At 40.8% G+C, this 144,179-nt stretch overlaps 4 protein-coding genes and 1 long non-coding RNA gene across 5 annotated transcripts in view; 2 read left to right on the plus strand and 3 right to left on the minus strand.

The window, feature by feature from the left end:
- Nucleotides 1–1,090: 1,090 nt before the first annotated feature.
- xpr1a (xenotropic and polytropic retrovirus receptor 1a) lies at nucleotides 1,091–71,554 on the minus strand. The gene is made up of 15 exons (XM_078258983.1): nucleotides 71,001–71,554; nucleotides 65,041–65,092; nucleotides 26,210–26,311; nucleotides 20,262–20,482; nucleotides 19,856–20,005; nucleotides 19,674–19,757; nucleotides 18,543–18,624; nucleotides 18,127–18,314; nucleotides 17,552–17,731; nucleotides 14,957–15,125; nucleotides 13,912–14,112; nucleotides 6,707–6,873; nucleotides 6,485–6,624; nucleotides 5,719–5,940; nucleotides 1,091–5,162 (listed from the first exon to the last, which is right to left on the minus strand). The coding sequence occupies exons 1-15, from the start codon at nucleotides 71,067–71,069 to the stop codon at nucleotides 5,105–5,107; spliced, it is 2,085 nt and encodes a 694-aa protein (XP_078115109.1). The 5' UTR covers nucleotides 71,070–71,554; the 3' UTR covers nucleotides 1,091–5,104.
- On the plus strand, nucleotides 6,083–8,559 carry LOC144523433 (uncharacterized). Its single transcript, XR_013502511.1, has 2 exons — nucleotides 6,083–6,234; nucleotides 8,088–8,559. It is a non-coding gene; the product is annotated as an uncharacterized LOC144523433 (long non-coding RNA).
- A 1,393-nt stretch (nucleotides 71,555–72,947) lies between the features above and the next one.
- Nucleotides 72,948–112,039, plus strand: acbd6 (acyl-CoA binding domain containing 6). Its single transcript, XM_078258984.1, has 8 exons — nucleotides 72,948–73,450; nucleotides 73,686–73,750; nucleotides 83,106–83,202; nucleotides 86,530–86,606; nucleotides 90,750–90,855; nucleotides 93,345–93,434; nucleotides 108,791–108,821; nucleotides 111,114–112,039. The coding sequence occupies exons 1-8, from the start codon at nucleotides 73,169–73,171 to the stop codon at nucleotides 111,266–111,268; spliced, it is 903 nt and encodes a 300-aa protein (XP_078115110.1). The 5' UTR covers nucleotides 72,948–73,168; the 3' UTR covers nucleotides 111,269–112,039.
- An 8,313-nt stretch (nucleotides 112,040–120,352) lies between these two features.
- Nucleotides 120,353–131,752, minus strand: lhx4 (LIM homeobox 4). Its single transcript, XM_078258155.1, has 6 exons — nucleotides 131,674–131,752; nucleotides 127,635–127,806; nucleotides 125,690–125,892; nucleotides 122,949–123,103; nucleotides 121,608–121,779; nucleotides 120,353–120,741 (listed from the first exon to the last, which is right to left on the minus strand). Exons 1-6 carry the CDS (start codon nucleotides 131,750–131,752, stop codon nucleotides 120,353–120,355), a joined length of 1,170 nt encoding a protein of 389 aa, XP_078114281.1.
- Nucleotides 131,753–140,134: 8,382 nt separating this feature from the next.
- The window catches only part of qsox1 (quiescin Q6 sulfhydryl oxidase 1), a 32,422-nt gene continuing 28,377 nt past the window's right edge, over nucleotides 140,135–144,179 (minus strand). Inside the window, exons 12-13 of the mRNA XM_078258985.1 lie at nucleotides 142,462–142,623; nucleotides 140,135–141,783 (exon numbers count right to left, since the gene is read on the minus strand). Coding sequence (XP_078115111.1) covers nucleotides 140,999–141,783; nucleotides 142,462–142,623 — 947 coding nt within the window. The 3' untranslated portion in view covers nucleotides 140,135–140,998. The remainder of the gene's footprint in view (nucleotides 141,784–142,461; nucleotides 142,624–144,179) is intronic.

The raw sequence follows: 144,179 nt of genomic DNA on the forward strand, positions 1-144,179 counted from the left end.
GAGGGAAATCTGAGATATGATTTAAAAGCTCCAGAACAGCCACAAATCCACCTTGCAGTGAGATTGTTTTTAACTGAGCATTCTTCCAAGGTTGAAAATGGTCATTCGATCAATCAGACACACTTGTGTTTTTTTTTCTCTTTAGAGGGTTTGTTTGATGATTTGTTGCAAAGTTAAGCTGTTTGATTTAGTTGGTGCTTCATTTCTGCCAAGAAGCGAGAATTTCAAGATGATTCATTCATCCTTACATAACGTTACAAACGTAACGGCGTCAGCTCGGTCACTGGGAACGAAGGGGGGGGGGGAGCATCAAATCCCTAATTGCTACCGGTGCTTTTGGACGAGTTCCTCAAGCTTTTTCTGGACAGAGTTGTCAACCTTATCAAAACCTGAATCTTGTCAGGACCTGCAACAACCCTTTTCACCACCAGGCCGAATGCAGAAAAAAAAGTCATAGTATGTCATAAAAAAGTAAACTAAAATGGCAACTAGTGGTGATGCAGAGTGGAGGGTCGCAGGAATAACGTTCTGTCGTCAATGCTAGAGCTGTTAGCCAAAGTTAGCGACTTCTCTGGACAACTCTGCAGTTTAATGTGAAAATGAGATTTAAAAAAAGAAAAAGAAATTTGTTTTATGTGTGCACTTTTCCTGTCCGACCCTCCATCATATGCTGGCTCCCTAAATTGGCACTCACTCATCCAAAATTGAAGAAACCGTTACTTAAAGGTTAAGGGGGTGAGTAAGTGACTAACTAATCTACTTAGAAGTAGATCAGTCATTCATTTTTTTTAAGAACAAAAATGAAGCAATCGGAAGTGGAAACGCAAACATCCCGACAACCACAGCAAACAGTTGTGAGCTGGAGAAATAGGCTGTGTGCATTCGTGTTAATGTGCATATATTTTTATTCACAGAACTGCATCAAAGCCTCACTAAAGGGGGACATACTCGCTCCGCAAAGCTTCTTTTCCACCACGAAGGTCCGAGACGGCAAGACCTAAAACCATCTGTGAGAAACTAAAAGATCAGAAGAGACTGGAGCAGCTGAAACGCCAACAGTAGAGAAAAAAAGTGAGTCGAGAGGCAGTGCGAGTTTTAAAAATAATCGTGGTTTATAAAACCCAGATATGACAGGATCACCAAAGTGTATACAGAAATACAAATACCATCAGGAAAACCATCATAGAACGGTGCTATACACTCGACATGTACAAACTACTCTGTAAAAGGGACTCGGGGGAGGATGGGACAGACATTTTTCTTTCTTTATGTCTCTTAAAATCACATTTAGCCACAATGTATTTATTCTATTATCTTTTTTTGTATCTTATCAAAGTAGAACATCCATCTACCAAACTACAGGACTATCACATTCAGCTAGATTAGAGAAAAGGTAGAACATCACGAGAGAGAGAGAGAGGGAGGGGTGGACACGTATCAAGCACTTTAACAGCATGGGGGTTTCAGCAAGCAGTGGAAACACAATCACCCGTGATAAAAATGGGATGTCAGGGCTGAGGATCATCTCAAACACTAAATGTACAAAATAACCCTGTTTTTGTTTTCTGTCATTGGGTTACACATACTGAACATCTGTGAACAGACACTGGCCACTAAAACTCACAGAGAAGCGTCTGAAAAATGCTTCAGATAAAGATCCTGGATCTGTTCATGAGATAATTCAAGAGAAGCTCAGGCAGATCTGGGATCAGTTTAACAGTATCTTGTCATGGTGTGGGTCATCTCTGTTCCTGTGCCCTACAGTATGTCAAAGTGCTGTCAGCAGGGTGGTTTACAACAACGGATGTAACGTCCACAATATTTGCATGCACATTCACAAATGTACAAACAGTTTTACAGCTTCAGGAGACAGTCATGTGCCCCTCACACCTCCTCCTGAGTCCTGGACGCAAAGCCTTGAAAAAAGAAGGAATCACCAACAAGGTACAACCAATCACATTCTCCAGTTCTATGGATTCTTTTCTATTCATATACAAATACATTGTCAACAGATTTACACATGAAAAGAGTGCAGGATCGTGACCAGTCAAAAACAAACAAAATAAATGGCTCCTCATCACCTAAAAAATACTGCTTGTCTTGGAGCAAAAATGGCAACGTATGAAATCAATCATTGTCACAGTAGCTACAATGATTGCTAATATACACATCATGTCAAATAAATTAAGACCTATGTACAATGTGAAACTAAAGCAGCATGCAGGCAAGACAACAGAGCCTTTTTACAAAACTATCTGCTGTAGAGTTGTGCTCTCCGACACAAAAGAGAGAGGCAATGTGGGTTGTGTGTATGTGTGTGCCGTGTGTTATGCCTGTATACAGTTATGGTGTGTGTGTCCAGTGTATTTAAATGGATCGGGAAGCTACCCATCTTCTACATTTCAACATGTTTTTGAACTTTCTAGCTTTCTAGTTCACATTAAGCTCATTGCACACAGATGCTTTTCAGCCTTTTCGCCGCTATGGGAAAACCAGAAGTAGAAGAAACAGGACTTTCTGTCACACATTTGTCGCGACTGGCGGAGGGTGACAGTGTAGCCACAGGGAGTAACAGTGGTCAAACCGGAAGAGAAACCCACAAACCAGAATTAAAATGAACATCCTTTCTTTAAAAGCCAGGGGGCCCTTTAACAGCAGCAGCAACACGCCTTTAAAATAATAACAGTTCTGTAAGTGTGAGCTGCTGGTTTGAAAATAAGCAGAGGGGGCAAATAGTGGATGTCAGCTGTACAGCATTTCTCCTGGTTGTTACTAACTTTTACTTATCCAAGATTAGTAGACAACATTTGATCTAACAAATCACAACCCTTGAAATCGTTTTTTTTTTTCTTTTTTTTTTATAAAAGTGCTAAAATAATCGAGGCAACATTAGAGACAAACAAACAAACATTTATCTGGTGACAGGATCGCTGAATGTGCTGAAACCTGACTGTTTCAGGAGCTGTGAAACATGTCAGAGATTATTAACGCTTAAAGAGCCTTGAAAGAGCTTTTGCAGTTTTGCCAGATTTGACTGCCACCGAGTAATAACGTAATGGGAGCTTTAAAGTCGCCCAATCGTCATAAAATGAACCCGATTGTTTTGTTTCAGATGGATGAAGATGGATGAGGTTTTCCGTCCATGTGCATTCTGTTTTATAAGTATAATTGGGTGAACCCAAATCAAAAGAGGCTGAATCATTTGGTCATAGCGCAAGTTTTTGTTATAGGAAGAAACCCATATGGTACAAAAAGTAGCTCAAATTATCAACAAAGCATTTTATGTGCACAATTAAATAAAAAGTAGTTCAACTGGGTACACTACCGCCCGATCTGTCAACACTGAGCTTTTGTCAGGGTGTCTGGTGACCGTGAAGTGTGTTTTGGCGGTGGTTCTACAAACGTTTTCTGTCATTCCCCACTTTGAAAGGTGAAAAAAATTCAGTTGATATTGGAAAAACTAGTAACAAAATGGTCCAATCTGAATTTCACTGCAATAACATTATGTTGACCACAAAGGCTCTCCTGCTGCATTGATAGTAAACATTGGAGCAAGATGAGCCTTTTCCTATTTGATTTTCTTTCTGGTCAAACATGGATCGATCTTGTACTTTACATGTCGTTTTGCTGTCTGAATAAATCTTGCTAGCCTAGCCTTGTTAGCATTGGCGCTGTCTTGTTTGGTTATTGTAACCATTCATTAATCAGATTCATTCCATTTTTTTAAAAAGCGTACATTTGCCCCCCTGGTCCCACTCCCAGTTTGAGAACCACTGGCATATGCACTTTTGAAGGGTAACATTTGGAGCTGTTGGCACATATTACTGGGATTTTCAACAAGACGGAACCTACCTGTTAAAACAAAATGTGTACTTTTGTAAAAGAACAATCTTTAAACAAGCTTTGTGCAGGTTGGATGGACACATTCTTAAAAAGAAAGCTTTGGTAGTTAATGCAAAAAAATAGCAATGCACATACTGTAGCTAATAGGGCACTTTAAGATGACATGAGACACGATGATTCACAAGTCGGTTTGCACTAATTTGAGGTCTGGGATAAATCGAGGTCTAACTATGAGCTTATTTAAAACGTGGCACAAGTCCAACCAAGAAAAAACATACCAAACTTTATAAAATACATTAACAATCATCGTGTGGATGCTCAAACTAGTCTTACTAGTATAAACAACACATGTAGAAGTACTTAACAACTACAACAGAGTAATAATGCACATCAAAATATATTAAATATATTACAAAGCAACTTCACAGACTAGAAATGTATGAATCAAAACATTGCTTTTTGTGTTTTTTTTTTTCGTGTTTTGTGTATTAAATGCACTTTTCCTGCAAGTGCCTCCAGGTTGTTATTGTACACGGACGTTATTACAACTCAACCAAAAAATAAAAGTAGAAAAAGAATCAACAAGTTGAAACCAGTTGATTTGTTTTTGATATGCTGTGATTTGTGTTGAGTCCTTCCTCAGGTTTCTATTGATTGAGTCTTTTGATTGGCTTGTCTTCTCCCTGTTGATCCTAGAGTAGTTACAAAAAGGTGAGTAAACAGTCCTCTATGCAGCTTCTCCAAAATAAATCCAGAAAAAAAGTCAAGAAAAATCTAAAGAAACAAATGAAACAACACATACGAAAAAAAAAGTCTTTTAAAAAAAGAAGCCGATAATCCCGGGGCAGTGTGGTCTGTGTTTCCACTTATGTGCAGAAGATTTCCCTTGACGTCTGTCTATCTGTGTGTGTGTGTGTGTTTGTGTGTTTGTGGCATTATCTCTCTTCTCAACTGTAGCAATATTACACTGTTTGTGCTTTAGCAGGTTTTTCTTTATGTGTGTTTGCATTATAGTGTGTACTATGTGTGTTTCTCTATACTTATAAAGACCAAATATACTCACAAGGATGTAAAGATGAGGTAAATTGTCCAAAGTGAGAACAGTCTGAGGTCCTCACTGCTTTAAAGGTTTAGACTGAGGGTGGGGGGTCACTACTCTTATCACTACACTGGAGAAGGGTGGAGGTTGGGTGTTAGTGAAGGAGGTCCTTATAAGTATAGTATGGCTGTGTTTGTGTGTGTAGGTGCTGACGTTGTGGACTCAGCTGAAAGCCTCATCATCCGTGTCTTCAATTAGCACCTTTGTGTCCTTTTTCGACCTAGAAGAGGATGAAAGAATGCTCTTATTATTATCTGGCATTTCATTTCAACAGATATGTTAATGTTGTTTTAGGTTTTACTTTGAATTCATTGAGAGTTCCATCTTGATCCAGGTCATACAACCGCTGTCTTCCGTGGTGTGATTTCATTTGGGTGTCTATGATACCTTTTACCTTGTCCCTGGAGCCCCACGGCTATCATTATCATTTATACATTTTGGTTGTTGTTTGTTCATACAATTCAATTGTCTAGTTCTTTTAGTTGCCGTTCTCTATATTTCTTAAAGACTAGTTCTTTTAGCTGTTTCCTATATTTCTTAAAGTCAGACATTGTATTTCTGTCTCCAGTTATTGTAGTGTATTATTTATCAAGGACATGGTGACAACAAAGATGAAAAAAGTAAAATATCTTCAAGGTATCGATATATGACTGTTTAATATCAGTAGATTTTACAGTAATTTGCACTCTTTGACCTCCTCTGTGTTTATAAATCAAACTGAAATACAAATGTATGAGTGCATGAGCCTGATGTCAAGTGTCCATGTTGTTTCTTACTGTGAGGATAGTAGGGGGCGTCGGAGCGACAGGCTGTAAGACCTCTTCCAGGTCTTCTTGCCTGAGCGGTTCCGGACGCCGTCGTCCTGGTCCATCATCTGCTCCAGCAGCGTCTGGTCGTCAGCGTTGAGCGGCGCCACGGAGATATCCCTCACAGCACGAAACTCACCACAGTTATTCAGGTGCTCGTTCTCCAGACGGAAGAAGTTCCACACAAAACGCCTGCAGAGAGAGAGAGAGGGTGAGTAGGGTGAACCTGACGCAAGAGGTGTGAAACTGTATGTAGGAGCCACATACTGTATGTTGTTTATGGTGTCATTTGTATTATTTATTGATTCTTGTGTTGTGCGCTTGTGTTGTGGGCATTTTCATCGCGGTTTGAGCGGAAGTGATAACATATTTGTTTGCTTCACCTGTTCACCTGGGTTTTTTTGGGCTTTGACAGAGAGGGGGTGAGCCTGGGAGCGAACACTTTCTGTTGACGGCCGCACTAACGCACTTATTTCGACGCACAAGGTAACTTTACATTTGGTAACTGCAGTGCTAATTGTATTTTACGTGTGGAGGAATAAATCATTGCAATAAAATCTCGAGCGCGTCACAGTGTGTAGTCCCTCGCGGCAGCACTTTGTTGGACTGCTTACATCCGCAACACTGTATAAGAAATCAATGTGGGGGCTCATGGGGATGAGTGGCTTGAAAGAGAACCATGTGTGACTTTAGGTGTGTGTATAACAAAAATTGTTGTCATGTAATTGATACACACCTGAAGACCTCAAGGGGAGCCAGCACGGTGGCTACGATGTCGCCCACAGAGTGGATCTTGGTCATTGTGGTCAGAGAGATCTGGATCGTCCAGGCAAAACGCAGGATCACATCTTCTATAATAGCACAGTAGTAGTAGGCCTGGACGCAGACGAGACAGGATTAGGGTGACAGTGTGCGTGTGCATGTGTGCCATGTACATGAGATTCATATCAGACTCTACCTTGTGTGGGTAAACAATTTCTTCTCGGAGAAAGGTGTTTTCTCCAGCTCCGCGGTCAAACAGGCCCCAGTCCATGCGCAGATCCCAGATCAGTGTGTACAGGGAGCTGATAGTGGAGAACACGATCAGAAGGTAGAAGAACATGTCGGCGTCCGTGTGTCCTTGCTCTGGAATAAACACACAAACACAACTGATTGCAGATAACACAATTTAAAGATCATGACATGAAAGGAACTGTATTTGTTTTTTTTAAACGAAGGTTTACAGACTCTACCACCTCACTCAAGCAAGTGCTTTTGAAACAATACTTTGACCACTAGAGGGAGCCACCCTGCCATGAATACACTTGCAATGATTAATAGCCTGTGGACAACTATTACATTCAGAGTAAAACGTCCACTTTCATCATAACATTTTCTACCAAATGGAACATGACCAAACATCAAATTACACACTTTTAGCTTTTTCACTTGCTGAATAATAAAACAGTTTTTTTGGACATTATAACAAACGCTGCTACTGCTCTATCTTTATGGAGGAGAGGTTATTACTTAAGTTACATACAGAAACTGAAATCATGTGTCCAGTATAGCAGCCGTGCGGTTTCTTTCATGTTGATTTGACCTCATTAATTCTCAATGTTGAACAAGAAGACATTTACAGTATATTATAGTATAATATGTAAGTGTGTGTGCTTATCTCGGTGTGTGTATCCTAAATAATCAACAAAAGAGAAACGGATGTAATATGCAGAGGCATTTACATGTACATCTTACATATTGTTTAATTCATTCAATATTTGTTTTCATATTGTTTACCCAGTGTGAAATGTACTGTATAATGCACTAGAAATTTGTTTTGCTCTTAGTGTCCCAGCAATGAGAAAGCATGTAGAGAAGAATAAATATCAGTTTCATCCTTCTGTCCCACACAGCGTGTCCTACTTCTAATATCCAAAGACTCAGCACTTTATTGGCTGAGTAAATGTTTATACTTCTTAAAAGGGCAAGTACCTATATGCACTAACTTTTTCACTGCAGCTGCATGAACATATATATATATATATATATATATATATATATACTATATATATATTATATAAACTAAATATATATATATATATATAATATATATATATTTCAATTAAACATAACTATGAGATTAATTACAAGTCTGCTGGTTTCCAGATAAAGTTAGATTAGACTGTTCAATCTAGCGTCACATTTGCTGCACGTCATCATAGACAGGTTTAATCTTTTGTTGACAAAATGCATGTTGGCTGTAATGTTAATAATTATTTGTCCACCTGCTCATTTGTTTGATGTACTGTATAATGTCAGAGTGATTATCCGTGCTCAGCAGTCTGTGTGTGTGTTTGCAGGAACACTGTAGATGTGAGTTGCTTGTTCGTCAATGGGCACCCAGTGGCCTAACACAGGGACTCACACAGACAGAGACCGCGGCCACCAGACAGAGACCAGGCTCGCTCCCATTTGTCATAGTCACTGCTTCTTCCTGCTACCAGCCAAAGAGACGCCGGGGAGCAGAGCGGGGAAATTTCTAACGGAGAGTTACTGCTGAGCTGCTCCGTTAACTGCTGCATCCATTGTGCTGTTTGCTTCTTCAGCTGAGCGATGGGATGGATGGAAGTAGTCCCTACGGCCACACTGAGCTTTCCCAGCCGTAGATTAAACTTAGTCCTGGACAATGGACTCTTTTCACTGGAGAATATCCACTGATGTGATTCCTTCAGCTTGTAATGTGTGGAAGTATTTAACCCTTCAGTTTCTGTTAAGGCTGATGTGTCTTCCACCAGGCTGGTTCACCACTGGACCATTAAAAGGTTAAGCATGGTGAGATGGACATTGATTGGATGCTCAGTGGGCTCAAGGGCTAACGGCAGTCACTTGCTACTGTCACACACACGCACGCACGCACACGCACGCACACGCACACATACACATACACATACACATGCATGTACGCAACACACGGTTGCTATTGGCGTCTACAGGCCCTCATGAGGATAAACACTTCAGCAGGCTCATTTTATGCAACAGGCTGTGTCCACTGACAGAAACAAGTTCACACCAGGAACAATCACTCCCGGCTATTAAGTGTGATTTCTCATCAGTTGCAATGGCAACCCAATCCATCAACAAGGTAATTGAGAATCCTGCACCTGGAGACCACTCAGCAACAACCCATCCAACCAAATTTATGAATTCCAGTTCTCGCCAATCAGAGAGCTTCATCTGGGAAATGTCTGGAGATATTGGGCCTTGTGCAGGAACCACTCATACCAACAGATTTGTTCTTATGTAGTACTCACGAGGGATTTAAGAGAATTTGTGGCATTCACCAATTTCCTCTTAGGTACGAACAAAATTCAGTGGTCAGACCCGCGTACCAGGTTCTCTCCACAGGACAAAACACACTTGCTTGACTAAAGAACCATAGTGTCTTAATCTGAATGAATTTGGAGTTTAAATATGGTACAGAAATGAACTAAAATAGATGTATTTAGATGTATTTATTAGTAGGATAACCCCTTGAGATGAATCATCTCATTTTCAAGGGGGTCCTTAAAACAATTAAACAGTAAATACAAAACACAAAATACATTCACAAATACATACATCACTCCCAAGCCTAACTGCTCCAACAACAACTGATCCCCCCCTCCCCCATATACATACAATTAAAAACACAGTAAATTTGCATACATCCCAAATATGATGCTATTTTAGTAGATGCACAAACAGGAGCCAACTCATAAAATAAATAAATCAACAAAAATCGTAATATGTCAAGTTAGCAACAAGAGCAGGTTATTTGTAAATAATTAAAGACAGATGCCTTAAACAAAACAAATGAAGTAATTGATCTAAGTGAAGTGGGCGAGGTATCCCAATCAGATGGTGCTTTAAATTTAAAGGCACGTCGTCCAATTTCTTTGGAGATTCTGGGAACAAAGAAAAAGGGGTACACAGTATGTCTCAGACTATATGTTGATCTATAAGGGATTAAGTGTTGTTTCAAATAAGTAGGATAATTAAAGAAAATTGATTAAAAAAATAAAATGCAGCCAGTGAGAATGCCTTCTAAATTTGGGTGTTAACCAATGAAGCGACTCATACATCAGGCAATGATGGGTTCTATAAGGACACCTCAGAACAAATGGACTGAGACTGTTACAGGCTACATTGAGAGGGATAAGATTTGTTTCGGCGGTATTCTGATAAATAACATCTGCATAATCTAATATTGGTAATAGAAGCTGTGAGATGATCCTTTTCCTAACCTGTAGTGTAAAACGGTTGATAGAACGATATAGTGTTCTCAGACTGCAGTTTATTTTCTTAACAACTGAATTAATATTAGGTTTAAAAGAAAGCTGAGAATCAAGCAAGAGACCAAGATATTTATTTTCCTCCACTTTCTCAAGTGTTGTTCCATCCAAAAAGCGAATTGAACAATTATTAACTGGGTAACGAGAATTAAATTTAGTGCTGAACAACATGGTATATGATTTCTTCTTATTAAGTAAAAGTTTGTTATGTGAAAACAATTTTTGAACGGCATCTAAGTCAGCCAATGTAGTGAATGCTCAATATGTAAGATATCTGGCTTGGAGGAATAGATCACTGTATCATCTGCATATAAATGAATATGACAAGTAGAGCAGGATTGCGGAACATCATTAATAAAAATAGAGAATAACAAAGGTCCAAGAGATGAGCCTTGAGGTACACCTTTTTCAATAGTTATAAATTTAGACTGACAACCATTATAAGAAACGCACTGGCGTCTATTGTGAAGGTATGAGTTAAACCATAGTAAAGAATGTCTAGAGAAGCCAATAGCAAAAAGTTTGTCAAGAAGAAGATAGTGATCAATCATGTCGAAAGCCTTTGTCAGATCAATGAAAATTGCACCAGTAGGCATGTTATTATCTAAAGAAGAAAATATATCATTGGTGAGATTCATAAGAGCAGGGGTTGTAGAAAAATTAAGTCTGAATCCAGATTGGTGTGGAGATAAGATATAAAAGTCATTGACATATTGAGATATTTGATTAAAAATGAACTTTTCAAACACCTTTGCTATGCTATTAATAATGGAAATGGGTCTGTAATTATTGAGGTCATTGTAATTTATGCAAAGGGGTAACTTTTGCACATTTCCAGATTGATGGAATTGTGCATGTAGATAAGGAAAGGTTAAACAAGTCAGATATAGGATAAGAGAGAGATATGAGAGGCAATTTTAATCTCCAAACCATCTGGGCCAGCACCACTACCTGAATTCAATCCACAAATAACCTGCTCGACATCAGCCGGATGAATTCTGCTAAACGAGAAGGAACTATGACATATAAAATAAAAATATATATATTATATTATTATATAAATATAGAATATTTTATTTGCCCATTATTCACATGCACAGTTAACTCCACTGTGTCTGACTCCTGGTGTAAATATATTAACTGTAGCAGGAGTCTGTTTGGCCTGAGCAGGGGTGAATTAGAGTTCAAGATGACAGAGAGAAATTTGACTAATTTTACTCTTTTATCTTCATTGGTTAACGTTTGTGTTTGACTGAGGGTGTGTGTGTGTGCTGCAATTCCTCTCTTGATAATGAACGAGGGGTCAGAACATGAAATTAAGTTATAAAAGCTGTCAGCTCTTGGCTCATCTCTATTCCAGCAGAGTCCAGCAGACGTGTTCAGCCCCGGGCTGGTAATTACACTCTCTCCTCTCCTCTCCTCTGCTCTCCTCTCCTCTCCTCTCCTCTCCTCTCCTCTCAGTTTTTGATGTGGATGTCACAGACGGAGGGATATCTTAAAAACAACCTGTGCATTGACAGGTCAAACAGCCATCTGCATTTCTTCTCATTTATAATCTCTCATTTTGTGCATTATGTGATTTCCCCCACCAAACAACAGTTCTCTGTCTATCAGATGGTTGTGCTATTCTTGCCCAGCATGCATCATCCTTCTTTTGCCTGTCCATGAGATAAATCTTGCTGGTTTAAATTAGAATTAGGCCTGTAACTCCCCTGCATCTAAAACAGCAATAAGTCTCAAGCCAATGTACATAAAGCTGAGCCTGTACTGATCCTGAGTACAGTAACTGCTTTATAGTCAGGCCTCACACAGTATCTTACTGGGTTTGCGAATTCTGCCTAAACCAGAAAATCCTCCAGGAAATCCTCCATCATTTTAACCATATGGTTACAGGTCTCTGAGCATCTGCTGAGATTACCATTTCATGACAGTGTCCAATCACTTCTTCACAGCACTGAACTGAACGCTTCTCTGAGGGGAGAAAACTGCTTCGTTCGCTCCACCACATCAGAAATGATTCAACCCTTGAATCCCACATTGACACAACACAGCCAAAAAAAAGTTTATTTCTAAAAACTACATCACAGTTTGCCACATGTACACCAGAGAGCAGACTGTACCTCATCATTTTACAAATTTACAAATGTAAGAACTAGACACTGAAGACCACTCAGTCCTCTAAAGAGAAGCCTGTGATTTATTTGTTGCATGTAAAGCAAGTATTTTGCTTTCCCGGAGCTAAAATGTCTGCAGTTCCAGGAATGAGTGAGGTGGTAAGGCAGTGAGGTCACACAGAAACCATCAGGGCTGTGATCAGGTTAGCAAAGAAGGTGACACATCCACAGACAGACACTGGGAGCACTGCCAGATAGTGACTGACACTCCAGCCCCCTTTTACAGCTGGACCCAGCAGTGAGAACATGACACCACACTGCTGTCTGTTCTGGCAGATGCTGGTTAATGCAGGAAGACTGGGCATCATCTGTTCTGCCTACACTATAAGACTATAGTAGAGGCTTTTTTCATACCTGTTCTCTGTACATATATTGCTTCAGAGGCTCTTAACTCATCATTTCCATATTTAGAAGATATTCGGACATTGGTGCCCACATTTGTTCATCAAAGGCTTTAAAATTGACCATAACAATAATTTCTGCAGCGGATACATCAAATATCTCCACAACAGGCAATTTGCTCAACTGTCAATTCACTTTCCGTGCGTGTATGCCTTCCCACCCTGCTCCTTTGCTTAACCAGTGATTGGTCTCAGCCTCCATTATGGTGCAGGATGAAAGACATCTTCATACAGAATAACACATGAAGAGAGGCCATTAGTCTACAGGCTTCAGACCAGAGGAGGAAGGAGGATATGGTTTAATGGACGCCTCTCCTACCGAGCTGTAGAAGAAAAAAAGTGGTCTGTCTGTCTGTCTCTGTCTCGTCCTGGTTCATTCAATATCAGATCACTGGCGGTCAGCTTAGGAAGCAAGCGTATTGATTTGAATTTATATCGGAAAAGAATAAAGTCAAGCTGGGAAATAACATTTAGCGGTTTGAAAGGTTGAAGATGACGTTTCATAGCTGGCATTTTACTGGCAAATAAATATATAAACTGGCATGTGAGAAGAGAAAAACTGCTTTCAAACGAGCCGCTTGGACAAATATCTGTGATGGAGAACTGAAATACAAAGCATGCATGCTGAAGGGACGCTTTTATTGCCTGGGTGCTGTCTTTGAACATGGATTCCTTTGTGATATGGCTTCTGAATCAGAATAATTGCAGGCTAATTGTGAAGCTGTCGGAGGGAGAGTGACTTGACTTTTAATAATAACCACTCTCTCTTTTTGCCTTCCAATCTTGTTTCTAGTAGATCTCAAACACACTCTTTCTTTCTCTCTATTTTTCTTCTCATTTTCTCTGCTCTGTCTCTTCTTTCTCTCTGGCTTCATGCCCACATATTGAATGCCATATTGTGAGAGCAGAACCTTGTTTATCCGTGGCTGTGTTTGAAAAACCTCTCCCATTTCCATTATAAAGCTCTCGGCACTGACAAGGAAACCAAGGCCAGCTTCTAGCATTTGCACTTAAGGTCACCTGTGCTTTCTCAGCACACACAACTCAATTCCAAGGCTCAAAAAGCCTGTGTGTTGTTGACATGCTCCTATAACAGCGACACAAATACTGTTGCTGTTCTGGGCTCCTCTGTGATTCTGAGCTGGATTTTACAGCACTGTAATTGACATAAGATGCATTTACATATTATCTGTTTACTCAGCTCAGATCAAACCTCCTACCTGGGGTACATGACACATAAAATAGATATTTGAGTGTAGATATATTTGTGTGTCCTACCTCTGTGTGTGGCATAGAGCGCAGCGAAGGTGACGACAAAGAAGGTGGTTGAATATTTCCCAGCATTCACCAGGTGAGGGAAGGCCCTCTTGGTGTCACGGTAACGTCTCAGGCATTGTATGAAGCGGAACCAGGCGGGCAGACACTGGATGATGGCACGCAGTCCGTATGAGTAGCTGTGGCATACATGGCCATCAGAGTCTGGAATAGAATAAAACAGTGCATCATTATGTTATAATTTTTTCTCTAAAATAATGTCCTCCCCACATTGCCCTTCCCACAGAGAAGCTCATCAATATGACCTCTGTGTGGCCAAACATTTCCGATCCATTAGCCACATGTTAACTGGCTATGCGGAGCCCAAGTGTCAATGTTGGTGGAGTGGACGGACAGCAATTAAAACCATTTCACATCACAGTCCCTGACGGCATAACGCAACTGTCTGGCACACTGTCAACTTAGTCAGAAACATTTACAACCAGGAGGTTTGTGTCTTTATGTCCATATTGCGATGCGATGCAGCAGGTGAAAAATAAACATTGATATTAAAAATAAATTAGTGCTTTGGCGGCCGGGGTTAGCTCAGTTGGTAGAGCAGGCGCTCATATGTATAGAGGTTTACTCCTCGACACAGCGGTCGCGGGTTCGACTCCGACCTGTGGCCCTTTGCTGCATGTCATTGCCCCTCTCTCTCCTCGTTCATGTCTTCATCTGTCCTGTGGAAATAAAGGCCTAAAAATTTCCAAAGAAATTATCCAAACATTCTCTTTAATGTTTCATGAAATGCATTTATTATTATGGTTGTCCATTTATGGCTACTTATATTTATATAAAAATGAGAAATGCATAGCCAAAAAAAAGTGTGCCCAGGAATCCCAGGTACTTTGCTTTTAGCTCTTTAACAACAATGCTGTATTTTATTTATGTAGCTGAGCATTCACCTTCCCCTCCCTGGCTCCTGCTATGTTTCATCTGTTCACAGACAACATTGCAGAGGACATAGAGTTTAAAATGAAGTCATACTGAACATGGATTCATTTCTCACCATTCAACTCGGGCAGCAGGCCCTTGCTGTTGCTCCACTGCAGATCAAAGATGTAGTAGCAGATGAGATACTCTAGGTCCATCAGAACAAACACCAGAGAGTTGAGCTGATCAGCCAGCCAGAAGTCTGCAAACTCCACCCGGTGAAACGGTGCTGTGAAGACACGAAACTGAAAACAGACAAGACGGGAAAGATAAAAAGACAAAATTTAAAGAAAATCTTATAATAATATGTATATCTCAATGAGTTATAAAAGCATCTAAGCAAAACATATGCATCTGACCTCACTGCTACAGTGAATTCCGATTGTATGTGCTTTTAACACTGGCATTAATTAGTGTGCAATTGTCGCAGTTCCTCAGTTAAGAAATGCAAAGCGGGAACAACCTTTATTAATGATCTGTAACCCATGTAAGGATCGAGCCTCCGGACTACCTCATCAGCACACAACAGGACAACCTAATGAGTCACACTTTGTGTCAGTGTGCATGTATCTGTTTACTTGTGTCACTACTCACAGGTGTATAACACACACACACATGAAGTGGTGGGATTTGGCTTATATGTCATGCTATTTGGGATATGACTTTTGGCAGGAGCTTGGTTATTGACTGTGCTTTGTAAAATGATCCAACGCTGCTCGACTCTTTCTATTTACCCCCCCAGGCCACATCTGACATTCAGGAGCAACTGTATACCTCTCACCATGTACAGTACACTTTCAGGCAAACCCACATACACACACTCTCCCTACACTGAAAATGTCAAAGAATATTGATCTTTCTCTTTTACACATATCAACTCATTTCAAATTTCTCTTAACCTGTCAATCAAAGCCTGTATTGATCGAGTGGCCATCTCACCTATATCCACTCTATCTGCGTGGATGTGTCAAGGCTAAGCCTTCTGCAGTGATGCGGTTAGGTTTTCATTTCTTGAACAAACACTAGTAATCCAGGTACCAGATCTGCAGTTTGTCCTATAATGAAATCTTTTTCCTTTGTCCTGGCTGGTGTTTATTGTCAGATGAAAGTAGCACACCTGTCATGGAAACATTTTATAGCATGCTAGAAAAAAACGGCTTGTTTGTTCCAACGAAACTACAATTTCTCCTGAAACATCCTTAATCACTTATTGTGTATTCCATGAGGCAACATGTACATGACAACCATGAAAAACAGCTCATATCAGCTCTAATTTGATGTAGGTTGTTATGATTACTGAGGACCAATCAACACTGAGGCTGATTATGGAGCCACATCAGGAGGGCTGAGGGAGTGTTGCTGAGGACTGTGGGGAGTTGTGAAAAAAAGGACAAGAAATATGAGGATTGGGAGGGGGGGTGTCTGATGCTTCTAGGGGGAGAGGCAGGGAGGAGGAAGAGGAGGAGGGACAGAGGCGCTCAGGGCATCAGCATACTGATAGATCTGTGCCTGTAATGATTGCACAGTCACAACCCTCCACCTCCCCTGGGATGGGGCTGCATTCTATTATCCCTCAACCCCCTGCCCTCTGTCTTGCTATACCCCCCTCAACACACACACACACACACACACACCGCCCTCAATCCTGCAGCCCTGTAGCTGGGCTTAGACAAAGAACAGTCACATATGAGGGTTTTGTAAACACGAGGTTTGAGATAGATATCTGAATTGTACATGCATTCATTGTGTGGGATAGAGATACACACACACACACACACACACACACACACACACACACACACACACACACACACACACACACACACACACACACACACACACACACACACACGCGCAGGACATATTTAAATTGTGTCAGCAGCACAATACGTAGCAAGATAGCTCCCAAATAGTAATAAGAGACTAATTTCTTCCACAAACACGTAATTCTTTTCTGGGCCTCAGTGACCAAGTTTCAGTGAGTGGTCATCCCATATTTTGTAAGGACAATGCAGTCAAAACAAATCTCCAGTCCCTTTAACTTAAGATAACAATGTTTTGCTTATGACTCTTCACTTGTATGGCGGTATTGTTTTGGAACACTGTATACATTTGATTACTTACATAGTTTTATATAATCATTGGTGAAGTTTTCTGTCAGTATTTTGAGGGTTTAAAGTTTGGAAATATGATTTTGGGTTTGGTTAGGTTAGAGTAAAACAGCTTGTTAAGGTCGGGTAAACTTTTGGTTTTGTTGTTTTGTCTTAAAGTACACATGTTTTGCAATTTTGTGCACATGCATAAAAATAACCACCATTCTAATTAATACAAATAACTACACACTTCACATTAAACCTGGCTCTTGCACTCTGTGCTTCAATTTAAGTTTCTTCTAGGTTAATACTTTATTCAACCTGAGCCCACATACTGAGCAGGTGTCTCACATCATCTCATCTTGTTTGCATTTGGTTCATTTGGTTATGGCAGTCCTCTAAAGGATTTTTCAACATTTGTCTTTATGTATCCACGGACCTTGGCTTATTTATACAGCTTGGATTACATTCTTCTTGTAAAACACCACCAAAGTTCAAATGTCATTGTTGTAATTCTTTCAAAATAAAGTGGCGGAGGTATAAAATATGTGCTCCAATAGATAAATGAGTGGACTGACCAGCAGCTTGAGAAGCCAGAAACGTGATTTGTAATAGCAGGTCTTGAAGGGGTTGAGGAGGAAGAGCACCATGAAGCCATAAAGGATGAGCGGGTTGATCTGCATGGGGAGGTAGATGTACTCTGAGTAGAGACAGGAGAGGATGCTAAGACACCACAACACACCCAGGAAACCAGCAATCTGCAGCATACAGGGAAAAAAAAACAGAAGAGATTGGCATTAAAAGAAAGCATTTTTGACACATAATCACAAATAACAAGACAATCTGAATAATTCTGCACACATTATGTTTTGTTTTGTTATTACAGAGTATAAATGAAACCCTGTGGACATTAGGTATGTACAGTTTTATGCCGACTGAAATAAATAGTAATGTGTTCCTTGAATGTGGATTACCCTGACGACTCAACAACCCCATTCAATAATTTTTCATATCTTTAAAATGCATCATCACTTATATCAATCTGAAAACAAAGTGTGTGTCTTCATTACAGAGAAAAAGTTTATTTTCTGAAGACTCATGGCTCTCACTCAGTAACAGAAATAATTGCTTCCATTTGTTTCCTCATTCTGACCTCAAACAGGTGTTGGTGTGAGAGGTTGTTTCGGGGGTTGATCTCGAAGATGAGGACATGGTTGACTCCAGCCTGTCTCCATCCGTAAGTGTTGATGCCCAACAGGAAGAGGAACTGGATCAACAGGAAACCTCCCCGATAGATCCGCACAAGTGGCCACACATTCTCGAAGCGGAAGAACACAGCACCTGATAAAACCACAGTGGATTTTCTGCTTTTAAAGATAAAATATGAAACCCTTGACTGTGTGTGACACATCTGAGGGAAAACAACAATAAAATCCTGCCAATCAGGCTCCGTATGAATTTTAAACAATCTACTAAAACTGCCAGTTATCTTACAGTGACATATTACAAATTGTGCAGGACTCAACAGGATATGAAAAATGTATGAATCTGGATGTTTATGTGACTTACCAGTAAGGACGAAGGCGATGGCGAGAATGATAAAGAAGCCGCAGTAGAGACCCACACGGAAGGTCGTCCAGGCCAAAGCAGGCTGAAGCAGGCAGAGAGGAATACAGAAAAACATTATTAATAATGTTCATAATATTAATGAATAAGACACCTAACCACTGTTCTATATATATATATTAACAGTTTTACATATACTGCATATGCATATAGATTGCAATCATTGTCTATGTAACTATGGCTTTTGAATTGAATTTGTCAGCATATAAGCCACTCCTTTTATCTGCTTGAATATATTTATTACAGTATACACATGCCTGCAGGGTAAATGGAGAGATCAATAGTCACATAGCACAATTCAAGTCAGACATGACAGTAATTAATGCATTAATAACAGTAGATATAACATAGGAGGTTAAAGTGCCACTAGCCTCGATTATTTCTGAAATATATCCTGTTCAACAATGGGAAGGCACTTATAAAATCAATACTAAAGGCTCTCATGGTTTCTCTCTCTCTGTCTCTTCCCATCTTCCTCCCTTTCTCCATTTCTCTCATAGCAAACGTCTCACCTTTTGTTTTTAACCTTTATTATTCCCAGGGTTCAAAATGAACTTTTTCGTCCACCAGCCAAATGACTAGTGAATGTTCAAATTTCACCAGCCACTCAATAGATTACTATTGTTTTTTTGGATGGTGAGTGAAGCAAATTTACAAGCCACTTGAATATTTAACCAGTAATTTGGCTAATAGATTAATAATTTTACTAATTTTGAACCATGATTATTCACCTGCTGGGATATTCTCAGGCATGGACAGCACATTTGTATTCAGGTCATTTAATACTGTAGAGGGGTAGATGCCTTGTGAGATAAAAAAAAATATGATATCTGCACACATTTATACACAAAGTTATTTTATTTCAGTTTGCAGCCGCCCTGCCTACTCTGACAATAGATCAAATGACACAAACTGCAGAGGGAAAATGGCTGATATTATTGAACGGTCACTCTCTGTAAATGCAGGTTGCAAGAAGGCATTACTTTGCTTGAGAGGTTTTAAGTCCAAAGGTTTGAGAGGCACAAAGAGGCCTCATATCACTTGCTTTCCAGTGTAACTAGCTGTACTTCTGACCTGAGCTGCCCCCAGTGGAGGAACTCTCAACCTCTTCATGGCCCTCTGACGATCTCCTCCCTCCAGCTCTGTGGTGACGATGGTCTATACACACACACAAACAAACAAACAACAATGATTTACAACAATGATCTTTGTATTATAGCTTGTATGTGTGTGTTTGTGTGTATGGAAGCAGGCACCTCAGTCTCTGAGATGAGCTGCGTGATCTTCTTGCAGGTGTAGAAAGGTGCCACCTCAACATGAATCACACGCCAGTCGGCTCCGCGAGAAGTATCCAGGATCTTGTCATGTTTCTTCAGGATTTTACGGAAACCAGTGAAGTTCAGGTTCTGTGGACGGCAACAAGGAAACAAATGTTACATACCATAGATTGGAAGATTTATTTATTCCGAACTGCTGCTGAAAACATAAAGCGTCAAAACACACATTTGTTGATATGAAAAAGTTTTTGTGTGATTATTACTCTAAATATTGCTTCCTTCCTTATTTTGAAACATTGCATTCTTTTCTTTGAAGACATTTTCAGCCTTGACTCAACCTTGAATGCAGGTGTGTCTGAGAATGTGTGAGTGTGTGTAATGACACCTGATAGTTCTGGAGCAGGATGAGGCTGAGGTAGAACTCGCTGAAGGCTAGCTTCAGGTCCTTGATGTTGTGGTGTTTGCAGCGCTCCTCCTGCGACAGGTGGAACATCGTCTTGCGTCTCCGCAGGCCGGGCGGAGCGTTGCTCTCGCGCTGAGCGTCCAGTGAAGACTGCAGCTCATTCTGCAGTGTGGCAGAACGTCTCTGTGCTTCAGCAAGCTTTTCTAGGGTGGAAAGATCAAGAAAATAATTAAAAAGAGAGTTTTTAGGTTTTCATACAGCTTATTATTGTGGTGCTTACATTGCACCACATTCACACATATTTTTAATGAACGTATCCACACTTCTTACTCAGTAGTTACAGTATATTCTATGTAGTCTGACCTGATGACTTAATTTTGAGTCCTGTTCTACTATGCATTGTTAGTTTTGAATGAGGGTTAGGAATTAATATTATTAAACAGCATTAATACGCAGAGTAAATTCTGTTAATAGTTCTTCACTCTGTAAGATGTGTTTTGGTAATCTAACAAATATGCCTGAAAAGAAAAAAGACCCTTCAGTTTTGTTTTTTCCTGACAAACGTCTGGTAAGAGACGTCAACTAGCTGCTTCTTTTGTCAAAATAACAAGCAATTACAGAAAAGGTAACAAGACAAAAAAAATGTTATACACCCTGTCCGCTCTGCTCTCCTGCGGTCTGTTCCAGGAAGCATAAGCATGTAGACTATTAGGCTGAGCTGACATGTAAATGCTGCAGAGGAAGGAACCATTATCTGGGTCAGAGATAGGTTAATATACCCAGAGAGAGAGAGAGAGAGAGAGAGAGAGAGAGAGAGAGAGAGGGCACAGGGCAGTAACCTGCATTTCATTAACTAGCTTGCATTTCGTCTACCTGCTTTTCCGACACACATTAGCCCTCATTCTACTACTGCATAACAGTTTCAGTCACTAAACAATAAAACCCACATGTTTTCTTGCCCCATAAGTTCTCCTTCACCCGTTCTCCTCTTCCTTCTATTTTTATGAATAACCTGCTAAAAACAGAAGTAGAAGCAGTTTTCATTTAGTACAAGGAATAACTACCATTGAGTTGCTATTTCCATTAGGCCATCAATCTATGAATTTCATAATTCATAATCACATAGACTAAGGTAAGTGGTTTCTTCTAATAAAATCAAACTTGTCATTTTCATACAGGCAATACATTTTGCCAGTTTTTTTTTTTGACCAATAAGAGTAGGCTGAGTGTTAAGTCAGTTTGCAGGCTGGCTAGCCGATTTTATGCACATCCTCCTTGATGTCTTTTTAAGTTATATTCATACTACAGTAGTTAACTAGCTTTAGTATAAAGCTTCCTGTAATATGCTGCCAAACGTGGAGAATACTTTGTTTTAAACCCCTGGAGGATTTTTAGGCAATTCTTCTTCACATTCCCTTGCAAATTACATATTGTATCTTTTTAAATGTTGTCATACTTGTAAATAAAGAAACAAAAAGAAAACAAGTGTGTTTACTTCTTGCTTTTTGAAACTTGCAAGTCATGTCTTCTCATGCAGTGACTTGCTAGTTCATCCAGCTGGTGTGGAAACCATTAAATGAACAGACCTGAAGTCACAATAAGAACACTGATATCACCTTGCAGTGCTGTTTGTGACAGCAGTCTGATAACAAACCAAATCTGATTTGGTTTGAAGCATACTGGCAGCCTGACAGTCTGGGGAGCCGGAGCTCCAATAGCTCTTCCTTTGTTCTAAACTGGGAAAAACAGAAGTGATGATGTGGAGGGTTCACTGGTGACTTTCACGCTTTGTTGATCCAACACACACACACACACACACACACACACACACACACACACACACACACACACACACACACACACACACACACACACACACACACACACACACCAGATATCACACTACCTTCCTCACAGGAATGCTTCTTTGACATCTCAATTCACAGTAATTCTTCTCCTCGACTTATTCTCCTCGTCTGTCACAGCAATGCTTGGATGAATACATGACAACAACAACAGCAGGAGGCGTGAGAAAGTCCCTGACTGCCTGCCACAAGTAGCTTTAGATTAAATTTGAGGATTGCAGTGGCACGTCACAACAGAGGACATGGCTGGACAGTTCATGTGTGTGGGGCTAATGAACCTAGAGGTGTTGGTGGTTCAGATTTCAACTGGTATGAGTTTAGTGGAGAAGTTTAAAGAGCCTGTTGTTCTTTCTCAGTGGGTAGAGCAGGCGCACATATACTGAGAGGCTTATGCCTCGACGCAGAGGTCCAGGGTTCAAGTCCGACCTGTGATGATTTCCTGCATGTCTTCCCCCCTCTTTCTCGCCTAGCTGTCCTATCAATTAAAGGCGGAAAAGCTAAAAAAAAATAATCTGAATTAAAATATTCTATTAAAACAGCAGTCTGCAAAAATGTTGTTTTGGTGTGTTCCCATCAAGATGAAAGTGTTGTCTAACAGGCTAGATTTAAGTGCAATGCAGTAGAATGGCTTTGAGAGGTTAAGGACCCCTTTCAGAGAGAGATACAAAAGGAAAGAGCGATGGGGAGGCAAATGTCTTATGTAAAGTCAGCACACGATTTATCTCCATCTATCCACCGCAGTCTCTCTATCTTACAACCTATCCAGCTTTTTCAAACTACTATACACTGCACCCACACAGACACACACACACACACACACACACACACACACACACACACACACACACAGTAAGTGGCTCCTCATGTGTGTGGCGGATAAACAAGATGCCTTAGAGCAGGAAGGCGACGCTGATGTTTTCATACACAACATTTAACCAACCTCACAGCTCAGGTCTGCTGAAGAGACGGTGACTCACTCAAATACAACATCAACAGACTTACACATGTCACATTTAGCACTGAGAACATCAGAAATGACAACTACGTGTTTGCTTTGTTCTATTCCTTATTCTGTTTTCATTCATAGAGACCTACACTAACATATACAAAAACCCTATTAGTGAACCCCCATCTACCCATATATAATGTAGTTGTAAGCAGATATAAATGTGCATTTAATGTATTTGGCAACAACTATGATTACACCCTGTGGGCACCCATTAGAGGCTGCAGTATAAAGAGGCAAAGTCCCTCCCCTTCCGGTGGACCACCATGGGACCTTAATTCGGAAAAAATATGTACAGTAGTTAACGGGGAAAGAGAAATTATTTTTTTTATCCCGTTTAAATTGAGCCATGGATTACACATGTGAAGTCTGTCAATTTAAAAGATAATTTTGCAAGTCAAAAAAAGTCTAAGTATAAGACTGAAAATACGTAATTAGAAAGACTACACACTTCAAAGTCACATGGATGATGTGTCTCTGAAGCTGTGTTTCATACCGGGATGTAACGTTAAGAGCAGCGGATCTTGCTCGTTTTTTGCCTCTCGGCTGATAAAAAGACGCTCGATAAAACATATCAGGTAAGATAACGTTGTAAAACACAGCTAAGCTAGCTAGCTATCAAGCAAGCCGGGCAGCAATAAGGTGACGTATTGTGCAAGATGAGATATGTAGCTTGTTCACTGAGCGGTTTCACACAAGACTAAGTGGTACTACGACAAACTGTGACTTTCTTCAGTTGCAAAATTATCTTCTAAATTGACAAACATCAAATATGTAATCCATGGCTCAATTCAAACGGGATCAAAAAATAATTTGTCTTTCCCCGTTCATTACTGTACATATTTTTTCCGAATTAAAGTCCCATGGTGGTCCACCGGAAGGGGAGGGACTTCAACGCTGGCGTTGGTGTGAGCCTAATTAAACAAGTTAAATGACAGTATTTTGTCCTGGGGAACATGAGATGTTCAGTACAGTTTACAGTTTACAGTTTCTTTACTTTTTGGAAGATGCCTATTAGATTTTGGGTTTAGCACTCCACCGAGAATCTCTATTGTTGAAGCGCAACCTCCTTTTTCAACTTAATCATAAAAATATGTCTTCATAGGAAAAGTTATAATTGCTGAAAATACTGTACATTAATAAACACGTAAAAATGTCCTTATATACATTATAGTATGTTATATAACTCATTTAATGTTTTTATGCTGCTGCTAAAATAGTGCTAAATAGTTACCCGCATACGGGTCTGTCCTAAGCAGAGGAACTATGTTGTCATTATCTGCAGCAGATAATGTATCTTGATAATGAAAGACGAGTTAACAAGACATGGCTTCTACAGCAGCTTACAGTAAGCTTCTGGCATATGTCAGGAATCAAAACATACACTGTTGTTAAAGACTACAAAAATTTGAGGATCAAAGTATCTTCAGTAAATCAACCTCATGCTAACAATATCTACAATGATTTATGTCTTGTTTATTTGCTGCTCTTGCCATCCATCTGCCAGTTATGTCTCATCATTATGAGCTGAAACAATATTGCCAGTCAACATTGGCCCTCAGCTGACCTGTAGTTTCAAACACAGCCTCTAGAGGAAGCACACTCTGTCTTCAGATACCTCCAACTTCCCCCTGAGCTGAAGTTCGAGACCAGAATGCAACCTTGTGGTACCAGAATACCACAATATATCATGGCTTCCATCTCATGTTTCATGGTACACACATACTCCCTTGCTCCCTGAAATACACACAGGCAGGCCTGCTCGCATAAACACGACAACCACTGGCTACTTCAATCAAATGACCAAGATTAGACGGAATGTCATCTGGCACTGAAACAGGAAGCTTAGCATTGATAAGTAAAATGTGCAACAACTCTAATATCTAAAATGATGATAGCTTATACCTATAACAGTCTCTATATCATCGGGGGGTGGCAGTAGCTCAGTAGGGACTTGGCTTGGGAACCAGAAGGTCGTCGGTTCAAGTCCCCGTGTGGACCAAGAATGGATTGTGGACTGGTAGCTGGAGAGGTGACAGTTCACCTCCTGGGCACTGCCAAGGTGCACTTGAGCAAGGCACCAAACCCCCAACTGCTCAGGGGTGCCTGTCATGGGCAGCCCCCTCACATTTTGACATCTCTCCATTAGTGTATGTGTGTGTATTTCGGGCCTGTGCGTAATGTGTGTAATAACTAACAGAGTGAAAAAAAATTATTTCCTCTTGAGGAATCAATAAAGTCTAAATCTTAATGGTTTATACAATATATTATTAAACACCTCATGTAAAAGTGTTGAGGCAATACAAAGTTAATCTAAGAGCAGGTGCAGGTTTATGTGCCTATTAAGGGGGCTTTTATTTCAGAGCAGAATCAATAATAAAGATTTATTTTCATTAAATCATGGTGATATTGCTTCAAATTGGTACAGATGATCAATTAAATTAAATAGTCAATTCCATAGTTCATCTGACTAGAAAGAAAATGCCTCTGCACTCAATTGGATAGACCTACAACCAATCAGAGCAACGGAGACAGACGTCACAGAAGCTGCAAGTCAAAGGCAGGCTTCAACAGAGCAAAAGCAAAGGCGGCAGTTTCCGTGTCGTGCGGACGGGTGTGGCAATGTGTATACATACGTGATCGCGGTTCTCTGTTCCTCTTTTAAAAATTAATGCACTGTCAATATCTTCTATAACAGACGCTATGGCAGCCGTCTTTTTTGTAAACAAATTCAACCCAAGCTCTCTTTGGTGATGTGGTTGATTATGTTACTGTTGTGCATCTGTCCATCATCGTATAAAGCCTGCCCTGACAATTTGATTGGTCCGAACACCTCTGGTTTGAGCATAGTTGCTCCACGGATCAAGTCCAGACCGAACTTCCTGACCTCAAATGTTGTGGGCGGGCCTAAGTTCGGCAGGCACCCAGGCTACTACCAGCCCAATAATCACACTATAACTGTTCAGTTTTTGGATCTGGAACTGCTTTACTAATTTGACTTTGATTTTAGATACTCAGCATCAATCGTTACCTCAAATGCAACTGAAGTAAATAAATACCTGAATAGAATGTGTTGATTTTCAGAAGCTCCTTCTCACAGGTCTGGAAAAACCTCTCTTCAAACTTAGCGTAGTATCTCTTCACTGTGTCTTCATCTGTGACTGGAGAAGAAAAAAGAAGAGACAAAAAATGGTAATTAGCTGCTTGCTGAAGGGCACGAGTGTGTAAATATAAAACTGTTGCACTTTTATAATCTTGATCCACGGAAGGGTTTTTGATTATGTTGCTCTGTTTTGTGACACACTCGTTTACGCCTCCTAGCTGACATAAGCAATGACGAAGCACAGTCTACATTTTGGTGAGAAGCACTGACAGATGAAGCCATGTCAAAACTCTGTGTAAAGGACAGTAACAAGAACAGTGAACATACAGCAGAACACATACTGGAGGACCAAAGCAAAAGTGATGAAGTGTTATAGACACCAAAACCACCTAAATGTGCCAATGATGTTATTATTATACACCATTTTAAGTGATAAGAAGTGAGACAACATCTCAATATGGGAAAGGTTGGAAGCAAAATAACAAAATGATAAATACGTTCAGCTACAAAAAACGTCCTTCTTTTGTTACAGACAGTGGTGAGTGAGAGTTATCCCCCCCACACACACACACACACACACACACACACACACGATGAATCTCTGGGTCATGTTCATACTAAACAGTTCCATTTATGTCAGTGGCTCTTTACTTGTATGTTAAACTTAGATTATACCAAAGCAACAACAAAATGGGTCAACCAGGTCTGATAGTTTTCCATCACTTTTATTTATTATTTATTGAACAATATTTCATATACCATGTGCCACACATATTCTTTCAATTAACAGTTGACCTTTTCATCAGACGGGGTGTGTCATTGGTATTTCAATGTCCAATCCAAGCAAAATAAAGAAAGATGTGGGTTTTGCTGGATAAAGCAGATATAGTGTCAGATCCAATAGTGATACCACATTGTAAACATTTGCTATTATATAAATTGAGCCTTGGCTGCAACTGGTAGATGTAGAGGCTTTCTATTCAACACGGTAATAAGAAAGACGCCCCAGGCAGCGCAGCCTGTTAATTTCACTGCTCTATTCACACACAAGCACTCACACATGTTTGCAGCATGGGCGTATGAGCCTGTGATGAAAAGGTGAAAACATTTTCAACAGCAGCTTTAAAGTCCAACAGCTTTACAAGGAAAATAAATGAGAACCTGCCCTCACACCCGTGAAGATAATCAATTATAAGTTAATTAAACTGTGTTCTGCAGGTGAAAACACCGTACAAACTAAAGTTTTCTATAGAAAGAGCATAAGAGAGGAAAACTTCCTACAGCAGATGAGACCTGCTGCAACATACTCTTCACTCTATGTTAGCCAAATTCTATGAGTGTATCAAAGTAGTGCTTATTAAACATCCAAAACAAGATCATTACAATATTGACAACAACTGAAAAATGGGACCGCATTATAGTAGTGAACAAGTTTCTAAACAAGGACAATCTTCCATTTCCACTTACAGTAGCACCAACTAGTGGTGGGACAAAATATCAATACGGCAATATATCATTGTCCTTGTTCGTGCGATACGATAATCGATACGCTGGTGTTAAATATCAATATTTTAATTAATAAAATAAGGCGCTCTAAATAGATTTCCCTGCTCCCAGCGTCGCCACTTCATGGCTCCTCGAGGTGGCGCTCAACAAAGGAATGAGGGAATCTTGAACATAAATTAACTAGCTGAAAAAGAAGAGGTTTTCAACGTGATGGCGGACAGCAGTTTGAGGAAAATAACAGATGCCCCAGCCACGTTTAAGTCCAAAGTCTGGACCCATAGTTGCTCTATAGTTCTGAAAAACTACAGAATTGTGCTGTTTTCTAACAGTTTGGACTTGCAGTGAATAAAGAGAGAAAACTTGCACTTAGCCTTTTCAGGGGATTTTGTATTCATAGTAGACCGATATCGTGATATATCATTATAGGATTGTCTAGCAACATATTGATTATCACAGAAATGCTGTAACGTGATATTATCGGTATCGTGAGCCACGCATCATGTACTGTATCGTATCGTGAGGTACCCTGTGTAAAGAGTGCAAGAGAAGATAAGAATGAAGGAGGAGAAGATGAAGCTGCCTCAATAGGAGGTGAAGAAATGTAGACTGACAATAATGAGAGAGAAAGCAAGAGAGAGAGCAAGAGAGAGAGAGAGAGAGAGAGAGAGAGAGAGAGAGAGAGAGAAAGACAGAGAGAGAGAGAGAAAGACAGAGAGACATAAAAATTAAGCAGATGGTCTCCAATCTGCCTCACACTTCTACACAATTGCACATTTCAGCTGAAGTCACAACCCTCTTTCAATCCCTACAACGATGCAGAGCCACCTCAGCAGCTGCCAGCTGACAGGCTGGCTGCTGCTGCTTGAGACGAGTGGAGGGATGACTGTTTTGATAGAGGTACGCATGCTTGAATTGCTGACCGATCGGCTGGCCAGCAGGTTAGCCATGACAGAATGACTAATGGTCCAACAGGTTCCTTTAGTTAGACCTGTAGACAAGCAGCAGACTGAGCTGTACGGTCATTCATAATAAAAGGTACACATATAATGAACACTTTGTATGAAAGAGCACTGAAGGAATAGAGGCGTTGGGTAACAGGAGGTGAAAAGACGAGGAGCAGTTGTGGATCATTTGACATGTGGTGTGTTTCCTATACATCATACATAAGCTTTAAAATAAATCTACAATATGTCCAAGAAAATATTTTCAATGAAAAACCTCTTCTAATGCTTGTCATAAAAGCTTCTGATCTAAACCTTGTTTGGACAACTGAGGACTTTTGGGAGTTTACTCCGATAAGCAGCATTTTAAACTATGGTGTACCGTTTCAACTGTTGAAACTATGATGAGAGAGATGTGTCAGAAGAATTCATGTGTATATATTTTGTGGAATTACCTTCTTTCTCACTTGAAGGCTGACTAACAGAGTGAGTGTGTTGGTGGATGAAAGAGTAGATGTGAGGGCACTTTGCATGTAGGGGTTATGAAATGACCATGCACCATCTCTTTGTTTCCTGCTGACCTTGTGCAGTACTGAACACATCAGTGGAGGTGTATTTCCACATATCATCTATGCACACATCTTTTTGTTCATCCATTTATGTGTGTGAGGTGTGTGAAGTGTAAGAACAAAGGCCACAGTCAGAGCCAGTTCATCTTCACAGCTGTGTTTTACTGAGGCTTCACCAGCAGACACTCTGCTAACATCCTGCAGCTGCTGAAACGATTCTGTCAGCCATCTGCCCTCAACCTGCCACACATTTTACCTTCAACCAGCATTAACACAAATGAACATCATCAACATCTCATAATTGCATTGTATTAACTCTTTAGCTACCTCCTAAGATGACCAGTGTGAATGCAATGAAACCTAATTACAAAAACATTCTAAATTCATGCAGCTATTATGGCATTCACTGTATCTTTTAATTCAATATACGGCATCATGTAAATCTGACAGCTTCTCTTTCAGCTACACAGTCTGGGTTCTCATTATCACAAGTCTGGGTGGATGATTATAGAGATGGCTTTCTAGACTCCAACAGTGTTCACCAAAGGGATTTGAAGGTAGATACAAGTTTGGACTTTATGGGAAATGAGAGCTTAAACAGAGTGACAGGTTTGAAAAACTTTAGTATTCTTCTAAATCTACAAATAGGTTTAGCCCCAAGAATACACACGCGAATATGAAAAATCGAATTCATCAATCATTATTTTGCTGACTTTCAACACAGATACCATAAACCATCCGAAAACATTTGCATCGTGCCGGTTTCACAATGTAACAGCACTGTTTCATTGATAAAAACACATTTCAAGATTAGTTATCTCTGTTTTTTTGCCCAGATGAGCAACACCACTGTCATTGGCCTTCTCCTGGTCTTGGACTAATGTCTCCAGAGGAATCGCTGCCTCTACGCTAACATACAGACACCAGGGCACACAGCCTTTCCTCCAGGTCTACTGCAGTCCTGGTTGCCTCGAAATCCAGTATGAGGGAAGCAACAGAATGTGTGTGTGTGTGTGTGTGTGTGTGTGTGTGTGTGTGTGTGTGTGTGTGTGTGTGTGCGTGCGTGCGTGCGCAAGGCAAAGAGGCTCTGTCCCTTTAGGGCTGTGTGGTGATATATGCTTCTGCTCTGAGTGTGTGTGTGTGTGTGTGTGTGTGTGTGTCTTTAAACTGTGTGTTTTGCATAGTACTTCAGCAGTGACGATATAAGTGTCAACAATAAATACTATTCCCCTTTGCCTTCAGAGAGCTAAACAGACCTGTGTTCACTGTACTTGTGAGGACATTTTGTGATGATGTTTATATAGCTGACCAACCAACCAGGGCTGAGAATTAACAGCAGCAGAAAGGCTGCAGTTTGGTTAAGGCGACATAACTAGGATCTAATTTATCTGAAGCTGCAGAAAAATCTATATGTGGTTTGATTAGATTCAGGAACATTTAACGACTGTGAAACAGTCTGACAGTCTAACAAAATTCTTCACTAAAATGTAAAAGTGATGTCTTGATGATATTGCATATTTTGGATAATTGGTTAAAAAATACAAATAAATGTATACAATATACAATAAGCTAAAATTAACCATTTTTAAAACCAGCGAATGTTTGATATTTTACTCAATAAATTAAATGTTAATGATTAATTTTGTGTCAACCTTTCCATTAATCAGCTCAGCCATAAAACCCAATCTTTTTTTCTTCGTTTCAGCATCATCAAAACCAACAACTAAATGTGTTTAAACAAGCAGGAGATGCAGGCGCCTCAACAGCAGTGTATCATGGGTACCAAGGGGTTTTGTACTCAAAATAATGAGACATACTGGCGTACAACATGCTATGAGAAGAGTAGATCCAGTGCAGTATAGTGCACTCATTCATTGGCTTCAGTCTTTCAGACAAAGAATTGTGCTGGTAGCTAGAAAAACAACTCTTGACCTACAGTATTCCCATGTGGCTTGTAGAAGGCAGCCCCCTCTCTCCGCTAACCCCTTCTTCTGTAGATTGTATAAATAAATGATGAGACAGCTTCCCTAAAACCCTAGTACTCTAACCCCCCGAAACCCTTCTCTCTCACACACACACACACACACACACACACACCCCCCACCCCCCACCTTCTTATATTCCCATACAGGCATTCTGTGACGGGACCCCATAAAACCAGCACATAAATCCTTCATGAGACCCTCCAATTTGCTGACAGTCAGAGAGAACAACAACCGACACAAACACATACCAACCTGTATCACACTTACTTTTATACTTTACTTTGATACTTTTATTCTATAATTATTCTGCTCTATCACCTGTTTCATGCTGAAAATCTGTTGCTTTTAAATTGGGAGACAAGAAAGGTGAAAAGGCACGAGAAGAAGAGCTCCGATATGTCATTACACTGGAGCCTGGACAGAGGGGACAGGGCACAGCATCTTTCTCTTCATTATCCTCGAAAACAAACAGGCTCACACGTGTAGTTTCAAGTAGAAACAAGCCCACACACTCACAGAGACACACACATTGTATGTCCCCATTTTCAAGCTCCATTTATCTCATTTAATGACACCTCACTGCGGGATATAATCTATGTTCTGATAGCATTACAGTCGGGGGAGCTGAATGACCATTACATTATGATTGTCGCTGTATTAGCCTCGCTTATCTCTTCCCTCCAAGCACAGAGGTGTAAATCACAAATGAAGAGAAACACAAACTGAGCCATAAAAGAGAATAGGATTGCAATAATATTAATCTAGAGAGACAAAATTATGTGAGTTCCTTAAAACAACTTCTACATCCTCTAGTGCCAGGAAGCACAAGGAAACACAACACTAAAACCAGCCAGATAACCCCCCCTTCCATTCCTCCATCTCTTTTTGTTTTCACATATTCCCATTCGGCCCTCCAGCCACAATTAATTCTACCAATCATCTCTCTCATCGAGGCCAGGGGAACATTAAGAATGCACACTCACTGGGCTAGACTGCCAGCCAGGGACAACCAGAGGCAGGATGAGGAACTACTGTAGCTCACAATTCACTGCGTACTATTTATACTGCCAGACTGCAGGCTAAGCAGCTCCACAAAATACACTATACCAGCGTAGAGTAGTGAAAATGATAGGATGGGGAAAATCACATATTCAACACATTCTGAGAAGTGTTAATATATCTGTTGTGTGTGTGTGTGTGTGTGTGTGTGTGTGTGTGTGTGTGTGTGTGTGTGTGTGTGTATGTGTGTGAGAGAGGGAAAGAAAGAGAGAGAGTGTGAGGCACATGTGAGGGGTTTATTACCAGCAGCCAAGTCAATACATTATGAGAGAGAGGGAAAGAGTAAAAGCAAGCGACCAGATGGGGTGTGAGATAATCCTGGGGACCACACAACACAATGCACACAGTACGCCAAAACACTGGCGAATGATATACTGAGGGAGATAGAGAAAAAGAGAGACAGAGAGAGACAGAGGAATATAATGAGATATAAAGACAGAAAGCTGGAATGGAAGAAAAATAGATGTAGCATGACAGCTCCAAAAACAGTGTTTTAAAGAAGGCAACCTATTCTCTCTGTGTCAGTTTAGTAGTGAAACATTATTAAAAGTGTATTACTGAGTAGAGACTACAGTCAAAATGCTACTTTGTCATATACTATATGATAGACTGAATTACTGCAATGTACTGTTTATCAATTTCTCAATAGAAACAAATGTGCATTAATGGCCAAAGAACAAGAGATTCAACTTCCTGGTAAGAAGATGCTTGAACATTTGTGTAAATAAAGTAATTAAATTAAACTAATTCAAAATAAATAGAGAGCAAACAGCACTGGCTTGGTAACTTCATTACATGATATGAAGAATGTTTTGAGAATTAGAAATGTGGTTAAGGTGGAACAAGCATATTACTGAGACAACTCATTGCTCACTTTTTGTCATACATCATGTTGTTATGTTATACTAAATTAGTTATGTGTTTATTCTGATTGAAATAATCAAATGATTCCTAGTAGACACTGGGCATGTTTTAAAAATGCAATAATGTAGTGTTTTAAATGCTGGGCTGGAGATCTGTCCAAGGTAGTGACAAATGGGTTGCTATAGGCATTTTTCATAGATTACATTTTGACATATCCCAGAAGAAAATGCAGGTGTGAATAACAAAATTAACAATGGCTAGTCTGTTTAGCTGCTTCAGTTTAAGGGTCCAGGTATTGTCCATGTTGGCTCACTGCCATGACTTACTGGGACACTTGAAGAGAATGTGTGTGTGTGTGTGTGTGTGTGTGTGTGTGTGTGTGTGTGTGTGTGTGTGCGTGTGCGTGTGTGTGCGTGTGTGTGATGACAGAAATTGGTTTCAGCTTGTCTATCCAGAGACAGAAAATGACTTCTACCTAAATGAAAGTAACTATATGAATATGTGGGAATAAGGAACACAGAAAAAGTTTCACTGTGCAGCAATTATTTAAGTGAGTCCTTAAACAAGACATAGATATCGAGACAGCGGGCTGATGCAAGTACACTAATAGGCAGAGTTTCTACGTTTGTGGGTCATGTTTGTTGTTACACAGGCTTTTTGCTATGTCCATAGTATTTCCTGTAAAACAGAAAAAACAAGAAACAGTGTGTCTGTGAATGTGTGCATGCCTACTAAACTGCTTATGAATGTATCAGAGGACTTTTTATGTGTAAAATCTTTGCAGTCAGTTGATTTTTCTCAGCATATTTTATTAAAGGTGCACTATGAATCCAGATTTCCACTGGATGCGGAACGTCTGCGGACCGGCACGCTGCGGAACGGCTGCGTGCTCCGCCGTCTGTCAATACCCACTAGGTCCGGATTTGTTGCGGCACGGCTGCGGCCATGACTGACAGCTGTAGTCACGAGGTCCCACAAGATCTTGCGAATTCACGTAGAATAGAACCACAAAACCAACAACAGTTTGTTTCCATCCAGAGGAGTAGAGGGGAAACAACTCTGTGCTGTGTTTTTAAGGTGTAGTGCAGGGAAATATGATCCGCCGTGAGCACGGTGTATTTTATTTTGAAAATTAACCGGATGTTTTATTTTGTTTCAGTGCTCGACTTCCTGCCCCGCACTATCTGCCGCGTGCTGAATTGCTGCGGAGCTCTCCGGCATCCGGCAAAAATAGAAGCTCTGTGTATCTGCTCCGGAGGGCTGCGGACCGCCGGAGCTGGGACGCAGTCGGAACGCAGCCGTTCCGCAGTCAGTGGAAATACACACATTGACTTTAATGGAAATCTAATGACTCCGCCGATGTTCCAGAGCATCCAGTGGAAATTGCCGGTGAGTTCCTGCATGACGTCACTTCTGTTGACGTTCCAAGTAAATACCAAACAAAACAGAGCAAGCTCGCCCCTCCCCCCCAAGTTTCCGTAACTTTCATGACTAACTGACTAACTGTCACTAACCCCCAGCCCCTCCCCCAACCATCTTGTCGGTGATTGGCTGGAATGTGTTTGTTGTATTTCGGTGCCTATCATGTGCCTCTAGTGTTTGTTTGACGTTTACAACCCCTTTGTTGTCTCCCGAGACCGGGCTTTTTCACAGTGTATTCAGGGGGCAGGCAGCTAGTGGATCAAGGAGAGATGCCTACGATTTGAGACAAAAATGAAATCGCGCTGAAACCATGCAGGAACGCATATTGCACCTTTAAAGCCCTGATAGTTCTCGTATCTCTAAAAGCCCACATGTACACAACATCAGTTGACTGCAGAACAGAGACACATCACAGGGACAAAAAGCATTAAGGTGACTCAATTTTGGAGTTCAGTGGACGGCTAAATGGGCATGGTCGAAAGCACAGCGAAGATTAAATGGGAATAACGGAGACGAGGAGGAAGTTAGATGAGGTGGAGCTGGGCAGAGAGGAGAAGTAGGCCACAGATTCTTCCAATCAGACAAACAGGAAGTCCACAGAAAACAGTATTATTGACCAGGGGGCTGATGGGAAAGTTAATTACTCTTGCTCTTTATTCTTCAGAGGGCAGTACTTCTCCCTCCCTTCTTTCCAGCCTATTTTTATTTTACTAAGCTGCTGCTGTGAAGTGTTATCTCTAACAGTCAGAGCGAGAGAAAGTTTGGCCCAGACCTCTCTCTCTCTCCTCGCAGCACCATGCAGGGCCTTGAAGATCAGGATAGTCTCTCTCTCTGAGAGTCTCGCTGACTCGCTGCATCTCTCTATAGGTAGATAGAGCCCAAAAGAAAAAGGCAAACTGACAACAGTGTAAATGAAAAGCTGTCTGATTCATCTCATTGGGTGAAATCTTCGCCTGAACCTTTCGGCTTCAGTCATGTCTCTCAAACTTTGTCAGACATCTTAAGCCCTTTGAGATCGAGAATATTTTAAGTCTGTCAGTGATGTCCACTCTGGGGATATTATGAACTAAAATGAAGCATACCGCCTGTGGTCTGACCTGCACTGTCTAGTCTGAACAAAGTTTGTTTTGATTAGCATGTGTTATATTTCTCATTTAAAGCCATTTCAATGCTATTTATAGCCAATATCACATTTCTATAGACACTGCCATGGTAAGGATAATCCAGACTTTATTCCTGTGGCAGCAGTCCAATAGAGGATGTGGACGAGTATCAATGTCTCAGTATGCAAACTCACAAATCTTTTATTAAACATTAATTGAAGCAAATCAAATATTAGGAGATCAGGTCTGATTTCATGGAGCCACCGTGGAGCCTGTAAGGAGAGTGTAAGATGGCTCTGCTGAGAGTCTCCAGTATAAGTTATACCTTTTAACAAAGAATGTAGGCTAATGTGTGCATCCTTTCATTCAAAACACGTTTTAGTGAGTACTATAATTTCCCCTGGAAGCTAGAACATTACACTCAGTGCATCAACAGCAGCCAATTATTTCTTAAGTTTAAGATCAACTCTCTGCAAGACTGTGCGCGTCTTTGCCATCATACACCAAATATAAAAAGTATAATACAGCAATTGATCTGAATGAATTGGTACCTTAAACAGGACATCCAGCCACAAACACTGTAACATCACACATCTACACTCAGAAACACATTGAAACACAGTTCTAGTATGAATGTCCGACAGAGAGAGCAGCATGACAGAGAAAGCTGTACACATCAGCCACAACAGGCCACTTTGGGAATTCCAACCACAATGTACAACCTCAAAAGCAAGTGCGTGTGTTTTTACTTGGATTTCATTCATTATCTGGTATTAGGGAACCAGTATCTTACTCTGGTTACCTGAGGCCTCAAGTGCACTACACATGAAGTACTTCCATGTGTTTATGGATTAGAGCAGTGGTTCCCAACCTGGGATCCAGGCACCCCTCAGGGGGGCGGCAAAGATCACAGGGGGGGCGCAAGTCTTTATCTGGTTTGAGGTTGTGGTAAAAAAAATAAATAAATTGCACCAGTTAAACAAATTTTGATAATATACTAGAATATATAATGTATACAAAAGTCTGTATGAAAACGATATATTTTTGTTCTCGCTTAAAATTGTAGGCAGGCTACTTAGTAGGCCAAACCTCCGGGTCCTCTTAACCTGTGGCCCTTGCTGTCATCAGGTCAGCTGCTAGCTGCTATCATCCTCATTTTTCCTGCCGCCATGGCATCACTATTTTATGAATGAAACATGGCGGAGAAACGTAAAAGTGCTGATAACTCCTCTGTATCAAAAAAGAAAGTAAGGCTGTATCTCGAGAGTTACCTCAACTTCGGTTTCGGGGGGGGGGCTCAGCTTTTCTTAGACATGAGTAGGGGGGGCGCTTCTCATCTGATGTCTGCACTTTAGGATGCCTGTCAATTAAGTTTAGATAAATGACTGAATGGCATCAAAGCCATTATGTAAGCACACCTCTGTCCAGCCTCGTGAAGTACTAAGCACATTGTAGGTTTCTGTAGGTTCTTGGCATAATATGAAAGGTTAGATTTAATATTATATTAATACACACACTAGGATGGCACCGCAAGGATTTTATAGTGCACACACTTGCATATGTATAAGCCTGCTCTGACTGGACAATATGACCGCATAGAGCTTGGGGATGCAACATACCAGGCTGCTCTTGGAAAATAATTCACTGATTCACTGAGCTGGAAAAGAAAAATGAAGGTCATATGAAGCAAAACCTAATCAAGAAATCAGGGGAGGTGAGCAAGAGGAAGGAGGGAGTGTATGACGGAGTACCAGAAAAAGAGGAGTAGGGAGAACAAGGTAGACAGGAGGGAGGCTGGTGGTTGGGCCTTAGGTCTTATCAGCATAGTGTGAATTCCCAGCACATGCCTTTGTCTATTTGTGTGACTGTGTGTGACACTGTGTGTGACACTGTGTGTGTGTGTGTGTGTTTTCTGTATGCATGTATCTTCTACTTTATTCCAATGGTTGTTTAACTTTATCTTGAGTGAGGTGAGTATGCAAGTCCTTATCTTAGACTTAATGACCACTAAGTATGGGTAAAGATAGTTGGTACGTTACAAATATAGTTTGAGGCACAAAAAGAGAGTGATAGGAGGTTTACTATGGTGACTGACTGCAAAAACTAGAGCTTATGCCAATCAATTGTTTAATTTTTATCTCCACAGTATCTCCTATGGAGTATAAAAGCAGAGAAAACTAAATAAATGCATAGTGTGAACCCATGTGAACAGATTCAGTACAGAGTCTCCAATCTCTTCTCAAGATCGTAAACTAGATTAATCATCATCATCTGGACCTTCTAATCCCTTGCTTTAGTCTTTTCCTTTTTGCCACCTTTGTTGTCTCTTCATCACTTCTCAACTCTCTTTGGAGGCAAAATGCATGTTTTCTTCCTCTCTCGCCTCCCTACCTTTCCATCTTTCCTCTTCACCGAGCTTGTTCAGTTGATCCATATGCAACCAAGTGGAAGGAATAAGGGCGACATCCTAGACTCACTGCATTCATACAGAAAATATCAGGGCCACGTCTGTACTGGGAGACCACAGAGGAAGCAATCAGGGTCCTGTTTGCAGCTGCATAGCACTACATGTAGCAGTATATGTACTGTCAAATAAAATTGGGTCCTATATTTAAAAGGAACAAATAATATTGTGTTCTACTTTACTTTTCAGCACCTGACAAAGATGATGGAGCAATGCTTTTTAGGATCTTTTTACATTTCAAGATATTATAATTTCATTCATCTTCATTTCTGTATTTATACGAAGTTCACTCTGTGACAATTGGCATTCAATGTTAAAGCCTGAAAAAGCATGCAGTCTGAACAGCAGAAAAGAGTCACTGTCCTGTAGGATTTGCATCATCTACACTGCTCCAGTCGGCCTGCTGTTACATTGGAAACACAAGCATGCCGTAAGAACGAGGAGTTCTCTGGTCAATGTGAATGATAAAATGTTATACAATAAGACTGGTAATAATATGTGAAAAATTGTACAACAGAATAAGACACTTGCATTTAAAGTGGAAAATTAAAGATTGTTGAAAAGGAAACAAAGAAACAGATGTGGAAAACGGACTGATGCTCGCTGTCTCCTTATTTGTTGTGCACTTTGAAAACACTTGACACTGCTGATGGATGTAAGAAGGAAATTAACTGTCTCACAACTAAAACACCCCTAATACACTAGAAGACCAGGGCTGACTCTCTCCACTAACACAATACAACCGATAAAATATGGTGTCAATATGAATGAAAGCTAAAGACAAAAGCAGTAATCAACAAAAAAGACAAAACAAGAAAAGTAACTGCCATTTGACCTTGACATTAAATTAATATTATGGGAAATCATATGATGATTATAGTACCTGCAGTGTAAAATAGGAAAGAATGTTTTCAAACATTGGACCTGCAGCCAAAATGGAGCAAAGTCGCTTTTTGACGGTATAATAACACAGCCACCTGGTTGGAAGAAAATTGCTCTTCCAATTCAACATCTAGGTGTGTGTGTGTGTGTGTGTGTGTGTGTGTGTGTGTGTGTGTGTGTGTGTGTGTGTGTGTGTGCGTGTATGTGTGCGTGCGTGCACTATAAATGCACCAATAGACTTGCATGTGTTTGAGTGTGTGTGTCCTGTCCCATTTTTGATAGCTGGTTGGCTGGGAGTGACATTGTCATTATCGACATCTCTCCCGCTCCCCTGGATCCTGTAGCCATTAGCAACCAACTCCGGGAGTTGGCCTCTCCTCTGCTGCAGCCAATTGCTTTCACATCACCGTGTGACTGTGTGCATGCATGCGAATGAGCAGGTGTTCTTTTGAGTTTGTGTGTGTGTATGTACTCATGCCTGGATATGGCATAATGATAGCAACATGATTGAGTGTGTCTGTGTTGATTATTTGATAAAATGCAGACTCCCTGTTACTCATTTATTCCCAATTAATGTCTGTGTTTCTAAGACAAATATTCCATAGCATTTTATCTCCATAGTGACAGAACAACAGAAGGAAACACACACACACACACACATTTCATACCAGGCATGCTGAACAGAAAACTGCACAACAGAAGGAAGCGGTCAGTGTAGAATAATCAATAGGTGTTGATTAGGCCTACTCAGTACCTTTGTATTGCATGGCAAGCAACAGCCCTTTTTCTGTGTGACTAGAAATCAATACACTGATCTCTGATTAGGCCACACTGCACATCTCACTGAGCAGAGGAAAAGAGCAGTACACACCAAGTGACTGTGAAATGAGGCTGAAAAAGCACCAGTCCATGACAGATGGCCAAATAAAACAATATTGCAGGCCTAGTATCCCAGAACACAAATTAAGCTGAATGCATGTTCTCTAAAAGGCATCAGAGGAGAGTGATGTAGTTGTAGATGGGGCATTATGTTTACTTCCAGTTCCAATATCTAACAAGAAAAGTCAGCAGAGCTGCTCTTTGTGCAGCACAATTTTTTTTTTTTTTAGTTGTACATTCATAGCTCTGCGCTCTCTAGCATTACACAGTTAAGGGGATAAAACGCTTTGCTCAAAAGCACCTCAAAAGCAGCTGAGAGAGGACTCGCTTCCCCCGGCTAGACTCCCACAGACAGACAACGGATTTGGCAATATTATAACCTTTAGGCTGACAATGAGCCTTTACATAGCGGAGTCAACACTCCAGGAACTCTTTGGCACAGTAACATGAAAACCCTTTTATATTGAAGGCCCCACTGGGAGTGTGTGTGTGTGTGTGTGTGTGTGTGTGTGTGTGTGTGTGTGTGTGTGTGTGTGTGTGTGTGTGTGAAAAACTCCTCTCCTTCCCATTCGGCCTGAATGTTTGGCTGTGTTTTAGGAAATATCACAGATGTGGGAGAAAGAAAAACATATTAGATTGTGTTTGCATCAGCTAACATTGCCATGCAGTAGCTTTGTAGAGCTACTATACAATAAACCTAATTAAGAAGATAAAGGTGGAACAAACATGTTATCTGTTAAGAAAACACCACAAAATGTCTTCTGAGGACTTGACACATCAGACTTAGGGGACTCTATTTTTAGAGTAGAGTAGTTGACGCTTACAAATATTGACTGAACCCTCCAATACTAGAAGAATACAGTTTGTTTATGAATATGGTGAGACAGATTCTCCTTTTCAGTGCCACAGGTTAAATGGTGAAAAATACACCAATATAAAGCACATCTGTTCAGTGCAGATATTTTCAAAGAGACACATACAGTACTTATTAAGTATGCTAATAAGTCTTTGTCTCTGTTACCATGGGAGCTAGTCATGTGACAAACCCCAGGGGTGTGTCCAAACGGATCTAAGAATACCTGTGAGAAGTGTGTGTGTGTGTGTGTGTGTGTGTGTGTGTGTGTGTGTGTGTGTGTGTGTGTGTGTGTGTGTGTGGTCATATATTATAGCTACATTACTGGCTGGCAGGTGAGTTTAATCAGGCCAGTAATAAAAATCAGGGTGGGCTGATGGAGGAGAGTCCTCTGGGAGTCGCAGCTCTTTGTGTCTCTCAAACCCCTCTGGTCCATGACAACCTCTCCCTCTCACCCCCACACCAATAGCTCCCCGCCCCCTGACATTCCTTTATTTCTCTCATCTCTCCTCCCTTCTTAATTCTTCATTTGTTGTTCCTAAATTTATATTCAAGAAGTAGCAAAAAAGGGGTCAAACCTTGTTCCAATGACCACAGCTCATTAGTGTCACTGACTCTGATAGTAGGGCCAAAGACTTTCACACAAACCATCCCCCCTTTGTGGACACACACCTGTACCCCACTCCTTAGGCTAAGCGGCTCCCCAGCAGATGATGGATGTGACAGGGAAGGTCCTTGTGGTGGCTGGGAGCACCAGCCTAGCTGAAGGCTTATTTATTACAGCAAGCTTCAACTGTCCTTTAAGGAGAGTAAAATGCCACAGAGCAGAGCTGTGCTCAAACACCTAATGTGATGGATGTGGCAGGAGCAGCCCTGCTGGATCTACAGGTCTCAACCCTGCTGCACAGCCAGCAGCACAATCTGACCTTTGTAAATTTAGATTTTAAATGGTGATTTTACACAAGAATGGAGGCAATTAATTACGCTTAGTTAATTAATTACACAGAAAGCATAGCATGAGCTTGTCCTCATAGACACACAGACCATGGCTATTCTCTAACTGATACATGTTCACACACCCAGCTCCTGTGTCACAGCCAGGAAACTTCCAGTTCAACATCTTTGCCTGTATCAGGCAATAAGCACTTGTAACTTTATCTTAGGTTCACTCTGAATTATATTAGTCTCCTTACAGACATTTCTTACATTACACTTCCCCCCAGCTGTCTGTCTAGCCTATGAACCACCCTGCAAAGGACTCCAAACTGCTGCAATCCTTACTCTGTATCAACAGTAGCAGTGACAGTGCAAAGGTCCTGTGTGGGCAGGCAGTGATTACAGCTGAGTGGACTTTGGCCTCGGGGCCAGCAGGAGATGAATAGAGGCCAGAAAACAGAGCAAGTGACAAACAAGGTGTCTGCTGAGAGAAGAATGATACATTGCTGAGAAAGAGAAAACACAGCTGGAGATTCAAGTTGATTTATCAACCAACTAAAAAGGGTAGATAAAGTTAATTTCTCCCTTAAATGAGCGCTGATATTCTACAATCACAGAATACATTATAAGCTATGAAACTAAGCATCTACACAAAGTCCTTTCACCTATATTTACCACTAAAAGCATCTCTTTGATGTGCAATCACAGCAAATCACTACAGCGCTTTGTTTTTGAAGTGACATGGTCTTCCTTGTGTCTCCATCCACCTCTCATCTAATTTTCCTCTGTTCAGCTCAAGGAGGAGGAGGGTTCAGCCCCTCCCTTTGCAATTCCTAATGAGGCTATGTGTGTGTTGCATGTGTGCGGTACGTATGTGTGTGTACGTTACTGTATGGCCCTGTAATGGGCGCCTCATTGTATTACCATGGATACAGCTGGATGTCAATGTAGAGAATCCTATTATGTCCCGTTTGTCCCTCTGGAAAATCCTTAACAAGGAAATCCTTAGACCCATTTCACGTCTAATTACGCACATGACCAGAAGATAAAAAACAGCGCAGTCCTTTCATTCATCTTAGTAATTTATGAATGTTCAGCATTGGACCTAATGCAAACATTCTAGCAGTGATATTACTATGATTCTCATTATCAATTAATCTGGGGATTTTTTATTAACAGATTATCTTATAAAACCCATTGCCAAAGACGTCATTTTCAAATTGCTTGTATTGTCCAACCAACATTTGAAAAACCTAAAGATATTAAAAGATAAAAGCAACGAATCCTCACCAGAGGAAATGTCACCATTTTGTGCCTTATAAATTACTTAAACGTTTTATCAATTGTCAAAAGAGTTTGCAATATATTTTCTGTCACTCACCTAATTGATTAAGCAATAATAAAATATTTCTCAACACAAAAACAGCTTTCGTCACTTTGTAATTTCAAAGTTGCAGGAAGCTCTCGGATTGATTCTAGGACAATGTGTTTTCTGGGACACACATCGAGCTCCCGCAGCGTCCCGTCTATAGTGACCTTTATCAACTGGCACCTCTGCGGCTGATATTGTGGTTATTAGTATTCTAATGTCATTCTACAACTAGTTAGGACACCAGGGGCAACATTGATCTGCTATAGAGTATGTCACGTTTTGTGTGTGTGTGTGTGTGTGTGTGTGTGTGTGTGTGTGTGTGTGTGTGTGTGTGTGTGTGTGTGTGTGTGAGCACATGTGCAATTCCCATTTACAAGCAGCACTCTCCAGTGTTCAGACTGCTTATGTGAACATGGTGGGCCAGTAACACAATGAATGGCAACAACACACAAGGTGAAAGGTCAAATTGCTACTGATGAACTGGTTGCATTTGTGCCATTGTACACTGGCATTGTACATTACTGTGGGATCTACACACACCTACACACACACACACACACACACACACACACACACACACACACACACACACACACACACACACACACACACACCTTCCTCCTCCACCAGAGGGTAGATTAAAGAGCCTGTGGCTGTGGTTGGAGGATGGGAGATGAGGCAGGAGAGGATGGGTGGATGCTGGGTGAGTGAGAGGGGGTGTAGAGAGCGTGGGCGACAACAAAAGACCAGCGCTGCCCAAAAGTTCAAAAGAGCCCTTTCAACCAAGCATCTACCAATGTGCAAACAAACACACATGCATTCGGCAACAAACATGGTCCCACTGAATCTCCCTTTTTCCACTGGTAGAACTATATTTTCACACAGTTTGTGTTTAGTTGTGCAATAAAACTGTAACATTTAACTAATATAAGTATGTGTGTGTCGATGACACACACACACACACACACACATACACTCACACACACACACACACACACACACACACACACACACACAAACACACAAACTCTCCCTCTCTCAACTATGTCATAATTTACCATATAGATCTAATAATTATTTTTACTTTCTACAATGACAACAGTTCTCTAACATATTTTACCATTCTGTTTTAATCCAAAGGTATAGAGTAAGATATACATTACATACAGTTAAATCTGGTTTTTGATTTAGAAAGTGGTGAAGCTGCAGAGACAACAAGGAGAAGAATGGCAACACATCGACAGGCCAGGATCCAAGCCTTAGCTCTCCAGGGAGACACTTTAAGCCTCATACCAGCAGTAGAACTCATGCCAAAGACAAACTCTGCTGCAACAGGGCTGGAGTAACTGTGGCAGCCCCTGAGACGTTGTCTCTTAGGGACAGGGTTGTTATTGAAAGCGAGAACAAGAGTTCTCTCAAAATGCACATATGCACATGCACAGACAGCCATAACTAAAGCACCGCTAACAGGATTATGTTAAACAACACAGTTCGGTTCAAACAGATGATATGAAAGAGCAGAGGGTGACTGGTGAATACAAAACATGAATGAAAAAATTGAAGACATTTGTTGCTCCAACAAGGATTAGGCAATATGCTGCAATTAGGCCTACACCTAAAGTTATGCGTGACTTAAGAGAGTCAACAGAAGAAATGTAAGGTATCCTTTCAAATAAATCTGCAAAACAAAACATAACCACACATTGCTTAGCATACAGTAGTAGCCAGATTAGTTTTATGGGCTGAGACATAATCAAATCAGTCTTTGGACAAAAAAGTTAAATTAAACATTAGCTATATCATTAATATCATGAAAAAGCATGTACAATTATGACTGTACTCAAAATAGCTACTGCAGCCAAATATTAATATGGGCTATCTCCAAAATGACTCTCTATTGTCCACCTATAGTGTACCACATTTGCCCTCTTTATCTGAGTGTCCCAATTCTCAGTGTGAAATACATGCACTATATAGTGTCCTCAAAAAAGAAGTGTCCATGGCATTTTATAGATATAAAGATTAAGTAAGAGTTTACACCTGTCAGTGATGTCTGAAAATGATGATAGGAGTGTACTTTTGGACACAGCTATGGTATCCATCTCTATATATATATTCCTTTGTATATACAGTATCTATATGTCTCACTATATCTTAAGAATATGAAAGTGCTGATCTATCTGTATATCTAATACGGTATCTATCCACTTATCTAGATGGATAGTTTGCCTGTTTCCGTCTATCTCCTTGCTCCAAAAATGATGTGTGAAATAGAGAGAGAATGAAAAAAGGATAGAATCAGAGACGTGCAATAATGCAACAATTCAGGACGGATTGTTAACTTCAGAACTTAAGAGCTGAAAGCATCGGGCAGAGAGCTTTTCAGCTAGCTGAAAATAACACTTTGGTTGGACAGAATTTACATAATTGTTGCACTTATCGCACCATCACTGGGAAAGTGAGAGGTACCCCGCCCAGTGCAAGAACAGTTGTCAAGGCAACTGAGGCGAGGGTTCAACGGGAGCATGTCAATGGCCTTGAGAGATAATCAGGGAGAGAAGGGCTGAGGTAGCTGAGGTGGCGTTAACACCGAGAGCTGACGGAAAGTCATTTAGTCATGTCTGTAGAGAACATTGCAGTGCAGGTAGGCGAGATCAGTTTGAATAATCTCACAGATAAAAATACATATAGACCCTCCTCGATGCTTCTGCTGCTGTGAACTGCACATGTCCGACTCACAGCAGCTGATAAAGTAGGTTAAGGGACAGTGTAATGGTCCTATTTAACTACAGTCCAGTTGTGGAGAACCATCTGTAGGTCTGTTTATGCTCTGCTGGCCACTCAACTGACCACTGAGCACATTAAGTTTAATGAGTTAATCTACTTTGTGTGTCCACAGATAAATGACTGCAGAGCACTGTCATAAATCTCAATCTCTCTCTCTCTCTCTCTCTCTCTCTCTCGCTCTTATTCCCTAAATGTCTACCTCTCTGTATTCTCTCTTTTCATGACTTTAGCTCGCTTTCACATTCTCCTCCTGCCTCTGCACTTTTCTCTTAGTAATAGACATGGCCGTAAAGGTTAGAAGACTATCTTATGTTTCTTAAAGCAAAATGCGGTTTGTGGATTTTTGTGAACGTGTGTGTGCACGGTTAACACTTTGCCTGAAATATGAATCAACAGCAGAAGATGCTCACGGGATGGCAGCAGTCTGTGGTTAAGCTCCCAGGGAGATGAAAACGAGCAACACAACACAACACACACACACACACACACACACACACACACACACACGCACGCACGCACGCACGCACACACACACACGCACACACACACGCACACACACAAAAAGTGTCCAGGAGAATGTGGAGTCCTCTGTCTGTCCACCAAGAGCAAACATTTAGCAGGTGGTCTGCTGGGCTCAGAGTCTAGAGTGTGGCCAGAGCATGCAATTACTGAAGAAGGAACCACATAGTGCAGTAAGTGGACACAGGCCAAACAAGAGTACTCTTTCTACCTTACTGATTTTGGTCTTAACAAATAGAAGTGAGAAAATGATAATGTATTACACATATCAGATTATATATAGTAAGTTGGTCATTGCTGCAAAATAAGACCCATCTTCTAAGAACAATGAATGTCCACAGCACATTTAATGGAAATCCAACCTGATGGTTGCACTACAATAAAGTTCATGTGAGTGACACAAACATTAGGAAGCTTGCTCTGAGAACCATGAAGATCCAAAACACGTTTCCTGGCAGTTTAACAAGATATCCTTCTCTGGATTGAAGTGATAGTCCACCACTATCCTTAGGGTTCAACACTAACAGGATACAAATAAATAAATATTAGAGGTGTTTGAATTAACATAACAAGAATTTGAGAAACTTTTTGTCCACTTCTGGACCACTTGTGTATTGTACTGTACATTTTAGGCTTATGGGTCAATACAATGACAAATGCATATAGCAAACAAGAGGAACAAAATTAGAATAAAAGAGATGAAGAGATACAGTACAGTCACAGATACAGATCCTTTACAAAGACGGATAAAGACATTCTCAGCAGAATCAACAGATTGACAAATTCCTCTGCAGAGCACTTATGCTGTCTGTCACTTTGCCAAGGCCACTAACACAGTGAGGGATGGCTGTATCCAGGCAACTGTGCAGCTAGCATCATCAGCCTGTATCTAACCACCATCAACCAATCACAAGCATCAACTCCAACCTTAGCCAATCATGACTGATGTCAAGCAGCTGCAATTGAGCGGGGAGTTATTGTCAGCCAACTAGCTCAGTGAATGCCCGATTGTCTGTGTAATATCTGTGGATTTAAGAGGCTAAAAACCACCCAAACCCAGCCTAGAGCACATTACCTACTGTACCTGAGTGTCTGGTACTCTGTTTTGTTTATTTGGATTTCAATAAACTACTCAATAAAGCAGTCACTGTTTCTCTTAAATCCAATCATTTCTGTTGCAGTATATCAGAGGTTATTATTGAACCCTCAAACTTTATTTTCTTGCGGTATCCAGAGGACTATTTGTGCTCTTCTAATCTGTCTCAATCTACATTTTACCATTTCTTCCTCAAACTGTGGAAAATATCATTTAAACTAATCTATCCATGCAGAAAAACATGGTCTCTAAGCTGTAAACTGTAAACCAGCATGACACCGAACATATTAAATTTTTAGTTATTGGAATATTTCCACTTTGGTCTGGTAGGACTCAGCAGCTTGCATCGTAAGCTATTTGGATCTGACAGATGAAAACACAGTTCTATTGGAGCATATTATTGCCCAGCATATTTGCTCATCAGACCCATTGCGGGTGTGTGTGTGTGTGTGTGTGTGTGTGTGTGTGTGTCTCAGCATACACCGGCCAACAGAGCTCAGCATAGACTCATATAGGTTGCATGTGGTGCAAGTGTAATAGTTTGTATCACACCAATTTCTGTCCTCTCTTCTCTCGCTGTCTCTCTCACACACACACACACACACACACACACACACACACACACACACACACACACACACACACACACACACACACACACACACACACACACACACACCTTACTTTGACAGACATAAGTTTGGGCAAGGCAATCTGTTAGCCTAACTGTTGCCGACAGCTCCTGTAATGTTTGGTTCACTCTTTGTGTTTGATCCTCCAGGTACAGAGGAAGCGAAGCCTACAGGGACATCTCATCCGCTCATTCTTATTCTCATTCTCTCTGATCTGCTGCAAAGCTGCATAACAATACAAACATTACTGATACACAGAGCTTGGTGAACCTTCTCTGTAACTGTATTTAACAAGCTGGTGTCTTTCTTTACAATTGTTTGTGTTGAAAGGACATCCAACTCTTATCAAAGTCTACAGCCACACTATCAGCTCTGTGAGGCTTTAAATAGGAACAGCAGTGCTTTAAGTTAATTTTGACTTCATGATGGCGCTAGATGAAATGTTAAATGATCACTAAAAAGTTGTAATTATAAGACTATAACATGACAATCCATCCAATAGTTGTTGAGGCACTTCACTTAAATCCTCAAATGTAAAAGTCACAGTGGTGCTAGAAGAAAAGTCAGGGGCAGTCATAAGGACTGATCATCTAAAAACCATGAGGAAATTGATGTTTCATCTTAACAATACAATTAACAATTCTAATATGGACCCATTTGTATTTAGCTTGACTCAAATACCTGAAGCAGAGTGAGTTAGCTAGCATAACTCACTAAAAATAATAAGTAAACTGAATGTAAACATGCAAATAAACAGGAACTGTGGAATGTCAACGCAACAGGTGACATACTACTCAGAGATGCAACCATAATCAACCATCATTTATTAGTTGATTATATTTAGTTTTAATCTAGATACGCAAATTGTTTTCAAATAAATGTAGTGGAGTCAAAAGTACAATATTTCATTCTGAGATATAGTGGAGTACAAGTATAAAGTAGTTTAAAATACAAAGATGAAGTACCTCAAAATTGTATTTTAGTAAATGTATTCAGTTACATTCCACCAATGGTGCAGGGATTTCTAACAAGGCTGTTGCAGAAATGCAATTTAATGAAACCTTCCATCTCCAGAGAATCAAAAAGCTCTGTCTGTCACTCTGCAGTCTGCTCCTCAGAAGTGTGAGGGTTGCTCTGTGTAAACAGGCCAGCTCAGCCCTACACATTATCTTAAGCTCAGATACTAACACTAACCCTAACTCATTCAGACTGAGCTGGAAACATCAATTGTGTTACAAAGAGTAAACAGCATTTATAACTGTAACTGAACTGTATGTGTAGGAGCCACAGTGAGGTAAGCGTCTGTGTATGAGCTCTTATGTGTGTGTCCGTGCACACGTGTGCCTCTAAGGTTTATAGATAGAAGCTGCTGGACTCATAAAAACAAGCTAAGTGTTGTGTCAATAGTCCAAGCCCGGGGCCATTAATCTAAGCAGAATAAGAGCCCAGGTTACACTACTGTAACCACGGCAGACACAGCGAAGCTGCACTGTAGAGGTGGAGGAAATTCAGCATCCATTAACCTACAGGGTGCCCACGGCATTAACAAAGCGGGTCAGAGAGGTAATGTTATAGCCAGCACACCGACAGCATGGATAGGGTTCCCACACCTTCATGGACAAAAGTTAAAAACATTTCCATGACTTTTCAAGGACCCATAATACAATTTCCATGACCAGGTGGATGCAAGTCTGGAAAACAATGTGTCAAAATACACTAAGTATGTAGGCTTAAGCTCAGACTGACATTTCTCATTTCTTTCAAGCATCTAACGCATTGTCAACTCAACTAAAGGGTTTTGACAAAATATACCATCATGGTATGTTTGAACTCATCGCCCGGGTCTAGTCGTTCATCTTTTTTAATTTCTCCTCAATGGCTTTGCCTAAATCTGACAGGCTAGCTCCCTTGTTCTTTGCTTTTTGCCTGGGGCTATTTTACTTCGCAATAAATGTCATATTTTGTGTGGCCTCTGTCTTCTCTGCAAACTTTCAGCAGACTGCTCAAGTTGTTGAATGTCTGATTCAAGTAGTTTCCTTTTTTGCTTCAGTTCCTGAAGTTCATCTGCCAAGCCTCATCATATACAGCATTAAAATATGTATGTAATATTGGTATTTTGCATGCTATTTATATGCAGTACACTACAGTTCTACTTAAACTCAGCACCTGTTTGAAGGCCTCTTGATGGTAATGTTAGTGGCACACAGTCAAACTCCTGTGTAAACAACAGATCACTATTATTGTCATGATTGATGATCACTAGATTTAAAAAAAAATGACAACTTGAAGAACTGCAGCGTGCCACCTAATTTGCGTACAATTAATGAGATGCTCTTTCTTTCTCAAGAGAATCCCTCAGCTATATCGTATTGCAGGTAAATATAACAACATGCTATTATTCATGCGTGTTTAGGGGCGTGTGCCTTAGTCAGCTTGGTGTGGGTAAACCAAGGTGTGTGTGTGTGTGCGCATGCATTTGTGTGAAGGTGTCCCTCCAGGCTGCCCTGGTATTCTCACAACAGCAGCTGCAGCCTCTCGATAAGAGTCACACTAAACAGCTTCACTTTGAGGACAAAATTTACTGAAATGTAAGGAGAAAAACATTTAGAAACTCTCACACACACACACACACACACACACACACACACACACACACACACACACACACACACACAAACACAAATTTTTCTGTACCATGGCAGATATTAAGAAGCTAGCAGATTAGCAGACATGAAACAAGCCATTTTCCTCAGAGAGTGAGAAAGTGTCTGGAAACTGCATTCAGGCTAGGGCTGACATTATAGCCAGGCACATCTTGAATGCATTCTATAAAGAGCACAGACCAATAATATGTTATAAGTCACAGAGATATTCCATTTTCAACCATATTTAACCTTCTGTAACATGGTTATTCTATGTGGATGGATGCAAAAGAGGTGGTAGAAGAATGGTGAAAAAGAGAAGGACAAATGAAGGAGGAATAGAAGCAGAGAGGTTCAACCTGGTGGCAGAGGTAATAAAGAGGTGAGAAGGTAGTACGAGATGGAAAAAGAAAATGAATAAAAGAGGAAAGAAGCGAAGACATTTAGGGATCCAAAGATTATAAAAAGTAGATATCAAAAGGTAAAATCAAAGAGGATGAAACATGAAATCAAAATACAATGGAGAAAGAAAGTGAGGATTAAAAGAAAGATTGCATAATAACTAAAAAAGTATTCTTGGACTTTTCAATGTTTCTTGTCGAAGCAATGCAAACCCAGGTTCCATATGCATTCCTATGAATCAACACATTAGTGTCGCATGTGTACTTGACATGTTAGCTGTTCGCTAATGCTTCAGCGTACTACTGTCATGGCAAGATTCTATTTGGATAGCGCAACACTGTAACACTAAGCTGAGCTAAAATTTATTCCAACCATAAACAAAGTAGTGATTAGTGGAAGTAGTGACTAGTTTTCTCACTATTGGGATGATTATCTGAAAATAAGCAGGCTTTTTATATTGGAAATATTCTTAATGAGCACTTGATTTAGTATTACAACTGAGCTACCAACATAAAAAAAATGAATATTGTTGTAGGTAAAGTTAATTCAGGTTAAAGTTGAAAGCAATTTAGCGGCTCAACTTTCCCATTGGTACTTCTGTTTCCATTTCTTCATTGTAATACTGTAACTCTAACGTATGAATGAGCCATCATACTATCCATTCTACCTTTGCCCAGGCAGAGAGGAAGGAATTCAATACTTGATATTATTAGATTAGGAGCAATTTCCTGACTCAATCAGATTAGAAGCTATACTAACCTTGTAGTGCTTGAGTCATATCATTAAGATGATTTACATGAGCAGAGTACCAGTTTTTTTGTTATTTTTACAAAGCATTCATGAGGAAAATAGCATTTCAGTCACTAATCGTGACTTATTTCAGCTCATTTTCAAAAGATTAAGATTTAATAAGCATCATCTAAATATTGTTTAATCTTACCATGAACAACTGAATGCAGTTATCAAACAATTACAAACAATTGCATGGGACATGTGGCTTGTTTGCGAGCATGCTGGGTAGAATATGTATGGTGACATACAAACTAAAGAGCATCCATTGTGAGTAGCATTTGTGTGGTGTGTGTGGGTATGAGAGAGAGTCTGTGTGTGTCACTCAGCAACATGGGGTCGATCCTCGCTGAGTTTAAAGAGCCGCATGTAGAGAAGAGGCAGACAATGTCTGTCAACCACCAGCAGGCACTGGGGCTCCGAATTCCCATCCATCCCCTTCATCTGTCCTCAGTACAAATAGACCACCAAATCAGAGCCAGAGTGTGTGTGTGTGTGTGTGTGTGTGTGTGTGTGTGTGTGTGTGTGTGTGTGTGTGTGTGTGTGTGTGTGCGTGTGTGTGTGTGTGTGTGTGCCTGAGCCTCCTAAAGCCCTGCAGCAAACAGTATCTGGCTGTTTTTTTTTAAGGGTAGACATATCAACCCTTGAAGATCTGACCTGCTCCTTGTTAACCTGGGTTGTATACACAAACATAAACACAGACACACTATACACACCTATACACACCTCTTGAGTCACGAAAAATAAATAAGCCAAAACAAAACGATTTCATACTATGACTAAAAAGCACAACAAAAAGGCAAACAAACATTTTAAGTCTGATTTGCAACTGTATTTTCACAGAATATTTTGTAGTTGTTCTTTTTTGTGAATGAAAACTACCAAATATATAAATAATATACCGGTATAAAAGGTATTGTCTTATCCTATATCAATATACATTGAAAAGTTGACATAGACCGCCAAGCCCTACAATAAAAAAAATCTGAAGGCCGTCCATCATTTTGACAGATTAGAACACTGAGGGCAATCTGCCGCAACATTAAGTATTTCAAACCTGTTGGTAACCGGTAACGTATTCTTCACTTCACTTCACCTGTCTCTCCTCTGCTCCGCTCCATGCGTGTGTGTGGAGAAGCAGGCAGGCTACATTGAACACGTAGAGTATGCAGACCGTTTGTGGAGTGGCTGCTGCAACGGTACGCTTCCACTATAATCAATGTAACTGGCTACACCATGCATGAGAGCAACGCAATACAAACAATCAAAACAGCATATTAAAGATTGCGTGAATTTTAGCAGCAGCGCACATAATTCTGCAGCGGCTGTGTGCTTACATACCATTGCAAAATATCACGGCAGCTGAGTGTACAAAGTTTCTTTAAAAAGCATAAAAAGAAAATAGAGAGATTAATGCAGTGGAGGATAAAGAGCAAGCAAGTAATACTGATAATATACATATTTGTTTGGGCACAATGGTTGCAGTGTCAAAATGACGGACAATGAGAAATGAAAAGTCTAACACAACCACTTTTTACGAGACAGTATTAAAATTCAACCTAGCACCCCAGTCCTTAGTTCTACATGTTATATACGGTTATTGTTTTTGGGTGCTGAAAGTCACAGGAACAAAACAAGGCTCAAGTGATTCTGTTCTCTTTCTATGATGCCATGGTAACTCTTATGGAGAAAGTTCAGCTCGGCTTTGTGTGTCCACAAAAAAAAGGGACAGAAAATAAGGTTGCAATTAGGGATGCACCAATACCACTTTTTTAGGACCAAGTACAAGTAATTTCATTTGGGTACTCGCTGACACCGAGTACCAATACGAGTACTTAATAATCCCTCTGGGGTCTGAGGGTGTTTTCAGACACACAGATGATTTTGGCCTGCCCTGATATTGTTGTCAATTAGAATAAAGCAGTGTTTTCAAAGTAGTACCATGCCTTTTTTTCTATTCAAAGTTCAGTGCCCATCGGCTAGACATTTCCCTGAGCTAGTGACACAAGATTTTGTCCAAATTTAAAGAATTGTGGCAAACTATAAACAGTTAGACTATAAACCGACAGCTTTCGTTTTAGCTTGTTTGTAAAAAAACAATAAACAAAAATACTATTGGCAGAGTAGCGCTGTGGTTGTTAAAACAGCGCTGTGTAGAGGAACAGGTTGAAATATTGCTTTCTTCATGTTTATGCCTGTTAAGCTATTGAAAGATATTGGGCTGACACTGCTACTCCAAATATCAGTGGTGAAGCTCACGGGCTGCTGATGCGCTTTTTCACAAAGTTATGCAGCTTTGGAAACACGGTTTCTGTGATGTGGTGACGGCTGGGAATCTCATACCTCGGCTCCAGTAGCCTACACTGAGAAGACCTGGAAACCCAGTATCATGTATCGGGTAAGAGCCTCTGTTATTTTTACAGCCAAAAATCTCCAAACAGCTGACATTGATCCTCCTCAGTCGCCTATACCTGTTCGATGGAGAAGTTAATGTCTTGTTGCTATGAGGTGGTATCGGGTGTGGTAGTATGGGAGTCATTTTACGATTACAAGTACGAGAACATGCACATGGCATCGGTCCGATACCCAATACTGGCATCAGTATCGGTGCATCCCTACTTGCAATCCTACAGTAAAACCAACTTTGAAACATGTTGACACTCAAAAACATTACAATGCATCCTAATAGACTAGAGGGTTTATTACAACTGCTATAATGTATATTTATTAAAAAATAAATGCTTCTGAGATTAACAATGAAGCAATTTAAACCATTCATTCTCGTATGATTCATTCTCATAAAAACCCAAACAACAAATTTACAATAATCCTGGCTGCTGCTCATGCCAGGGGAACAATAAACTGTTCTCTGCTCAATTGAGCTGCATACTAATAGGGTGATTATGAGGCCTAATTATCAGATGGAACTTGTCAAGAAGAAGCTGTGCAGTTCGCCCCGAGGACGAAATGCAAAACAGAGACAAACTGTTGTTTCTACTGAAAAGCCACTAAGGAGTGTCTCTCTTTTATAATATAGCAGATTAGAAGTCAAGAGGACACTTCTTTAGATGGCAGTGATGAAGAGGAGTCAGAGAACATACCATCAGGCAGAAATGTGCAGTAAAAATGCAATGTACACACAAGACTCAACCCTAACAGTGAGTCAACTTTGAATACCACGAATACATTAGTCACATGTTGAGGAAGATATAAAATATGCATATTCCCTGAGGTCAGTATGGTAGCAGGGATGGGTAACAGGAATTGTTAAGAATGATTAACACTAACAGTCCTGATACGCTAGAGAGATATTGATAGAGAAACATGTGTCAGGGGGTGTCTTTTAGTGTCTAATCTCATCATTTGTTTCTAATATACCGTGTAACCATAAAATACTCTTATGCTACTTTAATCTACCTCCTACTTAACCACCTACAAGTTTCTGACACTCTTGTGGCTGACAGTGAGGGACAGGACAGTTTTTGAACACTCATGAGCATCAGGAGGGAGATCCACCATATTTCCAATCTCACACACTGTTAATAATTCAACATTTAATATAAAAACAGACGGGTTGTCCGGGAGGAAACAATAGCTGTAAATTATTAATATCTCTCTCTCCTCTTGACTCTGGATTAGAAGAAGGTGAAATAGTGTAAATAAGAAGAAAAATAATATCTGGACCAATATTCTTCTGCCCCCTAAAGAACAACCGCCTCAAATGTATTAAACTTAAATTACTACTAGTTATTACCGCCATCTTTGGAAAGTACTTAAAATGTGATTTGAATCCAAATTTATTGACTGAGCAAATGAAAAGAGCTTTAGCCAGGCTCTCGTGTATTTTCTGCCTCCAGTTCAGTCTCTTTTCACAGATCTTTTATGTGTAATAGTAACGTTTGGGAAAGGAGGCTCCCCAAGGCTTTAGCTTCCTTTCCTCCAATTACCACCAATGTCACCTCTCTTTTTTCTTTCATGCTATCTCTCTCATATTATCTTGTCATTCTCAGCCCTCAATAGTCCTCCTGTCTGCCTGTCCACCTCTTTGTCTTTCTTTGAGTGTGTCTCTCTGATTTTGCTCATGGACAGAACAGTAGAGGATGAAATATAGGGAGACCACAGCAAACACAAATATATGCCACTTCTGTAACCCACCATCCACACACATTGCATGCACATAATGCACACTCCAAGTGACCCCCCATGGGGCAAGACTCAATTTAAAGTCTCTGCTGCTCGAGAAATGTTTCCATCAAATATCAATTCTGAAATAGATCCCTCTGCCGCCAGGTGTAGTGCTGAAGCCTGTGATTGTGTTGACAATCAGCTGAGAGTCAATAGAGCAGTATAGAGATGAGGAGACAGTCCAATATGTGATTGGTACATTTCCAACAAGTTTTCGTGCCTCTGAGCCAATCTGTGCCAGGTTCTGGCCATTTCTCCAGAGAGACGATGCAGCACACTAGTACAGTGAAGGACACTGTGTCTTCTGCAACGCCCTACCCACTGACACATACAGTACAAACCCACCCACATACAACCACCAAACATGCAAATAAAACAAACACAGATAAGAGAATCCCAATCCTACTGTAGAGAATTAATTTTCATATCAGAATTAAAAATCTAACAGAAATTGACACACAAAATATGTTTGCGTAATCAAGCTTTTGTAGAGCAATGAAAGTTTTCCCATTTCCCAACAAAATGTATAAAAATGAAGAAAAAAAAAATGAAGGGGTTACAGCAGTGTGGACACTGTGTAATGATTTCATTGGTTGTACTTTAATTGCATTGCCAAAAAAACACAGAAATAAATCAGCATATGGACCCGCTGTCATCGCCTATAGCTCACAATCACACCCACACCCCCTGTAGCACACAGCTCCTTATGTGCCTGTGTGTCCTGTTTGTGAGTCTCACTGCATGCAGGCATATATGTGTGTGTGTGTGTGTGTGTGTGTGTGTGTGTGTGTGTGTGTGTGTGTGTGTGTGTGTGTGTGTGTGTGTGCGTGTACGGGTGTCTACAGTCAGTTGTATGCAAGTGCAGCAGAGAGCGGAAGTGTGTAAAGATAAAAACATCAAAACACACAACAGAGAAAAGGTCATGTCTCTATTCTTCGCTCTATCCATTCATTATCACCTCCCTGCTTTGTGATTTGTGTTGGTATTTTGTTACTCAGAATGTTTCAATCTTTGAATACAGGACAGATGCCATACGAGTGCACACATGGCATCCAAATCTGCAAATTGCAATTCACTGCAAAGTTTTTTTATTCTTTTTATTTCAGCCAAGCAATGAAGTCGATACAGAAAACTATTCAAATTAATCCATCAGCCTGGTGTGAATCCTTGCTAGATAAATGCTATGCGGTCAGCTATGACTGATTGGTTACACTCAGCAGAGTCTAGCTGATCTGCTGGCAGACAGCCAAAGCGGTTGATTAGGCTTCTCATCATCGATTAAAAACAATAACTTGCCTCATAATAGAGGTTAAGGTTTGGAAGCCCTAGCAATGCTAAACAAATATAGCAAACCCTTGAGACCTCGACAGCTGATTTCTAATCAACAGAGTCAAATCTCATTACATTCACATGCCTCTCATGCTTGAGATTGTTGAGATCACTGCTGGTGCTTCATGTATATGATCTCCAGTTGTACACCTGGCAAATAGCCAGATCATATGATTTATGCTTTCTGTGTATTTAACCTTTACAAGATTGTATTCTCATTGTACTAAAGGCTTGGTGTCTGAGAAAACTATTTAGTGTTTATCTTCATCATAAGTGTAAAGCTTCTGTCCGTCTTTAAAGATGTAGAGCTCACAGCCCGTTCCTGTCATCCTTATTCGAGTGGCAGCATGTTCACAAGGCGTGGAGATCATGAAGATCTTTGTCAAGACCGGAACAGATGTGCACATGTTAATAGACACACATACAGGGGTAGATAGGCACAGTAATGACAAGTTGTAGACCACAGGATCCATAACCCCTAACGGCTCTCATAATACATTTAAGAGCTGAGAGGGCTCCAGGATGACCTTGACTCCTCTGAGCACCTCTAACTTCTCCTTCAATCTTCTCCCTGATCCATCCCCTCCCCAAAACACACAAACACATCATCATCATTTCTCCTATACTTGCACCCCAGCCCCTGCAACCATGGCCCTTTCTTTGCCCTCTTTTCTCTACACCTCAACCCCCTTCAAACCATTTTGCCAACACCACATTTGCATCAGGGGAAATCTTATCCTCCCAGACTCAGACTGTAAAATTCCCCAAATCTAAAAATACCCTCCCTGCTGGAGCCACATCCTCAGCTGAACTCCTCACCCTTTCCTAACATCACAACAGTTGCAATCCAGATCCATCCTCCTCTAAACCCACCCATACCTTTTTCTCTCTCTCCCTCCTCCTCCTCCTCCTCTACTTCATTGAGGCGAGATCTAATTCACGGATGAATAATGGATGGATAGAAGACTTTTATCTATCAAGGTTCTCTTTTGCTCTCTGTCTTTCTCTTGCAGGGCGGCTGTAGTGCTAATGCAGGGCAACATGCATTGGAGATGAGCCCAGGGACCTCCCACTCAGTCGGTTTGTCTGTCTGCTGCCTCAAGGATCTCTCACTCTCTGTTTCTATCTCTTTCTGTTTCAGACTGGTCATTGAAAATACCATTCAATCCATTTATCATTGTTTTTCCAACCTCTTTCCTTTATTTAATTTTTTTTATAACCATCACATCAAAACATAAAAGCTTAGAATGCTGGCTGTCTTTCTTCATCCCTGTCTTAATCCAATCACCTTTTCCATTGTTCATTACCTCAGGTCGATTAGTCCCTGACCTTGGGATAGCGACCCTACGTTTGTATTGACCCTGACCCCCCCCCCCTCCATCCCTCCACTCTAATACCCATAGAAGCCTCATCAAAGGACCAATCTCACAATCCACTGCCACCTCCCTCCTTTACTGCTTTGTAGAATCAAGGCTGGTTTAAATCCACTCGGGAGGCTAAACCTGCTTGGGTGAAGAGAAACCCCTTCTGTAAGTTTGATTAGGTGCTCAAGAAATGTCATGTTTGAATGGCAATTAGGTGAAATGATCTTGATGCCATGGCAGTCTATTGTAATCTCCACTGGACAAAGAGCCTTAGGCGTCTTCACTTCTCCTGGAAATATTGATGGAATGGAGCAGAGAAACAGGCAGTGAAAAACAGCCTTATATCATTTTAATAGACAATAAATAAGGTTTTGTCCTAAAGCAGCAACAACAGAATTTTTATTGTCCTTGGAGCTCTGAAAGGTCTCACTCAGTTTGGGTCTTTCCTTCTCACTTATAGTTGTTGTGTTTCAGTGTTGCTCCATTTGATTTAGTTTGGTTTAGATTTCCTCTATATCTACTTTCTAGGTGGCACCAAGATTAAGGACCAAAAAAGAACCAACCCCCACAAAAAAACCACAATTAGTGCTCACAAGCGAATAAGAGCAGCAGCTTGAAAAAGAGCCCATCAATAATGCAGGCTGGTGGGAGGGAGACCCTGGCTGCCACACTACTGTCCTGCTGAACCCGCCTGCCTCTCTACCTGTCTGTCTGCCTTTCCATCTGTCTCCCTTCCATCTATTGCTTCTCTCACCGTCTCAGTGCCTGCTTGACCTCCTGTCATGCTGCCAGCATTTGCCTCTGCATCTTTCCAACCACACATAGAGTTGTATGTGTTTCTCAGCCTGGCTGCCTGGGAGTCTGTTATTCATGTATCCTTGGGCTGCTGTGGCTGGGGGGTGACTCAGTGTACACATGCACGTATTCATTTATTCATCTACTGTAAAGATGCATCCAAGGTTGTTTATAATTCATACAGTATTCTAGTGTGAACACAATATATATAATTGTTTATCACGTATATTTGATGAGCAATAACACAAAGAAATAAAGGCAACAAACGGATCCAGTGGCTTGGACCAAAGGCAAGGTAAACAGCATATTTTTGAATATAAAAAGGAAAAAGGAAGACTACTTGTAAAAAATGTAATTATCAACATGCCAAAGAGAGAAGAAGAATGCTATTCCAGACAGGGGAGCGAGGACCAACTTCAAGGGGGACAAACAACAGTAATAACAGCTGCTGTTCCATCATATACACCAGCAGAATAATAATCAGTACTGTGCTAAATTCTAGCAGCCTTCAACTCTCATCATGTTCGTCAACAGCAGACAAAATGGCCGTCGAGCAAGCGGCATGTACAGCAATAGAAAATAGCAAAATACGTGCTGGCAGGTGTAGTTGAGGTGATTAGTAGGTACGATGGCACACACAGACAAAAAGGTATTCATTTGCAAGTGGTAAGATGGGTGCTTGCAGAGCTTTTACTGTTCTGGTTATTAGCAGTTTATTTATTTATATTTATTTTTATTCCACTTTTGTCTATATCACAAACAGTAACTGTTCATTTACAGTTTGAGTGGTGGTTTCATCTTGCACTTTCAAGAAATGACGGGCTCTGTACTCTCCTCCCACTCTGATAGCAGCCCAGCAACCCTGGACCACTAAAACACAAACACGGTCTGGTCTGGGGCGGGCTAGGCCCAAAACCAGACACACCAGGATGTGTTTAAGCACATCAACTATCTGTACAAATGTTAAGTCTGCATGCCCAATAGCCCCATAGCACAGAGACAAACCTGCACACATACAGGCATGCAAATGTATGTGTTTCAGATAGAGTGCACTGATTCCTAAACATCACTATCTCAGCAGTTTCATGCAACGCAAAACACAGGTAATCTGCACCATATTTTAATTTCAGTGTGCTGTATGATGAGATTGTCGGTCTCTGGGTTGAATGAGACCTGGCTGTGATGATGGCTAGTGACAGAGATCAAGGACCCTGCATTAACTAAAACATGTTTAAACACCTAACAAGGTTAAAAGTTTAGGTGTTCCTTATCTCGTTCTTTAAAAAGGGATTGGTTAGGACTCCTTAAATAAAGGTGGACGTCTTATTTCAACACAATAAAACACAACTGATAGGGTTTGATAAAACAAATTGGAGGCAACTTTTTGGTGAATACTATCACATTTGTTTTGGATGGAAATGGCAGAGCAATTCATTGCCACGCAAAGAAGCACTGCAAGCATCCTATTTTCACACCGCTGCTTTTGTACTGTTATTGATTTGACTGCATAAAATATGAAAAGCCCTAAAGGGATAAGGCAACTGACAGTCAAGCCACAAGACAGCAGTGAAAATAAGGAGGGTACTTTCTGAAGAAGGAGCTTTACTATATGAGATTAAAAAAAAGTAAATGATTAATGAAATGGATGAGAGATCATCCTTTCATTATAGTTTTTTTTGTCTGATTCATTCATCTTTGACATCTAGACCTTGTGATTCAGAGGAAAATCCATTCTCCGGTCCCCTGAGCTGTAAGTCAATCGTAGCACCCCATTCCTTTCCTTGGACAGCGTGTGTGTGTGTGTGTGTGTGTGTGTGTGTGTGTGTGTGTGTGTGTGTGTGTGTGTGTGTGTGTGTGTGTGTGTGTGTGTGTGTGTGTGTGTGTGTTCATGGTACTACACTGGGGCCCCACCCTTACTCCTATTGCCTTCACCGCCATCTTCCCCTTACTCCAGCCCAGCACAGATACCATCACAGCAGAAGACTGGCCATTTACATAGTAGCAGAATGAGGGACACTATGACTGAATGAATGAGACAGCAACTGAATGACTTGCAGTTGCAGGATTAGAAAAATGCTTCATAATAAAAATATAGTAACATTTGGCATGTTACTATATTTGGCATGCAAAGATCACTGGAAATAGTATGACACACAGACAGTATATGACCCACACACACACACACACACACACACACACACACACACATATTACAGTTAAAGCTGTATGTTTATTATCTGGGGCCATTGTCATCTCTGTAATAATCAGCAGACTAACTGGATTAAATTGTGGCATAACTCATTCTAATGGTTGGAACAGGTGGAATCAGAGATCCAACCAGCTGTTCTCTCTGTTGTCGTCCTCTGGCTCTCCACAGTACAGGGACAGGCGTGTTTTAATTACAATTACACAAGGACCAATGGAGGGACGGAGGGAATGAGAACAAAGGATCTTAATGAGGGGTGAAGGGTCATATGCAGCAGCAGAGCTACCATAATGTGCATGTGTTTTTGTGTATGTTTGCCACAAGCTCTTTTAATTACTGTACATTCATCTTGTTGAAACTGAAGGATTAATTAGGCTAAAAATGGTGCTGAAAGAAGTGCATTTTCTGTGGTATGTTCCCACAGAGGCTCTCTGTGGTGGAGGTGCAAATGTGTGTAAAGTATGTTTAAACAAAAGCCCTGCTAGCACTGCAACACATAACACACCATGAGAGACAATTATGCACTTATGGAAGGATCAAACCATGAACATTACCCATATTTTGTTAATGTTGTTGGCCATGTGTCGTGACAGTCTCACAACCTGACAACGATACATATGCAGAGGCCCTGACAGAGGCTTTGAAGTGCTGCCTGTTCAGTGTTGTGTCTATCTACACAGCTCTATCAGGTACTGCAGGGTGTTTAGTCAGAGAGCAGCGTGGGTGAGCAAGTAGTTATAACCCAGTAAACTGTAAACAGTAAACATCTTCTGAATACCAAAAATGCTGCTTTTTGTAATGAATGAGAAAGGAGACAGACAGAGAGAGAGCGAGAGAGAGAGAGCAGGGCGCGCTCTTGAATAAAATCCTTATAATTAGTTTTCCACTCAGGGACCAGATTTAATAAAATAATCAAAGTTTAAAATCAGGTTTTTAAATATATTGTTTCACCATTGATATCACATTGCATGCATGCATTTTTTGATCATTGATTAATCTAGCAAAAATGCTAAACAATCCCAAGCTCAGTTGTGAGGATTTGCTGTTTTATAGCCGTCTTATATGACAATAAAATTACTGGTTTTAGACTGTTAGTTGGACTAAACAAGCAATGCAAAGCCTTCACTTCATACTAGATCTGCTCTTAATTTGATTTTTAAAAAGATGATGTGAAACAACTGGCTCAGGAGATGAGTGGGTTGTTTATTAATCACAGTGTTGGGGAATGATTCCCGGCTCCTCATGTGTCCATGTGTCATGTGGTGACGTGTCCTTGAACAATACAGTAAACCCAAAATGTCTCCTAATGCTCCAGCGTCATGCACAGCTGCCATCGGTGTGCATGAAGTGTTTGTGTGAATTGGTGAATAAGAGGGAAATTGTAAATTGATTTGTCCACTAAGGTGAAAAAATAAAATTGCTATATAAATGCAGTCCATTTTTCCAATATCGTTCTGCCCCAGTTTAAATCCAATCAGATTTGACAGACTGGGTCTAGTGGATGTGAAGAGAAAGAGCTGCAGTAAGCTTGAAGTTTATAACCGTTCATCTTCTTATGAAAAGTCAACAAAATCTCAGCCACGGGAGAAAGTACTAGACAGGGCTCAATAACTGTTTGTCTGCTTCTACTGCTGTTTTCATTACAGCCTTCCCATAAAAACACCAAAAGGGACAGACAACTGTATTAATACGGTCAAAGATATCTTCTCTCCTACAAAACAAATGCCATTGCTGATACTCCTTTATTTGCACTTGCCTGCTTCAGTGTTTTGGTGTGTGAAAAAAAGTGTGAAAAGCACACAAATCAATTTGATTGAGTGGGGACTGATGCAACGTCACGACGACACCGGACAAATGACACAGTAGGATTTTCTACTGATTGATTGATCCCGTCTCTATACATAAGACAGCCTCACCTATCTTACGACAAGTTGACAGAGGCAGAGCAGTGACCCATGGGTACAGCTCAGACCTGAGACAGGAAACCATTTATCATCCACGTTGAGCTCGCCTAACATGGCTAACAGCCTCTGGAGACAGCGCTTAGAGGAGAGACACAGCTCATATGTTATCATCAAACAAGACGTATACAATGGTAGTGTTAAATGTACTATTTAGGAACAAGTGATACCAATAGAAACACACACACACACACACACACACACACACACACACACACACACACACACACACACACACACACACACACACACAATCGCATCAAACTCCCATCGATATCAAGAACGCTCAGCTGGAACTGAGCTCTGGGAGTCGCAGCTCTGTAAGAGGGCATGTTGCACAACACCGAAAAAAATCTTTTACTAGGGGCGCCCCCATGTACAAAGGTTCAGTCCTAACCACAGCGGCCGACACACACACACACACACACACACACACACACACACACACACACACACACACACTCATTTGGGCATGAGCACACATGCTCATCCCATCACAGCACGGACATGCAAGCATGGCAGAGGTCAGTTTTGTGCAGCCATATTTCAGGACAAGCACATTTTTTCCAGACACGCTCCCACAGTCGCATAGACAGAGATGCACGTCACCACATCATAAAGTATGTCTCAGTCTGCAACTAAAGAAAGTTGTTTACCTCCTCCACAAACTGGTATCTAAAATAAAAACAAATAGTTTACATTCTTTCCCTCATCACACATCACTTGCAGTCTAATGCCAAAGATTAATTAAAGCCAGTGGCCTTCCTTATCTTATTTTTGCTGTGTTGAGTAGCAGAACTCAGCACTGCCTGCCACTGAACTCCAGCTCTGGTCTGCCACATTGACTTCTGATACACTGTAGTTTTAACCCACTGAAAGTTTACTTCATCAAGACAGTTTAAACATCTTTTCAACCAAAGCAAGTGTACAACATAAAAACCTCCCCTTAGACAACTTTTTAACTTGGCTTCAAAACATGTTTTCCTCATGCAGGTTAAAAAGCTGGGATAGTAGGGTGGGAGATAATTATTTGGTAAATGGCCTTGGTCTGGTTGAGTCATAGCCTACAGAGTGAGTGGCAGCATGTTAGCAATGATTTCCACCTATCTATTTTTAGCAGACGAAGGGCTGTTATTCTGGGGATGCCCAAAAAGGCCCGAGCAGAGGGCAGTGGGTATACAAGTGTATATGTCTGTGGGTGAGTATCTGTCTGTGTTTGTTTATCCAAGCAGGGGGTCTCCTTACCTTCTATGGACGGGGCTTGGTCCTGGGCAGCATACAGCATATCCTTGAATGCCTGATGAGGAAATGAGAAAACAAAATCACTGTCTGCAAACACTCAGGTGACACAGAAGACAGGTCTGTACACTGATGTGCTTCTGCCAGGATGTTAAATTAATGTCAAGTCATTTGAGGCATAGAGGATTAGTGTATACATTAAGGAGGAACTGTGGGGTCATTTAAAAGATTCAGTTCCACATCAGATCAAATGCACACAGTGTGTTTACAGTACATACACTAGTACAAATAAGAAGAGATTACAGTAGACCAAGAGGCATTACACAATTATTATCACCATCTGCTTTTAGAGTAGCATTTAAACCATCTAAAGCCATTTGAGAGCCATTAACTAAACACTTGTTCTCCAGTTTTGGAGAATCTTGCAACTGCCACACAGCTGTTAACATAATGAACAATGCACAAACTCTGGCATTTTAATGATCTAATTTACTCCAAGTTACATTAGTTACACAGAGATTTCTAGAGCTTGCAATAGCTCAAAGAACTGAGAATGTACACGCCCAGCAGTACCATATTTTGGTTGCCAAATCTGACAGAGAGATTGCTGTAAACATTACATGTCATTTAATTGACGCTTTTATCCAAAGCGACTTACAATTGCTATATATATCAGAGTTTGCACACCTCTGGAGCAACTATGGGTTAAGTGTCTTGCTCAGGGACACATTGGTTGATGTATCGTAGTGGGAATTGAACCCAGATCTCCCACACCAAAGGCATGTATCATATCCACTGCCCCATCACGGTAAACAACAAAGATTTTTCTACTTGCACCCAGTTTGTTATCCATTTTAGTGTATTATGTTTAGCTAGAAGGAAAAGGAAATGGCCTGACTCCACAATACTTTACAATAAACAACAAAGAATGCCCAGAATTTTAAAATGAACAATGATAGTTCAAAGAAAGAAAGAGAGAGAGAGAGAGAGAGAGCGAGACAGACAGACAGACCAACTGACAGACACAAGAGAGAGAGAGAGAGAGAGAGAGAGAGAGAGAGAGAGAGAGAGAGAGAGAGAGAGAGAGAGGGCTGCAGTGGTTAAATGAGGTTGTTTCTCTGCAATAAGATTGATCTCAAAGATAATGGAAACTGACAGATAATTACATGCTGGCTCATCTGAACATATCAGTGGTAATCAGAGAAAAGACTAAAACTGAATCCTGTTCAGGACCAAAAACTGTCTGTCTACTTAACTTCATGAAGTTTTATTAAGTAGTAGCAATATTCAGCATTTTGTCAGTAAATAAAATACAAATATAATGTACAGTTAAAGAAGAAAATTCTTCTGTCATCCAAAACTGGCAACCTGTACGCTTTTCTGTCTTGTCTTTGACCACATCAAACCACTCTCTTTGTCCAGGTTCCTATATAACCTTCTGCTTTTGTGTGTGTGGGTGGAAACCCCTCAGAAACTGCGGTGCATTAGTTGCAACCCAGATTGTTGATACTTAAGTTCCTCTGTGAATTACATGCAGAATGAGACTCCAACACTGGAGTCTAATCCAACATGTAAACATTTCATTTGCATGTAGCATGTTGTCTCTGGTAGTCTGATAAAGATCACAGGAAGCCAACTGTGCACACACACCACTGGAGCAGGGCCCAGTCCTGGCTAATCTCTGAGGAGCCCCCCCCCCTCTGACTAATAGGTGGGAAATAGACATTCAGATTCAAACAGGGAGGCATTGCCATGGTGATTGGGTGTGTGTGGGGGTGTCTTTGGGGAACTGGGATAAACCTGCAGGCTTGGCATGGTGAAACCTGTAGACAATAACTAAGCCAAACCTAATGGGACCGTCAGTTTGAATGACCATGCATTAACGTGATGATGATGCACACTCACTAAACCAAACATGCGTGTATCACAAGTACCAGACTCAAGTCACTATGTCGAATGAGACTGTTGCCGATGTTGAGTGGACACTAACCAAAATATTTTGAGAGCTAGATGGGAAAATCCTTCCCCTAAGATGTTTGAGGTTGTTATCCCTGTGCTTGAGAAGATCACACAGTGTGCATTAATAGTTTGAAGAGATCTCTGGCTCAACTAGAAAGCCAACGGTGCATCACCTGAATCCCTAGCTCTGTGTCTGAGTGGATCCCTGCATGTAGAAAGAGGAGTAGAGAGGATGGAGGGAGGGGAGCAGAGGGCTGGTCTGGTCGGGGACCAGATGTCCTCCCAGTGGGGGAGGTACGATGAGGTGAGGATGGAAGGAAGGAGGGAGGTATGGAAAGGGGGGTTCTCAGCAGTTGCCATGCCATGCCTGTTGTATACATAATGTTTATATTGTTGAACATGCTGATAAATCACACGTTCATTACATAAAATGATGAACATAATAACATGATAAGAGGGATGCTGTATATTTTATGTACCATTTCCATTACGTCTGTCACAAAACAAAGCTCACTGTGCTGGTTTAGACATTTAAACGACATTACTCATATTAATTAGGGAAAGACAAGGCTTCACCTTTGAACAAATACCAATCACTCACTGAAGTCACACAAGCACCTGCTTTTCCTCAACATAATGTCACTTTGCTAGTTTGAATTGTAAATGTGATTCTCCACATGCACTCTCCTCCTCCTCCTCATCTTAGCTTACACAAGTGATTAGACTGCAGAGGTAAATGCATAAGTGGCCTTGTTCTCTCGCCCACACACACACACACACACACACACACACACACACACACACACACACACACACACACACACACACACACACACACCTGCATCTCTAGCTCTCACTCTTTCTGTTTAATACACATTAGTTTCTCAATTTCCATCTGAATTCAACAGTTGCCACGACTAATTATAGTCTGCACACATCTTACATGCTGTAATACAAACAGGTTTTTGCTTTTGCATGAAAAGCCCTTAATTATGTAGAGCAATTGACTTGAGAAAGCAGACAATAAAATCAGTTTATAAAAAACAGCTTTTTATCTGTATATTATTTATCTATCAATCTCTGGAGTTGGCAGGACATGCATAGCTCCATACCAAACAGCTGTTTAGCATAAAGGTTTATAACTACAATCCCACAGGATAATGCAGACACATAATCACTCAATCGCCTTGTCAATGCCTCCATGTTCAAATGAAGTGCCTTACTAACTAAAGCATTGTATTTGCTGGAACAGCCACTTTTCCGCATCCTTCTCATCTGCATAGAAACTGGCTGACCAATCTAAATAGACAGCGCACAGCTTTCCACACAATAGCGTGCTCTAAAAAAAGGAGGGGAGTTCAAACTGGGCTGCAGGTTAATTAACCCAACTAGCACACAAAGGCAAGAATATCACTTCAAACCACATTCAATTTGGATGTGGGAAGCTGTAATATTGCATACGCCATAAAAAGTGTCATATTTTAATGCATGGACTACGGGTAAGAATGACCCGTGTTGCTAGAATAATGTGTCAGTATGCAATTTACTAAACAGACAAGTCCATCACTGGCCACTGCAACACATAAAGCAGAAAAAAATCATAAAGGACTATTGGCTACTACTGTGTGTAATGACTGAATGTTTATCTGAATTTCTCAAGGTATTTGTAATGTTCCCTTCATTGAACAGTCAACGGACTGATGATGCTTCTATTGCACCACAGCAGCATATCAAGGCTTTGCATTTTTCAGAATGTCATTAAAATTGATTATGTTTTATCTTAGTGACCCAATTCACTAAAGTCAACTGACTTTGCTTGTTGCAGATAAGTTTATGTTCTTGTCCTTGTCTCTTGACTTGTTTCAGAGGGCATTTAAGCCTTGAATAAGATGCCCATCATCTCTGATCTCTCCCTGTCCCGCCCACTCAGGAGGTAGTGGTGTTTACAGAGGTCAGACAAAGACTGATGCAGCCGCAGTAACACAAATACACACAAACCCATACTTCCTGCAAAGCCTATGTATAATTCAGATTTGAGAAAGAATACAAACTGTATGGATAGGGGACTGGTCTTGTTGTTCTACATAATTCAACAATAGCTACACATATGACAACAATATGTTTGTAAAGGCTGGGTTTTTGGGATGGTTAAAAAAGGAAACAAAAACATAGGCCTCTGCTCTATTTAAATAATGTATCAATGGTCGATTACAGTTGTGTTCACACACGATTTGTTGTTTTGCTTCAAATTTAAATCTTAAAATAAATAAATAACCAAGTACCTAATATAGACTGATAATCAGTTACTCCAGTAATAAAGTGATAGAATATCATTTGATATATCTAAAATAAAAACATGCAATCATCTGCAATCAATGTTTAGAATTGAATTGCCTCTATTGGGAATTACTGGTGTAAATATACTGGTACTATTGGTAAATACTATATAATTAACACTTTAATGTCAATTCAAGATTATTATATGTAATATAACTGAATACCACCACTAAACGTAGATGACAGAGAAAATCTATCATCATCCATCTCAGGTCAGTGAGAGCCGAGCTGAAGAATGGAGGTGTAAAATGGCTGGTATGGCCATGCATCTGTCCCTGGGCTCACTGTGCGTCAGTCTGTTCACACAAAGACCCCGCATAGGCTGTGTATGTAAATAATCAATTAAAATTACATTCTACTTTAAAGTTGTCCTCTCTTCAGTGTGTCCACATGTCTGACACCTATTTTTCCCCACTTTAATTATGTTGTCTGAAGATGTTTTTATCACGCAATGATGACAGCATATCATTATTGTCAGGCTGGACTGTAGCAATCATCCAACTTAGTAACACTATTTAGGGAATGTTTCCAAAATAAAACCAGTGCAGTGAGCTTCTGTTGAGTCTGGGATGTGGGCTGCTGAGAAGGGTCTTTGTCTATAATTCATAGAGCTAAATGGAATAGAGCAGCCGGTCCTGTCACTGCATGTCTGCACTAAAGCTCTTAATGTAGAGCCAGCAAGATGTGGGGTGTGAATATGAAATACTCCCAAAGACCATGTGTGCACACAAAGGTCTCCATCAATCCACAGACAACGGAAACTAAACACCATATCCTGTTAGATGAAGTCTTGCAGGTTGATTCAGAGAGACAAGAATTCCTGTTTAAATTGTGCAAAATATGAATACCAACTAGATCTTGATAAAGTAAAAATACTATGTAAATCTGGTCAAAAACAAGGAACATTTACAAAAAAATATTTGTGATTTTACAACAATGCAAAATCAAGGCCTGGGAGACTTCCCTTGCATTCTGTTAGAGTGTTGCAAATAATGAAAAAAAGAAAAGAATGGAAAATCAAAAGAAGATTCATTCATTGGATGGAATTAACAAAGTAATAGAGAATGTACACGCTTCTCTCTTTTTATTTATATACCATTTAGTTTTGAACAAACTAAAAAAAGAAATCAAGACATGAAAGAAAACAATATGTAATTGAAATCAATATCCATATTCGTTTTTGCAAAGAAAAAGTAAAAAATGTACCTATAAAAAGCTTACGAAATTATGTATTTTTAGAATATTCCGAAATATGTATTGTTAAAATTAATAACATAATTGTTTTGTTAATTGTTCCAGAATGAAAGGCATTCATTTGTTCAGTAAATTGTTAATTGTGTTTATTTTTAGGTGTTAAAACTCAGTAAACAGCAATAATAAACCGTGAATGCTCCCTATGGCTCTTAACACCCGCAGTCAATTGCCCCTCCATAAACAATAGGACATCCCTTATCCTTCCCGTCGTTTATTGCTCTCATGAGCAGGCTAAACTGTGAAACTGAAGAAAAAAAATCCTTTAAAAAGCTTTTACATTTTGTAATAGTAAATTTTGACTCTTATCTTCCACTCTCCTCGAACAAAAAAATAAGTATAATTTGTAGGAATTTCGGCCATGCCCATATTCATAAGGAGTTTATTTCTAATAACCTACAAGATACATTTCACTTTACCTCATACTGAAGATACTGTTTCCTCCACTCTGGAGTAATATGGGACGAAAGATGCTCCGCGAATTTCATTTTTGCCAGATCAACTATCCCCTTGAATCTCCGTTAAATCCAAGAGCGGCTGTCCCCTTCCTCGTCGACGCGACTTTTGTTATTTCAGTCAACTTGCTCGCTCAACATGCGGTGCGTCAGCCCGGCGCACTCTGCTCCTCTTCACTCCACTTCTGGCTCGTCCCGGTCTGTGCACTCCGAGCAGATCCCGTCCCACATACTAATTCACGAGAGGGACGGCAATGGCAGCGGCCTCTCTTTAACAGGTAGTCAGTTTAAGGGAGCCGGTGAGAGTGGCTCAGTGACTTTGCTCCGTCCCTCTCTGGGCAGGTCTGGGGACATTGCGGTCCGCCATCGCATTGAGCCACAGCGACGTGGTTGCGTCAGCAGAGCGCGCAGTGGCACCGGGCGTTGTTGGGACCTCCACTAAAACTAGTTGGCAGTGCGGTCAGGGAACCCCGCACCTTCTACACACAATTCAGTTTGTTGTTGATATTGTATGTCTGCAATCAAAGAGGGGATACAGTTAAACTTCAAAATAGAATAATCTAGCCTACTTTGAAGTTTACATTCCATGTTTTCCAACCAGCTAATAGTGCAAACTCAATTTCAAGATCACATAATGATTGCAAACGTACTTTTTAAAATCATGATTGACTGTCCTCATCTCTTTGTCTCTGTTCTGCTGGCATTTCTGATTAGCAGTCCTTCAAGTTATGGATATGCAGACTTTTTCGCAGAGTATCCTACTTCTGCTTATTTCTACAATTTATCTTAAAATGGGACAGCGAATTACATATAGGCTACTTAGATGCTCAGTTAAATAGGCCAAAAGAAGCCTTTGTTTGTGCTCTGGAAAAGCAGAGTTTTAAGACAACAGGATAATAGGCTACCGTTACTTAGGCTATTTCAAAAGAATGTCATTATGTCCATACAAAGATCTCTACATTTATGACAAATACAATCAAAAGGTAATGAGACTATACACATAAACAAGTTGGATTGGCTCTTCTGTGTATTTGTGTAAGAAACATATAAGATATAGTTTTAAGATGATCGCATGAGCGTTTGAGACAACTGCGTCTGTTGCACTGCGGTGGAGGAAGGTCTGGCAAAGAGAGACTAGTTGCAGGTGACAATTCATCATTATGCCAATAGCAGCCCCTGTTGGACAAACTGCGCTAATTCATTTTCCCACCAATGCGTCTAAAAAGTTATTCCATTTGCCTCATGACAGCTGCTGTCATTGAAATTGAACAAATTAGACTTAAATTGGACAAAGTAATTCATTTAAAAAATAAAGCTAGCAAAACAGAATAATAATAATAATAATATAGCAATAATAAAGCCCACATTTACTTTACCTGCGTTATTTTCTGTCTATGGTTACTAGGCTGTAGATTCATTGAGCACATCTCCAAGCAACCATGTAGCCAACAAGCAAAAATGCAGGCCGTAACGTTAACGTTACACTTACAAATTACAATGCTGGCAGCTGTAGGCTATGTGAGAAAATGCAAATAGTTTATATATGAAGATATTACAAATAAACCATTTTCTTTTTTACAAATCCAAATAAAAGCTAACGTAACTTTTAGTTAACCTAGCTAGCTAGCTATTGACGTTAACGTTAATTTAGCTAGGTTAACAATAACTGACAAAGGCGTTTCAACTTGGTTGTTTTCACGTTAACCGAATGGTTACCACACACACAATGAACCCACACATATTTTCTTTTCATGTAGATTTTGTGATCTACTTTAAAAACACAGTCATACCAAAATGAACCGACAATTTCAGAGTTTTTTTTTTTTTTTTACCGTTTGATTCGTTGTTTTATACCAAAGGAGCACCATGAAGCACAGACCGGAACCTTTCTTGCTAGCAGAAAGTTTTAGCCGGTGCTTTTAGTTGACAGTGCCTGAGACGGACCAACGGTAGAAACAAATCCGACTGCCACCGATTCTTAACGATAACGGATTAAAAAACGAAATCGGCGCTGAAATACTCAACAAATATATTGAAGGCAGCTACTCTCCGTTCGTCTTTAACGTTATTAATACGGATCTACGGCGCACGTCGTCTCTGACGGTACGCTACCGTTACAAACAATAATAACAATGGCTTCTGGGTCGCCGTCGTCCTCTCCGGACACTGCGACGGGCTCAGGTACAGACCCAGCCCGGCCCGACACAGGGGAGCCTCTCGGTGGAGCAGGCTCGGACTCGGACTCAGACATGGGTTTGGGTAAATTTGACTGCAGCGCCATTGATGACACGGGGGACCGGCTGGATGGAGAAGGGCTAGAGCAGGAGTTTGAGTCTGCAGCCGACCGCGTACGAGATCTGGTTCAGACTGCCAGCAGGGACCAGCTGCTGTACCTGTATGCACGATACAAACAGGTGAGTCTCGGATTAAATGGCACTGTGGTCGTGTAGGCCAAATGTAACCCCACGAATACTGGCAGGATGTGGCTTTAGATAAGAAGCACATACATTGTATGAATCCCTAACACCCTTGTATCATCACTGGTTTTTAACAGATGAGGTAGGCCCAGATACCTCTGTTGTCATCTGATGAATCTAGATCTGGATAATACTGGATGAGATGAATGATTCAGACTTGTTTTGTTTTCAGGCCAAAGTGGGAAAGTGCAATACACAAAAGCCTGGCTTCTTTGACTTTGAAGGACAGAGAAAATGGTATGTAGCTTAAAATTGGATGACAATTTTCAATAAATAGTTTGTACATATGTTTAAAATGTTACACGATTGCATTAATTAAACTTGCGGTTTGGGCAATGCGGAAATAGGACGTGAGTTAGGAGAACTCTCTGCTTAACTTTTCAATATTGACCTTTAAAAACGCCACTTGAGGCATTTTGACTGCCAGTATAAGACTCGTGTTACAAAAGTCATTAATACACCGGGAAGAGACACACCACATGCAAAATGAGCAAGAACAAGCCACCAACAACTCAACCAACAACCCGTAATAGCGTGGCTAGCAGAGTCGCTAGCATGACTGCAGCTAGCTCTGAAACGACTTCAAGCTCCGAAGGGGTTTCCATGAGTCAACTTGTAGCCGAGCTGGATAAACAACGATCTTCATTCAAAGAGGACATTTCTGCTCTTATTCAGGAATCGGTTGCTTCGCTACAATCCTCCGTGAATACACTTACAGAAACTGTTACTAGTTTCCAGTTGCGATTAAACGCAACCGAGTCTCTGGCTGGGGACAACTTTGCTGCACTACACACAGCTGAGAGAAAGATTAAACAGTCGGAAGAGCAAACCGCCACTCTACTTGACCGGGTAGAAGACATGGAAAACCGCTCTCGAAGGGCTAACCTCAGAATATTGAACGTCCCAGAAGACAGCGAGAAAGGCAAGTCTACTGTAAAATTTGTGTCTGAAATGCTTATGGAAGTGTTGGGTGAAGGCGTCTCTGAAAAGCCCCCCCCGACCTGGAGCGGGCACATAGCTCTCTCAGCCAAAAGCCTCATCAAGACAGTTGTCGTCCCAAGGTGCTTATCCCCGCCAGGATTTGTATCCCCTGGCCACTGTGACCTGGTAAACACAGAAAATAACACACATGATGACAGGACAGACCCTTTGCATGTTAGGGGAGGGGATACACAAAATATCAGGTGAAAAAAACGGCCTGATATTTTGTGTATCCCCTCTGTAACTTATATAGTAGACAGGTGAACAAAGCGGTTAATTGAAAAGCCATATTAAACTAAATTCAATTAAAACAGAAATCACGTTAGCAAAGACGAGGCATCCTTGTCAGACCACACCCGCAGAGAATGGACAGATGGAGGTAGCCTAGATTAAAGGAAAAAATATTGTTCATAAACCTGCATGACTCACATAGATAGGCCTATCAATCGGCCTGTGTAGCTAAGGTGCATGTCAATATGGAACTTTGGAAAACACTGTTGATTAATCACAATACTACACAACGCATTACATAATTCACACGTCGCCTTAATGTAACAGACAAACTTATTTATGTAGATAAATGAGTCACTTATTACTATGGAAATCCCTGTCGAGTCTTCCACGTCGCTATTTGTTCCATTTAAGAGTTGAATTCGAAGTGCAGCCGTTAAACTCCGCTTCTCCGCGGCCAGGGGATACAAATCCTGGCGGGGATAAGTACCTTGGCACGACACCGGCCTCTCCGTCCCTTGGTGATCTGCTTCCACCGGTTCCAGGAGAAGGAACAGGTATTGCGGTGGGCCCGGACTCACAATGTGGAGTTTAAGGGATCCAAACTTAGGATCTACCCAGACTTGTAGACGGGTCTGGCGAAGAAACGCGCTGCATTTAAAGGCATCAAACAGCTGCTGTATGAGAAGAACGTATGGTTAGCTTGCTGTATCCTACATGCGTTCAATTTGAAAACCAAATGTTGATCTTTTCTTCACTGGAGGAGGCCCAGGAGTTTTATAACCGTCGTGTTGCTACGCATGAGTAGCCCAGGCTACTATTTCAGAGGACTATCCTGAACTGTGGTCATAATGTCTTCATGCAGCCAGGACGACGATTAGTCGACGTAATCGACCATTAAAATAAGTCGACAGCAATTTTTTTTTAGTCACCTCCACACCAGTCTGTGCGCTGTCCGTGCCCTGCTTGTTAATCTGCTATCCTCTTTCTTCTCTGTGTATCAAGTCCGAGCACAAGACCAAAAGCTTCTAAAGTATGGGAGTATTTCAGGCCAACTGGTAAAAGAGTGGTCTGTACACTATGTCAAACTTCACTTGCTTATCACAGGAGCACAACCACGATGCACAAGCACCTAAAAAGGAAACATACAGGAGTTGTTCAAGATGCGCCCACAGAAAAGGAAAAGACAACGTAAGTATATGATTATTAATGAAACGGCAAGCTAGTCTGTACTGTTTATTAACTCTTGAGAAGTACAATGACTGTCTTTGGATGTTAAACAGGTAACTTAGACTTTGGCAGTAATGTTTTAAACCCCGCCATGTACGCAAGTGTAAACGCGAGCAGCATAGCTGCGTGCCTGCGTGCTTTCAGCGCAATTCATTATAAGGCAGAGCTAAGCAGGGGGAGCTAAGCATAGTAGGCTAGCCCAGACTCTGATTAATATGGTATAGCCTAATGGAAATGCAGACACTTATGCTTAGACTGTTAATACATAATGTTTGTGAACAGTTTACTTAATGAGCTTTCTAACAAAAGTAGGCTGATATTGATGTTAAGGTGAAAGCCCAGACAGGATATTAGGAATGGGCTCTCTACATCAGTAGGCTAATTGTGTATTTTTCTCCTATTTTTGTCAGTTGCAGGCAAAGTAGTCTGACTGAATTCCTTCCAAGGAAGGACTGCAAGCCACAACTTGCAGCAGTACTCACTGACAGTGTCCTGAAAATGATTGTGAGAGATATGAGACCACTGTCTATCGTGAAGTGAAGGATTCCAGAACATGGTGGCAACATTCCAACCTGGCTACATTCTACCCAAACGCACATGTTTCACCAAAATGATGGAGAGGAAATATGATGAGGAATTTCAGCGAACCAAAGATGCCCTGTCCTGCAGCTCCATGATATGTCTGACAACAGATGTGTGGACAAGTATGGCCACAGAGGCATACTTGGGCTTAACCTGCCACTTCATAAATGATGAATGGGAGCTCATGAACTTTAATTTGACCACCATGCCACTTGAAGAGAGGCACACAGCCGTAAATATTGCATCATGGATTGAAACTGCAGTTGCCAAATTTGAAATCCCTCTGCAAAAAATACTCTTCATAGTTCATGACAATGCATCAAACGTTGTATGTGCCCTCAAAAAATCCTGGAAGAAAGACATGGGATCTCTTCTGTCCGCTGCTCCGGTCACACTCTGCAACTAATTGTGAACCATGCTATGAAGAAGAATACCCATATTCAAAAGGCCATTGGCGCTGCAAGGTCCCTGGTGGAGCACTTTGACAAGAGTGAGGTTGCCAGCAATAGCCTGAAGGTAAAGCAAAAACAAATGAGACAGCCAGAAAACAGCCTCATTCAAGATGTAAGTGTGAGGTGGAACAGCACGTACTACACGGTCAGCCGTCTGCTGGAGCAAAGATGGCCTGAAACGGCATTTCTGTCGGACCCAGGGGTCACAAATAGATCATAGCATTACCTTGACCTCAAGCCAGAACAATGGAGCCTCCTGGAAGAGCTTGAGAGAGCTCTAAAACCCTTTGAATGTGCTACAGTGTACCTGAGTGGGGAGTCATATGTGACACTCTCTAGCCTACCCCCACTCATTAAAGGGCTTCTAAAAAGTGCACAGACCACTTCTTCATTTGAGAATCCCCACATACTGGCATTTCAGAAAGCTGCAGAAAATGAAATAACTGAACGGTGGCAAATTGAGCTTGAATTCACTGAAGACACCCCAAATATCAGCCTAATTGCTTCTGCTCTCGATCCCAGATTCCGCAGGCTGAAATTCCTATCTGCAGATGACATCTTGAGAATGCAGGGGAAGAGTCAACATCTTGCACTTGAAGAAAAGTAGAAGTCTGATGTTGTAGTACAGCAGCACGTCACATCCAGTTCTGCTGACACAAGTGAAAAGGCCCCGGGTTCAATGTTGGAGACATTGCTGGGGTCAGACTCGGATGAATCATCCCACCGAATGGGCAGTGAGGATGATGAAACGGATGACATGCATTCAGTGCGAGAAGAACATTTCAGATATATTGGGGGAACAGCCTTCACCCAAAAACACAAATCCTTTGCAGTGGTGGAAGTCCAATCAGTCCAGGTTTCCTTGCCTGGCATCTCTTGCGAAGTCTTTTTTTAGGTGTACCGGCCACATCTACACCTTCTGAGCGCCTGTTTTCCTCAGCTGGAAACATAGTTTCAAAAAAAAGAGCCAGCTTAAGTCCAGATCATGTGGACATGTTTTCTCTAATTTTGAAACATTCTGAATTCTTTTTTTTATATTTGCACTGTTAAGCAAATACTTTGCACTGGAAATTGTATTTTGTTTTATATTGATATAGCAACTTTGTGCAATATTTGTTTTGGAATGTGGAAAACATTCCACTTCGCAATTTTTTATTTGGTAATATTAAAGTTATTTATATTGTTTACATTTGTCGTTTTTTTATTTGGTAACATTTAAGTTATTTATATTGTTTATGGCACAGGTGACATTTTATGTTTTGGCCCTTCAATTGAGTTCAAAATAAAATGGACACAAAATAAACTAATAAATAAATAATATTGATTATTTTTTTTTATTTTTTTTTAAGTAGTTGAAAGATTAGTCGTTAGAAAATTAATCGTTAGTGGCAGCACACAATATATTTGAAGGATTGATGGGCTACCTGTTCTTCTTTTTTTTCCTCTTACATTTTCTTTTCGAATGCACTCAGGCTATTGTTCCAGAGTTATAAGTTCACTTCTATATGGTCTGTTGGATATGGCCCTATGTCAGATTTAATTAGCCTAGTTATTGTTTAATGTCGGCTGTTTAATTCACTAAACGATTCAAGTCGTCACGTTGAATGTGTGCGTTTATTTGCTTGCGGTATGATTGGGAATAGCCTAATCTAGAGATAGCAAGAAGGACTATTGGAAGTCTAACCACATTAAAGCTGCGGTTTGTCATTGTTCAGAGGATGAACCTAGAGTTCATTTGTTTTATAACAGGGATGGGTTGCTGGGTTATGTGTTTTTATTTACTTTTTTGTTTTTATTTTTTCCCCTCCCCCATTCTTCACTCTTTGTCAGTCTCAGGGCTTCTTACAACGCTTAATTGCGTGCTTTACCACCCATATGGTTTGAAAGACGACTTTGAGGCAATGAACGGCACAGAAAGTAGAAATGTCAGGAGGGTCTGCAGTACGTTTCACTAGCTGATATGTTAGAGGCATGAATGGACCAGTGAAAAGGGCCCGGATATTTTTACATTTGAAAAGACTGCACACCGAAATTGCATTTTTACAGGAAACACCTCAGTGTTCAAGACCATATTTTGCTTAGAAAAGCTTAGGTAGGACATGTGTACCTTTCAAACTTTAGCAGCAGAGCTAGGGGAACAGCAATAATAATTCATAAAAAGGTATTATTCACTCCCTCAGAAATTATTTCAGATCCTCAAGGGCGTTATAGTATCAGGTAGTCTTTTTCACACCCTTGTGGTCTTAGTTTGCATTTATGCCCCCAACTGGGACGATGTCAACTTTTTCAAGAAAATAATGACCTTATTGCCTGATTTGGTGGATATATGAATTGTGTGATGGATACAGCTCTGGACCGTTCAAATCCTGAAACTACACTCACATCAAAGATGTCCAGGACGCTCTCTAGCCTCATGTCTCATATAAGTTGTATAGACTCATGGATATTTCTATACCCTAGTAAAAGAGAATTTTCTTGTTTTTCACATGTACACCAGTCCTACTCTAGAATAGATTACTTTTTCATCGAGAAACATCTTCTCCCTTCAATAAAGTCTGTAGAGTACTCAGCCATTGTTGAATCTGATCACGCACCCCTCATCCTTGACCTTGACATTGCACTTAATTATCCCGCAAGGTCTGCTTGGCTGAACACAGCATTACTTTTGGATACAAACTTTTGTTAGTACATATCAAAAGCAATCTATGATTTCCTTTGATTTAATCAGACGGACTCTATATCACCATCCATATTGTGGGAAACATTAAAAGTTGTACTAAGGGGAAAAATAATATAATTTTCAGCATTGCACAATAAAGAAAGAAGGCAAACACAGAAAAAACTAATTGACTATCTTGAAAATTGATCATCAGTATTCAAAGACCCCAACACCCCAGCTATACAAAAAAAAATGTAACCTTAAAGCGCAATATGATTTATTGTCTACAGAAAAGACTGAACAAAATCTGTTGCGGTCGCATGCATTTTTCTATGAACATGGAGAGAATCAGTTGAAGGGTAAGTTTGCATCCAGACTTATACCTATTATTAGGAAAGCACCTCAAGAAGTGACAATAGACCCCCAAGAAATCAACAGCACTTTCAAAAAATATTACTCAGAATTATACTCATCAGAATTTCCTCATGATACCTCTCATATGACAGAATTTTTGAAAACTTGAATATTCCAGCAATTACACAAGACCAAAGTGAAAGCCTGGAAAGACCTCTAGATAAACAGGAAGTAGAGAACTAAATTAAAGATATGCAGAGCGGAAAGACCCCTGGGCTGGACGGCTATCCAATTGAGTTTTTCAAAAAGTTTTCTTCAGAGCTGACACCTCTGCTTCTTAACATGTTTAATCACTCTTTTGAACAGTCATCCCTCTCACGGAGCCTCACAGAGGCTCTTATCACAGTCTTATTGAAGCCAGGTAAAGATGCGATGGACTGCAGCTCTTATAGGCCAATATCTTTGTTGAATGCAGATATTAAGATTCCCTCTAAAGTTTTGGCCGCTAGAATAAATATCATATATCAGATACAATTTCAGTTGATCAGATTTTTATGAGAGGGCGTCATTCATTCATCAACATCCACAGACTTTTAAATGTGGTGCATTCTCCAGCGTCTGGGGTCGCACCACAAGTGGTGGTGTCCCTTGATGCGGAGAAGGCTTTCGACAGGGTCTTTTCCGTGCTGGGTAGGTTCGGGTTTGGTCCAAAATTTGTTTCTTGGGTTCGACTATTGTATTCTTCTCCTAAGGCTGCAGTAGTCACTAATAAATTATGTTCACAATATTTTTCTTTATCCAGAGGAACACGTCAGGGTTGCCCTCTGAGTCCATTGCTGTTCGTTAGAGCGATAGAACCCCTGTCAATAAAGCTTAGAACCACACAGTCCATACACGGATGGGAATGGAATATAACATTTCTTTGTATGCTGATGATCTCTTAATTTATATAACGTACCCATTGTCTTCTACACCTGTAATTTTGACAATTCTAGGAGACTTTAGTAGCTTTTCAGGGCATAAAATTAATTATTCAAAAAGCACGTGTTTCCCTGTCAATGACAAGGTGCATCAAATACAAGATACACACTTGCCCTTTCGTATGTCAAAGTCAGGGTTCAAGTATCTAGGAATCCATGTCACCCCCTCTTTCTCTGGTCTGTTTGATGCAAACTTCACTCCAGTACTTGAGAAACTAAAATCGGACCTCCAGCGATGGAGCACCATTTATTTATCTTTAGCCGGAAGAGTTAACTGCATTAAAATGAATGTGTTGCCTCGATTTTTACATTTATTTCAAAGTCTTCCAGTTTTCCTTCTAAAGGCTTACTTCCGAGCAACAGATAACTTACTTTCAAGTTTTTTTTCAAGACAGAGGGGTGGGCTTGCCCTCCCAAAATTAATGATTTATTATTGGGCTGCAAATTTACAAAAAATTGTTTACTGGTTTCAATCTCCTGAAGCAGACTGGTGTAGTGCAGAGGCCAAGTTTTGTAAACTGGCGTCACTTGCTGCACTGATTACGTCAAAACTCCCCCTCTCCCCATCACGCTTCTCCTCCAGCCCAGTAGTAAGTTCAACACTTAGGATTTGGATACAATTCAGGATTTGGATACAATTCAGGCAAATGTTCCATTTCTCTGATCTTTCCATACTCAGTCCTGTCTGTAATAATCATCTTTTTCCGGCTGCTAAAATGGATGACACTTTTAAACAGTGGGACAGTATGGGCCTTACTACATGTTAAGATTTTTTTCATAAATAACGTCTTTCTCAGTTTCACTGACTTGGTCAATAAATTCAACATCACTAAGTCCAGTTTTTTCAGATATCTTCAGGTTCGTCATTTCATTCAAACACACGTCTCATCATTTCCTCAGTTACCTGAGCACTCTGACCTAGGGGATATACTACAGACCCCAGTAAAACCTTAAGAGGCCAAATCTCTAACATATACAATTAAATTATGTCACTCTACAGTATATCCATGGATCTTATCAAAGCAAAATGGGAAGAAGAGTTAGGGACAAATGTATCAGATGCTGTATGGGACAGGGCTCTGAGCTGGGTGAATGGGACCTCTTCTTGTGCACGTTTGAATTTGATTCAGTTTAAAGTTCTTCACCGTATGCACTATAGTAAGGTTAAGCTGGCCAAAATATACTCTGACATGGATGACATCTGTGACAGATGTAGAATGTACAGAGCAGCCTTACTTCACATGTTTTGGTCATGTTCCAGGTTGAGAGAGTTCTGGGCATCAATATCTAAGGTCTTAAATTAAGCCTTTGATTTAGATCTACAACCTAGCCCTACAATGGCCGTGTTTGGGGTACAAGGGGGTGATTTTGTAATGCCCAATAGTAAGGAAAGTGTTGTTGCTTTTGCAACCTTAATAGCACGACGGAGAATACTTAAGGAATGGAAATCATCTACACCACCAAAAGCCTCCACATGGCTTTCTGATATTATGATGCTTCTAAAAATAGAAAAAATCAAATACTTTCTTAGAGGATCAACCAGAACATTTTACAAAAATTGGGACCCTTTACTGGCTTACTTTGAAAGACTTACCGCACTTCCCTCTTAATAACTGCTAAGAATTGTAAAGCACAATGATTACACTATTTGCTATCATGAGTAATAGAAGAAAGCTGCTGTTTTGTTTTTGTTTATTTTTATTTTTTCTTCTATTGTTTTTATGTGTTTCTTTGTTTCTTTATCTGTCCTCCTTTCCTCGGCACAAGGGTTTGTTGTGGATGGGATGGGGTTAATAGAAAGATTTCTTGTTATAATTGACATTGTAATGTTGCACTGTAGATTGTACCTTCTCTAAAAACAATAAAAAAAAAAAAGATTGCATTAATTTGTCATCTTGGATTGAAGGGGTGTGTGTGTGTGTGTGTGTGTGTGTGTGTGTGTGTGTGTGTGTGTGTGTGTGTAACCATGCAAGGCTCTATATGTCAGAACCAGAACTTTAAAATGGATCCTGAACTTGATAGGAAACCAATAAATGAATGAAGCCAACAACATATGGTACAAATGCACACCCCTACAACTGTAGGTTTATGATTGTGTAGTGACAATTATGCTCTCATTACAGGCAAGCCTGGAAGCAGCTTGGAGACATGGAGGCGGATCAGGCAATGCAGGAGTACATTTCTTGTGTCAATGTGTTAGACCCTGAAGGCTGCACAAAGGTAATCAGAACCATTTCAGAGAAGACAAAGCTGGTTTCCAATACCAATCTTGAATAGAAATTAGTGTGTATGGTGTATTACTATACATGTTTGTATCATTCTGAATCCTAGTATAGTGGATGCAAGGGTAGGAGGCTTAATAAAGGCTTAATAAAACCTTAAGTGAAGCTGTAAACATCACAGATGGCAAACTAGTTGCATACCTGGTGAAATAACATATCTTGTTTGTAGCACTCATTTTGTCCTGCTTAAAGGTCGATGTTGGTGGAGTTTGTACTTGTTGATGATACTGAACTAAAGGTAAAATTCATCCAATTAGAGAAAAGCTCCTACAGTGCCTACAGGACTTTTTGCTAAATGGCTAATTCCACCCACCTTCATGTTTAATGTTAGGATAATTATTTATCAAAGAATGGACAAAATCACTGGAGTTCTCTTAAAAGTTTGTTTACTTGCAGCAAGTAGAGTCAGTTTACAGCACTTCAGCATAAGTACAGAAAATGACTGAAGATTGTTCACAACAGTGTCTTTTTAGAGGAGTTGGGAGTCAAGTTATTCGGTGTATGCAATCAGTAGCTTTCTTCTTATCTCTGGTCAGGCACGGCATCTCCTCCACATGCATTCTGCCCTCAGGGATACATCCTGTGCTCTTTGCAAGGTCACTCAGCTTTCATGATTAACACATGAAAGACAGAAATACTAAAACAGCAGTTTGTATGCAAATGGTTTAACAAATAAACTGAAGCAAAACCATTCTAAGCATAATTTTTCTAACATTTAATAAAACTAGCCTTTAGAGGTGTTTCAAATAAACCTATAAGTATTTGACTCAGCTCTGCTCCACTGTAAGCTTAAAAGTATGACAAATAAAGAAACATTTAATGTCATTGCTGCCCTTTTAAGATGCAGTGCAGTTTTTTTGCCAGTGGAGGTCAGTGTCACAGTGTCATTTTGTCCCAGGCCTTTCAGTGGCTCTTTATTTTGTGCATGTAGCATGAAAAATAGTAGTCTTCCTCAATAGTTGACATTTTGGGATATTAATAATGCAAGAAACTGCCATAGTTCTGGCTGTTTAGAGTGCCTGTGTGTATGGCAACATAAGAGAGACTGTTGTTTACATCTCTACACACTCCTTTGTCATATCATTCGACTGAGTAAGGAGTCTTGTGTTGCCATGGATAGGCTGTCCTTTGGGGCAGCAGCGGAACCATTCAGTTACAACAACACGTTTGTACTGTCTGCTTAGTTGGGAGGAGTATTATTGGAACACTAAGAACAATTTTGTCATGCTTCATTTTTTAACATTACAATGTCTGCTCAGTAAATATGAATGTAAATATTAAACATTGAGATTTTTACATAAAGAAATTATGTTCTAAAATTAAGATGGTTGCTATTAGGCCAACAATATTAAGTCTGCATTGCTTTGGAAAAGACTGGACCATTCTCCTAAGTTTGGGGAATTTTCATTAATTAATATAACCAGATAAAGTTTGATTGCCTGAACCTTATATTTATTTGGTATTTGAGATACAAATTATAACTATAAAGAAACTACTCTACCATGTTGCCATATATGTCACAGTTGTAATCCTGCAACTTTTATATACGTTCAGGCGTTTCAATCCTTAGACCTTTATCCTGGTGATGGTCTAAGGAATAAGGACCGAAACGTTCAACTTCTAAATAAAAGTTTATTGCAAGTAAATAGGACAGTGTGCGGGAATTCTCTTTTCTCTCATTGGCATTTCCTCCTACACACCTGTCCACAAGATATTGAAGGTATGCATGAGCCTTCACTGTCAATGTTTAAAGTATTGACATATTTAAAATATCTAGAAAAACTTAATCCAGCTGGTCCCTGGTGTTAGGGGTACAAGTTGCCATAGCTTGTAATTCACACCTGAATGTGCCTGCCGTGTCCACATGAGGCAAACATCTGAACAGAGTGTGTGGATTCCCTCTTAAAGTGTAGCATACTCTCCAAACAGGGGGATGGACTCACAGTCACATAATGCTCTACAAGCACAGCATCAGAGAGATGGGAGTAGGTTGTTTTTTCTTGAACTGAAAAGCCAAAGAATACATTTATGTATTAAGATCTGACATGTCTTGTGTGACCTACTGTACTGCTCTTTCCATTTTCTGCTCATCCTCTAGTATCCCTCGCCTTGTCATTACTGCACCTTTTCTTCTTTGTACTCCACCTCTCCGCTACTTGCTTTCCCTCTACTAATCTTCCCCCCACCCTCTCTTATCTTCTGTAACCCCTTCACTGTTTTATTAACCCCCCCCCTCCTTTTTTTCCTCTCCTTCCATATTTATGTCTCTTTAATAGCGTCACTGTCAACCCCATGTCCAATTCTGACACATTCTTTGGCCATGCTGAGGGGCAATATGCGCTGACTCTGCCTCATAGCTGCACAATGCAGACAGGCCAGCAAACGCACAAATGCCCCTTCCTGAAAAGAAGCTGATTGTATTAGTGTTAACAAAGCACCATAGCATGGCAGTTTCTTTTCCTTTGGAAGTACAGTCAAATAGTGTAAGTAGGAGTGCATAGACCAAGAAGCAGGGGAGAGAATAATACCCAGAATTTGACCTCTGTTCCTGTCTCAATTGTTGAGCAGACACTGGCTTTATATTACATTATACTGCAGAGGAGAAGGGCCAGTGCATCAGCAAATATTCTGAGTTTCTGAAGTGAATTAGGTCTTCCCCAAAAGTGCACCCATAGTTGTTTTGCTTCTCTTGTCATGCTGTCCCCCACTCTCGCTATTTTCTGAAATCAGATTTGTGTGGGTTCTTTTGTGAGTCGAGGTTGTTCCGTGAAGAATAGGCTCTGTAATAAAGTCTTGGCTGAACTAAATGTAAAACAGAAGATTAACAAGAGTCACAAATTATTATGTATTTTATATTGGTCTTGTGCATTTTGTTGGACATTTATTACCTATGAGGTCATGTCTAAAGCCCCAGAGGCTTGTTTCAAAATTACACATTTTGAACTTCATCTATGTCATGCATTAGCTTTGCAATGGCTATAGGTGAAAAGCCATAGGTACAGTGAATAGATGAACCCAACTCTTTTGTATTGCATTGAGCACACAAAACAATAAGGTCAGGACCTCTGTCCATATGGGATAGCAACACAGGCTGCAGAACTAAGCCAAACTAGACTAGATTGTTGTTTCACACTAGCTATCCTTAAACAAGAAGTACGTTTTGTTAACGGTGACCAACATCTGCGTTGAAAATGTCTTATTTTAGTTTTAACTGTGTATAAGGTGGATATTGTTCGTTAATGTGCGACTGTCTTTTATTTGACAGGAAAGACGACAAGCAGAAAGAAGAACGGGCTTCGGAGGAGCGACAGTCAGCTCGCTATACCAGGAGGAGATGATCAGGTATTTACATCAGAAGTAACAGAAAAACACATACAGACAACCATACATCATAAAATGCCTATAACATTAATTATGCAAGGAAAGCATCTCGTCGGATTTCAGGGACACACGTTGTGCATTGTTGACACATCTAACACACACTCTCTTTATTTAACTGTGTTCTTTGGTTATGTTTTCAGAGACCAAAGCATCTAAATGCAGTTTCTCAGTTCTTTGGTAGTGTTGGAACAGACCCGGCTATTTCCACCCGTTGTGAATCACAACTTATTTAATGCTTAGGTCAACTCAATCTGAGTCTTACTGTAGCATTGTTAACCACTGGTCTTGATGCTGTATTTGATTCTATTCAACAGCGCAACTGCAGTCAGGGCCCGGAGACGTCATACAGTTCTGATTTATGTTAATTAAATATATTCTCCATTTACTTCTGCCTGGCAGACTTACTCAAGCTTAAAAACCTCATCTTCATTTCAATGAAAAAAGAGCTCTTTTGGAGATGAAAATGAGATGTGTGAATCCTGCAGGTTTTCCTCCTAAATGGCTGTATGTGATTAGTATGCACGGTCTTGGGAAGAGGTGGCCAGAGTCTCCCCTTTTTAATTACGTTACGATTCAGGGGGTACTTTGTGGGAGGGGTGTGATGAAGATGTGCCAGGTACAGCAGAGAGGAAGCAAGTTCAGCAGGTTTGCTAGAACGATGCTCCCCTTGACGATATCCAGTAGCAACGATGCCCCAAGGGGGAAACCAGCATGAAGGAGGTCATTAACATGGCATATACACACACCTATGCACACATTTGCACACATAAACATACACTTGCTGCTATATGTCGACACGATTGCATCGGAATCCATGCATAACCTGCTGGAACTGTCACACTCACTGCTCTGCTGCATTTTAATTTCCTTTCTCTCTCTTTTACACACGCACGCACGCACGCACACACACACACACACACACACACACACACACACACACACACTCCATATTAAACAGTTAAGCACCTGTTAACCAGACAGAGAGTTAATTGCATTGCTCATCTTGATCTGTGTGTGTGTGTGTGTGTGTGTGTGTGTGTGTGTGTGTGTGTGTGTGTGTGTGTGTTGACAAAAGTGGGATTGATTAGCAATATCCCTGGGCTACTGAGCTGATCAGTGTGTGATTGAATGATTGAAGAGGCTTTGAATGTTACATTTGTAATTCTCTCACCCACCTTGGAAGGAACACTGGAGGCTTTGTTGTCCGGACACTGCTGGAAACCGCTGCTGACTTATTTGAGTTCTCATTGTTTCTAGTACTTCCGTGGAGCTCAGCCATGTTGAGAGCGTCGACCACGGTCCTATAGGGGATATGATGACGGCTTGTGTAGCCCTGTGCGTGTGTGTGTGCGTGATGGATGATGTGGCCGTGGTGTTGATCAGTGAAGCTCAGGCCAGGTAGATGAGTGTTCTCCACCACTGTGGCCAGTTTAGCCTGATGGATGAAGGACATATCTGCCAGTACACCAGACTGGACAAACACACACGTGAGCACATAACACTCTCACACACACCGTACACAAACACACACAAAAACCCTTGGTACCCTAGCTTTTGTTATGACAGAGTAGCCTGTGACCTTCCCAGCATGCATTGCGGTGCTGTTGATGTCACGTCGTTTATAGGACCCACATTAATCATTTGTTTGTTTATAGCCTGTGTGTGTTTGTGTCCGTGTGTTACTCTCACTGTGGTGTGGACTAAAAACAGGTGTTGTGTGTTTACATTCACATTTAGCTTATTTTAGTAATGTGCATATTATTATTATTATTATTATTATTATTATTATTTAACCTTACACTGTATTAGATGTGTGCTCGTGCTTTATATATATGTGAGGATGTGTCATGCGCCCGTCAGGCCAGCCCTGTTCGACCATCAACGAAAGACTGATGAGCTGGCCTATTGATTAGTTGCCGGGGAGACGGATGGCGGCCACACATCAGGGACACTTGGGGTCACCATGGCCATCAGACAAGGAAGTGGGTGTGGCCCAGCGTGGAGACTCATGAATAAACATAGCGCTGGTAATCAGGAGTATGTAAATGAATGTGCTCATACATAACCCAGCAGTGATAAAAGTGTAATGAGTTATTCATAATTCATCACAGGCTGATAAGGGGGAGATGGTGGGATGAGGGAGGGGAGGAAAGAGAGTGCCGGGAGAGATAAAGCGTGTAGATGAAAATCTGAAGAAAAGGAAGTACAGAGGTTCATTAAAGAACAAACAGCAGACAAAACTTTGTTTGTGTATTCTTACAGTAAACAATAAAATGTGTTGATTATGAGTCAGAATGGTTTATGTCCCCTAGGGGGAGTTTTAAGTTGTAGTTGATCCAGCTGTGTATGAAGAGAGAGTTGAAAAGGCAGTGGGTCGCAGTAGGACCGAGGAACTATGCCACTGCCAGGATTCTCAGATGCAATTGTTGTTCTTTGTATCAAACACACAGCCTGTCGAGCACTTAATATAATTAGTATATATGCGACCACCTTTTCTTCAAGCTCAAAGAAGTCAGGATAAAGACTTTTGGAAATCCTCAGAAAATCATTTGATTGGTTGTGAGTTTGAAAACTGCCATAGTCCAACAGTGCCTCTGTTTGGTTTTTGGCTGGGTACAAACAAGGATTTCCCCAAAGGAAATTGTTTAGCAGAGGTGGTAAGGAGCCACGAAAAGGGCTGCAACTTAATACTACTCATTTTTATAATGAGTGAATGTGTCAGGTTTTTTTTCTCAATTTATCGATTAATCGTTTGGTTAATAAATGTAAAGAAATGAAAAATGCCCATCACAATTTTCCAAAACCCAAGGCGATGTCTTCAGATGTCTTAACTTGTGATTAATTTAGTTAGTAAGTGACGACCCAAACAATACTTAAATCATTAAATAAATGCCAACACAATGTTGTGTAAAACAGCCCCTCTCCTTTTTTTCCTGAAGGTTTGTTTTTCTGAGTGGAGGTGGTCTTCATTTCAGGCAAAACATTTTGGAAAACCTTGAAGTTCGTCACCTTTTTCAATATGACTTTTGTGCTTGAATTTTCATAGCCAGTGTACGATAACTGAACTCCTAACTATGAATGTTAAGGCCACATACTCAACACAAAGCTAAACAACATCCTCGTCTTAATTGGGCAACAGCCCACGGTGTCTCCTGTGTGCTGTGTGGGATTTGTAAGGCAACAGTGCGGCAGAGCAAGCAGGCATCAGAGACAGGAACTGGGGGATTGGCCTTGGGGATGACTGACTTACTGCGTGGGAGTGGTAAAGCGGCTGCTATGCGGGGTTTCTGTCAGACAATAGAGCACTAAATTCAATTAATCTGAATGGCCGGCATTGGGTATGAGGGAGGGGAAGGCGTAAAGCTCTAAATGAGATTTCGCCCCTTCTCTCCCCTTCACCCAACAGCCCACCACCACTGCACCATCTCCCCCCAGCACTCACTGATGTCCCCAATGCCAGGAGGTGATTAGAGACACAGAGATATAATCAGTGGTGGGAATGAGTGTGAGTGTGTGTGTGTGTGTGTGTGTGTGTGTGTGTGTGTGTGTGTGTGTGTGTGTGTGTGTGTGTGTGTGTGTGTGTGTGTGTGTGTGTGTGTGTGTGTGTGTGTGTGTGTGTGTGTGTGTGTGTGTGTGTGTGCGCGCCAGTGTTCCCGAGGGATGTGGCACGTGTAGCTGCTGCTAGCGTGTGAGACAGAGAGAGTAGTTGTGTGTTTACGCCTGTGTGTTTGATGACTAAATGATCTAGTAGCATGGTGTTTGCTTTCCTGGGTGTGCACACACTTCACACATAAAGCACTTGGATTGAAACACAAGGCAGTTAAAGGGTCTTTTAACCCAAATTACCGATAACATATTTTCTCAGTGCCCCTGTTACTCTGGATCATGGACTACACATACTGTCACCATTTTTCTTTGGGACTAATTCTTAGGTTGAAAGTAGTTTCATTGAGAACTGTTCACAGTGAGCTCTGCAAATTATTCAGAGCAGCCAGGACACGGTGTAGAGGCTCCTAATATCTCAAAGAAAGTGAAGTTTAAAGTTGTTTAAGGTAAAGGTGACGGAATCTTCTTTCTCTCTCTCTGTTTCTGTTTCACTCTCAGGGAAGAGGATAAGAACATCTTTGACTACTGCAGAGAAAATAACATCGACCACATCAGCAAGGCCATCATCTCTCAGAAAGTGGATGTCAATACTAAAGACGAAGAGGTAACTACAGAACGCAGAAATATGTCAAGTGAAACTTTACTGATGGCATGTGAGAGTTGACATTAATAGTGCTACTGTACATAAATGTATTATGACCATGACAACACTGTAATGTCATAGTTGGTATGTGGCAACAGGGCGGCAGAGAAAGTATCCAGACGATCAATGTTCAAACCCCATGTCAGGAGGGATTCCCCTTGCTGAAGTGCCCTTTAGCAAAGGTCTGAGTCTGTACCGCCACAGGGTTATTGTTATGTTCTCTGACCCCTTGTGCAGGAGGGCAGGTGATGATCAGTGGAGAATGATGGATAATGCAGGTCACCGGGGGATGGTTCAAGCAGCTCTTTTTGCAATTGTTACATAATGGTTTAAATTATCTGAAGCCACAAACACATGGGAACCACTCCTCAGGCGGAGATGAGTAAATTGTGTGAACCGCTATTACCATTGCGAGGTGTTTCCAGGATTGACCCTAAAATCCATTCATCTGTCCCCGATTCATTATCGGCCAGGCCAAATGGCTCGTTCCCTGCCTCCCCATCATCACAGCCTTTCTTCAGATAAGCAGGCAGTCGGATGGTGAGTTTTCCACTCAGAGGCCAGATGGTTGAGGGACCTCGGCAGTGAAAGCTTTGTCTGTCCACTGCCATTGTTGCCGTTTGCACTCCTGCAGCGCAGCTTGCTCAACAGCAGAGGGCAATGGTGAAGTTTCACATCAGCAAGACGCCTGATCTGCTCCTGCAGCTCAGAGAGAGAGAGAGGCAGAAAGAGGCTCTGTCCCAGTACTCACTCTTTGGGTGTGTGGCCAAATATCCACATGTATTTGTGTATTTCTAGTAGTTTCCAACAAAGCCAAATATCAGTTTAGACCGCAAGTGTGTGGAAGCATTCAGAACACATTAGGATATGCTTGGTTAATGAACTCATACGGCTCATCATTGCGCTCAGTTGTTTAGCCTCAGATGCTTTTTAGATAATTAACAGCCATCTAGCATCACAATAATATTCAAATAACAATAAAACAAAAATGGAAAAATCCAGGGAACCATAGGAGGAATACAGTTGTTTCATTCCATGGAGCAATTTAGGATTATTGTTGATTGAGTCACATAAAAAAAGATAACACGAATCAGGAAATGTCCTTTTGTATGATAAAGCATTTTGAAAAGGCATGTACTGTAATGTAACTCATATAAATTAAAATGTAAGGGTGATTAAAAAAGGATACAGTTTTTAAAGTCACAATCACCTTTGGAGGGCATGACAACATGACGTGTATTGCTAGCCACTTTACATATCTACCTTACTTAAATCATTGTTGCTCTTCCAAATGCTTGTATTTTATATCCATTTCATTTCACTTTTTATATGAATGTGGTTTATTTTTAAATCAGGAACAATTACTCTAAGAGTATTTGAGTATTTGACTTTAGAATGCCTAACTTCATATTTGTTCATTGTTGTCACAAACCAACTTATAGGTGCATTGCCGCCACATGAGCTGGTATGGCAGAGTAGAAGATCCTGAATTGTGGGATACACTCAGCTCTAAATACCAATAAAGTAATTATGAAATTAAGTGTTTGGTAATAAAGATTTGGGTACATTTGCATGTGTATGTGTGTTCCCATTGTGATTTTATCATTGCGTGCGTGCGTGCGCACTATCCCGTTGAAAGTAGTAAACTCTGGTCTTCAGTAAAAATGTGGCCAGTAGCAGAAACACCTGGAAGAGAGCAGGAAAAAGAGTGAGGGGGAGAGAGAGAGAGCAAGTTATTGGTATTCTGGCCTGGCTTATAAGTATCCATTTTAACATGCAGCCATGGTGATCAATATGATTTAAGCAACAGAATTGAACTTGGAGAGTTTGCTTTACCTAATTGGCCTGACTGAAAAATGAGCTTGCAGAACAAGGATCTGTGTGTGTGTGTGTGTGTGTGTGTGTGTGTGTGTGTGTGTGTGTGTGTGTGTGTGTGTGTGTGTGTGTGTGTTAGAGTAGGGGGTTGCTGATCAGGGGACTGCTCTTGTTTTGTGCACAGTGTCCCATCAGTCAAGCTTTACAGACTGTGTGCAGGTTACTACAGTTTGTCTGTGAGCCCTCTGTGGTCTGTGCTTGAACCACCTTATTGCTCTTCTTTGCACACACATGCACCGACACACACACACACACACACACACACACACACACACACACACACACACACATCTTGTCACTCTGTCCGCAGATCATTATGGAACTGAGGCCCAGAGGCTTTGAGTTCTGAATGGTCGTGCATAATTTATTTTGTCTGAAAGCGAAGAAACGGGTTGAAGTGAAAGTTAACTTTGAGGAGGAGGAGGATGCCCTGTGTGTCACGAAAAAAGCAAATGTAAACACGCAAGTGGTGTTTAAATAAATGGTCATCATTTAAATTTTTGTACATGCCATTAAAAGTATGCTGGATTCTGCAGTAGTAATCATCGGATGTGCACTTGCATGTGTGCTTGCAGGGCCGGGCTCTCCTGCACTGGTCCTGTGACAGAGGACACAAGGAGCTGGTTTCTGTATTACTGGAGCACAAAGCAGACATCAACAGTCAGGTGAGCTCTTTTTCTGTCTCTGCTTCTGTGATAATGAATCGGTAAATGAATGACTGGAAGCCAAACGTGCCCCTCTTATTTAAATTGTATGACGACTTCTTATACAGTATTTACCTGGGCTGTCTCATTTGAATTTATCGACATTAGAGGCTGTTTTATAGTTTCTGTCTTATTTTTCAATTTCCATTTCTTATTTTTAAGAAAGACCTAACAACGTTTGTTTTGTTAGCATTCAACGGCTACAGCTCCCTTGAGTTTTGACCTGTGTTATATAGACTGCAAACACCAGTATTGTGTTTCATATTTTCAAAAAGATCGATGAAAGAAACCCTCTATGGGAAAATACATTGTGGAACAGCGACTTGCCCAGAAGTGGAGCGTGACTTCAGATCTCGATTACGTTATTAGATTCCACCTCTATAATTGCATAAATTACTGAACTTGAGAGCTGGAGTCAGGGAGTTTTTTTTCAGTGGCGGAAGAACATAAAACATTCATGCACTGCAAAGTTTTTTAATAACACTTATTTACCCAGTACAAATTATTTGCTCCGCCACAGAACTTTAATGTTTGTGTTTGATCTCTTGAAGTTAACGAAGACGTGTTGCAACATTTTCCTGGACACATGTCTAGTGGCTGTATTTTGTTCTAGAAGTCAGTACAGAATATGGAGATGTGTGCTGAGTTTATATAGATGGATTTAGGATGGGGACGAGAGGAAAGTCACATGAGCTTTCTCATTCCTTGTAACTCTGCACACATGTACATGCAAACGCAAGGCAAATAGTGACATCTCCAGCATCCACATTGCCATTCTCTTTTCTCTCTCCATCCTCTCCAGAAGGTCACCTTTAATTCACTTTGTGCCACAGACAAATCCCCCAGGGCTTTAGCAGACAGAGTTAGCTGGTAGCTAGCCTAGTGTTTAGCTTCCCTGAGGTTTAGCAGCATCCAGGAGGCTTTAGCTTTTGCGGTAAGCTGGCTCAGCTGCACATCGGAGAAATTACTCCTCTTCCCTGCCCAGCAGCACGACACAGTGCAGTTCACCGGGCTGAACACTGAGGCTTTAACTGTAAGGCCAAATCAATTGGAAGTAATCAGACAAATTGTTTTACGTTGCACAACCCACATAATCAGGACATTTCACAAATGACTTTCTCTTTTGTGGTCATGCGTGGCCCCTTTTGTTTTGAATGCTTGCAGGGAGGGGGTGGATTTGTAGAGAATGGTTCATAAAAGACTTAACAGTAGGATAACTCCGAAAACACTTCACTAATGATTTATAGCCATATCAAGATAATGACAGCCGAGGAGGATTGATGTATAGATGGAAGCTTTTGTCCTTTTGTAAGATGTAGCGTATTTACAGTCATGTATCTATCAATAAAATATAAATTGATATCTCAATGTGCCAAGTTGTTTCAGCAGTCAAAGTAGGAAACATAAATCTTTGGCCAGGTAGTGATAATGGGTGGCTGAATTTGAGTAGACTTTTAATATGTCCCTCACACTGTCTGTCTGATTTGACTGCTTTTCGTATCAAAACACATAGAGGGAAATAATACAGTGTTCCTTCTTTGATCCGGAATCATTTTAATATAGCAAACAGAGCGAGGATGATGGCAATCTAGAAATTTAAGGTGTGTTTTAATTATTTAAAGTCCTGTGTACGCGAAGACAGGAAAACCCAAAAAGAATGTTTCAGAAGGGTGCATCTGGGGCCAATCAGAGCACAGATATATCCTGAAGTAATGCATTCAGGACCTTTTCACCTGCCTGTCTCTCAGGTGTTCAGAGGAAGCTGTCTGTGGAGAAGCCTGAATATTAAAGACACTGGACCTCTGCAGCAGAGTTACTGGTAGCAGATTTATGAGGTGGCGAAGAGGTGGCTGAGAGAAAAATATAGTCAGCTAAATCATACCACTCTGTCGCAATGCCAAATTATCTCAGTATGTAAAGCTTACAGAACGATATGCTTCTCATTAGAATCTGCTCGAACATCCTTTTGTTTTGTTTTACTTGGGGTTAAGTCGTTAAGGAAAATTAAGGACGAGAATAAGGAAAGTTTGTTATATTAGAGAAAGATAAAATCTTGACGGAGCAGCTTTATGCTTCTGTCTCTTTTGCCCAAAGCCCCTGTAATATGAAACAAAGAGTATAGGAGGTCGTGAGAGGAATAGAGGAATGTTTGAGTTGTTTGCAGGCTATTAGAGCGAACCAGTAATCTCTCTTGACCTCTACCAACTGCCGAGCAACCAGTAAATAAAGATCAAACATGATTTATGCTTAATTTGTTGATTAAAAAGGGGAGGGGGACTTTCAGAGTTAAACAAAAAGTATTATTATTTGCTTGGCAGAGGAGGAAAATCGTTTGAAATTAATCAACTGATTGTTTTAGTGAATTGTTCCCAAACCCTGGTAACCTGCATTAAATGCTTGTTTGATAGTTAATCCTGGATCAAGGCGGGGAGGGACTACAATAGGTGTGTGTGTGTGTGTGTGTGTGTGTGTGTGTGTGTGTGTGTGTGTGTGTGTGTGTGTGAATACACAGATCACAGCTCTGCCACCTGCCAATTGTAGATCAGGCCCTGGGGTTGGTTCCCCTCATCCTCACCGTATCACTGCTCCCTCAGCTAATACACTCAGAGAAAGTAGGGCAGAAACTGTGGGAAAGATGACAGTAAAACCTCACTTAATGTAATAATGGAAATTAAGGCTTAAACACTGGACTTGTATTCTGTGTGCTAGAATGTATTTAAGAGCATTAATGAGGCATTAGATTAAGTTTAGGGCATTCCATCATATCACGACAGCAGTGAAAACAGATCCCACGGTACAGAGTCTTCACTAATTAGGGTTTAGTTTTGTTAAACTAGAAGAAGTATAATTGTTTTAAGACATTACAAATAAGGCGAGATATCAGACTTCAATATTTTACCGGTAATGACCAACATATGTCTCTCTACGCGAGTACTGAAAGCTGGCTTTGAATGATAAGTCATATTCTTAGTTTGGATGGAGTTTGCCCAGCTGTCACGAAATTGTAGATGTTAAAATATTTTAATAAACTTTGAATCTAATTAACTAGACTATGTTTTATTAAACAAAGTTTTTCTGCAGCTGCTTTGTGTAAAGATAGAATTAAACACAGATGCTTTCAAAATGTTTTGCTTATTTTGTTAAATAGATTTTTTAGATTTTGTGGAAAACATTTTTAAATTTTCTGGGCTTCAAAAAAGTATTGTTTTGATATAGTATGTTACTTGTAATTAGTGCTAGGCATCAACATTTTTATAAATGGTTCTAATACAGCTAGTTGTATAACAAAACTAGCTGAATGTCGATACCCAGTACTCATTACAAGTCACTGACATGATTCAGTTAACATGTTTCACAGCAAGATTATGTAATAAATAATAAATAATTACAAATAATTAATAATACAGAATAGGCATGTGGAACATAACAGCATCATTAACAATACAGAAACAACAAAAAGCAAACAAAGAAAAAGCAAAAGAATATATATGTATAAGGTGTATTAGAGTTGTTATGGTAAAGATTCTCGATCTACCGTTAATTATGCTATAAAGGCAATAAAAACAATAATGTCTGTATTTCCCAAAAATAAAGTTAGGAAGAAAGGCGGCACATTTTCTACAGGAAAGAAAATAAGCGTATTTCCCAAAATGTTGAACTTTTCCTTTAGAGAAAAGTTTAATCAATGAAAATGAAGACTCATTCAAAATTGGGTTAACTAAGAGTTGAGGATTATGTCCTTTCATGTTCTAGACGACCTGTGTTTGTGTGTGTCCACTCTCCCTGTGGTCATTCTCTGTCTAGTCGTTGTAATCCCACAACCACAGGTGGAAATCCCACCTGAACCCTTCTCTAACCCTCCCAACAAGCTGTAGGGTTGCCATGTAAATATATGTATTCATAGAAAGGACATGCCCATTCATGGGAACTGGAGTAGGAAAGGCAGGGCTTTGGTGCGGATGTGCTGCAGACCTCCAACAAAGGTCAAGAATGGTCCGGAGTAGATTTATATGATGTCTGACCTGCAGTGATTACTGAGATGGTAAGGGACCAAGGCAGGATTAGGCTGACAAAGAGGAAGGACAGGTGAGATTCAGGTAATCACAACACAAACACAATGCCAGGAAGGTAACATTGTTAAGGTTTAAAGTAGGTGATTGGAGGAAAAGTGCAGGTTTTAAGCACATGGCCGTGTCTCACATCCTTTCACTTGACTCATGCCTGTTTTGTTTTTTGCTTTTCCGTTTGTCTCCATCTTTCCCCTCTCCTCATCACTCTCCCTTCCCCCCAACACTCCCGTCCCCTTCACTCCATCCCTCCCACGCCTCCGCCTCTACTTTGTATTAAAACAACATGATCCATGAGGCGGGGAGGGCGACTCGCAGCACCGCTAATTCTAATTAATCCAGCGTGGTAGCACAACCACGGCAGGCCCCAAGCGCTCCCAGTCTATCAGATAGAAATTCATAACTTAATTGAGGTCAGAGCCTCTAGCCGGCAGAACAAAAGTCTCCAGCCAGGACCAGCTAGATCAATAGTAATAAATATCTGACTGGGCGGCCTACAATTGGTGGGAAGAGATAACACAACAAGTCTCATACACATAGTCTGCATGTCGAACCTGCAGCCATATCTGTGTGTGTGGCTGTTGTGAGGATTTGAGCCTTCCCTGACTGGCAGACTGGCATATCTTAAGTTTCCCTGTACTTACATTCCTTTAATGTACAGTTCTATTATTTTAGTTAGATTGTAGAAAAGTATTCTTTCCTGGTAACAATAATTTGTGTTTGTATACTTGTGTGTAAAATTGCGCGATGGAGCTCTAAGCATACATGTGTGTATGGCTGATTTGTAATGGCATAGTCTCTCTTAAGGTATGGATCCATTGATTTGATATTGATGTGAGTGGTGTGGGTGGACTCGGGCTGTTGACATAATGGAATAAAACAGTGAATTCATGACTGTGGGAGTTCTCAATTTAACTGATAAATGCAGACAGATGGGGAAGAACTTGGGAAATTATTTCATGTTAACAGTCACATTTTCACACTAGCTGCTTACCATCTGTTGTTACCTTCTAGAGCTGGACCAATAAATCGACCAAACTGATATATCCTCTGATATGAGGTCCTTGCAGATGTCAGTATTCACGTAAATGTCGACTGATAAGTAACAAGGCATTGCAGTACAGAGTGCCAAAGATACAGTATGTGTAAGATCATTCAGGAATAGTGTCTTCAATACATAGTTTGTTTACCAGAGAGCTCTGACATTTTTAAGTGTAAATATCCCACACAGCACAGATTCTTTAATACCCATTTCTTTATTTAGTTATTTATTGTATTTATGTTTAAAAGATAAAGTATAAAAGGATTAAAATTCTCAAATATTTACATGTATACATTGATACATTCAGATACCAATATGCAGTAACAATGCACGTGGGAGACACATACGCACAGAGATTCCTCGATTTATAGTTAGATAATTGGAGTTGCTATGAAACAGTGCAGATGTACTGCATGTTAAATTCATGGAAAAAATATTAAACGTCAGGCAGCTGTATAAATATGGGCTGCTGCAGTTACCAAATAGCACAAGGCTGTTTTTTTCTGAAGTGTTTCTGACTGTTTCCTAAATAAGGTATTCTTGATCTGTGCTAAATCCCCGGCTCAAAAATCTAGTAGGATGTTGAAGAAAATTTTCCATTTTAATCAAACTCAACAAATCATAAGCATTAGCATCTGTTCAATGGTCATGTTTCATGAAAAAAGCATATCAACCTGTATCAAAATGATGACATTTCATATTGAAGTCGCAACATTCAGCAAAAAATTTAAAACTGTAACCTTTATTATATTATGCAGCTTTACAGGCATTTTAGAGCTTTTGGAATTCAAGCTCTGCTGTTGTAGCAAACAAAGAACACTGAACCATCTCATCTGTGTCCTCTACTGTGGTGTCAACTACTTGTGTGATCAAAACACACACACACACACACACACACACACACCCACACACCCACACACACCATGGTGGTTGATTGAAATTCTATGGTGGAGGCATTATTACACGTTTGTAGCCCTCCCCTTTCCCAGCACTGCCTCCTATAACTAATGGCTCAGTCAGGCCAGTCATAACAAATATCCAGCAAGATTCGTCATAATTGTGTGTGCGCATGTGTGTTTGTGTGTGTACCAGTGTTTGTAATTGTGCAACCTCTCCCCCAGAATATATAGGGTCTTTAAGAAAGGGAAGGCAGCAAGGTGGGAAAGTAAGAAAACGGAATATATCGAGGATTCAAAGAATAAAAAGGGGGAGAAAAAAATAGAATGGAGGGAGAAATAGAGCAGGTAAACAAAGATATGAGATGGTATGTGTCCCTTTCACCTCTCTGGGAGTATTAGGACGTTATTGACTATCTTACAAATCAATCAGCATGACGGCTTTATGGCAGTATTATGATATTTGCGTGAGTGTGATTTAAAAATAAATAAATAAAAAAAAAACCTTCATCAGGTATTTAATTTACTGAATAAGCCAAAACTAGACATTCATATCTGGTTACTTCCTCCACAGTTTCTCAACTTTTTCCAGAAATTATACCATGCTATATATTGATACCACAATTTAAAATTACATATACTTTGCTAAAGATTTTTATCCATATTGCCCAACTGTAGAGACAAGCAGAGAAGAAGCAAGACAATAATAAGTACATGCATGTTCCTTTGCTTGTGTCCACAGCTTGCAGCATGTAAATGGTTCCTATTTAGCTGAGCAGATGAGTGTGCACCTTCACACACTTTCAAGTCTCTGCAACAGATTAATAGTTGACACTGAGACACTCCCTCAGCTTAGTGCACACATTAATGCAGATATTTAAGAAAGCCATTCCTTGTTTCCTCTTTATAATAGGCCCAAGTGTAATTTATTGCCCCTGCATTTTCAAATGTGTTTGCGTCTGCCTGCCTACAGTATGTACACACATGTTAAAGTAGAGGAATCGGAACAAACCTTGCCTTGCCGTAGCCACAACACACACCACTTGACATTTTACACGGCACACTTTAAGCTGCTCTTATAGGATTCATGTTTAGTATTTGCCACACATTAGCTTGACTCTGTGAAATGAAAGCTGTTGCCGCGCTGTGTTAAAAGGCCCTATCGGACATAGATACAGTTATGAATCTATAATATGAGCACTCAGAAAAGAGCCAACTACTTGACAGTAATATTGCGGCCTAAAGAGCCATTCCAGCAGGTAACAGTCCTCTTTGCTATCATCAGCTGTTGTTTCTTTCTTATTGGCCACTCACTGGGCCTTGCCTACACTCAACTATTTGATTTCCATCGTTCTTAACCGTCCACATAAATTATCAGGAGCATTAAAGCTGTCCTCGACCGCTTTAGACAGAAAAGGGGGCGTGAGAGAGTGAGAGCTGGATACAGACAGCGAGGGGAGGGAACGGGGGTGAGGAGAGAGAATAAACAAAGTAAGTGTTTTGCCTTCCATCAGTCTCCCGCAGTACTCAGCTTTATGAGTCCCTCACTCCAAATGCCTCAGCCAAGGCCCCCGCTGCTTGGCCATTGATTTTCATATTACACTCTTTTATGTATTTATTTATTTCATATATTTCTTTTTAAACATCATCGATGAGCCGCAGGAGGACAGACGGGGCCTCTGGCGATGTTAATTCTTAGTCGCAACCTCATCCTCCTCTCTGATGGCTTTAATGGAGGCTAAGGTGTCCCACGGGAACAAGCAAGCTCCCTGACATGGGGAGGAGAGGGAAGTGTGTGTGTGTGTGTGTGGGAGGGAGGGGGGTGGGAAGAGGGGGGAGATGAAGACAACAACGTTAGTGAGAATGGAGGTTTAGAGAAAAAGAGAGGCTTCTTTTGTCTGGTGTGACATAAAAATGCAAGAAAACCAGGCTATTGTGGGTAAAGGTACAGTATGTACAGGGTTTTAAAGGAGCTTTTACACTCAGATCGAGCTTCAGACACTTTCATTACCCTTTGCTCCAGACCCACAGGAGTTGTTTTGGGATGGAAGACCTTTGCTGAAGTAAGGTGTGTCACACTTTTGGGCTTCCTGACAACTCTGACACAATAAATATCTATAATCCCTGGCAACCTCCGGGACCCCTGTCAGCTCTGGACCTGTGAATCATTCAGGATATCCCCCCAAACTGTGATGGTACTGATTGCAGCTGTGTGTGTGTGTGTGTGTGTGTGTGGGTGTGTGTGTGCGGTGGGTGGGGGGTGTCACCCGGGCACCTGAAGGACACTCCCAGGAGGTGTGAAGGACAGGGAGTTTGGCGTCAGGCTAATTTGACCATTGGTAGCAGTGCTCACACGCTGAGTGGCAAGGTTACCTCTCCATGCTCAGAGAGGAGACCCAGATTCAATTAGGGCTGGCCCCGGTCAGCAGATCCTTTTAACACAGGGGGCCTTCCCAACGCATGCACACACACACACACACACACACACACACACACACACACACACACACACACACACACACACACACACACACACACACTGGCAGTTAACACACACCGCAAACATAGGGCAAACTCATGTGCATGCACAGGCCTTTACATACAATACATACAGATGTTTCCTTAAAGGCAGGGTTGGTAACTATTTCCAATATACACTCTTTTATATGTTGTTTGAAATGCCTCCTTGCCCCGCTGCATGTACTCTACCCCTCCCGTGTACGAGCCTGAGCTCAATGCACGTCGTCACTGCCGGAGTTACTGCAAGTCTACTCAGAGAAAACTCAGCAAAATTTGCCACGCCGCGGTTACTTGCAACCGCCCGCCTGCCCTGCTAAAAAGGCTAACCCCCAATTTCCACTGGATGCGGAACGGCGGCGGTGTCATTAGGTTTCCATTAAAGTCAATGTGTGTATTTCCACTGACCGCAAAACGGCTGCGTTCCGACTGCGTCCCAGCTCCGGCGGTCCGCAGCCTTCCGGAGCAGATACGCAGAGCTTCTATTTTTGCCGGACGCCGGAGAGCTCCGCAGCAATTCAGCACTCGGCAGATAGTGCAGGGCAGGAAGTCGGGCACTGAAACAAAATAAAACATCCGGTTAATTTTCAAAATAAAATACACCGTGCTCACGGCGGATCATATTTCCCTGCACTACACCTTAAAAACACAGCACAGAGTTGTTTCCCCTCTACTCCTCTGGATGGAAACAAACTGTTGTTGGTTTTGTGGTTCTATTCTACATGAATTCGCAAGATCTTGTGGGACCTCGTGACTACAGCTGTCAGTCATGGCCACAGCCGTGCCGCAACAAATCCGGACCTAGTGGGTATTGACGGACGGCGGAGCACGCAGCCGTTCCGCAGCGTGCCGGTCCGCAGACGTTCTGCATTCAGTGGAAATCCGGAGTAAGAAAAAAAAGGCTGAAACTGAAAAAGCAGCGATGCAGCGGTGCTCGTGTACGTGTGTTTGTGGGCCGGAGCCCCGAGGGCAGGGGGAGGGGTTAGACGGAGCCCTGAGAAGATGCTACTCTTAATTCTTGCTAGCTTTTCAAGATTACCAACCCTGCCTTTAAATGCACAAACAAGGGAAAGTTTTCACATTTTTCAAATCTATGTGATAATAATATAACTTTAATATTTAGACATAGCAGGCTGCCTATGTCAGGATGGTTTTAAGGTGCTGGAAGTAGATTTTCTCACCAGACTGCATGCAACAAAACTCAAAAACTGCATGGTAGTGTATGTTTTGGAACATACTTAGCAGTATGTTCTGCAAAATTAGTAATGAATGTTCTATAAAAGTGCTATAAGTTGGTTCTGTCTGGTGCCACAGAAGCTGCTCTGGTTACCGATGGGACCCAGTGATGGAGAGTCTTCCTCTCCTCCATCTTACTCCGATCTGTGTTCTGCTTTCTGATTAATGGCACCTGCTCATCATAATGCTATCTGCTGGAATCTGCATACCAATGATCCCAGTCGCTTATCGATTCACCCTTCATCTTCCCCACACACACACCCTGGAGACTGATCCACACAGTCATCCCCCCTCACTCTTTTTCTCCTTCCCCCCGACCACTGTCATTATAAAAGTCAGCAGCTGCTGTATGCATTGATCATAAATCATAATTGCTTGTCCATTTTTCCCCACTTGTTTAATGTTGCTGTCAGGGACAGTAGGGGGGAGAAAAGGAAGAGAGGGAGAAAGAAAACCTTGAGAAAGTTTACGGAGACAGAAAGATGAGATAGAGAAAAATAATTAAAGGAGAAATAGAGAGTAAGAGTTTGATAGTGGAGAGGATAGAAAGAATAGATCTAGTAAAGTTTAAGTTAAATACAGCTAGTGGCCATTAGAGGAGTTGCAGCTCTGGACGTCTGCATTAGCTTTTGTATTCAGCTGTAGTGGGCTCACTTTTTGAAAAACATGTTGAAAGTGTTTTTTTTTCTTTTAGCTTTATCAGATAACCCTCTGCCTCTGAAAGTGTTGTACTGCTCAGTCTGGAAGAATAACACACTTGTTTTGTGGAGTAGCCGACATGTCTGCCAATCAACTTGGCTAAGGCCTTGTTGGTTTAATTACACTAATGTTTCAAAATGACTGTAGCGATGATTTATTGATGTTAAATTCTTCACCTTTAAGTAGTATTTTTTATTTCCTGACAAAACATTTGTTGCTGAAAGACAGTGATGAAGCCATTGTGTGCAAATAATGTTTAATTAATGTTTTGTCCATTTTAAAATATATACCACTTAAATTATTGTTACTGTTGAGAATGACACCATTCTTATTAATAGTTATTAGAAAGATAGCACATAGAAATAGAGTGGGCTTGATTACCCACCATATACCAAGGACCATTGTCAGTTGGACTGGCATGGTATGAACGCATGAACTAGGGCTGTACAAAAAAAATCAATTCACATTCGATTTAAGCTCTACCGATTCAAAATCGATTCATAGAATTCCAAAAATCGATTCATTTTTTAAAATTTTTTTTTATTTGTATGTCTACTGCAATCACATGAGAAATAAAAAGTAACTACATTTACATACTGTGAATCTTTTTTTTTTTTTTGACATGCAGCAAAGGGCCACAGGTCGGAGTCGAACCCGGGCCCGCTGTGTCAAGGAGTAAACCTCTGCATATGGGCGCCCGCTCTACCAACTGAGCCATCCGGGCATCCGTGAATCGTTTTTTTTTTTTATCGAGAATAGTTTTTGAATCGAAAATCTATTTATTTATATATATATATATATTTTTTAATAATTATCTTTTTATTAGGAAATTTCACATCACAAGTACAAATGGAATTACAGTTGTTAACATCAGAATTGTACAGAACCAAAGGTTTTGTATCAATAGTTTCTTGTTCCAGATGTCCATTCCCTTTCGATAATATGTATACGTATATGTATAGAAAAGAAAAACATACAATTTAACTTTTTACATCCAGAGGGGTATAGAAGCAAAAAGTAAGTACATAAAATGAAAAAATAAATAGAAATGTCTGTAACAGTTTGGCATCGTTCAGTTGTGTTCACATCACTGAGGTACATTGGAAAACCCCCCAAAAAAGAAATCAGATAAAAAGTGGACGTTCCTTCAGCTCGTTACCTTGACGAAATCTGGTCTTAAAGTCTGATGAATTGCACTCATTTTTCCTAGTGTTTCATGAATACGTCTAACTTTAGGTTGCGAGAAAAATTAACCTTTTCCATAGTGTGTATATATATATATATATATATATATATATATATATATATATATATATATATCATCAAAAATCGATTTTGAATCGAATCTTGAGCCTAAAAATCAATATTGAATCGAATCTTGACATTTTCTGAATCATGCACCCCTAGCATGAACGTTTTTACAGTCCACGGGGACACCACACACACACACACACACACACACACACACACACACACACACACACACACACACACACACACACACACACACACACACATACACACACACTTTCTGCCTCTGATATGCCCTTGATCTCTCCACATAATGCTGGTGTAAACAGCTTGGGTTGAATGTTTGGAGTGTTCTTGTCTTGTCGTCCAAGGTTCGTGAAAGAAGAAAACAAACGAAACCACTTTCCAGAAATGAACACAACATCTGTGACAGTCCCTTTGTGTGCTCTCTGCAGATAAACTTAGTTACAGACAATGTTTCAATTGATCCTGGTTGGCCTCAGTCTGACTCTGAGTTGCCTGGACATTCCTGGAGAGCAATCTGAATGAAATAAACACAAATATTTACACAAGATCATCTCACAGTATTATTTTGATCTGTATAGAAATACAACAGACAGCAAATCAAGAATGTAGAAAGATATGAGCACACAGCTCATATCTTTCTACATTCTTGATTTGCTGTCTTTCTCTTTCATCCATCTTGCTTCCCATCATTTGTGTGGTAGAAATGATAGATTGGTGTGACTTAAATTCAGCAAAACTGCATTTGTACTAATAGATCAATCCCAATCCATGCTGCTCCTAAGCATATTGCTCCACCCCATTAGGGTGATACACTACACAGTGCTGGAGCTCTGCTGCTGCTGGTATTGTGCAAGCGGCGGCTTTATTGAGCACTCTGCTGACATCCAGCCCAGTATTTCTGCACCGCAAGGGGAAACTTTGGATGACATGTAAAAGCAGGGGTTCGGTGCGACATGCCTCCGTAATGGGATGGGAACAGGGGTGCACAAGAGAGGGGGGTGGGGTAGCTAACTGTAGGTATTGGGGGAGAGTGGTGGGAGGGGAAAGAGTGTCTCTTCCAGGCTGCTTCCAAAGCAAATGGAAGACAATCCAATTTCCTGTGATTCCATCAAGCCTCCGTCCTGGATGAAAGGGCATTAGGGAACGCTGAGAGGACAGGCTGCTGACCCCTCACATGAACATGCAAGAAGCATGTATGCCACACTCACACATACAAACATGCATGTGTACAGGCAACATACGGTATAACAGTATTTTTGTTTTGCTTCCAGACTCACTGCACTTTAAGGCATATTTTCTTTCTCATTCATACTTTTGTGTGTGTGCTTGTTGAATAACTAACTGCAGATTAGCGCTTGGTGCAGATTAGGGCTTAAATCCCTTACACTTTAATTATAACTATGTATTTATGTGCATCAAGGTCTTTCACTTGGCCCCGGCTGTAAACATCTGTCACTGCGCCATTGTGCCGTGTGTGTGTGTGTGTATGTATTTTAGTGCCTGGACAGTACAATTTTACCTTCACACCATTTAATCTAAATTTGTCAATTTTAGTTCAGCTCTCTCTCTCTCTCTCTCTATCTCTCTATAAACATCATTGTGAGAGACAGACACAATGTCCTCAGTACATCACAGGTTGCGATTTGACTTGCAGACAGACAGCATTGTTGTCTTGGGTTAACTACGGCACGCTTTCCACGCTGGTGGCGATTTGCATCTGTGCTCTGTGATCCACCCAGAGGGAATAGAAAGCTCTAATCCAATCAGCAAGTCCCTGAAGTGCTGCCCCTGAGAGAGCGACACACACACAACAATAGGATCACTCTGCACTGTGCCCAGCTAGAGAGGGAAGACAGGAAAGTGACGAAGAAGGAAAGGAAAAGGATAAAGATTGAAGAGGAGACTGAATGGAAAAGAGAGAGAAAGGTGGATGTGGTAATGAAAAGAGAGAGAAGAGGAAAGAGAGGAGTGACTGGAAAAAGAGAGAGGCGACGGTGGGCAAGGTAATGAAAGAAAAGAGACGAGGTAGGTCAGAAGAAGAAGAGAAGGAAGAATTGGAGGAGAGTGGAGAAAGGACATGGAAGTAACCAAAAACGGGAAGGTGCAGGAGAGGATCTGCTGTTTGAAGGGCAAAGGTGGAAAGACTAATGAATAATTTCACCATAACAGTTTTAGTAATTTGGAGGTATTTTCACTGCAGTGACATTTTATGGTACAGAAGGAAATGTCACTGCGCCGCCTGCTGGCTTTTAATCTGTCTCTGAGCATTTGATACCATTGTGCTTAGCTCAACGACTGCTCTTGTTCTGAGACTGAGGGCAACAGTTTGACCATTTATCCTCATTATGAGGTGCAAAGGCAGGCTGGAACAGTGATTAAGAACGGAATGTCCTGTTGATGATGCCAGTCATATATTGTGCCTTATTATACCTGCGCGCGCACACACACACACACACACACACACACACACACACACACACACATTTCCCCATCCCTGTCCCCAATCCACAGTTATAACAAGAAATATATCTCTACCATTGGCCCCTTGACCCCAAGTATCATTTTTACCGCACACCCACATTTCCGCATGCACACAGACACACTCACACACATGCATGCAAGAGACCACCACTGATTTTCTGGTCACCCCCTGACACTCTTCTCTACATTGACCCTGAGCTGTTGTGTAAAGTAGTTCTTCTAGGCTTAATCACATGAAAAGACTAAAACCAACAAGTATTTTCTGCCTATCCAAAGCCTGATCACGTATTCCTCTGTGCCATTGAGCTCTATTGTTGTCATCTAAAACACATAAACACATACACTGTTGCACAGGCTGACATGTTCTTTAATTGCCATAAAGGATTTTACGATGTACATATTCAAGCAATTCAGTTAATTCAAATAAAGCTATACACTGTTTGTTTCAGCTTTCACTTGTTAACGAACTGCTACAGATATGTAACACAACAAATGTTACTAAGTTTGTCTTTAATAAAGCACAAACACTACCCACGCTACGGGATAATGTGGAGGCTTTCCTGTTCCTCCCATTCTGCCCAAACTACATACAGCTTAATACATTGTTGTTTGTTGACAATAAAAAAAAATGAAATCACCAGCTTTAATCTTTAAGACTCTCTAAGCCCTTACATCTAGTTTCTTGGACTGGCATGAACATGTATCAGGAGCCGCTGACATGGGGTTGAGATGTAGGGTTGGGGCTAACACTGGTCTGGTGTTTGGAGGATAGATACGTAATGCTGGAGGCGCCGCCACAGTAATATGTTGAGTTTCAGTAGCTTATTGGTTCAGGTTGATCAGAACTGCAAGTCACCTGCAAGTTGAAAGATTTGATTTGCAGGTCCCATGTTCCTCAAATCAATATCTCATCATCTCATAATTCACCTTTGGTACAATGAAAACTAGGCATCTTTTGTCCACAGCCAACAAGTAGGAGGTGATTGGTATTCTAGTAGCTGAAAGTTTTCGTGTTGACTCTGTTTAAGCAAAGTCATTTCTCTCACACCAAATGCTCACAATATATATTTTGCCACAGTAAGACTTTTTTTTGTCTTACAGGATAATGAAGGACAGACAGCGCTACATTATGGTAAGAAGGCCTCTCTTGTTAATCTCTATAGTACAAAATGTTTTTTTAAGTGTATTTATGTCTGTTTGTAAATGGTGAAAATCTCTTTTTGGATCTATCGTACACTGACATCATTATGTTTTGTGTGCACGCTCTTTATATGAAGCAGCTTGTTTTCCGCTCTTTGCCAACATTTGTCTCAAATTTGACAATGCTCTCTCCTCCGTTCCTCATCTTTATTTTCTACAGTTGTTTTTCCACCCAGATTCTCTTATTCCTGTGTGTGTGTGTGTGTGTGTGTGTGTGTGTGTGTCTGTGTCCTTTGGTATGTATGTGAGCATGTGTGGATGTCTGGTTTTGTTCTGCGTGTGTGTAATAACCGGCAGGCCTCCCAGAGGAAATCAGCAGTGGTCCTTAGACTCCCCTGACCCTCTCATGCCCCAACACACATGTCCCTGAGGGGCGTTTCCCCTGTCCTCTGAGTGTGTGCATGTGTGTGGCGTCACCATCTGTCCCCCAGCTTTGTGGCATTGATGTGGGCATGTTGCATTGCCCACCGTAGATCTGCACACACAAACACACTCAGCAGAGGAAGCCCCGAGGATGGGGCATAAAAAGATGACTAATAAACATAAGCGATGAACTCCAAGAGACAAATAGCAGAGAATGAAAATTCATTCCCACCTCTCTTTGCACAGGGCCACAGTGGCTGGCAAGTGATTAATTGAGGGTTTACTGCTCACCATAAATTGTTCTCCTCCTCTACGGCTCCCCTGAGGCCCAGCTACTTTTTACAGCTCAAGGCCCAGGCGAGACACCCGCCACACGCGCACACACACCCCCACACACACACACACACACACACACACACACACACACACACACACACACACACACCGCTGGCTAAATAAAATACTGTTTAGAGCAACAAAAGGAGGACTGCAAGCGTGGCTGGAAAAAATAAGCCAAGCTTTGTTAGTCTGATTTGGCTGAAAAATAAGTGGTTCTTGTAGTGTTTGATAATCACACACCTCATGCAATTCATAGACACAACCTGCGCATGCACATGCATTTGCTTACACACTCACATGCATTCCGATGTATCATCATATCTCATGCACACACACTCCTGCCAGCCAGCCCACCAGCCACCCCTGGGCTGGAGGTTGAAAGGCCTGGCTGTCAATCACTGTGGTTGCTGACATCAGCGATCATGGCACAGCACCGAGTCCGCTCTTTAAGAGGAGCGAGCGATTGACACCGACAGAGAAGAGCACTCAGAACAAGAGAGGAAGAGAGAGGAGATGGGGGGGCGAGGTGCCAGAGGGGCGAGAGGTGCATCAGGAAAGCAGGGACCTGCTAACTGGGTTAAGAAAGTGCAAGCCTCCCCCACTTCCTCCCCCTTATACAGAGAGAGAAGACCCTTTTAGTGGGGCACAAATTGCCAATGGGGCAGAAATGAAGTGTTTGAGAGAACCACAGGTCCAGGCCGGTGTCAGTGCTGGGCCTGCAGATGGGCTTTTCATTAACTGCAGCACTGTACATACTGTACTAAACTACAGTACGTAGAAGAAAGGGATGAAGCAAATTTACTCAAACCTCTGGTTCACACCAGCATAACAGTCTGTTATGAGCTGCACATTTGTCCAGGTTAATAATATTTGACAGTGTAACCACACTCCTCTGCTAAATACACCACCGTTGTTTAAACCAGACTTTACAGCAACTCTGCGAGGCTGTGCTTAGGCACTGCGGTGCTTTGAGCAAAATGCTAACATCAGCATGCTAACTTGCTCAATGCTAACGATGTTTACATGTTGATGTTTAGCAGGTATAACATTTACCATGTTCACCATCTTAGCTTGTTGTGTTAGCATGCTAACATTTTCTAATTAGCACTAAACATAAAGTGCAGCTGAGGCTGATGGTAATGTCATTAGTTTTGCAGTAATTTGGTCATAAACCAAAGTACTGGACACAATGAATTTTGACCTGATTGTGGCGCTAGACTAGCCAGTATATTGCCAAAGTCACTAGGATTCATCCTCAGGGGAACACGAATATCCGTACCAAATGTCTTGGCAATCCATCCATAGTTGTTAGATAGATATTTCTGTCTGGACCAAAGGGGTTGACTGACCTACAGGGCGACGTAGCCATCCATACAGCCTTGCAGCTGCTAGCATGGCCAAAAAGCTAAATGCCTAGCAGAACATTTGCATAAATGCTTTTTGTTTTCTAGTTCTTTTATTGCTCTTCTTTGCTGTTTTCTTCTTATAATTACTCCATTATGTTATTATTTTTTCTTCGTAGCATCAGCGTGCGAGTTTGCTGACATCGTGGAGCTCCTGCTGAACGCTGGAGCCGACCCGTTTATCAAAGACATGGAGGGCTCTCTCCCTGAGGAGGTCACTGAATCCAGTGCCATCTCCTCTCTCCTGTGTCACTACACGGCTCCAAAAGGCTAGCTCACCCACCTGCCAACACCCTGGTCCTCGCCCCCGTCCTTGTCTTATCCCCACTCCACTCATTCGACCATTCTCCTCCTCATCCCTCCTTCATCCCTGAAGATACTCTGTGCTTACCCAGCAGTTAGTAGACCAGGATTACAAGTTTTATTTGATTTGATTTTCAAATACTTGAGGTGAGTTTGGTTATGTTGGCTTAGCTCTGTGGAACTACAGGGTGTAAACATTAGCCCTTCCATTTGATGAGTGTCAAATGAAGCAAACCACATGTAATTTCAATCATCCAAATAATGTATATTGACTTTATATGCCCAGTAGGATTGGGTGATATGACTTATACTGTGAGTACTGCTGGAGATTTTGCTATACTGAGGTTGTTATATCTTAAATATCTTTTGCTGTATTCGACCAATGCAGGCAGTGTTGCAAATCAATAAGCAGGACTGCTTATTGACAATATTGGAATGACAGGGTTTGTGCATCAATGTGGTGAAGTATCTGTATTTGTCAGGTATTTAAGTCACTGGACGAACCAAAAAAAGACATTCCCATCCACTTATTTAAACTATAAACAGTAAAATATTTCAGAAAGTTCATACTGTAATAAAAGATTTGATACATATCACCCACTCCTACTGCCCAGGTCTGACTATCAGCCAGGCCTTTTAGTCTGGGTCAGCACTCTCTGACCATTTGTTCATGATTCAGTTGTTACGTTCAAGGAATGCTTTGATCATTTGTCATTTATCACATTAAAGTCTTCAACAAATACTTTCCCTCTGACTGCTCATTAGATAACTTAACATCAGATGACAGTGTGACATGCTCTGTCGTATTCTAACATTCATAGTACAAACAGACACAGCAGTTTACTGTATACTGCTGCAGCCCTTGTACTGTATGAGTAAAACCTAAACTCATATCAAACATGAGTTTGAAAAAACATGTCATGCAAGAAAGCGTTGGGGGGGGGGGAATCTCACAAAAGATACCCTCTACCATGCCCAGCTGCCCTGAAGGTAGCGAGATTAAAATAAACATGAAAAATATATAATTACATCATCACCAACAACAACATGACCGTGCTCAAAGTCCAACCAAGTGGTATGCTGCAATACACACGAGCACTGATACAAGTCCACTGAGATCCCATTTATTTGGCCTGTCTGTGTTTAAGTGCTGTCAAACTAATGATAACACATGGTTGGAAACCATACTGCCAATTAACTGTGGCACAATTAAACACTACAGTATAAATGGAAATACTTATTTTGCAGTCCTGACACAGCTCACTATTGTTTAAATCCACACCCCACCCAACTGGCCCATATTCATCATCCAATACAGCATATGCACAACATACTGTTCATACAACACTGGACTCTGCAACCTACCTCTGTAGTATTACGTCATATAGGAGAGATGTGGATGTTCTCCAAACATAACCAACACATGGTCTGAATCCAAATCTGCTTTACTCGTCCTCAAGCCCCCTCTAATCAGCACATTTTTTCTGCCTCAGCTCAAACACACACACACACACACACACACACACACACACACACACACACTCAACCAGATGAGAATACACTAAATCTGGATCCTGCATCTTAACTACAGTTTCATGAAGATGCAAATGTACATTTTGTACACAACAGTGGGGACAAAGCTTAATCCTTTACTCTCTAACACCCTCCCTTGCTCCACGCCTGGCCTCATCCCCCCATGTTTTACTTAACTGGAAATCTGCTTCGACACAAGGCGTTAGATAACCCCTCAACATGTCCGGTTGCAGCCTGTCAGTCACTCACAGATCTATGGCAGCAGTAGATGGTCTACCAGGCATTGGTAGTCATTGCCAGGGGCACCACTTCAAATTCAATTTTTGTCTTGACAGCTGTTGTACAGTGCCTGTAGTGAATTCAGATGCAAGTGAGCTGTGCTATACATGAGGTGAATTAAAATGTCTCCATATGATGTCTGTATATGCATCCATGTCCTGTCCTTCACAAATCACATGGGAGAAGAGAGCCTGGACTATTCTTTTTCAAAAGTGTCATCCTTCACTTTTGCAAACTCTAGCCACAGAGTCTGCCTCACCTCTCATGAATTTTGAGGAGGAACCCAACATGAGTTGAGAGGAAACCTTTTGAGTATTCAACCTGAGTCTGAGACATGATGTGCTACAATCCCACAAAGAGACGACCAGTGACCATATTGTTGTTATGAATTCCATCCACATCCAGCCATTAGGCTGTTGGTGTATTTCTAAAGCCTGTTTGGGGCCCATTGTTGTCTCCTTGTTGATTCCTAAACCCCGTTATACTGGCTAGAGGTAAGAGAGGGTGACGGCAGTCGAGCTTCCCCCCCAGCTCGTCTGCAAGACTCTGACACTAAGCCCATTATGCTTCCATTATGGGGCTTCAATTTTCCTCTGAGTTCTATACTTTTGACACTGCAGCTCCCTCCCTCTCCAAACCGCAGACTCACACACCCGTCCAGGCCCAAGATTGTTCAGTCGTTCTGAATATTTATACATTTTTCCGAGGTGAAAAGTAATAAACTAAATTTTCTCAAGTAGTAAACTTAAGTACAATTTTGAAGTACCGGTACTTTGCTTGAGTGCTTTGATTTTGTGCAACTTTATACTCTACTGCACTATGTTTTGGAAGAAAATTCAGAGGGGCTTTTTATTCCCTAACAATTCTTTATGGTGTCCCCAAGGGGCAGCCCCATGTTGAATAGTAGGCATTTTGTTTTTGTAAATATTCAATTAATTATCTAATTATGAGATGATGACTTGACATGTTTCGTGACGTACTGTCTATAAATACTGCCACATTTACCTGAAAAAGCCCAAGTTACATCCTTATTAAACAAAAGAAGGGCAGGGAATGGTTATGGTTATGATCAGGGATTTTTTCAGTGTTATATTTTGCGCATGTAAACACCATATCCTGGTTTCAAAAACCACACTAAACCCTTATCCCAGTTTTGAGAAACCTGGATATGCTAGCTGGAGTGCTCCAGTAGTAGACAGTGACATGTAAACACCTTATCCAGGTTTCTGATCATTCTCTGCCGTGTGTGCAGGTGCCACTTTAACTCAAGTTACATAAGTAGTTAGTCACTAAAAGAAGACATATAATGGTAAATGATGTAATTTAATGATGATCAACAAGCTGAAGTAAGGGGAAAGTATGACCTCAGTAATGCAATGTAGATCATAAATTGTATTGTCACTCTTGTTTTCCATTACCAGTGATCAGATGGAGACTCTAAATCCGAGTCCAGACAGCGAGACACCAAAATGTGTTCATTTTGAACTGTTGAGGTGTCTCAGTTGGTGACATGTTGAGAAATCAAGACACGTGCAGATAGATCAGAAACTTGGTTACTGTCAGAATAATGTGTTCAGGGATATGAATAACCAGGTTTCATGTAAACAGCATATCCCCAATATTGATCAATACCTGAATAAGACTCATAACTGCGATACTAATGTGCATGTAAATATTAATTCAGACACCACAGTGAGGGTATTTTGTCCTGTTTGTGATGGACGTATTTTTTGGTGGGAACCTGGGATGTATTTGTAGATGTGTGTTCCTCCAGGGGGACTTTTCCATCTCTACTCTTTACCACTTTCATCACTCCCCTTTTCATCTTTCTCTCACACATCTTTTCTCTCACACTGTCCACTCTCTTCTTTTACCTCACTCCTTTCTCTTTGTAAAGCAATACCATGTTGTTGCTTTGGCCAGCTCTTAATGCAACTCCTTTACCCCCCACACCCTCAACCCTTCCCCCCCCCATCTTTTATGCTACGCTGCAGCACCCCCACACCCACCCTGAGCAGCGTGGCTGGGAACCCAACAGTAAGCAGAAATCCCTCTGCTGCTGAAACACTTCCCACTAATATTAGGCTCATGTACTGGTGCCCAGGACTCTGTGTGTGTGTGTGTGTGTGTGTGTGTGTGTGTGTGTGTGTGTCTCTGAGGCTCAGCTCTAAAGCTTTATGTGTAGTTTATGGTGATGAACAAGCGTTTCTGCTATCCACCGACACCGAGGACCTGAGCTTTCAGACTAACAGTAAAGAGTCTTTTTACACTCTCTCACAGCATCTGTGTCCAATACGGACATGAAAACCTCCAGAGAACTATTCTAGAGGCTGAGGCCTCCAATACAGCAAACATATTATCATCACTACAGTATTTATCATGGTTTCCTCCTCCTTTGGTTGCCTGTCTTCTATCTGATACATGCAGCAGGATAATTATTGAGTGGGAAAATGCCCAGTTTCACATTACAACAGCATTGAGCTCACAACCTTGAGGGTGTCATTGAGAGGCCTCTGCTTGACTCCAGCCCCTCTTTAAGACTCACTCCGTCATCCTGCAGATCATTGTTCACTGCAGATCATTGTTCACTGCAGGCCCGATGGAGTCGTTTGGGGAGAAAAATGCCCTGTCTTGATGCTGCGAGATTGACTTTCAGGCCAAAACAAATCCTATCTATTTTGCATGTTAATTTATTCCCTTTTGCTTCAGACGGAGAAAAAAAAACTGTTTCCTTCAGGAAGTTTGTAATAAAAGCCTTGCGATCGATGATAATGGCATTTGTGCTTGTGTTTGTCATCTTCGCAAAAGCAACAGTGGTGGAGTTTCCACAGATTTATTTGTATACTAGTGCTGTAAGTGGCGTGTAAATTATCCTAACTGTCTGTGTGGCTTTTTATCTTTGTAAGGCCATACTATTAGAGCCTATCCATTAATGCCCATAGCCCAGCCAATCAATGCTTAAATAAAAATCAGCTCAATTTGTGGTGTTTTATGCAAACGTGCAAACTCCAACCAGGCTGACTCTTTGCTTTTTGTTTTTTTAATGTAACAGGAATAGCTAAAACACAAAGGAATCGATAACACTTAAGTTTGGGTTAGGTTGGCCTGCTCTCAGACGAGTGCTGCACATTTCTGCATACAAATGAGTTTCATACAGATGTACACTGTGGTGTAATTTCATTATAATTCTATACATAGTTAGCCAACACCATAGTTACAGGGAATTAATCCACTGTAACCTGAGAGGTTTAAGAAATGCAGCAACAGCTACTAAGAAAGCAAAGGCTAAGCAGCCACACACGTATAAGGTCAGGGCCATTGCAAATGAGGACATTGTGCTCATGTCCTCCGAAGGAGTTATGATGGTTGTTTTTTTAGAAAGATGGCGGGAAGTGAGGGGAGAGAGAGATTGGAACAATGTGCAACAAAAGCCCCCAACTGGATGCAAACCAGTAACATTGTGGTTCATGGTCGATACCTTAAGGTCTCCTCCTATTCCACCAGTTCGACAGTATTGTTTTTTTTTAAGGTGGTTTTAAGATATTTTTAGCGAAGCTAGCGGTTTGTCTTTAGGGATGGCGATGCCAGTCTGTTGGTCGGTCAGCCCACCACTTTAGTACAGACTGAAATATTTCAACAACTATTTGATGGATTGCCATGAAATCTGGTACAGATATTCATATTCTCCTTTGGGAAAATTGTACTAACTTCAGTGATATCTAATTTTTTTCATGTAGCCCCATCATTAGGTCAAAATTTCAATTTGTATGATACTTGGGTTTTAAGAATCTGCAAAACTATTCCCATTACCTTTGTGTTCAGTGCTAATTAGCAAAGGTTAGCATGCTAACATACTAAAATGAGATGCTGAATATAGTACAGTATGCCTGCATGCTAGCATTGTCATTGTGAGAATGTTAGCATGCTGATGTTAGCATTTAACTTAAGTACAGCCTCACAGAGCCGCTAGTGTGGCTGTAGATATTATCAAAATATTACTTTTTTTAAAACAAAAAACATTTAAAGTATTTAGTATTCCTCCACCAGAATTACAAAAAATGCAGGAGCAGTGGAAGGCTTTGAAACAGACCATCTATAATGGAGATGAAAATTATAGAAAACATGTTAGTCATAAAAATTCCCTCAGGGTGTATGTTGGACTTATGGCCTCAATGTTTGAAAATCCTGGCTACAGCTACATTATAGTCTTTTTAGCAACTTGACATATTGACAAACAAGCTAACTGCCGGCATATGGGCCATATTCCCTCTTTGCCTGACCACAAAGCATATTTTCCCATATTTCACAAAGCACTCTACAATTAGTTAACAGCACAGGGATTAAGGATAGATTTGACAGTGCAGCGCCGCAATCTGCTGCTGTGTCTCTTTAGCACTGAGAGGATCAGTGAGCCAGCGAGGCATCTGTTTCTCCACTTGTTTTATTTTTTTCTCTCTTTCTTCTCTCTCTTCATGTATCTTTCTTGTCACCCCCACCCCGAGAGCGAGAGAGGAAAACAGCATCAATCACTGTTAACTGACTGACCACTGTCTGTTGGTGGTACTAAATGGATCTCTACAATTGAATAGAGGCCTAAGTGTGTGGTAAATGCTCTCAATGGGTAAATTAATTTGCGGGTTAACTCGCTCTAAGAGCGTTTAGATAAGGCAAAAATAATAAAAACACCTAAAGCAGATATTTTTCTTTTGATATATTGAAAACAAAGTTCAGCTGAAAATCTTAACTCGCACATTCATCACCACAGGCCTGGTCTATTAAAGAGAAATGCACTCGGGGGTAACCCAAAGACAATTCAGCTTTATTTTCCTCGTATAGATTTGACTGTACACGGTTCATACCATTACACAGAAGGCATAAATGAATAAATTCAGTGCTCTCTTTTACATCTTTTTCAAAGACACATGGCAATAATAAATAGCGTTCATTAAACAAGACGATCAACACGTTTTCAAACTGTACAAAATTTACAACAATTAAGATGCAAACTTCTGAGGCAACACAGAATAGACAAAACTGTAGTAGTAATGTGTTTGTGTATGGTTTTAACTACACATTTAGATTGTAGCCCGCAAATTACACTGAAAATAGTTTGTACATATGAAGTACAAATGAAACACCTAGTGGGTATCTACTGGTATGTACAAGGGGAGAATACTGGGAGTAATGGATAACAAATTAGAAATGTATTATACTGCAAGTACTTAGCTTGTTCATGAAAAACTAATGTTTTGTTCCCCAGAAACAATAATGTACACTACACTTCATATTTTAAACTCTTTAACATTGCTATTTTCCAGTTATCTATTGAAGTATATCATACTTTTAAAATCAATTATACCACAACTAATGTCATTGAAATATTCCCTAAGCTATTGTCATCTTCCCCTGTACTTATATTTTAATGCCGGTATAGCCATACGGTAAGTAAACATTAAAACCATGTATTTACTAGATGATTATGCTGAAATTTGCGGGCTGTAATCCAAAGTGTTACCCGATTTACTTAATGGTGTCACTTTCGGTTTGTTGATTTGCTTTCTGGCTCTTAAACAGGATGCTCTTGTAAAAAAAGAACTTGGCATTTTTTCACGAAAAGGTGACCACACAGATAAGAACTGATTTCTTTTTCTTCAATTGACAAAACAGAAATAGGAGTAGGGATGTGTTTTTAAGCAAACCTTCCCCCAGATTAAAACTTTGTTTTGACATGCTCAACAGGTCAAATCAAATTTTTAGAAGAAAGTTTGAATTTTAAGGGAATTAGAATTAGTCTTCTATTTCATTTGTCGTGGGGCCTGAACTGTACAGTAATAAACATATCAGCCTAGCGGTCATGCCAGCACTGAAGCGACAGTAGGGTATCTGCCCTGATTGTGGGGGGCTCTGTGGTAATCCCTATGACATGGAGGCCAGGCAGAGGGAGAACAGATTGACAACACATCTGGGGTCAGTAAGTAGGTTGATAGCAGGCAAAGCTAGAGCTCTGCTGGACTGAGTAGATTACCGAAGAGAAGCCTGGATCAGACTGAGGAAACAGAAGAGCCAACACAAAGGGACTTTTTATCTGTGTTCCTGGTAATACTTGTTGGTGTTTTGAATGTTTTGTATTTGCCTAACCATCTAATTTGGTCACTAATATCTGCAAAAGAATCTGCATGTCTTATAAATGGATATCTACTTGTCTTACGTCTGTGCATTCAAAGAAATGAATTAATAATTTAGATGTGTGATATATTACTAGAATGGTTAAGAGTTGAATCTCTCCAAAACACAAGTTTTCTTGACTGTCCTCCAACACATAAGCTTTGATGCCTGGTGAGTCTGGAAACAGATAATTTAATACTGACAGACGTTCGCTCTCAGACAGCTTTTACACAGACAAGAACAAGTCAAGCACCTATAAATATAGAAGAGAGGCCTGCTGTGTAGTAAACAGTGTTCGCCCTCATTCAAACAGAGGAGATGTCAGTTTCTACGGACAGACGGACGGGCAGACAGACCAACCGCCATCTACTTCCTAATAACTTGTAAGCTTCAGCAATACATTAAAAAACATCAGCATGGTTCAAAATTCACACTTGTGCCACTGTTCTTGTAAATTTCTCTCCCAATGAAACACTGTGTTTTTGCCTTGTGCATATGTCTCTCCTCTTTCTCTCTCTTCCTCTTTCTGCATTCCTGTCCATATGTGTAGAAAAAGAAGAGGAGAGTAAAGTGCATTGCCAATCTAACAGGCTTTGATATGGCCCGACAGCAGTCCTACTCATTATGAATCAGAAGCATGCAGGTGCCTCCTGGGTCTCATAGGGACTTTGATCTAGAATGTAGCCCTATTGTTGTAGCTGTTAGACAGGGATGGTTTATTTTGGGGGGCAATATTACCTTCCCTGTGAGCATTAATCCACCGACATTCAGTCTCATTCTCGGAGTGTAAGAACAAAATAAAGTCAGGTGATACCAAAAATTGTATGATACAGTGTTGAGATTGAACGTTCAGTGGCGTGGAGGTGTTCGTCACACTTTGTTCTGACTACACATCTCGACCCGGTTGTTACCTCACCATTACGACTTCTGAGGGACAGAGAGTCACACTTCTTCTCTCTTCCTTCTCCTCTTCACCCAAATCCACAAAACATACCAGTCTTGGAGGGTGATAGAAAGAAATGTAAAAAGCCTTGTGAAAGTCTGTTTTGTCGTACCCCCACAGCGCCGTGATCTAGATTCAAAACTGGGAATGGTCCATCTCGTCCAGCCATGAGGCGGGGCTGGTGGGGAAGTCGGGGTATCCTGTACTGCTGCCTGTAGATAGGTCTGAGGTTGGGCCCCCTGCCATGGCCCTCAGAGCCTGTCCCACGCCGCCCGGCCCGCCCTGCACCACCAGACTGTCCATGCTGAAGCCCAAGTTGTTGAGGAGAGGGGTGTGGCCGGGCAGAGAGGTGATGGAAGAGGGCGACTGAGGAAGACCATAGGGGCTTCCTGCTCGGATGTCGTGGTAGGGTTGTCCCGCCACGTCGACAGAGAAGCCGCCGTTCAGCACCGCACTGTTGGTCACGTCACCGACACTCCCGTAAAGCCCGTTGGTGTGGCCGAGATCTGACAGTACCTGGTCGTCTGTGTAGGAGATACCGTCACTTAGCATGAAGGGTGTAAAAACTTTGACACATCAACAGTGCTGTCAACAGCAAGAGCATTATATAGTTGTTATACTTCAATACAGTTAAGTGCTTTTATGAGTGAGATTTATTGTGGCAACATTATGTGGATTTTACAGGTACAGTAAATGGGCCGCTGAGCCACTGCTAAGTATTTAAAAAGCATTTGAGTTTTGTTGGTGAGATAGGATCTACTTTACTTTCTTCTCTAACAAAAGAGGTCTGTGCAGTATGTGTGCAATTACTGCAGCACAAGTAGGTGTTTCCATCTCAATCCCTCCCTTGAGTGGTTTCAATAACAACAATGCCCCAGAGCACTTTCTCTCTAATTGACTAAAAGCCTCACATGCTTTATAGAGTTTCTGTCACCATGTTTTCATTTCGCATAAAAATGGCCTTCTTTTTAAAAGTGGCTTGAAGACTTTTATAAATACCCAAAACGGGGTTTGTGAACATTATATAACACAAAGATGTCTAAAATGTTGTTTGCATCCCACTAAGGACCCTCACTCTTTTCCAATAAGCTCCATCCTGGCGACAAACGGTGGCAGGAGGATGCGTCAGCGGCCATGGGGAGGTGTGAGGAGAATGTGAAATGAGAATGCCGTTTTGGATTTCCCTGACACCGAGCATTGAACAATGCAAGAAAACAAATGAATTGCCACAAAGACACATTCAATTGCTGCTGCACCGGATCATTTAGCAGCTTTTAGGCTCCCTTAATCCCATTAGTACGACAGCATGACTGACAGTTCCCTTTCAGGAATCTCTCTCTTAACTAATAAGAGATATGGACTTGGTTTAAGTTCTGCACACAATACGTACCTCTGAAGCTCAGTTCACTGTCACTAAGTCCTGCGTCGTCGGCCGAGCTTTCCTTCTCCACTTTAGTTCCTCCACGGCTGCGTTTGACACTTTTATAAAACTGAGTCCAGCGATGTCGACCCGCATCTTTCTTCAGACGCTTTTCCTTTGCTCGCCGGTTCTGGAACCACACCTGACAGAGATCATAACAATTATCATTAAGTGAACATAATACACACAATATGAGACCAGTACGCATTACTAGGTCAGTTTCACAGGCACTCATTCCAGTCTCCCCATACAAAAACAACTATGGTCAGAAATCCTTTTTTCATACATACACCAAAACTTGGAATGACATTCCTCATCACATCAGAACACTACCATCCATCACATATTTTAAAAAGGCATACAAACTGTTCCTTCTCAACAGTTACTCTTGCACACATTGATTGTTCATGTATTGTCCAAGTCTTGTTTGCACTGTTTGTATTGTTGTTTTATGTGTTTGCATCTGTCTAGCCCGTGCTAATGTCCTGTACAAATGTTTCTGTCCTCATGTGCCGTAACTATGTTCAATGTTTTATGTTTCTGCAGAACAGGAACCTGCTGCAAACCAGTTTTTAAACTGAGTCAGGCCCGTTTATATTGTAACTTATTGTTACTTTAAAATTTTTCCTGTATAATAAACGAAAAATGAAAAAATATTAACTAATATTGTAATTCATCATTCAAATAATCATGAATAATATTATTTTCAGTTCAATATAGTATTACATTTTTTATGATATTTTAAATGGCAAACTCTTAAAACCATTTTCTTTGACACAAAAAAGTTGTGACCACATTGGAATACATGGTGGAATACATAACCAACTAACTTATCATAATAAACAAAATGTAAAAACACGGTTCAAAATGATGTTGCATAAAGATTCAAAATTGAATATTAAATCAACAGAAAAGGCAAGACAATCGTGGAAAGAAATGTTAAAGCAGAGCATAGAGTCATAAAATATATAAAGTTTTATATTTATCGTTAACAGGTTATGTGTTTGTATCATGTCTTTGTATCACCTTTTAAATAAAATAAAATATTTTTTGCTCCAAAAGTCTGATAATAAAGGCCTGTTTTACATAATTTATATTTGAAAACAAACATTAGGTAACTAAGGACTTCAGTGTGTAATTAAGTCATACGGGGCTAAAACATTCGTGATAAACGGGGATAATTAGTAAAAACGTTGCTAGTTTAAAGATGTTCAAATCAAGAGCTAATGTCTTTTTGCTGCTTTGTAAAGGTTGGAGATAACAGAGATCCTTTAGCAGGAATATGGACGAAAGAAAGACGAAACCCTCTACCTGAACTACTCTCATGTCCAGCCCCGTCTCCGAGGACAGCTGCTCTCTGACGTGGCGTGCCGGCTTCGGCGAGTTTTTGTAGGCACTTTTGAGGGTCTCTAGCTGCTTGGCCGTGATGGTGGTCCTCGGTCGCTTGGTCCCCGCCTCTGAATCATCTGAAAACATCATTACAAGTGTGAGTGACGTCTTCTTACATTTGTCACGTTGCCTTAACAGTCAGTGCCCCTTGGCCTTTGCGTGGAGTGTACGCGTTAAATGAAGTGAATGGTCATGTATGGAAGTGTATTATTGTCCTTGTGCATCTGTCCCACTCCCACAGCAGAGTACATAAATCTACACAGCCGGAGTGCCAGCGTAACAGAGTTATTGGGGCTGCTTCACTTTACATAATCAATCAGAGATGCATGGAAATCTCAGAAGAGAGGGAGGTCAGAGAGACAGCATACACACCCAGACCACAAACAACATAGATCCACAGTCAGTAGTCATTTCACTGCATTACTCAGTGTACATAACTTGATCTGTCACATCATCTACTGTGATTCTGATGTAAGTCAAGCCAGACTGACTCACATAGGCTGTGTCTGACTGTAGGGATGTAAAGGAGTCCTGATTGTTGAAACAATTGTTTTAAGTAAAGTTTCAACCTGTATTTTTCTTTTAAATTGACTGGATTTAAGTTGAGTATCAGCTAATGTTGCCGCTTAAAGACCTACCATTTTGTTTTGCAGTCTCATAATCCACCTTGCACACAAGCCTCCCATCCTCCATTAGGTAAAACTCGTCCCCGGTGGCCAGTTGTCGGCTGCACATGATGCAGGCAAAGCAGTGCAGGTGATACACAAAGTCCTGTGCCTTCCGCACAACCTGCGTCGGAGGGATCCCCTGTTGGCATGATGCACATTTTGTTCCAAAACGCCTGCAGGAAAACATGAATAAGCGAGCAGCCATTAGAACATTTGATGCAAAACGCCAGCAGGGTAGACTGACATCCTTCCCATGTATGCCCACTTTACAGGCTGGTGGAGATAGCGAGACCAACCGAGATTAAAATTTCACATGCCAGACAGATATTTCTTTAACTGCAGCCAAGAATGATGGCACAGTGTCTGTATTAATAGAAGCTCCAGCTGTTGTAGAGAGAAAAATCAGCACTGGAATGCATTTCTGTTAACGATAGACCTGATGGATGGAGAGGATCAATGCACTGTGGTGTGTGCACGCCTCTGTGTGTGTGTGTGTGTGTGTGTGTGTGTGTGTGTGTGTCTGCGTGTGTCTGTGTGTGTGTGTGAGGAGGAAGAGGAAAAAAAGAGAAAGAGGGGGAGGAGGGGTGCCCACAGTAAACACACCCTGAGGAGAACCAATAAAACACTGACTCGGGAGAGGCTTTAAATCACACAACCAACCCACAGAAATAAAAAGAGCAAGGTGAAGCCTCCAAATCACGACTGGGAGGCATACACCACTGAATCTGTGTGTCTATGTGTGTGTGTATGTCTGTGTTTTCCAGTCACACACACGTGTCCCTCACCACAGCACTGAACATGCAAACGTCCCCCTGCTGTCCCCTGGGGTCGACTAACACTGTTAGCTCTCAGTAAAGACTCCAGAGCTCTTTAGGTCTCATTCAAGCTTTGAGCATTAAAACCTTTCAAACATGATTTAGTGAAAAGCCTGGATCTGTTGATCCTGTTTTGGATAAAAGTCAAACTCAGTTGTCTTCTGTAATGCCTAAAAAATCCAATCATTTGAAAGAAAGAAAGATAGGGGGAAATGGCAAAAAGAGAGAAACAGAAAAGGGTTTTTGCTTCTTCTTATGATGTCAGCAGGACAAAACAGCCAGTAAAAATGTGAATTATGTAGAAATATGAAGATGATGAATACCTTAATAAATAAATCATTAAATATTCTGAATATTATGGAAACCTAAACAAATAAAAAGAAATAATCATAAAATATAGTCCAACATGGTGCCTTGAGCTGAATAATAATGAGATCCATTTATAACAGACCAGCAAAGTGTTTAATACAAAATCATACCAACAATTAGACACACAAAAATATTCACTAAAATACTATATGTAATATTATTAACGTTAGCTCTCTGATTTACTAGCTCTCCCTGTGGATATTTTGGTTAAAGAAATAAATAATAAGGTTGATAAAACTTACTGTAAAAAATAACTAGATTATCTTAATTTATTACAATAAAAGCATGACTTTCCATAAAATAAAAAGGCTGCACAAATTCTAAACAAAAATATATAAACGAGAAACACTGGATTTATGCTAATAAGCTAATAGCAACTTCGAAAAGTAGCTAACTTAACGTTAGGCTAGCAAGTTAAGCTAATGTTGCCAACATTTTTTTACCAGATGGAATATAGTAGGCTGTTTTGTAAATATCAAAAATATACGAATTATTCAAAGACTTATTTCCGTTAGAATCAGTCACTTTCCACCCTTATTAGTGGTGAAAGTGACCAACATGTTAACTTCAACGTTACTTTCTCTGGGGGCAACTCTGCTAGCTTGTTTGAATTTTATAGTCCATGTTTGCTTTCACAGTTTAGGCCATGAAACCAACTCAAAGAAAGCCTGGGTAAACTATGAACAAATATATAATTTCATCACTAAGACAAAAGAAATAAGAAACTGACTTGAAGAAATCGTCCTTGCAGTAGACGCTCCCTACTGGATTTAAGTTGAGTATCAGCTAATGTTGCCGCTTAAAGACCTACCATTTTGTTTTGCAGTCTCATAATCCACCTTGCACACAAGCCTCCCATCCTCCATTAGGTAAAACTCGTCCCCGGTGGCCAGTTGTCGGCTGCACATGATGCAGGCAAAGCAGTGCAGGTGATACACAAAGTCCTGTGCCTTCCGCACAACCTGCGTCGGAGGGATCCCCTGTTGGCATGATGCACATTTTGTTCCAAAACGCCTGCAGGAAAACATGAATAAGCGAGCAGCCATTAGAACATTTGATGCAAAACGCCAGCAGGGTAGACTGACATCCTTCCCATGTATGCCCACTTTACAGGCTGGTGGAGATAGCGAGACCAACCGAGATTAAAATTTCACATGCCAGACAGATATTTCTTTAACTGCAGCCAAGAATGATGGCACAGTGTCTGTATTAATAGAAGCTCCAGCTGTTGTAGAGAGAAAAAATCAGCACTGGAATGCATTTCTGTTAACGATAGACCTGATGGATGGAGAGGATCAATGCACTGTGGTGTGTGCACGCCTCTGTGTGTGTGTGTGTGTGTGTGTGTGTGTGTGTGTGTGTGCGTGTGTCTGTGTGTGTGTGTGAGGAGGAAGAGGAAAAAAAGAGAAAGAGGGGGAGGAGGGGTGCCCACAGTAAACACACCCTGAGGAGAACCAATAAAACACTGACTCGGGAGAGGCTTTAAATCACACAACCAACCCACAGAAATAAAAAGAGCAAGGTGAAGCCTCCAAATCACGACTGGGAGGCATACACCACTGAATCTGTGTGTCTATGTGTGTGTGTATGTCTGTGTTTTCCAGTCACACACACGTGTCCCTCACCACAGCACTGAACATGCAAACGTCCCCCTGCTGTCCCCTGGGGGTCGACTAACACTGTTAGCTCTCAGTAAAGACTCCAGAGCTCTTTAGGTCTCATTCAAGCTTTGAGCATTAAAACCTTTCAAACATGATTTAGTGAAAAGCCTGGATCTGTTGATCCTGTTTTGGATAAAAGTCAAACTCAGTTGTCTTCTGTAATGCCTAAAAAATCCAATCATTTGAAAGAAAGAAAGATAGGGGGGAAATGGCAAAAAAGAGAAACAGAAAAAGGGTTTTTGCTTCTTCTTATGATGTCAGCAGGACAAAACAGCCAGTAAAAATGTGAATTATGTAGAAATATGAAGATGATGAATACCTTAATAAATAAATCATTAAATATTCTGAATATTATGGAAACCTAAACAAATAAAAAGAAATAATCATAAAATATAGTCCAACATGGTGCCTTGAGCTGAATAATAATGAGATCCATTTATAACAGACCAGCAAAGTGTTTAATACAAAATCATACCAACAATTAGACACACAAAAATATTCACTAAAATACTATATGTAATATTATTAACGTTAGCTCTCTGATTTACTAGCTCTCCCTGTGGATATTTTGGTTAAAGAAATAAATAACAAGGTTGATAAAACTTACTGTAAAAAATAACTAGATTATCTTAATTTATTACAATAAAGCATGACTTTCCATAAAATAAAAAGGCTGCACAAATTCCTAAACAAAAATATATAAACGAGAAACACTGGATTTATGCTAATAAGCTAATAGCAACTTCGAAAAGTAGCTAACTTAACGTTAGGCTAGCAAGTTAAGCTAATGTTGCCAACATTTTTTTACCAGATGGAATATAGTAGGCTGTTTTGTAAATATCAAAAATATACGAATTATTCAAAGACTTATTTCCGTTAGAATCAGTCACTTTCCACCCTTATTAGTGGTGAAAGTGACCAACATGTTAACTTCAACGTTACTTTCTCTGGGGGCAACTCTGCTAGCTTGTTTGAATTTTATAGTCCATGTTTGCTTTCACAGTTTAGGCCATGTAACCAACTCAAAGAAAGCCTGGGTAAACTATGAACAAATATATAATTTCATCACTAAGACAAAAGAAATAAGAAACTGACTTGAAGAAATCGTCCTTGCAGTAGACGCTCCCTGCCCGGGAGAAACATTTGTCCGCCAGCGGAGTCTGACAGTCGGCGCACTTGAGGCACTTGGAGTGCCAGTGTCTGTCCAGCACCTTCAGGATGAACTTGTCCAGGATGTGTTGACTACAGCCGGCACACTGAGGGATCTCTGCGGGGGAAACAAGAGCGCACACACACACACACACACACACACACACACACACACACACACACACACACACACACACACACACACACACACACACACACGGTGAGTACAGAGAGAGGTGAGCAACCCCTGATATCCATAGAAATAAATGTTATCAGGCAAGCGTTGTTACACGGTAAAATAACAACTATTATATACATGCTTATGAATTTTAATCTGAATTTGAACTTTGCACATGAAAACAGGTGGATTTTCCCTCCATCATGTCTCAACCTGCAGGTCAGTCTTGAAAAGCACATATCTCTGTCTCTACATTGAATATTAACTGGTCAATTGAGATTTGCAATAGAAAAAATATTATATTATATTCTTTATGATATTCAAAGATACAAGACGTATTTTCAAAAGCTTTAGAGTTTTTTTTAGAGTAGGTATTGTTATTTTGACCCACTTTTCTCTCGCTGATTTCTTATTTTTAATCGTTTTAAATTACGTTATGAATTTGTTTTTTTATTTGTTATTTTATCATCTTTGTTAACAATAAAAAATAGAGGATGCCATGTTTTTAAAAAGTCAGTCTATTTGTAGGCTATATGAAGCGCTTTGTGAAAAATGTCCGTCACTGTCCAAGGTGCTGAACTCAGAGCTGTTTCCCAGCAATGCACACGTAGACGTACTTCATATTGATTTGTATTCATTTTGTTAACCATTGCTGTTTCTCTGAAGCTTGATCATCTATCTAGATGTGCTTCTAGGATCTATGGTGGCAAATCAGGGTCAAGACGAGGTTCAATTTAATTTCGTGGTTGTGAAAAACACAACTGGGAAGCAGACCACATGTGCACATACAGAAAGAGAGACCGTACTGATTCCCTAATGTTACCTATTCTGCAGCGGCATCGATGATCTACAGTAAACTGCAGATTTCAAAAAGTAGCATTTAACTCATCAATCAATGAGAGTCAAATGTTTGTCCATAACGAAATATATATTTCCTCTCAAAGCTGGACCTTTAATAAACCAAATCCCATAATTTAGTCTATTTAAACATAGATGTGCTAACACGAGATATGTTGTACATAATCTGGTTTATTTTATAGACATTGAAGTTTGTGTCTTTAATCATATGTAAACATATCCTTTCCATTATATTTAACAGAGAATCAATCCGTTATTTATATTGTAAAAAAGGCCTCGTGTCATCTGAAAACCAACCTTTAATCTTCTTCAATTATTCTGTAAATAGCAATGCAATTTTTAATACATTTTCTTTCGTGGCTTCACTTAGTCAAACAGCCACATGATATCTGATAATGCAAAATCAATATCGAGGAGAAATGGAGAGAAAACACCAGGCACAACACAGACACGCGCCCACACGAGCTGCGGCAGCGAGGCTGTTCACTGTTGAGACAAAACATCATCTACCAATAACCGTCTAAAGCGCAAGATGCCTTATGCTAAATCTCATCACAGCACACAGTCTGCAAAAAACAAAGCTCTCTGGTTATGCAACATGGAGGTCGAGGCAGTTTGCACACAAGTAGACACGCGCATTTTATATATAAATGCATGTTCAGCCCATAAATATGTAGGATATGTAATAAAGTTGTGCTAGTTTCTTTGCATTAAATTACTTTTAATTCGAGACATTTATGACTGAAATGAATTACGTTTAAATGTACCAAAAAATAACAAACTCATATTTTTTTCATATTAGTTCGCGTTTTTCTGAAGAAGATGAAATGTATAACTTGCATAAAATATCCGGTCTATGTGGCTTCATTTTACAGCATAAAACAGCAAAGGAAAACGATGCACACAGTAAATACAGAGCAACGTTCCTGCACAGACAGACAGGATCAGAGGATGGACTGGCTTTGTTTAACCTCGATAGTGAGTGAATTCAACAGGGATGATATAAGAAGTTATTTAGAAAGGATTGCACTTGAATCTGTGTCTTGGCCTTTTTTTATATGAGGAAAAATTAGAGGCATTTTGAATATCTGGAGATAAGTGGTGGGTGGGTGAAGCTCAGCGGGTGCGACAGAAGTGGTGCTGAAAGGAAAGCAGCACGATCTTGGCAACGACACAAGGTCCACCGTCCAGTGTGTGTGTGTGTGTGTGTGTGTGTGTGTGTGTGTGTGTGTGTGTGTGTGTGTGCGCGCGCGCGTGCGTGCATGTGTGTGTGTGTGTGTGTGTGTGAGAGAGAGAGAGCGAGAGAGAGAGAGAGAGAGACACGTGTATTTAGGAGGTCTTCATATCTTGCTATCTGTTGCCACCACTTTTTCAATTCACTCTACAATTCAGTCTCATCACCTCCGTCATTTCACACAGGAAGTGAACTACATTTTCAGTCCAACAGGGTTTTTTTCTATGTGGAATAGGTGCAGTCTGGCAGACATTTATACTTTCAATTGTCAAAAGATTTGTGGTAATTAAACGTGGATATCCCAGAATAATAGCCTGCAGGGTAGAGTTTGGGTGTAACTGCCCTGAGTCAGCAGAGCACTCTGTCCATGATATAAAATAAATGTTTAGATACATTCTCTGTTGCTTTTATTCCTGGAATAATCCAGGTTTAAATCCAGGATGAATGCTGCTATACTGCAGGGGGCTGAGTGGCAGGATCTTTATCCAATCTTTTAATCTGACTCGATTTATAAAATTAAAGAGCATAAGCCGACCACATAGTCTCTTTGTCATTTGGTTAGGTTTAAATACTTACAAATACAATACAATACAAATGTGTGTTAGAATTTGGCCTAAATATTTAGAGCTAGAAGAAACAATTTTGATCAAACATCGTATTATCAGTGTTTTGAAATCAAGGAATAGTCCAGTAATTATCTCACTTTATTATCCTATTTTGTTTTTTGGAGGCTGTTAGAGTATAGGTCCCTCTGTACATTTGACTAACTCGCATATTTAGGTCAGAGCAGAGATGTATCCCATTGCACTTCTATCTTGATTGCACGATCAGATTAAAAAGGGCCTGGGACAGATTAACACGCCGGGACGAATAGATGTAAGGTAATTGCCTTTGATGCTGAAAAAAATGCAATAAGATGCTGAAAAATAACTGTGAGAAATATTTGGTCGTCTCCTGAATAAATAATGGCACAAACGAACTACGGGCTAATACTATTGCTTTCATCACTACTGCTCACATCCTGACCTTAATTGTAAAACATACAAACTAATATCAAGGCCTTGCTTCTGAGACGAAAACGACAACACAAACTGTATCAGGCAATTATTTGACCCAGTAATGAGTGTCAATCAAAGTCATTTTGCATTTGTCTGATGGGTGATGACAACTGCGTCTGATGTCTTGGCCATGCAGGCTCGTTTACAAATTAACAGCTGCCTGGGAAGGCTCACTGTGAGCCCAACAACCTGACGGGGGATGCAGCAAAGTTTTGAGGCCAAACTGCAAAATGAAATACTGTTGCTTTAAATAACAGAAATTATTCTCGTTTTTACAGGCGGAAATTATTCTTGGGGTGGGATGAATAACCAAAGTGCCTTTGCACTATACGTGTTGCATCCTATTGCAGACTACAGCCTAGTGAGGCTGCAAAGATGAATTGGACATGCGGGATAGTCATTGCTTGCCTTTGAGGCCAATAATCAGTATTATTTAAGACGTCTATGCTCTTTGAAATACAAGCAGCATGACACATCATTGGCCTGTACGTGACAATCTAAGACAGAGAGGTTCAGCCTCCTCTCCCCATCCTCATTCTCGGCCGAGTTACTGTCACTAAACCCCTCTCCCTACAGCAAAACCCCGCAGCACAGGTTGCACTCGCCAACCGGTTTCCAGATTGAAAATCGACAAAAAGGAGGGTAATAATGTCTTACGTTGCAGTGGCACTCCGAGAATCTCCGGTAAACTCTTTACAGGACTCTCTGTCGGTAGGACCGCCGCACTTTGCATCATCGTGATCCAAACCGGGAGACAAACGCACGCACATACACCCGCAACACGGTGGGCGCACTCCCCGTCCTGTCTTTTGGAGAAAAAAGTATATGATGATGCTGATGTTGAGGCCTCTCTCCTCTCTGCAGGCTGAGCTCTCCTCGCTGTCCCGCCAAGCCTCTATCCCTGTACGGTCTCTATTCCCGGGATGATGTCCGTGCCGTGCTGAGCTGTTTTGGAGTGAATCAGACAGGCTGCTAGGTCCATTCAGCGCTGCAGGGGCGGCGGGGCCTGACGTCACCACGGCAGTGGCTCACCGGGGGCCAATAGGAGCGCAGGAAGAGGAGGCCCCCGGGACGGAAAGCATCCTCCATAGGTGTACAAGCGAGGAGGAGAAAGGAGAGGAGCAGAGGCGTCTAACATGGTATATGAAAATGTCTCAGGAGAGGCGGGGCCTTGTTCTTTTGGAGACCATAAATAGCTCACTGCAGTGGCTCCTGGAGGGACCCCGGGCCAGCAGGGCTCCTTCAGGGAAAGAGCAGGAGGGGGTGCCCCATGCAGCCAGGAGACTGAGGATCAGTTCACTTTTATTTTAGGAATTACCAATAAGACAATTTATAAAGAAATGAGAGTTGTCCTTGCAGATGTCACTTCTGCTCATGTGAGGGTGTGTGATCATTTGTAAACAAATGTTTCTTCAACATGCACCAGATTGCTTGAAAAAGATTGAACTCAAAATTGAAGTTTTATAGGCTAGATAATCAGCAAGTGAGATGGTGGAACACTGGAAATAATTACATTTATCTTATTTTTTTTTTCATTGAGCTAGACGTATGGGCATGTGTGAATATAAAAAGGTGGATGTAAAAGCAAGCTGAAATAAAAAGTCACTCGTTCTTCTTTAAAAACAGTCACCTCATATCCGTTTAAATAGGTTTTCATAGGGAAGAGATGGCACACTGATTTGTCACTAACATGTACAGTATGGGAGCAAAAAAGAAACCACACCACAGAAGTGATATCATTGAACACACGTCTGAGTCTAATTCACAGCACCTTCACCTGCACGAGCTGTACTCTGTCCCGGCAGTGTGGCAGCGCCCACGCAGCTGGTTTTCTCCCAGTGACAGGTAGGATTAGGAGTCTGGACGCAGTCCTACTGACACTGTTCATTTCAAACCCCATCGTCTGACACTGCTCTCCCGGATAAGATATTCCCCCCGGAGGGCTGCTAGTTCAAGCTAGATGAACTCAATCTTCGCTTCCAATTTACTTCAAGCATGAAAAGAAAAGCACACAGTGGCGCTTTCCCTGCCGGTCCGCTTCCAAACCAACGGAGGTTATTTCCATCAACAGAGAGTAACCGTCTGCAGGTCCCAGCTCACACCACATCTGCCCAGACACATCTGGATACACGCTTAACTACAACACCACCGAGTTTACTTTGAACAAAAAACAAGGTTATTTGACTATATTCACATTAATAATAATAATAATAATAATAATAATAATAATAATAATGTGATTTCATTTCAGTGGGTTTTCAGCCCTTAAAATGTTATAATGATCATTGTAGTAACCCACAGAAGCTCTAGAATTAGTGTTAACCTCAGACAATTTAAGGTAAAAAGATAGTTCTCGTGGAAAAAATATTTCCGAATAATATTGAAAACAAGTGTTATTTAAATATCAACGAATCTGCAGAAAGTGAGTATATACAAATTACAAACATGAGTGTCGTGTTGGAAACTCAGATATTCTGCTTTGGGAAAATAAATTAGATGTTGCGTGTGTCCAATTCAAACAAGTAAACATTTCTCTGCTACATTATGCTGATTTATCTTCCTATCTTTTCCCGTAGTCTATATTTCCAACTGACTGTTTATTCCATTGTCACACACCGTTTAAATAGTCTAATGGAAAGAGCCACAATTCTATAAGCCGTTCGCTTGTGTGGTTAATGTTTCAAATGTAATTAAGTAAAAATAAAACGCACATCAAGCTGATTAAAAAAGGAGCCTGGGATGTTACAGGAATTTTTATCCAACCTATTCAAAGCTGCAGTCTCTTGGGCCAGGAGTCCCATCCATCCATATATCCATCCATACATACATCCATGGCGTGCACGTGTGGCAAAGGAATCATCTGGTCTTACTTTATTTTCATTATACACTTTTCCCCTCAAGATCATTCAATTTATTCAACTATTCAATTACTCTGATTGTTAGTATTGAGACCCCTTTAGCTGCCCTGGAAAACAATGAAGATAAAAATGCTCTTAACCTATCAGCAAGGGCAACATAATTAGAATAATTGACGGATGCAAAATGCAGAAAAAGAAAAGATGTGCACATCTGGTTTAGTGGGACACTAAATGACGTTTTTTAATTGTCAAATGAGATGGCAAAAATCAACAACGTGGGAATGACTAAATGAATTGCAAAACAATATGTATCTATCAAGAAATATTTATACTGCACAAGGTGACAGCAGATATTAAAAGAGGAAGTGATATATGAAAAATTGGGCTACAAAAATATGTTTCAAAGACGTCCAATTGTTTACTGCTAAGCCCCTCACCAATAAATCAAATTTAACGTATCGCCAAATCATTTTTGAACCTTAAACAATGCACTCAAACATCAGAAAGAAAAGCAAGAATGATGGTCAAATGATTAGAATAATGCACTTTCTGAGATAGGTGAAATGACTGATCTTTGTCCATATGCAGGTGCTACTGTAAGAGGAAAAAAGCTGCAGAGGAAGCAGCTCTTGGGCAATAATTCACGCAGAGGGCGACTCCTTAGCCACCGACGTTGACCCAGCCACCTCTAATTAGATCTAATATTTCAGTGGACGAGTTCATTGACATCTGAAATTCACATATCCATCTTACTGAGCAGATAGTCAGAATTACAGAAACACATCCATCTGTACAAAGAGCAGTCTAATACAGGTGTGTGTCACCCTGTACTGATATATAACTCTGCACTAGGCAGGCCTGATTTATCATGAGCCAAAACATCACATATTTAATAGATTGAATTTATTATTATTAATGTTTAACATTGTTTACAATTTAAAAGAGGCCCATCACGCCTACACAAACACAATTAAATATCAAATGAGCACAAGAGCAATGTTACAAATAGTGACAACTACATCGCACATTCATTTAGTGTGGAAATGACTGCAAAACAGCACTTACAATTCACTGTACCGGTTGTGATCAATACAGAGAACATGGATTATATCTCAGTGACTTCACTCCAGAGAAGATGCATATTTTAGAGAAGTGTAAATTCCCTCTACGCTTGCAAGATGAATATATAACACCACCGTGCAGACCTACCTAATCACCGCAGCTCGCCGGTGACTCTGAGGCAGACTGTCTCCTCCTCCTCCTCATCTTCTTCTCCTTTATGCCGCTGAGAGGTTTTTCTCAGCAGAATGAGCCGAAGCTCGCAGAGAAAGAGCAGCAGCCAGTCCACAATCTCTCCGGCATCCACTGACAAAACAACATTAGCTATAGCGATGGCCCCGTGTCCCCAACCATTTGGTTCTGAAAGCAGGAGAGGAACAGAGAGAGGGAGAGAGGCAGAAAGCGAGGGGGAAACCTGAGGAGAGAGCACGGAGGAGAAAATTAAATTGCACTTGGGGGGCAAATTCTATTAGGGAATAGTTATTGTCTCCTGACAGCTCCTGTCCATTTGGGTAATTAGTAGAAGAGATTGGTTGAACAAACGAAATCTATTCCCGTCAGAAATGATATTTTCCAATTCCCTGATTGAACCTGACCCTGTCGCGCTAAGACAGGCGGTAATAGGCTCATTTGACTCAAACAACTTGTACACAGTCCAGCCAAGCCTGCCTGGTCAAACACTCGATTGAGGTTTTAAAAAATAGCCTGAGAGAGACGTTTTATTAGTTTTAAGACACAACGGCGAGGCTAATAAAGGCTGCACTTGTCACAAACAGTATGGTATAGAAAATACACAATTTCATTATTATTATTATTATTATTATTATTATTATTATTTTTATTATTATTATATCATCAGCCTGTCAGTAACCAATGCGTGAATCGTGGGAATCTCTCTGGACAGTAAAGACATAATTCAGATATATTATCCAGTTTAATTTGAAATACTGTGATTTAATGGCACCTGCCCAAGGTGTTACCCTGTCTGCATGCTGCCCCCAGTGCATGCTGGGACATAGACCCCAGACTGCCAATCATCAGATAAGCCTGGAAAGCAAATGAATGAATGACAATTCCAAAACCTCCCAATGAAAGTACTGATAGAGAGAAATGTCATGGTGCCTATTGGTCTGAAACCTTGTAAACAATAATGTCTGAACTAGCTTAATTAATGTGCAACATAAAGTAGCAAACGAAAAGATGTCTCTAAAAAAATTCATTAATTCATTGAAAATCATTCAATCAGCCTTTAAATAATCAAACATGCACAAAATGTTAGTATGTTTGGTAGGTAAGTTTTTGCAAGCAACTCTTCCTTCAGGGCCTTTGAGTTGAGGGGAACCATTTCGTGTGTGTAGCTGATTCAGTTTGTATTGCAATTCTCAGAGGATGACTCAATTCACAGCCTCAATTACAACTTGCCTGAAATGAACTTAATTTATACAATTTAACTGTTTTTAAAATATTATATGCTTAATAATAATAATAATAATAATAATGTATACTATATTAATCCCACAAGGGGAAATTACAATGTTTTCACTCTGTTGTTTGTTATTACACACATTACACACTGAATTACACACATATGCTCAGTACCTATACATGGACTAATGGAGAGATGTCATAGAAAGGCACCCTCAAGCAGTTTGGGGTTCGGTGCTTTGCTCAAGAGCACCTTGGCAGTGCCCAGGAAGTGACCTGGCACCTCTCCAGCTACCAGTCCACCACCATACTTTGCTGTGCTATAATTTGCTATGGAAGGATTCAAATCAGATGAGCCAAAGCCCTTTTTGTTACAAACACGTGACAACAAACTATAACAAACTAAAGCCTTTATATAACTCAAGATTTCCTGTGGAAAGTGAGGAGTGAATCTTCCCACTTCAATGATGGGAGCAGAGTCAGCTGAGTGAATTAAAACAATGTGACTGACAAGTGTTGGATCTTCTCCAACTTCATTACACTTCCTGTAAGCTATATGCTAACTCTGGAGGAGGAGTGGGGGGTGAGACCAGAACATAAAAAACAAGAAACACAAGAGAAGAGACAAAGTAAAGCTCAGATTTGTGTTGAAATTAAAAAGTGCAGTCAAGCATATTAGCAAGGCCTAAATGCAGTTGATAGTAGGAGGTTATTGATTCTCCCTCCCTCCTGTCCACACTGCTACACTCTCTGCCGTGCACAGATGGACTGCAAGGACTTCCAATTTGCTAAAATCAAAGATACATCTCCTTCAGTCATTTAAAACACACACTGCAGGTATACAAACCAACATAGCATGACAAACAGTCACACTAGACAGATATTGATTGTGCAGGATCTGACAGAAACTCTAAAAATAAATGCACACTCTGTCTTTTGGGTGAACAAAGGCTGACTGGCAGCACAAAGTACAAAACAGCATCCCAACACACTGATGGTGAGATGAGATCTTTGGGAGATCGGCAGATGAGCGTCTGCATGAAAGGGGGAGGGAATGCAGCAGTAAAATGAGATGGATCTGACCCTACTTGACTCCTGCCTTTAAAAGGCTGAATGTTTAAAACTGAAAGGAGATCTGGCTTAGTTTGGATGTGATATATACCAATACCATATATTAACCTCTTTTTCATAATTTATTCACCCCCCTCTCTCCTTCCATCTCGCTCTCTCTCTGTCCACAGCAGGAAGCTTTATAGTATTATTAAAGTCAGAAAGAGAGATGACAGAAAAATGCATCAGGCCCCTCCTGCATTTTAATATCAATACCAGAGGGGTAATAAACATCGAGGCAGAGAGCATACAGGAGAGCAGCGGCAATAAAACCCTACATCGTCTAATTTATGGAAGACAACAACAGGCCAACAAGGTGATGTTTTTACCCTTCAGTCTGTGCTTTCATAACACAAAGATGTATCAGTGCACACCATTTGTTTTGCAGTGAATAAAGACAAGAAAAAGTTTTGAAGAGAGTAGTCTGGCCTTTTTGAGTAAATGGCTCATATTGTAAGGAGGAGGGATGACAAACTGGACAATTTCTGTAAACTGGAAATGTTTCTCTCACATGAGTTTCTGAAGTTACTAAACTTACTAAGTACACAAAAAAGTTTGAGGAGGACACATAATTCATCATTTAGTTGGACAGTTTCTCCACGTAAAAAAAAAGAAAATCACAGCCCACCCTGATGTTAAAATCAATCAGGTGATATATTGGATAATGTTTGAAAAATGAATAAATAACATGCAGAAGCATCTCTGGTGACAAACTGAGCTCTTCTCAATCCATTCTGGCAATCATAATGTGTCATTGAGTATCTAAGAGTAATTTAAAGTATCTAAGAGTTTGATTAAGCCACAGAACCACAGCTGCTCAGCCTTGATGCTCCTCTGCTTTAATGTATGGCTATTAATCAGCCTATTGTGTGTGTGTGTGTGTGTGTGTGTGTGTGTTGTTAGAGGAATTGACTGCCTTAACTCAACTAATTCTCCATCAAAACCTGTCATACCATTGATGCTTAGATAAATAGATTGGTGAGGGTGGTGTTTCAGATGAGATCAGAGTGTGTGTGTGTGTGTGTGTGTGTGTGTGTGTGTGACAGGTTGGGGGTGAAGGTAAGGGCTAAGAGTCAAGGGAACACAAGCCAATGTTCCAGGAAACACAAAGCTCAAGAGCAAGCATCAGTTGTCCCTCAGATGGGCTTGTTGTAATCCGGACGACATCAAAACCTCGTCTTCCGTCTATCCATCCATTTATCCCTCACACACACCGCTCCCTCTTTCATCCACCTCACCCGATCATCTCACCCATGTTACCCTCCCTGAGGGTCTGTTGCTGCCCACCCCCCGCGGAGCTCACCTCCAAGTGTGTGAGGGAAGAAGTCCCACAAAAGCCGATTCCGTTTTAATAAAGTTTATTATCTGCAGGGAGCTAATCCTCAAGGGTAATCTCTCCCCTCTAGTTCTAAAGGAAAGCTGGATTACTCACTTGCTATAATCTCAATGAAATTGTTAGGATTTAGCTTGCGCTGCACAGCAGATGGCAACAGGCTTTTTCCTTCAACCGTGGATGCTTTAACCCCTCCATTTCTACATGCAACACCCCTGTCCTCCTTGCCACATGTCCTGGTAGTCTTGGTCAAAACAAAAACAAACATGTTTTTGCCAAACCTGCAGAGAATAACATCTGGGAGGTTCTCGAAACACATCTGAGACAGTACAAATGGGATCAAGGTGTACCCCTTCTCTGTAAATTCATGTTATATGTTAACAAGAAAGTGTGATTGATGGGCCTTCATCTAGACCTACCTCAACAAATTACAGGTTGCAGCTGCAGATCAAAAGCATTGGGTCCTTATCAAAAATAATTTTATTGATTCAGACAGAAGTGAAGAAGCAAATAGAAAAACAGTGTTTTTGAGATGACCAGCCAAGGCTTTACATTGTGGACACAAGCCAAAAACAAATCCTGCTTATTCTAAAACCTTGTCCAGTGTGAACATATGCATCGCTCCACAGCACTTCATAAACAACCAGAGTAGCTGTTATGTGGACTCAGCAGTGTGATGTAATATTTAACCCTTGTTGTTGTGTTGTCTTCCCGTCGGCAACGCAACTTTTGTTTTTTTTTTGGGTCAAAATTTAAAATTTAAACCGCAAGAAGCTTTTGTTGGTTTATCCAGGTGGTTTTTGACGTTTGTTCTTCTTTTTTTTAACCACGTTTTTCCGACATTTTTGTCACTTTTCCGGAGTTCTTTGTCAATTTTTTCTGCGCGTTTGACGTTTTTGTTCTTGTTTTTTCCGACATTTTTGTCACTTTTTTCAATTCTTTTCTTCAATGAAAGTAGTGAACTGATCAATAATTTTACTTGTGAAGAGCGTTGTACGGAACTATCCACGTTATTATTTTTGACAATTTGGTTGAAAGAAACCCACATTTCTGATATAGAAACTTTTTGAAAAGAATGGGTCTAATTTGACCCGAGGACAACACGAGGGTTAAAGACATGACATAACGCTTAGTGTAATGTACAGTAAGACACCTCAAAGGAGCTGAACAACAAAAGGCTGATCCGCTCTTCTCTGGTAAAAGTTAGTTTGGACCTGCTGGTCCAGTCACAGTATTCAAACAATATGATGCAGCTGTCAGGCGGATAAACTTTAAAAACCCACTATGCATTTTTCAGGACTGGGGCAATTTAAAAAAAAATCTGATTATTAAATGAAATGCAGAAACATTTAATTTATTACCTGATAAATTGACTTGATAAACACAAAGATCTCAGTGATTGATTGGAGGGAAAACAGATCGTCTGTAATTTAAGATACAACAGAATGTTTTTTAAATCGAAGAATAACCTATTTGAGTATTAAGTTAAAATGATTCAAATATTTTTACGTGTAAATATATAAAAAATTGTGACTGAAATAAAAACATATTTTGGTTATTCTGATCATAGTACACAGGGAAGTAGTGTAGGAGGTCTTTGTCCTACTGTAAGATATAAAAAATATAACCACACAGTAAAATGAAAATAAAATCACACAGTTACAAATGTCCATAACGTCAGTAAAACAACAAAAATCACGCGTTAGTTGCATTTACTTCTTACAAATTAAAAACAATCATCTCATATTTGGGTTTAATTTTATCCTTCATAAGTGGTCAAACAAAAATCAAAAAATGGATTATCCTTAACTCAGGCACAAACCCCAAACAGAAACCCACTTATCGAAATATATATCTATATGCACATATTTTCCACAGTGGAGGTGCTGCCTAATAAAGCTCTGGAGGCCAGATTAAGTGTAATGTCAAAGGACCCCCCACCCCCCCAATTTTCAAAGATTTGGAAGGTAGTCTGCTAATTTTCCCTTCTCCTCCTCTCCAGTTAGACATAACCCATTCACAACATTCCGGGTAAAACACACTGTTGCATACTTTGACTGTAGGTAACAGTTAAGTGGACCACCGACGATCGCCTTAATCTTGACACATCCCCTAACACTAACCCCGACCTTAGCCTACATGCACCTAATTAACGTTAATCATTGCTGACTCAGCTCCAATTTGGATACACCATGGTTCAGGGCAGGGCTACTTTAGCCCGCCGTAGTCTGAGGCGGGTCTTGAAGAAAAGATACATGGCCAGAAGACACATGGAGGACAGGAAATAAAGGATGACACACAGGCTGATGTCCACTTTGGAGAAGCCAATGCTCAGCACAGACATCCAGCGTCCCCTGTGGCTCAACTCAGCCTCCTCAACAAAGTACTGGCCTGTCAGTTCTCGCTTCTGCAGCCACTTTCTCTGCCGCCCCACATCTTGCTCAAAGTCAGCTTCCATAGGCTGCAGGCCCACCATCCCCAGCCCTGCATCCAGCTCCATGCCGAGCCCAAACACAGGCCAGGGCTCCTGCTCCTCCTTCCTCTGCAGGGTGCGTTGTTTGACCCGCAGCGCCTTGGCCTTGTAGTGCTGGTTGACAAATGAGTCGAGATCCACGATGTCCTCCTGCAGCTCTCGCATCCTCATCCCCACAATGCTCGGCTTCCTGCGGGCCTGCCGCCGGCCTCGACCCACCTTCATTTCAGGCTTGGCCCAGGGGGTTGTCTCAGATGTCTTTCCCTCCATCTCATCTGCTGCTGCTGCTCCTTCCCCACCTTCCTCCTCTTCATCCTGCGGCCCCTCTTCCTCCTCCTCCTCTTCCTCCTCTTCTTGCATGGCGGGTTGCGATAGCAGAGGATGTGCCATTGAGTCCAAGGCCTCCCTGGCTTTCCTCTCTACATGTTTCTGAGCTTCTAAAGCTTGCTGCTGACTCGCATGTTTTTCCCTCTGTTTTGCCAGGATCTGCCTTTCATCTTCGAGGTAGTCTGACAGGGCGAGGAAAAGAGAGACACAGGGAAGTTATGTCTAAAGTCATCACCTTTAACCTAGAATCAGAGGCATTACTTATCATCTTTGGTTCATCTGAATCAATGGTGAACTTTCAGCTCAGAAACTCTTTTTTTGCTATACACTCAATACAACAAAAAAAGTAATACTCACATATTAAAAGAAAACTACTGTCCATAATTAATACTTTACATTAAGAGAAGACTTGATATGATTTAGAGGGTACATTCTCTAAATTTGATATAATTTGGCAAACCCAAATTAAGTATATTGCAGCATGAAATAAAAAATAAAAACTCGACACAAATAAGTGAAAGATACTGTACAAGGAATTTGGGTGACAGTGGGATTATCTAGGCTATTTGTTACCTTGTTTCTCCTTCTTTGATTGTATGGCATTACTTCTCCTATGTTTTTCATTTACTGAGAACGGGGATCTTTTACAACACATCCACACACATACTATATTTACATAACATATTTTCTGAGCAGCTTACTTCACATACAGATAACAAAAAGGAAAGACACAGGAGGATGTCATGATTATTAAGCTCTAGACTGCTTACACAGGCAGGTAGAAGGTTTGTTTGGTAAAAATCCTTGAATTCATGAGATTTGATCTCTTCCAAAAAGGAAACTATGGTGTTAACCTGTACCTGTGAGGATACTGCTGGATGAGAAGTGGGACAGGAGGAAGGGGAGAACCTGCTCCTGGCTCCACTTGTGCTCTCCGTTTTCCTTCACCGTATGGCAGGCTGGACACATTTCTGGTGGAGGCCACTGGATCTTTGGGAAGTTGGGGTCTTCACTCAAATCACCTGCAGAGATGAATGCAAAAGTAGGGTTAATGTATTGTACAACAGAGTCCTGATCACTTTAGTACTGAGCAAAGATCAAGCACACAGCAATATAGGGGGCAAAGGATGAATTGTGACCATAAAGGGTAGCTGGGTGGTTGAAAATTAAAAATCTGAGAGCCACAGAATTAAACCTAGTAACATGTATTATTGGCTCATGCCTTTTTTCTATAAAACTACCTACTAAACGACCTAAGTACAATTACACAAGCAGTGTCATTACTTGATTATTTCAACTGTGTGACACTTTATACCTCTATTCCATTACACTCCACTATATTTAAGTTATTTTGCAGAATGTTAAACATATGATTAACTTAGATAATATGATGCATTGAGATACATACTTGTGATACTTAAGTACATTGGCTGCAAATACTCTTTTTAAATACATTTTTGAATGCAGGGATTTAAATAAAGAGGCCTATTTCTTCCACTACTACAGCTTTCTCACAGTAACAAACTAATAAGTACCTCACTAACTTAGCAGTAGTAGATAATAAACAAGGTCAGAAAATGTTGCATGGCTCGAGATTCTTTGCCACATACAGGAATCATACAACATAAAGCGCCCAGTCAGCTGCTTCATCCATTGTTGTTTCTTTTATTCTCCTTGTTAGTGCATTGACTTGAGGATGTAAGTGCTTTGAGGACTGGATGCAATCTGTGTTGAACCCATTTGATCTTGTTACAGTGCTCGTAAATACTAAGTGCCTATATGCATATGTGTTTAAGTGTGTATATGTAAATCATCTGTCTGTGTTTGTGTGAATGTAATCTAAGGATTGATATTTGTGTGTGTGTGTGTGTGTGTGTGAGAGAGAGTGTATGACAGGGTCTAACAATGATCAATGGGCTTCTGGGATGTCCCAGTGGGAGGAGTGGTGAGATAATAGATGTGGCCAAAGTGGACAGCTTCCACACACACACACACACACACACACACACACACACACACACACACACACACACACACACACACACCTGCAGCAGACCTCAGTGCTCTGGACCACCTGTCTTGTCCCTTCACACCCCTTTGAAGCAACTCCAATCTCCAAATTGAACATGAGAGCAACAGAAACCTCAGAGGGGGGCTGCCCTTCTAATGAATTAGAAACTTTCTCCTTTAACATGTTTTCTTTCATGTAGCCGCTGCCTGCTAACACCCCTCGTCACTCATACACAGCATCCAAGCAAACAGACTGGCAGAGGAACAGGCATCCACGCAAAAAATACTCATACACAGCAGACACACTGCACAAATTCCCACAAGAACACACACACAGGGCAGCATCTAGTAATAAATTGCTTGTTGTCACCAACAGGCCTCTGTGTGTATGTGTGTGTGTGTGTGTGTGTGTGTAGAAGAAAAAAAGGAGAGCAGCAGCAGGTCTGTCACTTTACAGGACTGTCAATTTACATCCTCCACCACCTACGTCCCCGCTTCCTCCTCCTTCTCTCCACTGCTCAAGATTAATCTCAGTCATATGCATGTGTGTATGTACTCTGCATACAGT

Source organism: Sander vitreus, chromosome 9 (assembly GCF_031162955.1).
Source record: "Sander vitreus isolate 19-12246 chromosome 9, sanVit1, whole genome shotgun sequence".
Classification (NCBI taxonomy): Eukaryota; Metazoa; Chordata; class Actinopteri; order Perciformes; family Percidae; genus Sander; species Sander vitreus.

Bases quoted from the DNA above. Each gene is read 5' to 3' on its own strand.
- xpr1a (XM_078258983.1), bottom strand. From the start codon at position 71,069: ATGAAATTCGCGGAGCATCTTTCGTCCCATATTACTCCAGAGTGGAGG. The intron at 20,483-26,209 runs GTATTTATTTAC...TTTCCACCCTAG, and splicing joins AATCAACACATTCTATTCAG to AAAAGCTTGCTGAAGCACAG. The intron at 5,163-5,718 runs GTAAGAAACAAC...ATCCTCTTCTAG, and splicing joins CGCCCCCTACTATCCTCACA to GTCGAAAAAGGACACAAAGG.
- acbd6 (XM_078258984.1), top strand. From the start codon at position 73,169: ATGGCTTCTGGGTCGCCGTCGTCCTCTCCGGACACTGCGACGGGCTCA. The intron at 73,751-83,105 runs GTATGTAGCTTA...CTCTCATTACAG, and splicing joins TTTGAAGGACAGAGAAAATG to GCAAGCCTGGAAGCAGCTTG. The intron at 108,822-111,113 runs GTAAGAAGGCCT...TTTTCTTCGTAG, and splicing joins ACAGACAGCGCTACATTATG to CATCAGCGTGCGAGTTTGCT.
- lhx4 (XM_078258155.1), bottom strand. From the start codon at position 131,752: ATGATGCAAAGTGCGGCGGTCCTACCGACAGAGAGTCCTGTAAAGAGT. The intron at 127,807-131,673 runs GTAAGACATTAT...TTTCCCCCGCAG, and splicing joins TCTCGGAGTGCCACTGCAAC to AGATCCCTCAGTGTGCCGGC. The intron at 121,780-122,948 runs GTAGAGGGTTTC...GATCTCTGTCAG, and splicing joins TGGACATGAGAGTAGTTCAG to GTGTGGTTCCAGAACCGGCG.